Source organism: Ovis canadensis, chromosome 3, assembly GCF_042477335.2.
Source record: "Ovis canadensis isolate MfBH-ARS-UI-01 breed Bighorn chromosome 3, ARS-UI_OviCan_v2, whole genome shotgun sequence".
NCBI classification, from domain to species: Eukaryota; Metazoa; Chordata; class Mammalia; order Artiodactyla; family Bovidae; genus Ovis; species Ovis canadensis.
In genome coordinates, this window is record NC_091247.1 from 33424089 (window position 1) to 33539333 (window position 115245).

Genomic DNA, 115245 nt, shown 5'->3' on the forward strand with positions numbered 1-115245 from the left:
CTAGACTGAATTTAAATACTTCCCTGTTTACCTCTCATCAACACAGAATTTTCTGTCTTAAGGTGGAGCCTGTGATTGTGCCTTTGAGATTGGTATAGGGAAAGGACACAGTAGCCTCTGCTGGTAGGTTTACCTTTAAAGCAGAAGGAATTAGTAATCAGGCAGATGTACAAAAGCCAAATAGTTGTGGTTTTAAGTGCTGTGTTAATAGAAGAGCAGATTCAATTGGTGAGAATAGTTGGGACGGTTTTTGAAGGAGGAGGCACTGGAGTTGGGTTCTTAGATACGTGGATTGAATGAATGGGCTAAGGGGAGGGTAAGAAGGGATCACAGGCAAATTAGAAACACGCTTTGCTAGTGTGAGAAACTAGAAATCCAGCTGGACAGTGTGTTAGGGGATGGGGAGTCCCTGTGAGCCCTGCAGTGTGTTTGAGGAAAACAAGTCTTAGATGGGCTGGAAGCAGAGGAACAAGGATTCTAGAGGTCAGATACAAGGTTGCTATTTTAATTCAAATTTGAGTTAAGATCCGACTAAAATGATGGCAGAGGGCAGGCTTAATGTACGGGGGATTATGTGAAGGAGTATTTCTTGCCTACTAGGAAATGGACTAGGTATTTGTGGCACTGTTCTAGGTTCTTTGGGTTGTCATCGACAGCCTGGTGAAGTAGTACCCACTTTACAAAATAAACTGTTTCAGGTAAGTGATTTGCTTAAGGTTGCACAGCTACTTGGTGCTGGAATGGAATTTTGAAACCAAGCTACGGCCCAGCCTACTTTCTTCACCATATCAGTTTCTCAGGATAAGGTCCTAAGCTTTCGTTGTTACACTGATTATAATGGGGGTAATAAATACATGCTAGAGCCGGCAGAAAGAATGCCAGTGTAGCCTTAATCTTATCGAGTTAATGTAGCCATTTAGCCCGACCTTGGTACCTCTCACAAAGAACAATGCCCTTGAAAAGTGCTTAGTTCAGTTTACTGCTTTTCTTCTTTAAAATCTGTATCACCCCTTATTACCAGCTTGTCCGTTTTGTTTCCTCCTACTTCACACCACCTCTTGGCTGGAAGTAAATGATAATGCAGTTGGTTTTCACAGATATCTTAATTAGCTTTCTGGGGAGATGTACTTTGAAGGGGACTTCTGTTACTTATTAATGGCTGCAGCAGTGAATGGTAGTAATGAAGTAAGTCAAAATATAGGGGAGGAAGGAAAAGGCAGCTGGGTATAGTTTATGCCAGTCTCCTAGGTTGATAGGAGATCAATATGACTCCCTAAGATTAAGAGCCACATAGGGGATATGAGTGCTCCAAGTGAAAGTGTTTTGCTGGGACACTGAAGTCCTAAACTTCCAGCACCAAGACAAAAAGGTAGTGTGTTCCTGCTGCACTTAGTTAAAGAGAGAATAACAGTTACAAAGGAAGAAAATCTGTAGCGCAGAACTCAGGAACTTCTAATATTAAATGTCATTGAACTACAAAGTGGAAAAGGCTCTAATGCAAGTTAAGAGAAACCCAGATATTTATGTATCTTCTGACCAAGAACACAATGCTTTCTATGCTGGGGCCATGTCCTGCACACCCGCCCCCCCCCCGCCCCCGCCCCAAAAATCAAATCTCCGTCTGATTCTGATCAAACTTACCTAGATCTGACTACCAATTTTATAGGAACTCTGACAGGAATATATTGTTACATCAATCAACAAAATCCAGACTAGTAAATTTTACAGGACAACTGATCCAGTCTCTTCAATTAAGTTTCACTGAGAGGGAGAGAGAGATGGCAAATTAACAGAAGATGGAAAGGAAGAACAAGCAACCATAATGTGTTTAGGGAAGTACAGACATACTATAAGGAACATTAAGGAAATGACTAAAAGGCAGGGGTATTAGGGTGGGTTGGTTTAGTCGCTAAGTCATGGAGTGAAAAGTCATGGGGGCACACAGCAGGGTTTGGGGGACAGTAAAATCAAATCTTGGTCATGAATGTTGTTCACAAGGGTGTTCGCCTTATTACATATCTGCATGATTGTCAACGTGGGTTTTAAAATTTGTATTTACCTATAAAGGGTGCTGTGTGTGTTTAAAATGGTACACAGTCTGCAGGAACTAGAACCAGTCAGAGGCTGTGCAGCCAAGACCAACACTCACAATCAGGCTTAGCAGAATTGGTCTATCAAGGTGCTACAGTGCCTGCTGCTGAGTATCATACTCCAAGAATTCTCACTAAAACTACAGCTGCCACCAATGCAAAATCTTTGCTCATTTCAGCCTGTTTGTTTCTGTAGCTTTTGCTGCAAAGCCTGGGTTGGTTGATGGAACCAGAATTCCAGGCAAGTGGGGGAAAGGGAGTGTCTGTTGTCTTCAGCTTCCAGAGTGGGTGTGGTTTAGTCGCTCAGTTGTGTCCAACTCTTGTGACCTCGTGGGCTGTAGCCTGCCAGGCTCCTCTGTCCATGGGATTCTTGAGGCAAGAATACTGGAGTGGGTTGCTGTTTCCTTCTCCAGCGGATCTTTCCTACCCAGGAATCAAACCCGGGCAGGTCTCCCAAACTGCAGGCAGATTCCTTACCTACCGACTGAGCTACAAGCGTGGGCTCTAACTCAGAGGTGGGGGATTTGGGCGCTGGATGAATGAAAAGGATAAGTGCCCTGTTTCAGTGCCATTCAGACTTTACTACATATTAGAATATGGGGGGACTGCTTTTAAAAACACCAGTGCCAAAGTTTTACCCCAGGCCAATTAACACAAGATCTCTCGGGTGAGACTGACTGATACGGTTTTTTTTGTTTGACTTCCTGTGTGAAGTGCAGCCAAGTTCATGAACCAACCGGTGCCTACACCCTTACAAAGTGTGGTCTTAAGGTCAGCCACCTTGGAATCACCTGGGAGCTTGTTAAAAATGCAGAATCTCAGTTCCAGGTGTGCATAAACACACACCTCACACACTGGCTGTACTGAATTAGAATCTGCTTTGAAATAGCCCTGGGTGGTAACTCATGCACGTACCAGTTTGAGAAGGGCTGTTCTTCCAAGGCCAACTCAAGTCACACCAGTAAGGCTATGCCCTAGTCTGGAGCAGGGAAGTGCCTGCCCACTTCTTTCTGTAGCACTTTTGAGTTACATTTACCCTGGACATGTACTGCAGACTTCCTGGGTTGTGGTTAATTGTTTCCTGTTGGCTCCTCTCCTTCCCAGACTTTAAGCTCTGGTAGGCAGGGACCTTCCTCTCCTTCGAGTCTTCACAGTACTTAGCACACGGCTGCCCACGAGGCAGGAGCTCAGGACGTGTGGTCAGTGAAGCAGTGATTTCCTTCTGCATCTTTCTCCTGCTGCACTGGCTTCCGGTTCCCACCCCCATTTTCAGGCATTCACATCTGTATTCCAATTTAAAGGCAACTTCAAATATAACTTTAAAAGAACTTTAAAATTCAAGCCCAGTCTATTCCTGCAACTACCTCCAGATACAGGATAAGCTGGTTAACTCCCATGGATCTCTGTTGTCTGTAAAAGGAAGTGAGCTGGGAAGCCCTCAGAAATGCAGTCCAGTTTAAATATCCTCTGAGTCTGTGGTTCCCTTCTGTCTATAGCTGTGAAGAAACTAAATTAAATACAGAGTCGCTGGAGCCACCTTGTGACCCTTCCTGGGAACTGCATTTCTTCATTATGACACCAGACACTTCCCCCAAGCCCATCAGTCGGAGATCCATTCTCAAGAATTTATGGGAAACGCAGCCACACAAAATTAAATTCCCTCTCTCAACCCCCAAAAAGATGGGAGTAAAGGAGTTTACAAAGTATAATTCTACAAAGACCGGGAAAAAAAAGGCAAGAGATCTGTGAGAACTTAAAAATTTATGCAAAAATTGACCTGTGTTTTAGGTGGGAGATAGAAAACAGCTAACTATTCTAGGGAAGAAATTACAATCTAAGTGTTGGATGTCAATAAAAAGCAGATTTTTTTCTGAATCCTGCAAGTTGCAGAATTTAGAGGTACTGGAGACTGCAGAGAAGATAAACGTGGCAATAGGTTAAAAATGGGGATGATTACAAAGTCTGTATATGAAATAATGGGATCCTGAGGTGTCCATGCTCAACCAGGAGTTGCTACCACCCTTCCTAGAGGCTTTATATGGGCAGAAATGCAGTGACAGAACCTCCAGACTTGAGGACACGGGGTATGGAGAAAAGTGGGGATGAGTCATAGGGTCAAATACCAGGACTTTCGTGAACATCTGCATTTTGAGCGATGAGCTCCTCTCAGATTCTTTCCTTCCTTATCCCTTCCCTCTCCCAGAATTTTGGCAGCCAGGCCGAAAATTAGGAGTGTCCTCTCTGGAAACCTGGCCCAAGAGAAAAGACTCACAAATGCTGTCTGTTGGAGGTTTGCCAACGAAAAGGTAGGCTCATTGCAGATACTCTATGTTGAAGGTCTCCAGTCATCAAGATAGATGGACATAGGCAAAGTTTCTAGTCTACCTAGTATATATGAGATCATTCAAACACAGAAATGTTTAGACAAATCAATAAAAATCCACATGCCTGACACTCAGACCTAACATATTTGCATTCAGTCAGAATATTCAGTTCTTCACGTTAACATAAATGAGAGAATAAAACAACAACAAAACCAAAAAAGGAAATAAAGGGAAAGCAAAGCAGAATATCAAAGAAAAAGCTAAACTCACTTTAATTAATATTCTTAGATAAGAGGTGACATTGAATCCAAAAACGACAAGATGAGGATTCATAAAAAAGAAAATGAGACAGGATTCTCTAAAATAAAAACTATCAAATAAAAGATTCAGGAGAAGAATTAGATAAATCAAGGAAATCTCCCCAAATTAAAATATACACATAAAAAAGAGTGAGAAATGGAAAACAGGAGGAAATGATAAAGAAATTTAGAGGGCCAATCTAAAGGCCAAAATCTGATTAGCTGAAACTCTAGAAAAAGAAAATAGGAAAACGGAAGGGAAGTGATTATCAGAGAAAGGATATAAGAGAACTTCCCAGAATTGAGGGATTATAGTCTCCAGATTGGTCTAGCACAAAAAAACAAAAAATTATCTGCACTCACCATGACATTTTGAAACTCCAAGGATAAAAGAAAAAATTTTTTTAATCCAGAAAAAATAAATAGGTCACATATAAAAGAATCAAGAACCTGAATGGATATAAATGTTCCTCAAGTAATATGGAGACCTAGAAAACAACTCTGAGTTAAAGGATATTCTATGTAGAATTCTATACTCATTTGAATTACCTGTCAAATGTAAAGTGATGTATCCAAATAGGCAAACAGCTAAATGTTTCCTTCCCTTGTTTGACTTCTCAGGAGTCTATTGGAGGACATACTCTAGCAAAAGGAACAAGTGCATGGGGAAAGAGGGAGACCTGAGATCCTGTGGGGCTGTGCCACTGGCCTAGGAAACAACAGATCTCAAGTGAACCCCGAGGATGTGGTTTCCAGAAACACAGTGGGAGAAATAACATTGGCAGGTGATGGACACTACAGAGCTGATGGTCCATGTGAAGAGTGAGGAGAGCCGTTCTACCACTTAGGGAGCAGGCTCTGAGAGCAGGATAAAATCTGCCTGGTTTACCGCTGGATCTCCAGTGCCTGACTTCCTGGACCATAGTAGCTGCCCAGTAAATCATGCTAAAGGACGGACTGAATGAATGCATACGTGAGAACTGATCAAGCTTCACATATGTGCTTTGAGCCAGGCAATACAGCAGACACCTAGAAATGCAGGATAATATTAAATGCATAGCCTGGGACTTCCCTGGTGATCCAGCGGCTAAGATTCCAAGCACCCAATGCAGGAGGCCCAGATTCGATTGCTGGTCAGAGAACTAGGAACCACACGCTGCAACTGGGAGTTTGAGTGCCTCAACTAAGACCTGGTGCAGCCAAATCAATATTAAATAAATGCACAGTCAAATTCTCAAAGCAAGGGCAACTAAGGGACAAATAGATCACTTAGAAATCATATTGCAGGGCTTTAATTTACACATACCGAGAGAGGCAACATGACAGCTCATGATCACACAGCTGATAATAACGAGTGGGATTGCAGGGAGCCTGGGTAGCCCTCCTCCCAATCCAGGGTGTTTCCAGTTTATCCTGGTGCCTCTCCACTTCCTTGAGAACTAGAAGAACCAAGTACAGGGCTGTGACAGTATTAAAACCTCCACTGCTAGACTGTGATAAATCCAGTGAGAAGCACAAGGCAGGGGTGATACAGTCCCTTGAGTTTCCCCTTTTAAACTGGTGACAGTAATTAAAGAATAAAACTGACTGGAGAAGTCTGAAAGAAAATGCTATCTAGAGAAGTGGAAAACTAGAAGAGGGGAAATCTCTTTTCATGTTTCACACCAGAGTAGGGCGAACAACTTGAAACATGCTGGAAGGTTACCCAAAAGCAAAGCGCCCTCCCTTGATTCCAGTCTCCACATCCCTCTCCAGCTCCCATCCATTTCTCTATTCCCTTTCATAGCAAAACTCCCTGAAGGGCTGTCTCTTTTGGTCTCTGCTCCTTCTCCTTGAATCAGTTAAGTCAACACTGCATCCCCATCCCCTGTCAGGATAGTTCTTGCTGGGGTCACAGCAGTACCAAACCTGAGATGTTGATTCACTCATCTCGCTCCTTCCTGAAACATCTTGACTTGGCTCCCAGGACACCACTTCCTCCCTCCCTCCCTTGTCCTCCTCAGACTTGCTGTGTCCTCTTCATCTTCACCTCTAAGTCTTGGAGTGTCTCAGAACTCAGTTCTCGGACCACTTCTCTCTACTTTACCTACACGGATGCCCCAATGAACTTCATCCAAGTTCAAGGCTTTAGACACTCTGATGTCTTGACTCCAACAGCTCCACAACTCCAGACTCATCCAGTGCCTGTTCAAACACCCGCTGGTGTAACTGTCCTAAAGGAAACTCTGGATTCCCCTGCCCAACCCTTCCATGGCCTTCCTCATTTCAGAAAACGATCAAGTCGTAACCTCCAGTTGCTACAACCATCCTCAAATTCTCCTTCTCTCACACCTCAAACCCAATCCATCATCAAATTCCCCTGGTTGAACCTTGAAAATATACCTAGAACCCCCCTGCCTCCCCCATCACCACAGTTTTAATAAGGCCAGCATCTGTCAGCTCCAGCAGAAAGAAGCCCTGCTTCTCCCCTGCCCATGGGCTCTTCTCAATGCTATGGATGGTGACCTCTGAAAACATCATGTTTCTTTGCAAAAAAGGCTCTGTATCTCACCAGAATAAAAATGCAAATCCTTAAAATCTCCCCCATTGCCCCTCTTCCCATTCTGACCATGCTCTGCCTCAGGACCTTTGTGTTTGCTGTTTCTTCTGTTTGAGAAACTCATCTTCCATAAGTCAAAACAGCTTACACCATTTCTTTCTGGTCCCTGCCTGAATGTCCCCTTATCACTCATGCCTTCCCTGGCCACTCTGCACAGAACAGGAACAACCACCCCAGCCCTGGATTCCCTACCCTTTTCTCCTTGCTTTCTGTTTTCTTCCATAGTTCTTCCCAGCGCATGACATGTTAGAATTTACTTGTTCAGTAGTTTATAGCCTGTCTCCCCACTGGGCTAGAAGCTCCACATAGGCAGGGACTCATCTTACTCATCATCCTGCTGTGTCTGCAGTACGTAAGTCCCCCACACACGAATGAGTTCCGTTCCAAGTGCATGTAAGTCCAATTTGTTCATGAGTCCAACAAGGTTAATAAGGGTACCCAACTAATACAATCAGTTTTAGCGTACTCTACTGTTACAGGTTTATAATACTGTTACAGGTTTTCACACAAATAATATGTAAAAGACAAAGACAAAAAAATGAAGAAAGTCTTTGTAATCTTACAGTACAGTGCCTTGAAAAGTACAATAGTACCAGCTACCTCACCCCTGCCTTTATGCTTGCTTCTGGACATCCTGGCTTTGAAATAAAGATACTGCACTACTGTGTTCTATACGGTACTGTACAGTACACAGAAGCTCAACCACTTGTAGAGGATGCACGCATGTGACAACGTATGCCAGACAGGTGAACTAACTTACAATGTTGGACATGTGGAGGCATGTCCACATCTTTGAAAGTTCGCGGCTTGAAGGTTCATATGTAGGGAGCTTACTGTACCTTGTGGACTTGGCACGTGGAAGACACTCAGTAAGTATTTGCTGAATGAATGAACCTGATCTCTCGTGCCCCTACTTCCTGCTGGGAAGTTCTCAGTGAGAAAGGAGACTGCAAAGCAGACATTCTTGTGGCATTTTCTCGGGATCCTGGAGGGATTCCTAGGGTCCCCGAAGATGCTAGCTTGAGCCCTCAAAGGGAAAGGGCTGGACACAGTGCACCGTAATTCCCTGCTATGCCACCCACTTTTTATAATCTGATTTCAGTTAATTCTGACCAAGTGAATATCGAGTTGACCAAAAAGTTCATTCAGGTTTTTCCATACCATCACATCTTACGCCTAAGTTAAAATGCTAGTCACTCAGGTGTGCCTGGCTCTTTGTGACCCCATGGACTGTAGCCCACCACACTCCTCTGTCCATGGAATTCTCCAGGCGAGAATACTGGAGTGGGTTGCTATTTCCTTCTCCAGGGGATCTTCCCAACCCAGGGATTGAACTGGGGTCTCCTACATTGCAGCCAGAAGACCCAGTGAAAGTGTTAGTCACTCAGTCGTGTCTAACTCTTTGTGACCCCATGGACTGTAGCCCACCAGGCTCCTCTCTCCATGGAATTCCCCAGGGAAGGATACTGGAGTGGGTTGCCACCTCCTTCTCTAGGGGATCTTCCTAACCTAGGAATTAACTCAATACAAAATTTTGACCAACCCAATACAAACTCAGCAAATTATGCAACTTGTCAGAATCATACTAGCAGAGAGAAAAACTCAGGCCCTATCCAGGTGGGTCTGATTCCCATGTCTGGGTGCTTACCTTCCTTGGAAGTCCATGTCCTAATGGAGGGCACTTTTGCTCCTTGATATCTGTTGTAAAAATAGAGCAGTACTTTAGAAAATAATATGAAATGTGTATATACTATAATATTACCACTGAATATGGGACTTGACCTTGTACCACATAGAGGTATATTATATACAACTGATTAGAGTTAACAATTGCTTTTTTTAGAACTAATTAAATGTCTTTATTAAAATTTGAATTCCCATAATATTGTAATGAAAAGTGCTCACCTAAGTAGCAAACAGAATAGACTCTGGTCATTTATATACTAGCATTATATGAAACAAGTCTCAATAAATTTTGAAAGATTGAAATAATAAAAGCATCTTCTCTGACCACAATGGAATGAAACTAGAAATAAGTAATAGAAGGGGAACTGGAAATTTTACAAATATATGGAAATTAAACAATGTATTCTGTTTTTTAAATTAAGGTATAACTGATATATAACATAATATTAAGTGTACAACATAATGATTCGATGTATATACTGCAGAACTATTGCTACGATAAATCTAGTTAACATCCTGTACCAGACTTAGCTGCAAGACTTTTTTTTCCTTGTGAGGAGAACTTTTAGGATCTACTGTCTTAGCAACTGTTAAATATACAATACAGTATTATTAACCACTGCCATGATCATGTACATTACACTCCTGGACTTATTTTATAACTAGACGTCTGCAGCTTTTGGCCACCCTCACTCCTTTCACTCTTCCTCCCAACCCTCTGGTTCTGGTAACCACCAATCTGTTCTCTGTATCTGTGAGCTCCTTTTTCATTTGTCTTAGATTCCACTATTAAGTGAGATCATACAGTATTTCTCACTCAGCATAATGCCTTTCATGTTGTTGAGAACTGCAGGATTTTCTCTTTTTATGGTTGAGTAATACTCCATCGTATCGTATGTGTGTTTATGTCTATCATTCTCTTTGTCCCCTGATGGACATTGGGGTTATTTCCATGTCTCGGCTGTTGTAAATAATATTGTAAGGAACACGGGGGTGTAGATACCCTTTCCAGTTAGTGTTATTGTTTCTTTCAGATAAATACTCATGGTGGAATTGCCAGATCATTTGATAGTTCTAGTTAAAATATTTTGAGGAAACTTCATACTGTTTTCCAGAGTGGCTACACCAATTCATATTTGCCCCAACACTGCTTGGGGCTTCTCTTTTCTCCTTACCCTGTTAACATTTGTTATTTTTTCTTTTCAATAACAGTAATTCTAATAAGGGTGAGGTGATATCTCACTGTGATTTTTATTTGTATTTCTCTAATGATTAGTGATGTTGAACACTTTTTCATGTACCCATTGGCCACTGATATGTGTTCTTTAGAAAAATGTATATTCAGATTGTCTGCCAATTTTTAAATTGGGTTATTTGGGGTTTTTTGCTATTGAGTTACATGAGTTCTTTGTATATTTTGGATGGTAACCCTTGTGATTTGCCAAGGTTTTTTCCCATTTGGTAGGTTGAATCTTCACTTTTGTTGACGTACAGCATAGTGACTATAGTTAATAATACTGTATTATACATTTGAAAGTTGCTAAGAGACTCCTTATTGCCAAATTCAGACTTAAATTGAAGAAAGTAGGGAAAACCACTAGACCATTCAGGTATGACCTAAATCAAATTCCTTGTGATTATACAGTGGAAGTGAGAAAGAGATTTAAAGGACTAGATCTGATAGAGTGCCTGATAAACTATGGAGGGAGGTTCGTGACATTGTACAGGAGACAGGGATCAAGACCATCCCCATGGAAAAGAAATGCAAAAAAGTAAAATGGCTGTCTGGGGCGGCCTTACAAACAGCTGTGAAAAGAAGAGAAGCGAAAAGCCAAGGAGAAAAGGAAAGATAAAAGTATCTGAATGCAGAGTTCCAAAGAATAGCAAGGAGAGATAAGAAAGCCTTCCTCAGTGATTAATGCAAAGAAATAGAGGAAAACAACAGAATGGGAAAGACTAGAGAAATTAGAGATACCAAGGGAACATTTCATGCAAAGATGGGCTGAATAAAGGACAGAAACAATATGGACCTAACAGAAGCAGAAGATGTTAAGAAGAGGTGGCAAGAATACACAGAAGAACTGTACAAAAAAGATCTTCATGACCAAGATAATCACAATAGTGTGATCACTCACCTAGAGCCAGACATCCGGGAATGTGAAGTCAAGTGGGCCTTAGGAAGCATCACTAGGAACAAAGCTAGTGGAGGTAATGGAATTCCAGTTGAGCTATTTCAAATCCTGGAAGGTGATGCTGTGAAAGTGCTGCACTCAATATGCCAGCAAATTTGGAAAACTCAGCAGTGGCCACAGGACTGGAAAAGGTCAGTTTTCATTCCAATCCCAAAGAAAGGCAATGCCAAAGAACGCTCAAACTACCGCACAACTGCACTCATCTCAAATGCTAGTAAAGTAATGCTCAAAATTCTCCAAGCCAGGCTTCAGCAATACGTGAACCATGAACTTCCTGATGTTAAAGCTGGTTTTAGAAAAGGCAGAGGAACCAGAGGCAAATTGCCAACATCCACTGGATCATGGAAAAAGCAAGAGAGTTCCAGAAAAACATCTATTTCTGCTTGATTGACTATGCCAAAGCCTTTGACTGTGTGGATCACAATAAACTGTGGAAAATTCTGAAAGAGATGGGAATACCAGACCACCTGACCTGCCTCTTGGGAAACCTGTATGCAGGTCAGGAAGCAACAGTTAGAACTGGACATGGAACAACAGACAGGAAAAGGAGTACGTCAAGGCTGTATATTGTCACCCTGCCTATTTAACTTCTATGCAGAGTACATCATGAGAAATGCTGGGCTGGAAGAGGCACAAGCTGGAATCAAGATTGCCAGGAGAAATATCAATAACCTTAGATATGCAGATGATCCCACCCTTATGGCAGAAAGTGAAGAGGAACTAAAAAGCCTCTTGATGAAAGTGAAAGAGGAGAGTGAAAAAGTTGGCTTAAAGCTCAACATTCAGAAAACGAAGATCATGGCATCTGGTCCCATCACTTCATGGGAAATAGATGGGGAAACAGTGGAAACAGTGTCAGACTTTATTTTTTTGGGCTCCAAAATCACTGCAGATGGTGATTGCAGCCATGAAATTAAAAAACGCTTACTCCTTGGAAGGTAAGTTATGACCAACCTAGACAGCATATTAAAAAGCAGAGACATTACTTTGCCAACTAAGGTCCATCTAGTCAAGGCTATGGTTTTTCCTATGGTCATGTATGGATGTGAGAGTTGGACTGTGAAGAAAGGTGAGTGCTGAAGAATTGATGCTTTTGAACTGTGGTGTTGGAGAAGACTCCTGAGAGTCCCTTGGACTGCAAGGAGATCCAACCAGTCCATTCTGAAGGAGATCAGTCCTGGGTGTTCTTTGGAAGGAATGATGCTAAAGCTGAAACTCCAGTACTTTGGCCACCTCATGAGAAGAGTTGACTCATTGGAAAAGACTCTGATGCTGGGAGGGATTGGGGGCAGGAGGAGAAGGGGATGACAGAGGATGAGATGGCTGGATGGCATCACCGACTTGATGGACATGAGTTTGGGTGAACTCCGGGAGTTGGTGATGGACAGGGAGGCCTGGTGTGCTTCGATTCATGGGGTTGCAAAGAGTCGGACACGACTGAGTGACTAAACTGAACTGAACTGAACTGAAGAGACTAGACCTTTAAAGTCTTCATCACAAGAAAAAAATACCCATAACTATGTATGGTGATGGATGTTAACTAGACTTATTGTGGTGATCACATAATGTGTACGAATATTGAATCATCATGTTATATACCTGAAATTAATAGTGTTACGTGTCAATTATACCTCAATAAAAAAACAAAAACAAAACCATAAAACAATATGGTCTTAGCAGAAAGATAGATGTATAGACTTAATGGAACAGAGTAGAGAGCCCAGAAATAAACTCTCACATACGTGATCAAAAATTCAGCTTACCGAGAAGGCACTGCTACCAGCTTTTCATTCACAATGTGAGTACCTGGGTGGGAGCTCTCCCACAAGTTCTGGAAACTTCTTGGCTTGACCATAAGCCCAGGGCTCTCAGTCGCTGTCTTCTGTCCCTGCTGCCCAGTTGGTGGTGAGGAAACTGGCGAAAATGCCAGCAAAGCAGGTGGTAAGGGTAAATTTGTAGTTCGTGATAGGATAACCTGCCTGATTATAAAATATCGACCATGTTGTGTTGCCTTCTTCAAAATGTCAGATCTTAAGTCTGGAGAAGGAAACTCAGGTCTTTCAGAACCGTAAATATTGTCCAGGCTCTACTGCTCTGCCAGGCTCTATTGGCTCTCCTCTTCTACAAGTTCTTTAGTTGTGTGTTTTACATTTAGGTCTATGAGGCTATTTTGAGTTAGTTTTTGTGAAGGGTGTAAGGTCTGGGTCTACGTTCTCTCCTTCTCTTGCATGTGGATGTCCTGTTGTTCTTTGTTGAAAAGACAGTTCTTTCTTTTGCCATGTAATTGCCTTTGCTCATTTGTCAAATATCAGCTGACCATATTTGCCTGTGTCTATTTCTGGGCTTTCTATTCTCTTTCACTGATCTATGTGTCTTATTGCTGGGACTGCAATTTCAGTGGAGTTATTGGACAATCCGTCTCAGCAGACAAAGGCAAAGCTGTCGGAGCCTCAGCTAATTCGTTGACTTGATTCACACAAAAGAGGTTGGACAGTTTCTACAGTTTTGCTTCATTATTTGCTGTCGCTTGGGCCCAGATGATACCAAGGCCATCTGAAATGTTTATTCAGGGTAGTGTGGTTCTGAATGGTATGAAAGACAAGTAGCACAAAATCTCTCTATTGAATAAAGTAATTTTTAAAGGATTCTGAAGCTTTTCATGTTGTGAACATAAACATCACCATTTAAAAGCAAGAAATGAAAAGGCTAATGAAACTTCAGTTTAAAAACATCTTCGTGACTGTAAAGCTTAATTAGAAGAAATTAACAAAATTTAAAATATGGAATGATGGGACTTTCCTGGAGGTCCAGTGGTTAAGACTTGAGCTTCCAATACAGGGGGTGTGGGTTTGATCCCTGGTCAAGAAATGACTATCTCACAAGCCTCTCAGCCAAGAAATCAAAAAACAGAAGCAATGTTGTAGACAATTCAATAAAGACTTAAAAAATGGTCCACATTAAAAAAATCTTTTAAAAATATGGAATATTGAAAATAATGAAACGTTATTTCTAACTTTTTTCTTAAGCTTAAAATGCTATTTAAAATACCATTTATAGGGCTTTCTTGGTGACTCAGTGGTAAAGAATCTGTCTGCCAATGCAGGAGACACCAGTTCGATCCCTGATCTGGGAAGATGGCACATTCATGGAGCAGTTAAGCCTGTGTCCCACAACTACTGAGCCCAAGTGCTTCAACCACTGAAGCAGTAGTGTTCAACTATTCACTCAGTACTCTCCACAGTAGAGTGAGCAACTAAGCCCGCGCACTCTATAGCCCATGCACAGGAGCAAGCGAAGCCACTGCAATGAGAAGCCTGAACATTGCAGTGAAGAGCAGCTCCTGCTCACTGCAACTAGAGAAAGGCTGCACAGCAGCAAAGACCCAGAACAGCCAAAAAGAAAATAAATAAAATTTAAAAAAAATACTATTTGCAATCAAACTGTTTTGTTTTGTATAAACATGCATCATTATTCACTTGAAAACTAAGTGTATCCACTAAAAAAATTAAAAGTCCAAATTATAAGAGGTGTAGCTTGATTTACTGTGTTTACTATTGACCAAAATTTAAAATTCTAGCTTTCTGAAATAAGTATTTCATGAGTTATTTATTCTTAGGAAGGAGCACTTCAGGAACAACCTATATAGATAAGGATTGGGTTTCAATTTCTCTTTATCCCTATAATGTTCTCTTCTTTTATGATAAAATATAAATATGCAGTAAAAATCCCCTTGAATAAGTTCCTTTCTAGGTTTCCTTGCCTAATGAACTACAGTAGGTAAATTACAAAAGCCAACCAAATTGTGGTTCTTTCCTACTTCACAGGTTTCTAAGACATTTTATAATTCACATCACAGAAATAAAAAAGAAAATCTTCAATGAATTCTTAATTATAGAGAACTTAAGAAAATAAACACAATGTTGTACCTTGACTAAGTGCTGAAAGTCAACAAATAGAGCTTATTAAAAAAATGGTCTTGGGAATGTCCCAGCCCTTTATAAGAACACATGATGACATATCCATATGATGTTTCAAGTATCAGTAGAAGACTTCCAGTCTGTTCTTTGGTCTATACAGCCTGCTAACAGATGAATTTAAAAACAGAATAGAGTATGCAGTTGATTCTTATATATTGACCTTCAACCTTCTTAAATTCATCTATTTCATTTCAAGATGGGTTTATTCAGGAATCGGCAAGAATTACAATTTGGGGGACTTCCCTGGTGGTCCAGTGGTTAAGAATCTGCTTGCCAGTGCAGGGGACATGGGTTTGATCCCTGGTCTGCAAAGATTCCACGTGCCACGGGGCAACGAAGCCCATACACCACAACTGCTGAGCCTGTGCCCTAGGGCCCGTGGTCTACAACAAGCGAAGCCACTGCAGCGAGAAGCCCACGCAGAGCCAGAGAAAGCCCGTGGGCAGCAAAGAAGACCCAGTGCGGCCAACACAACACCTAGCTTAATTAGTTTTCTAAAAAAGAAGAATCGACAATTTGGGCTAGGCAGTCTGTAGAACCACAGGCAAGTCTGGAGAAAAAAGGAGAGAAAACTCTTCTATAGAGGAGAAGGGGGAGTTGGGAGGAGCTATTTTAAACAGAATCCATTGGACGAAACTGGGAATTCAAAGTATAATGACTTTTCATTGGCTGAGTTGTGACAATCTCTCATTGACTAAGCTATTGCCTGGCAGGGAGAAATTCCTCCTTCCTTTTGCCAGGTAGTGAGGTAGTAATCTTCTTCCTATATTGGAGATGCAAAGGTACAGTGTCTTTCTCTTGGATCTGCAGTTGACAGTGGAGTGGTAGGACGTGAGAGTTTACCCCTCTGGCCTCCCAGCTCCATTTTAAATGAGGGTTCTGTCTATTAACTTTCACAGCATGATTTCTAATGGATGTGTAGTTCTCCATGGTACATTTGCCTTAGAAATGCCTAATGAAAGCACAGCTGCCCTCAGCCACAGTTCAGAGATGAGATGAGATACAAGTAACAAAATTTATGACTACCACTTATTAAAGTGTGTATCTGAAACCATGCCAAGTGCTTTATGTACATCCTACATGAAGTGGTACTATTTTTATCCCCATTTAACAATGAGAGACAATGGTGTACTGGTAAATGTTTTATAACCACTCTCTAAGAAAAAAGTCCTGATTCGTAGCATTTTCCAACTTCCGTGGTATAAATATTCCCACTATGGCCGATTTCAAGCTATCAGCAAGGCATCACTGAGCACAGAGTTGGGAAGAGATGAATAGTGGCACACCCTTATATAGTTTTTCCACTGTACAGAAACAATAGACAAAAATAACTGTAGCAGAATAGAAAATAGTAAAATGTAATAAAATAATGAAGTAATGAGTTTAAGTATTTATTATGGTTATCTAGGGCTTCCCTGGTGGCTCACAGGTTAAAGCATCTGCCTGCAATGCGGGGCACCTGGGTTCGATCCCTGGGTCAGGAAGATCCCCTGGAGAAGGAAATGGCAACCCACTCCAGTATTCTTCCCTGGAGAATCCCATGGATGGGGGAGCCTGTTGGGCTATAGTCCACGGGGTCGCAAAGAGTCGGACACAACTGAGCAACTTCGCTTTCACTTTCCCTGGTGGCTCAGATGGTAAAGCAATCTGCCTGCAATGCAGGAGACCAGGGTTCTTTCTCTGGGTTGGGAATATCCCCTGGAGAAGTGAATGGCTACCCACTCTAGTATTCTTGCCTAGAGAATTCAATGGACAGAGGAACCTGGTGGGCTACAGTTCATGTGGTTGCAATGAGCCAGACTTGACTAACACTTTGACTTTTTACTATGGTTGTCTAATTAAGTTGTTTATTTGTAACTTTTTATAATTTAATTTTTGATGATAGCTATGTTTAATAACCCACTTGTGAAATTTCTGTAATTTTGACAATTGGCTCTCACCACTGGAATGAGATTAAGTTACTTGCATAGCCACTGGACTTCAAATGTCATCCTCTGTTTAAGGACCATTTTGCCTTATCTGTTGATGCCCGTTGGAAGGAAGGAAGGAAGGAAGGAAGGAAGGAAGGAAAGTCGCTCAGTCGTGTCCGACTCTTTGCGACCCCATGGACTGTAGCCTATCCTCTTTCCATGGGATTTTCCAGGCAATAGTACTGGAGTGGATTGCCATTTAAGTCACATTATTATTAGTCCATGTGGAGAATCACATAGGAATAGATTAAATGGGGGCAATGTGTTTAATAATACAACACAATACATTCTATGGCAGTGGTGTGGTGTGCACACTGAGAAAAGATGAGTCAGTTCTATCTTTGGAAATTAGGTGTTTTAAAGGGAAGGTAACACTTAACAAAGGATCAGCAATGGCTGCTGATATGAAATATAGACAACTTGACATTGTGTGTTTCCTGATGGAAGGACCACTATCTCATAGTTATGCCAAAAAAGCAAAACTCAAATAATCTGTATTTGACTTACTACCGACAATCTACTACCAATTTAGAGAAAATTAGAAGATAGAGCAACATATAAAACTATCCTATGGGACTGAATCAACAAAATCTAGACTATAAGAAAACCACAGGACAAATAGTCCTATTTCTCCCATAAATAAATTGCAAGAAAAATATGCATAGATCTTATTGGGAACTTGATTTAAATAAATTGTAAATAAATTCTCCAACCAGACAGTTGTGAAAATACAAACACCAACTAAGTATTTTATGATACTCGGAAGATATTTTTACTACTTGCAGTTAAATTTTGTTAGTTTATTAGTAAACATTGTTAGTTTATTTGTTGCAGTGAAATTTTATGAAAAAAGTTCCTATCTTTAGAGATACATATTGAAATATTTATATAGATGAAGTGATAAGATATCTAAGATCTTTTCAAACTTCTATGAAGTTTGATATTTATGTTCAGCTGATCTTTGATAAGGGTGCCAAGGCAATTAAATAGGAGAAGTGAAGTGAAGTCACTCAGTCGTGTCCGACTCTTTGCGACCCCGTGGACTGTAGCCCACCAGGCTCCTCCGTCCATGGGATTCTCCAGGCAAGAATACTGGAGTGGGTTACCATTTCCTTCTCCAGGGGATCTTCCCGACCCAGGGATAGAACCCCGGGTGGGGACAACTGGATATCCATATGCAAAAGAATGAAGCTGAAAAAAAAAAAATGAAGCTGGACTCCTACCTCATACCACACACAAGAGTTTATTCAAAATAGATCACGAACCTAAGACCTAAATGTAAGAGCTAAAACTATAAAATTTGTAGAAGAAAACATGGAGTAAATCTCTGTAGCCTTAAGTTAGACAATGTTTTCTTAGATACGATGCCAAAAGCACAAGCAACAAAAGAACAAAATGGATAAACTGGACTCCATCAAAAGCAAAAACTTCTGTGCTGCCAAAAACTATCAGGTGAAAAGACAACCCACCAAATGGGAGAAAAGATTTGCAAATCATATCTGTGATAAAGGACTTATATCTAGAACGTATAAAGAATGTTTGCAACTCAATAAAAAGACATTCAAATATAGGCAAAGAATTTGAATCTTCATTTCTCCAAAGAAAATATACAAATATCCAATAAGCACATGGAAAAATACCCAGCACTATTAGTCATTAAGGAAAATATATTAATAAATCAAAACCACAATGAAATACCACTTCAAATCCACTAGTTCAGTTCAGTTCAGTTCAGTTCAGTCGCTCAGTTGTGTCCGACTCTTTGTGACCCCATGAATCGCAGCACGCCAGGCCTCCCTGTCCATCACCAGCTCCCAGAGTTCACTCAAACTCATGTCCATTGACCCAGTGATGCCATCCAGCCATCTCATCCTCTGTCGTCCCCTTCTCCTCCTGCCCCCAATCCCTCCCAGCATCAGGGTCTTTTCCAATGAGAACTCTTTGCATGAGGTGGCCAAAGTACTGGAGTTTCAGCTTCAGCATCAGTCCTTCCAATGAACACCCAAGACGTCATACAACTCAGCAATTCCACCACAAGGTAGAAAAGTGAACACATATGTCCACACAGAAACGTGTACACAAATGTTCATAGTGGTGTTATTCATGATGCCAAAAAAGTGGAAACAACCCAAATATCCATCAACTTATCAATGAATAAATAAAATGTGGTTATCCACACACTGGAATATTATTCAGCAATAAAAGTAATGAAGTACTGAACCATGCTGCAACGTGGGGGAAACTTGAAACTTAATGCTAAGTGAAAGAAGCCAGTCATATTAGACCACACATTTTATTATTCCATTTGTATGAAAATGTAGAGAAACAACAAATTTATAGAGCCAGGAAGTCGACTGGCAATTGTTTACAGACGGGGGAGGGCTGGGGAAAGGGACAGACTGCTAATGGTCAGCAATGTCTTTTAGGGAAGGATGATTTGTTTGAAAATTAGATCATGGTGATGGTGGCACAGTATGGTGACTATACTGAAAACATTGAGATTGTTCACTTTAAATAGATGAATTGTATAGTATGTGAATTATGTCTCAGTAAAGCTATTTTTAAAAAATTCTGTAAGGAGGAAAAATAAATAAGATCAGCCATGGACTGGTAAATGTTGAAGCTGGGAGAGGAGTACAGGGGGATTCATAATACTATTATCTCTAGTTTACAGTTAAAATTTTCTGGGGATTTTCCTGGGGGTTAAGACGTCGCCTTCCAATGCAGAGGGTGCAATTTTGATCCCTGGTGGGGGGAACTAAGATTCTATATGCTGTACAACCAAAAAACCAAAACCTAAAACAGAGGCACTATTGTAACAAATTCAATAAAGGACTTAAAAATGGTGCCCATCAAAAAAATCTTAAAAAATAAAATTTTCTGAAAGAAAAATTGGATACACCATTTCCTAGACTTCTCAGAGGTGCTTAGCCAGATGTTCTCTGCCCTTTCGGAGTTCATGGGCTCAGAGAAGTTCATCAGTCCTTTTAGATGGGGTGGAGTAGAGTTGTTTTACACATAACCCAAGCTGCTGCTGTCCACTTTCACCATTTTTCTACTCCACTGACTGACCACTCTGCCCACTCACAGGCAGCTTGGCCAGCCTCTGCCACGGCCTGGCCTCTGGGCCAACAGTGAGCCTCTGCCAGGGCCAGCCCCCCTTCCCGGCCTCCTCCTCCAAATCCCTGACCTCTAGTATGTCCTCCTTCCTACTTGTCACCACCCACCCTGTCAGAGGGGGAACCCATAGCAGAGCAGCTGGGACCCCAGTGAACCAGCTCTTGCCTCCTCCCCGCAGACCTCTCTGTCCCCTACACAGACTCTCCCAGAGGGTGAAACTCAGGCACAGCCTCACACATCATCCAGGCCCCTGGCTCTCACTTCCAGACCCACTGCCCCTTCTGGCCTCTCTGTGAGTATCCTCCTCCCTCCAGGTGCTTCCCTGCGCTCCGTGCTGCCAGCTGCCTTCCAGCAGTCTCAGCCCAGGGACAGATCTGCAAGAACTGAGTTCCTTCCTACATGACTCTTGACCCCTAAACAAATGAAGAGATGTAGATGTTTGGGCACTTTGAGGTCCCTGGAGATCTGCCGATGATTAAAAAACACTAGAAAGGTTCTGGAACATTCTACAACAATTAGAGAGTGGGCAACCAGGTAGCAACCAGTTAGGTAGCTCTGTTTGATGTCTCACACTTGTGTGGTCTCTGATTCAGCCCCAATCCAGAGTGACTTCGGTATGAAATACAAAGGGAGGAAAGAAGATCAGAGGAGGAACTGAAGACAGGCTGCAACAGCAGAGTCAGAGAGGAGGAAGGGCCAGAAGCAGAACTGCCAGGACTTGGTGACCAGTTGGATATTAGGACTAAGAAGAGTTCCAGGTGAGGGGAACCAGGTGAATGGTGATAGCCTTAGTTAGGATAGAAAATAAAAGAGGACCAAATTCCAGTGTGATGGTTGAAATGGAATGCCTGTGAATCACTCTGGTGGGTAGCAGGGCTTAGCTGGAGACTGCGGTCTAGAGCTGAAGTGAACCAGCAATGCTGTGATGTGGCATCTACATCAGAGCTCAGAGGCCTCTCTCAGGGATAAGGGTGGCCCTATGGTCCGACCCTGCTTTACACTTGCAATCCTGGTTTATGCCTATTGTCTCTGTTAGCACTTCCTTCACTCTCAAAAGTGTCCCAGTTTGGATGACAAACTGTCTTCCAGTCAGAGCTCTGTTTTTTTCCTGCTCTGTGACCTTTGGAACAAAGCATTTCTGCTCTTGGCGTCTCCCCTTTCTTTCCTCTGCAAAAGATGGAGATTGAACAGTATGCGAAATGTCCCTTCTGGCTGAGAAGTTGTGTCTATTTTATCCGGTGCCATCTCTCTTAGGGTTCAGGTCACCATATGTGGCATGTCAGTCATCTCCTAGTGTGTGTATGTGTTGCGGGGTGGGTACCCAGGCTGAGGACTAACGTCCATGGAGCCCTTTCAGCACCAGCCTGTGTCTACACTGGAGTTATCTGGCTCACAGGACTGGTGACAATCGGTGAGAAAGGGCTGGGAACTTGGAAAGCGCTCTTTGGTGAGGGCATTTAAGTCACTTCAGTCATGTCTGACTCTGTGCGACCCCACAGACAGCAGCCCACCAGGCTCCCCCGTCCCTGGGATTCTCCAGGCAAGAACACTGGAGTGGGTTGCCATTTCCTTCTCCAGTGCATGAAAGTGAAAAGTGAAAGTGAAGTCGCTCAGTCGAGTCTGACTCCTAGCGACCCCATGGACTGCAGCCCACCAGGCTCCTCAGTCCATGGGATTTTCCAGGCAAGAGCACTGGAGTGGGGTGCCAGTGCCTCTTCGGTTGGTGAGGGCAGAGGGCTGGTATTAGGCTTAGGTGACTGCCTGGGAAGGCAGCGGGACTTGCAGTCAAGTGCAAGTGAAAGTCGCTCAGGCACGTCCGACTCTTTGCAACCCCATAGACTATACAGCCCATGGCATTCTCCAGGCCAGAATACTAGAGTGGGTAGCTTTTCCCTTCTCCAGAGGATCTTTCCAACCCAGGGATCAAACCCGGGTCTCCCACATTGCAGGTGGATTCTTTACCGAGTTATCAGGGAAGCCACTTGTAGTCAAACCTGGCTTCAAATCGAGCTGCCACTTGACCTCTCTGAGTCTCAGTTTGCTCATCAGTAAAATGGGGATAATAAGGCGGCCTTGCCAGGATGTGTGAATCTGGAGGTGATACGAGTGTTGGAGGCAGCAATCACCTTGGAGGTGATACAAGTCTGGGATCGCAGCGGCTGAACTATGGGCAGAAGCTTTAGGAAGCGAAGCCAGACCCGGAGTGGGATGGGAGGCGATTCCCGGAGGCCGGGAGGCACCAGCGGGCTGGGACTGGCTCTGCTCGTGGCGGGGAAGCGGGGATCCCAACACGCTGGCCGGGGAAGGGGAGGCCAACCCCGCAGATGCCGCTTCGCGTCCTCGATTACCCTCCGGGCGCCCGCCTGGGGTCTCCGGTCCCCGGCTGTCACCTGGACGCTCGGGGAGGGGGCGAGGGAACCGGGCGGGCGGGGAGGCGGGACTTGGAGGCCGGGGGGTGGGGCGAGGGGCGGGTGGCGGGGGCCCGCGCCCCGCGGGGAGGCCGACCACGTGACGCCCGCAGCCCCGGGCCGGGCGGCCAGGCGGGGAGCGCCGCTGCGGCCCCAGGAGGTGGCGGCGGGCGCGGGAGCCCGGGCCGCACGGGACCGGTCGTCGGGGCCCCGGGACGGCGACCCCGGGGCTCCCATGCCATGGAGAAGCTGGCGGCCGGGCTGGCCGGCCTGCGCTGGAGCATGGGCGCCTTCCCGCTGGACCTCATCGTCAGCCGCTGCCGCTTGCCCACGCTCGCCTGCCTCGGGCCAGGTACCGGGGGTGCTGGGGAGAGGGGTCGCGGGGGCTCTCCCGGCAGGTGCCGGCGGGGCCGTGAGGATGCGGCCCCTGCCCTCCCGCTCGTCCGCGCGGACCTCACTCTCTTCCCGGCGCGCCTCCCCGGAGACCCGGGGTCCAGAAACCGAGGGGATGCCTCCTCCCGGGCCCCGCGGACGGGCACAGGGACAGAAACCTGGGAAGGGACTGGAGCCGGGCCCCGGAGAGAGCTCTCCGGCCCCGCTGGACCCCGGAGCCTGGCGGAGTCACCCAGCCCGTCCCGTCGGTGCACCCCCTTCTCTCGCAGCCCTCGGACCCCCGTCCGAGCCGCGCCCCCCTCCGTCTCTTTGTCTCTGGCCTCTCACCTCGATCCTCCCGCATCCCTGGGCCTCGGACTCTTGTCTTCACACTGCCGCCGCCCCCCACCCTTACCCCAGCCCTCCTGGGACTCTTCTCGCACCCTCCTTTCGCGGCCCGGGGGTGGTGGGCAGCCTCCGCCCCCGCGGACCGGCAGGCCACCTCTGGGCCTGAAGGAGCGAGTCCTCCCTCCGGGCGCGCCCCCAAGCCCCCCACCCCCCACCCCCGGCCCTTTCCGCATCTTGTTCCACTTCTCCTTGGGGCCCCGGGGGCCCAGGTTGCTCTGCTGATGCTTGGGGGCCCGAGAGGGGTGCCCGGCGGCTGCCCAGAGCAAGGGGACCGTTTCAGGAAAAGGGGGCCGCCTGGCTGGGGGAGGGGCGGGAGCCGGGGCTGGCAGCCAGGCCGGGGGTTTTGTGTGTGAGAAGAATAGGGGTTTGGCCCGCGTTGGCACACTCGCTTCCCTGAATGCTAATGCGGCCCGCGGCTTCAGGCGCGTCTCCTCTTCGCTGGGGCCAGCAGCCTCTCCGCCGACCCGCGGCGGCCCGGAGTGGGTACAGCGAGGGTCAGCGTGTCCAGGAGCGGGCTCCGTGAAGCATCTGTGCCTGGGCCGTCGGGCAGGGGTGCCTGGCTGTCTAGTGTCTTGTTCTTGCCCATGATCAGCGTGTGATGCCGATGTCAACAGCAAAGCTGTGTGTGTGTCTGCGTGTGAATGGAATATGCTGGTCCTACGTCGTGCCTGGCCACTTTCCCAAGCATCCTCTTTGGCATCTTCCCCTCCTGGGGGCTTTTTTGAGGACAGACAGGCCTCCTTTGGGCTCCCTTGACCCCTGGCCCCTTGTCTTGTCTCCTGCTGTGCACCCATTATAATGGTCAGTTTCTTGTCCTCCTACTGGGCCGCTGGCTCCTGGAGGTAGGGCATCCTGCCTAACAAAGATCATGGAAGGACTGACTGACTGAAGGAAAGCATGAGCAACTGGTGTAATGGCCCAGCCGTCTGTCTGTGACAGTGGTGGCTATGGCTGTGGTCACCTTTTGTTATCAAAATTGTGAGTTGTGAATATGTGATCAAAGGTATGTCTTGGCCCGTGCATTAGTGTGACCGTGAGGCTGAGTTGTGTCATAGGGGTGACAAGCCCCTGTCGCTGTGATCCAGGTGGCTGTGCTGACTCCACTGTTGGTGACCTTGATCTATGGTTGGAGTGTGTCCTATGTGGCTGTGGCCTGCATCCCTTGGAAGGGCAGGCTGGGGCTTAAGAGAGCTCTAAGAGGAGGTTACAGAGTAGGAGAACATTCTCTGCCCCAGGTGAGGAGTTGAGGAGAAAGCCCCACACCCCCAACCAGATATACACATACACGTGGTGAGAGCCAGGCCCTCCCTGAAGGTCCTGAACACATTCCCCTCCACTCCCCTCCCTGCATCAAATGCACATACTTCAGGGAGTCCCCAGCCATCAGAGTAAACCATTTCCCATTTGGTTGGGTGGCAGAAATTTATTAAGTTGTGTTGGAGGGAGCGTCCCCCACCCCCACCCTACCCACCAGCTGCATCCAGGAAACGGCTCCAAGGCCTCCTGGAAGCTGGGCCAGCCTCCTGCTCTCCTGGAAACTGTTGCTGGGGTTGGAGCCTCTGGGGCCCGGGCCCCTCCTAACACCTTTGCCCCAGTGCAGCTTCCCCCAGGACTATCCTCCTCCGCTTCTAAATCCACCCCCTTGCCCCCCCCCCCCAACTCTGGCCTTCATCACTGTGTCCCATAAACTGGGAGGTAAAGGGCTCTGAGAGGGAATGCCAAGAAGCAGCTTCTCTGAGGTGGGGCCAGCGGGTATCTGAGACCACAAATGTTCCCTCTCCTTTGGGGTCCCTTGAATGAAGGAGCCTGTCTGTGGCAGTGGGTGAGAAGGAAAGGGCTGCCCAAGGGAGCCGTGAATCAGCTCCTCTAAGCTCCGCCATTCTCCTGACCTGAGTGACCCACAGCTCTGGGCTCCACAATGGACGACCCCTTCTCAGCCCTTTCTGGGCCCCCAACAAGACCCTCCTTTCCTGGCCCAGGAGCTGAGAATTCTGCTGGTGTGAGTTGTGGTTCTGAGGTCCAGCCCAAGTGTCTGCTGCTCAGCACTGTCTCCCATCCTCCCTGCTGCCCCTCTCCCCCACAACTGGTTTGCTGCCCCCTCTGTGAGAGCTCAGACTGCCTCTATTCAGTGCCTCAAACTGGGCCCGTATCCTCTGTTCACATCTCTCCCCACTTTCCGCCCCCTGGGCCTGAGGGCTCCTGGAGGGAGGAGCCCCTGGCTTCGGCGCACGCCCTGGGACAGCAGAAAGTCCAGTTGAATGATAAATGCAGGATGGAGGCTGAGTTGGTTGCTGGGGCCCCATCGGAAGCCTGAGCCCTGAGAGACGGGGCCTGATTCAGCCCCGAGCTCACAGCTGGCAGCGCCCATCCCTGGAGCATTGCTGGCCTGGACAGGGATCATGGGGAGCTGTCCTCGGGCGGTGTCTCGGTGAGGAGGTCACCCTGTCTCTCTGCCCCTCCTAATGTTTCTTTTCTCTCCTCCCTTCTCTGTCCTCCTGCCCCCTCCCAGGGGAGTATGCCGAGGGCATCAGTGAGCGAGACATCCTGCTCATTCATTCCTGCCGCCAGTGGACCACGGTGACAGCCCACACCCTGGAGGAGGGCCACTACGTCATCGGGCCCAAGATTGACATCCCCCTGCAGTACCCAGGTGTGCCCAGGGACAGATGGCACAGAGCCAGTGGGGGATGTAGGCGGGGGATGGGTGCAGGAAGTCTTGGGCACTGGATGTTGGTGACTGGCTTTTCCTTAGAGCTGCAGGGATGAGCGAGGTCATGGCTGATGAGCGGGGGCGGGGCGGGGGCGGGGCGGGGGCGGTGGTGACTAAGGTTAGGGTTAGAGTTAGGGTCCAGTGGTTTCCGTACTGTTCTGTGAAGCCCTGGGTTTCTGGTTGCAAACCTTTGATTCCCATTTTAAAGTAGATTTGAAACTAATGATTTAAAAAATCCACACCCTCATACCACTACAAGTCAAACCCTAAACTCTGACTAGAGACATTTGGTGTGTACCACAATCTGCCTCATTAACCCTTTTTGTACAGACCCTCAAAGAAAATATCTCCTGCCAGGATTCTCTCAGTATTGTGCAACCCAAAGACATAGAAACAAAGGGATGCCCAGGCTGATTATATGGCTGCATCTGCTAGCGTTAATCCTGTTTTTTGATGTTTGTGTTAAATTTATTGTTTTCATTGATTGACTTTTTTTAAAAAGTCTTCATTGAATTTGTTACAATATTGCCTATATTTCATGTTTTGATTTTTTGGCACCAAGGCATGTGAGATCTCAGTTCCCCATCAGGGATCCCCCTGCATTGGAAGGTGAAGTCTTAACCACTGTGCCACCAGGGAAGTCCCTATTGATTGATTCTTAAGTGAACGCTAAAATTTAAAAACTCTTAATAAAATTATGCTAGAGACCAGGGCTTCCCTGGTGGCTCAGTGGTAAAGAACCCGACTGCCAGAGCAGGAGACCTAGGAGATGAGTTCGGTCCCTGGGTCGGGAAGATCCCCTGAAGAAGGAAATGGCAACTCACTCCAGTACTCTTGCCTGGGAAATCCCATGGATAGAGGAGGCTATCCCATGGTGGGCTACAGTCCAGGGGGGTGCAAAGAACTGGACACAACTTAACAATTAAACAACAATGAATATTTACTTTTATCTGTTTTATATGTGATGCTGATGTCCTAAAGATTTTGTTTGAAGAAAGGATTCTGCTTCTAAAAAAAGAAGCCCTTTCATTTTACACAGGATGGAACAGAAGGCCTAGGAAGGGAAATGACTTGCCCAGGGTCACACAGCTATTAAGCAGAAGAGCAAGGGCTAGCACCCAGGCATCTCGATTCTTGGGCTGGTGCTGGCTGCCACATCAGGGATGCAGGGTTGCTGTTCCCTGAATGAGAAGGGTGCAAGACTGGTGGCCGTCAGCCCAGCGATGCCCCTATGCAAGCCCAGGAGCCCACAGCTCCTGTGTATCAACATGTGCTGCTTTCCAGACACTGGTCAGAGCTTTGTCACCATCACAGCCTCACAGCAATCCTCTGAGGAAGTCTTACAGAGCTCCAGGAGTTAGGAGTTAGATCAGTTCTGTGTTTAACTGCTACCCACCCCCAAAGAGGGCTTTCCTGGTGGCTCAGATAGTGAAGAATCCGCCTGCAATGTGGCAGACTTGATTTTATCCCTGGGTTGGGAAGATCCCCTGGAGAAGGGAAATGGCAATCTACTCTGGTATTGTTGCCTGGAGAATTCCATGGACAGAAGAGCCTGGCGGCTACAGTCCATGGGGTCGCAAAGAGTCAAACATGACAGAGCGATTTTTACTTTCACCCTGCAACAAAGGTTGGAATCCTTGGAGCTGGGAAGGCTCCCAGCCCCTTCTTCACAGGTCTGCTGTTCCCCCTCTGGCCCTGCCTGGTTCTCCCCTGAGTCAGTGGGACAGGACCAAACCCTTTACAGGGCTTCTGCTTTTTACAACACCCTGTGAACTTGTATTCCTGTAGTCCCCACACCCCATTTTGAAGATGAGGAAACTCAAGTTATCTTTCTGACCTGGGGTTCTGTCCTGGGGCCCCTGGGAAGGCCTGCCCAAGCTAGAAACTTCCCAGCCTGGTTATTTGGCATTGGTCCAGGGAAAAGTCCCAGGTCATCTCATTGGGACAAAAAAGCAAAGACTGGGGGACTTCCCCGGTGCTCCAGTGACCACTGGACTCTTCTCTTCCACTGCAGTGGGCGGGGGTTGTATCCCTGGTCGGGGAATAAGATCCCGCTGCCAAGAAAAACCAAAACAAATCAGGGAAACCGAGATCCAGAGTCTCCTAGGGAACTGTGGGTCCACGGGGCTCCTGGCTCTTTCCCCCCATGGGTTTTGGTGGCCCCTTGACTGTGTGTGGCGGTGATCATGGGGTGACAGCTGGCTAGCCGAGGTTTCGCATCCCTGACCCGTCTTTCCGGTGGGCTGCTCTTGCCCCGCCTGGTTGCGGGGGCTGGGGAGGTCGAAGCCCCCCTAGGAGGGGGAGAAGCCGTCGGCAGGTTAACGAGGAAGCCCTGAGTGCACAGCCCGACACTGGTTCCTCCTAATGAATTAGTAATAGCGCGGGCTGGCTGGCGGGCGGGGGCGGAGGCTGAGGACCTTGGAGAAAGCCGCCGCGGTGGGCGGGGTGCGGTGGGGGAAGGAGCTGGAAGGAGCGCTCAGGGCGGTGCCTGGCCCCAAGTCGGGTAGTGGGGCGCTGCTGGAGACCCGGGTCTCCAGGCCAAGGTTCACCGCCGGGGGAGGCAGGGAGACCGGCCTTCGGGACCCTGCGGAGCACCGCGTGAGCCAAGTTGTATGCTTCCATTTTACCGATGAGAAAACCGAAGCCTATAGCGATTAAATACTTTGCTCAAGACCATACAGGTGGCAGGTGGCACCAGGTCTGTCCAACTGTCAAGTCTGTGCATTTATCCACCATTCTTTAAGGAGTATCTGCTCTGGGTCAGCTGCTGGCAGAGAGCGGTGACAAACAAGACCCAGCTTCAGGCTGGAAGGGACGGTCCGGACCGCGATAATGTGCTTTGGGAGTCTCGGGCAGGGAGCAGGGGCAGGCCAGGGTGGGGCAGGTCCCTAGAGCCGCGGGGGTCGGAGGGGGCGGGTGAAGACCTCTTGTCTCTTGTAGGGGGAAGGCAGGAGAGGAAGCTGCCCCCAGTGGGGCCGCAGAGGGAGGAGAAGGCTTCCAGGGGCCAAAGCATCACTCCCCAGAGGTCTTCTTTCCTTCCTCCCGGCAGTGATGACCGGTGCTGGGCTCAGGCTGCGGCGGAGGGGGTGGTGCTGGCTACCATGGTTACATTGATCTTTCCTGCCACATCCTCCCCCGGCTCTATCCCTGACTTGGCTCCAGCTCTCCCCACAGGGGGCAGTGGGCATTTCTCCCTGCCTGGCTGCTTGGAATTGGTGGTGGGGGTGGGGGTGGGGGTGGTTGTGTGTGGTTATGGGGGCGGCGACTGGATGAGGGAAGGGGGCCACTCTTGGATGGTGGCAGACCTGTGATTCCTGACCTGCTCGGTCCCTTCCCCAGGATATCCCTGCTGCCCTCTAGGGCTGTGGCTCCTCTGAGGCCTCTTCCCACCAGGGTCTCAGAGTGGTTGGAGCAGGGTATGGGGTAGGGATGGGGTGCATTCCCTCTGGCTTTCTCTGGGCATTTCCCCCTCTCTTGATTCTCCCTTTCCCTGCTCTTAGATGTTGACGCTGCAGGCGCTGCCCCGGGCTATCTGCTCTGCACACCCTGCATTAGGACAGGTGTCTCTATCTGGGTTCTGGTCGGGCTTTGAACCCACCACAACCCCCATGCTGTATATACAATGCTGTGTGTGTTCCTGCTAGGAGTACACTGTGGGATTTCTCTGGGAAGGGGGTCCCCGATGGGTCGGGATCCTCTTGTCTTCCTCTTCCCTGAGCTATCTGGCCTGCCCCACAGCTGACACTGCCTCCCGTGGGCTGGTGATCTTCTGTTACTTCTGACTACACTTCCCCAAGCCCTGCACCCACACGCTCACCTGCCTGCCTTAGGAGCACCACCTGCAGGGCCTCATTTGGCCTCCCCAGTTTGGCCCATGCTCCTGATAGCTTACGGTGCACAGTGTCGGATTCGTGATCTCTGAAGATTTAGCTTTGGGACTAGGGACCAGGCTTGATCACTAAGAGCATTTGTGTAGCAGAGTTTTACTAAAGTATGACAAGGGACAGAGAAAGTTTCTGACATAGACATCAGGAGTTATGTAAATTAGTTATTATAATAAATCAAAAGCATGTCTCAAGGTTGTAAAGATCTTACTAGACCCACTCCCATAATTTACATTTTAAGATTACAGGATCAGCCAGAAGATTTTCAGGAAGGAGAAACTGTCCTCAAGCAGGATACATTGTTGTCATATAATTGTTGGTACAGAGTTTAAACTGAGTTGTTTGTTGTGTAATCATCAGTTCTTAAAGGAAAAAACGTTTGATGTGACTAAGTAATGTAGAGGAAAAAAAAAAAAGTTTGTCCTTTTCTCCTCTTTGAGATCCCCAGACCCCTCTCTCCTTGGGCACTCCCAGATTTCATATCAACCTGCGTAGGAATTGACTCTCTCACTCCCCACTGGTTCCTTCCAGGGTCCCAGTTTTGGTTAACAGCTCTGCTGTCTCCATTTCTGACCAGGCTGGTAGCTGCAACCCCTTCCTCCCTGACCAGTCAGCAGTCACCACAGTCTGATGAGGCTCCCTGCTGGAACCTGTACCCCTTGTTCTGTTTGTTTTTTGCTCTCCCCTCAGCTGATGCCCCTGCTCTTTTCCAGAACTCGTTATTGGGTTATTTACCTAAGTGTCCCTGTTATCTTTATAGAGTTCACCTTTGATCTTGGTCTTTCTTTGCTCAGAACACTCCAGTGGGTTTTATTCTTATGGAATAAAGTCCTACCATATGGCATTCAGAGCTTTTCATAGCCCAGTCGCTGTCTGCTTCACCCCGCCATCACCCCCTCAAATCCTTCTCCCCAGGCACTCACCGTGTTGGCAGGCAGTCTGCTTCTGTGACCATGTGTCTTGACTCATGCCGTTTCTTTTGTGTGGAATGTTCACTCTGTAAGATTCATTCTTACGGTCCCCCCGCACTGCCAGGCAGATTTCCCCCAACTTGGTGGTCTCCTCGTCTTTTGTCGAGTCTGTTGTAGCCATCCTGCCATCCCATCACACCCTGCTATCACATACTGTATCTGGATTTGGTATCTGGAGGGCAGATCATATCTTACCCAGATCTGACCCCCTCATTTGGCCTAGGCTAGTGTCTGGCACACAGTAGGTGCTCTATAAATGCGTGTGGAATGAATAAATGAATGTAATAGGCAGCAACCACCAGAAACACTGCAGAAGTTAGAGTCACCTTGTCTTCTCTCAACCTATACAAGACTCTCTTCCTCCTGGGTAAGGCCTAAAAAGAGGCCAGATGCCAGCCTGGTTCACAGCTTGTCTTTGTGCTCATGTAAGTGGGCACATGGGGCTTCCTAGGTGACTCGGTAGTAAAAAATCTGCTTGCTAATGCAGGAGACACGGATTCCATCCCTGGGTCAGGCAGATCCCCTGGAGGAGGACGTGGCCACCCACTCCAGTATTCTTGCCTGGGAAATCCCATGGACAGAGGCACCTGGTGGGCTACAGTCCCTGGGGTTGCAAAAGAGGTGGGGACGACTTAGCAACTAAACAACAACATAAAAGGTATGTGGCCAGTGAGGCCAGACAGTTAATACAGAGGGTTGTCAGCGTTACAGATTAGCATCATTCTTTAAAGCCTGTGTCTTCTGGGGGCATCTGCTGAGCCAATGGAAACACAGCCTCGGACTGCAGATCGGGAAGACCTCATCTGAGGGAGGCAGCTTGCTGGGCTCAGATCTGAGGCCTCTGGGACAATGGCGCTGGATGTTGGACCACAGCGGGATTTGGGAACAGATCAGGAGTCAGAGTGGCTCTCCTTGGGTCTCCAAAGTCTGGGGCTGGGCCCTGGTTTGCCCATTGCATCAGTGTGGGTTAGCAATCTAAAGCTAACACAGGAGGCTAGATTCAGACAGGGCCTGCAAACATCTGCTCCAGCTTCTTCAGATGAGGATTCAAAATCCCTGAGAGGGGAAGGGATTTGTCTGGGTCATAGCAAATCAAGAGTTGGGCTGGGACCAAGCTAGGCATCAGCATCCCCATTGCCACACTAATGTTGGTGCTCAAGTGTTTGGGTACCAGTTTGCCCTTGAGTTTCTCTAGGCAGACAGCTGCTGGCCTTGTCACACAGCCACAAACTCTCCACTGGGTACGGGCTGTGCTCTATTTGCTAGGAATCTGTGCTCACCTACCTCCTGAGTCTTGAACCAGTTGACCAGCTTCCACTAGTGCAAACCTGCCCTTCTGCCCACCTGAGCCAGAGGGACTGGCTGAGATGAGGGGCAAAAGATGTGGGGACCGTGAGGCCTCTCAGGATGCAGGCTAGGCTTCCCAGCAAGCAGGCCTACCCTAGCAGCCTGCGTTCTCTCCTGTGCAGGGAAGTTCAAGCTCCTGGAGCAGGCCCGGGATGTTCGGGAGCCAGTGAGATACTTCAGCAGCGTGGAGGAGGTGGCTAGCGTCTTTCCTGATCGCATCTTTGTGATGGAAGCCATCACCTTCAGTGTCAAGGTCAGTCCTTTCTGCACTGGACATGGTGCCCCCAGATTCCATTATCCTCAGGGGGAAGCCTGACCCTGGTTGGAGGGTTCCCATTAGGTTCTGAGAGGTAGAAGTGTCACAGTGTGGCTTCTGGCAGCTCCCTGAAAGTCTTTGGCTAGGTGTATGAACTTCCTGGAACTGGGCCCAAGAACTTCCTGCAAAAGGTGGGGGAGCAGGAAGTGTGTGTGGGGGTATGTGTGGAGGTCCATGGCTTGACTTGGGAGATCTTTCAGGGCAGCCATCCTAGCATCTACTGGTGGGGGTGGTGGCTGTGGAGACATAGAGTGCAAACAGTCCCCCACTTAATGTACAGATAGCTCTTTACTGTTTGCAAACCCTTTTCTTATCCATCAATTCATTCCTCTTCAGAGTAGTCTTGTTGAATAGGTGGAGGATTATTATTGCCCAATTGTAAAAAATACAAGCATTGCTGTATATTGAATATTTTCAAAGTATTTCAGTATACATAAAGTTTATTTAGGGCTTTCCTGGTGGCTCAGATAGTAATGAATCTGCCTGCAATGTGGGAGACCCAGTCCTATCCCTGGAGAAGGAAATGACAACCCACTCCAGTATTCTTGCCTGGGAAATCCCATGGTCAGAGAAGCCTGGCAGGCTACAGTTCATGGAGTCACAGAGTCAGACATGGCTGAGCGATTAACACTTACTTTATAGTCTATTTAATCCTTACAGCAAATAAAATAATTACATTTCCAAGAGGTAACTCTGAGGCTGCACCACCGTGACCACGTGGCCTCTACAGAATGCATGTCCTCAGTCCAGTGCTCTTGATCTTGGGAAAGCCCCAAAAGGAGGGTTGCCCTCCTGGGTCCCCGGACTGGCTTTCCCCGGCTGGGGCTAAGGCCTCCCTCTGTTTTTGGGATCCCCAGGTGGTGTCAGGAGAGTTCAGCGAGGATAGCGAGGTGTACAACTTCACGCTGCACGCGGGTGACGAGCTCACTCTCATGGGGCAGGCGGAGATCCTGTGCGCCAAGACCACCAAGGAGCGCTCGCGCTTCACGACCCTGCTGCGCAAGTTGGGCCGGGCCGGAGCGCTGGCTGGGGTGGGCGGCGGCGGTAGCGGCGGCCCGGGGGGCGCGGGGGGCGGCGGGGGCGCTAGGCCCATCAAAGGCAAGATGCCCTGCCTCATCTGCATGAACCACCGCACCAACGAGAGCCTGAGCCTACCCTTCCAGTGCCAGGGCCGCTTCAGCACGCGCAGCCCGCTGGAGCTGCAGATGCAGGAGGGCGAACACACGGTGCGCGCCATTATCGAGCGCGTGCGGCTCCCGGTGAACGTGCTGGTGCCCAGCCGGCCACCCCGCAACCCCTACGACCTGCACCCGGTGCGAGAGGGCCACTGCTACAAGCTGGTCAGCATCATCTCCAAGACAGTGGTGCTGGGGCTGGCGCTGCGCCGCGAGGGACCGGCGCCGCTGCACTTCCTGCTGCTCACCAACACGCCGCGCTTCGCGTTGCCGCAGGGCCTCCTGGCCGGGGACCCGCGTGTCGAGCGCCTGGTGCGCGACAGCGCCTCCTACTGCCGCGAGCGCTTCGACCCCGACGAGTACTCGACCGCCGTGCGCGAGGCGCCCGCCGAGCTGGCCGACGACTGCGCCAGCCCGCGCCGCGCGCGCCTCTGCTTGCCCGCGCCTCCGCGCGCCCTCGTGCCCGCCCGCGCCCCCGGCCCCGGCCCACCAGGCGACGGCGACCAGGAGTACGTGATCCCCGATTGGGCCGGCGGGCCGGAGCCCGCCGCGCCGCCCGCGGAGATCCCCTACGAGGAGCTGTGGACGCACCAGGCAGCCGAGGGCCAAGTCGAGGGCAGGACCCGGCCGCTCCCGGGGCCCGACCTCATCTCCTTCGGAGCCGCCGGGCCGCCCCGCCTGGAGCCCGAGGCGGCGCCGCCTCCGGTGCCTCCCAAATCCGAGGCGGTGAGTGGACGCGGTGGAGGCGAGGAGGGTGGGAGGCCGGGCGCTGAGCTCTGTGGGCCTGGCCTTCCAGGGAGGTGGCCAGCCACGGGGCAGGGTTTGGGTTTGGAAAGCTTGTTCTCCTGGGCCCCTGCCTTGGCATCTCGGTCTCCAGCTCGCGAGTTGTGCGACAGAGGGTGGCCAGAGGTGGGGAGGGGGGAGAAAAAAAAGGAAAGAGACGCAGGCGCTTTTGTAGGAAGGAGTACCATGGACGGTGGTCTTGGGAGTTGGGGGACAAAGATACCAGCAGGTCCCTAGCCTCACAGAGTATGGGATGAGCCTAGAACAGCGTTACCCAGAAGGTTCCACAGAACAAAGGCTCCTTTAAGTTGTCTGGTGAAAAGAAGGGTCTAGGGTGAAGAAAGTTTGGAAAATATAGTCTGAGTCCCAGCTCTCCCCATCCTCACTTTGGAGCCACAGAGTATCCATTGTTTATTATTAGTCTCTGAGAAGTCCTGCAGGTCAGAAACCCATTCATCTGGGTTTAACACAGAAGTTTCCAACAGGACTTGTCCACAGACTATATACAGCACCTATTAATATCCCATGGAGTCCGCTTTGAGTGTTTGACCCATGAGAAAGGGATCCAGATGGCAGATGCTTTTCCTTCCCTTCTCATTACACCTTTGTCATCTTCTTTCTCTCCTTTCCCTTGAGGAAGGAATATGTCTACTTAACTTGTTGTTTTCTCTACTCCGTTTCTTCTTACATTCACGATGGATTTCGAAGGCCACAGGGGACAGTTGTGTGGGTTGTGGACTCTCAATGAGTCTGACAGGCTGGAGATGACGAGAAGGGCTGGGGTGGGTGGCTGAGTAGCAAGGCTGACTTTTGGCAAAGTGGGTCAATCACAGGCAACCCCCTTGCCCAGCTGCCTGGGGACAGGGGGTGGCATCATGGCCCTGTGCTTGCAGGTGAAGGAGGAGTGTCGCCTGCTCAACGCCCCTCCTGTGCCCCCGCGGGGTGGCAGTAGCCGGCTCTCGGGTAGCCCCCCAGTACCCCCACGCTTCCCTAAGCTGCAGCCCGTCCACTCCCCCAGCTCCAGCCTCTCCTACTACTCCTCTGGCCTACAGGATGGGTGAGCCCCTCCCTTCCTTCTCTGGGTCCTGGGCCACCTCAGGTGGATGGAAGCAGGGGAGGGGGACAGGGAGAGGGTGGGGAGGGGAGCCAGTGTGAGGAAGAGGAAGACTGCAGACCCCCGGGTTTGGAGGGTGCACATTGCTGAGCCAAACCTGAGGGAGGGGCCCTTGGGGTCTGGGGCTTCCTGCCTCAGTTGGCTGCTTACCTAAATGGTGATGACTGTGTGGGAGTGTGGCTCTCTTTCCTTCCAGACTAAGGTCTGCTGCAGGATGGAGTAGTCCTTGGCATTGAAAATTTTCTGTGTAGTTCAGTTCAGTTTTTCCTGGAGTGCAGGTTGCCGGAGGGAAGAACAGAGCAATCCCAGAGGGTCTCAGGCCTTGGGGCTGGGGGCTGGACGGGCCAGCATGGCTGAGATCTCTGTGACCTGGTGGAATGGTGGTTTGTGGTGGCACAGGTGTGTGCCTATCACGTTTCCCTCTTGCTCTGCTTACCTGTCTGTCTGTGTCTGTGTTTCTGTCTGCAGGGCGGGGTCCCGAAGTGGCAGTGGCTCGCCGTCACCCGATGCCTACTCCCTCTATTGCTACCCCTGCACCTGGGGAGACTGCAAGGTGGGCGAGTCCTCCAGCCGTCCACCCCCAGGCCCCCTGCCGTCGACCACGCAGCCCAGCCAGGCCTCCCGGGCCCTTGTGGAGCCCCTGAGTAGTCGAGCTGCCCCCCTCCTGGGCGCTGACACCCCCGCCAAGACCTACCACGGCTGCCCACCTCCATTTAAGCCCTCCCACTCCCAGAAACGCTTTGCTCCGTTTGGAGCTCTTAACCCCTTTTCTGGGCCTGCCTACCCCACGGGCCCTTCAGTGGCCTCCTCTTCCGGGCCTGCAGCTCCCTCAGGTCCCCTGGCTACCTCCAGTCCCGCTTACTCCCCAGGCCTGGGCTCTCCAGGCCAGGCCTACTCGGCAGCTTCTGCCTCCTCCTGTCCCACCTCCTCCTCCTCCTCCTCTGAGTGGCAGGAACTCTCCCTGGAGCCCTTCGACCCCTTTGAGCTGGGCCGGGGCAGTTCTCCAGAGCCTGAGCTGCTGCGCTGTCAGGAGCCCAGAGCTGTGGGGGCACCTGGGCCCGGCCTCTCGCCGCTTGGACCCCCCAAGGCCTTTGAGCCTGAAGGCTTGATGTTGCGGCAGGGCCCCGCCCCACTGTCACCGGTGGCCCCGCAGGGCCCCGAGGCTGGTGGAGCACGACTCCTTCTCACCCAGGGGCGCCTCGAAGGGCCTCCTGCCAGTCCCCGGGATGGGGCCACGGCCTGGGGAGGCCGAGAAGCCACCTCCTGGCAGCCCCCTGCTGACCTCTCTGCACTCTCCCTGGAGGAGGTCTCCCGAAGTCTGCGTTTCATCGGGCTCTCAGAAGATGTGGTCAGCTTCTTTGCCCGAGAGCGCATAGACGGCAGCATCTTTGTGCAGCTCAGTGAGGACATCCTGGCAGATGACTTCCGCCTGACCAAGCTGCAGGTCAAGAAGATCATGCAGTTCATCAAAGGCTGGCGGCCCAAGATCTGACCTTCCGGTTTGGGGCCGCTTGACTGGAATTTTGGCCCGGAAGCCCCCCGGGGGCCAGCCCTGGCTCTGCAGGGGGACAGCCCACCTCGGGGTGGGGCCTGCCGCTGGGAGAATCTCTGCCAGGACTGCAGCTGCTTAGCAGTCACAGAGAGTGAATCCAGGGGAGGTGTGCTGGGAAACGGCATCCTCTCGGCCAGATGCCTGCATGCCTCTTGCCTCTGAGTGTGCAGAGTACATGGGGGAGGGGCTGAAGGCACCAGCGAACAGGGTGCCCAGAGCTGATTCCCACGGGGCAGCCAGAAGCTGGCTTTTGTGGTGACCTAACAGCTCCTTCCGTCCTGCCGTGGAGCTCCCCTGACAGCTTGCACTCAGTCCACAGCTTGTAGGTGCAGTCCGGAGACGAGGGAAGACGACGGCCCACCACTGAAGCACAGATTCCCCAAGTGCCAGCTGTCCTATGTGGACTCTGCCCTAAGCTGCCTCAGAGTCAGAAGGCCAATTTCTGTATCTCTGGGATGCCCTCTTTACCTGCTATCCCCTCTGCTCTACCATGTGCTGGGTCCCTGGCCCCGAACACAGGTGTATCACGTACAAGCCTAAGCCACCGCACCGCAGAGCTCCACCTGTGGGCTCTGGTTCTCGGGTGATGCCTTTGGAAGGCCACAGCCCTGCCCTTGACCCACTTACCTGGTGAGGGAGGCAGTTGCTCCCCATGTTTCCGGCGTTCTGGCCTCTACCCCGATCTCACTGCATCTAGCCCTCTGTCCTGCCTGTTGGGTCCAGTCCGTGACGACTCTGTTTCTATGGAAGGGCAAGTGATTCTAAGGGCAGCTGCACCCTGATTCCGAGGTGGGTGGCCTTCAATCACTCCCACTGGTCTCCTGCCCCATCCCGTGACTCCTGCAACACCTGGTCTCCTTCCCTGGCTTTCTGTCGCTGTTGCAGGTGTCTTGGGAAAACCTACTTTTATCCTCCTGGAGCTGAGCCCTCCTGCGCTTGTTCATGTGCATCCAAGCAGGGCTTTGTGCCCTGAAGCCTGAGCATGGCCATCTGCCGGCACTCAGAGTAGGTTGGCTGTCATGTCCAACCACCCACCACCCGAGCTCCTCTCTGTCTCACTTACCAGAACACACTAATTCTCCTAGTATCAGGCCCAGGGGTGTCAGCCTTCTCGTCTGCCTTATCTAGATATTTATTTCCTCTGTTTTTCTATCTTAAGAGTAGAGAAGCTGTGCCAGCGCTCATGCCCTGAGCAGGCTGTCTCAGCACAGAGAGGAGTCAAAGTAGAGCACAGAGACTGGGATGCTGAGACGTTGGGACCACTTAGTGAGTCCTCGAGGGCTAGTGAAATAAATGCTAGACCACTGAAGAGCAGTGTGAGTGGAACTGTGTTCTTTCAGAGGGCCGTGGGGACCGACTGGCATGCTGTCTGTGCCCTTGGGGAGGGGAGGACCTTGGAAATGGTTATGCACATGGCCCACTTGTTCCTCAGAGGCCCTCATTCCTTTCTGAAAACCCCTCACCTGTCCCAAAACTATAAGAACCTTGAATTCCCATTAATGTTTCAGCATAATTCAACACACCTCCCGAGGGCTGCTGGGGCTTCCCTGGTAGCTCAACTGGTAAAAAATCTGCCCGCAATGCAGGAGACCTTGGTTCAGTTCCTGGGTCTGGAAGATCCCCTGGAGAAGGGATAGGCTACCCATACTCCGGTATTGGGCTTCCCTGGTGGCTCAGATGGTAAAGAATCCACCGGTAATGCGGGAGACCTGGGTTTGAAAGATCCCCTGGAGAAGGAAATGGATCCACTCCAGTATTCTTGCCTAGGAAATCCCATCGACAGAGGAGCCTGGCGGGCTACATACAGTCCATGGGGTCAGTCGGACACGACTGAGTGACAAGCACAGCACAGTTAGGGCTGCTGGGTGGAAAGATCATACTTCAGATACCCATGCTCCTACCCAGGTTTAATTTCCTGTCTTGTCCAAACGCCTGCCTTGAGGCTGCTCAGACCCTTGCCCTGACACTGCCGCCCCCACCCCCAGAAGCCTGTTACTGGCCTTGGTGTAGAGGATCAGTTCTCTACCTTCTGTGGGTCACCTGAAAACTCCAACTCAGAGATGCCTTGGTGTTAAGAGTCTGGCTTCCTAGCAGCCAACTGTTGAGTGTTCAATAGAGCTGGGGCTGAACTCCCCACTTGCTGGTCCCCACAGCAGAACTGGGACCAGGGAGGGATACTGAAGTGTTCACAGCTGGAGCAGAGGTAGGAGGGATCGGTGACATCTCCAAGTCAGGATGGTGCAGCATGATGGGACCTGAATTACAATTCTATACATTCAGTGGATCCTTCTGCCAGACCCAGAGAGGGGCTCCAGAGCTGTTTACCTGAACTGGGCACTGTTTCTGCCAGAATACAAGTGCAGGAACTTACTCCACCAGAGGGCGGGCAAGAGTGGAGGTGTCAGTCGAGTGCAGGCGGTGGTAGGCATTTGGGCATTGCCTACCTTCTGTGCTCTGGGGCAGCTGAGATGTGCAGGATGCACTGACCAGGAAAGCGTTACCTCCTCTGCCTAGCGCAGAGGATGAGAGGGTTGGATAGCATCACCGATTCAAAGGACATGAACTTGGGCAAACTCTGGGAGACAGGGACAGGGAGGCCTGGCATGCTACAGTCTGTGTGGTCACAAAGAGTCGAACACGACTTAGCAACTGAACAACTGCCTAATACCAATGTTGCATAAACATTCTGAGCACGCACAAGAATGAGTTATACCAAGAAAGGAATTGGGTAAAACTGTCCACTGAGGATATACAGTTTGGGAAAAGGGGTCTCTCTCACACGCTGGCCTTCCATACCTCTCCTACTGCTTGGTTTAGCCAGGACTCTTCCCCGCTGTAAGCAGAAGCCCAGCCAAAGCCTTTACATGTGCGTGCATGCATGCTAAGTCACTTCAGTTGTGTCCAACTCTTTGCGACCCTATGGATTGTAGCCCACTAGGCTCCTTTGTTCCTGAGGATTCTCCAGGCAAGAATACTGGAGTGAGTTGCTGTGCCCTCCCTCCAGGAGATCTTCCAGACCCAGGGATCGAAGGCCATTCTCCATCACCGCAATTTCTCTCTTAAGGTGCTGCTTCAAGCTCCCAACACATTCCTACCCCAGAGCATAGCGCTTTATTCCAGCTTACTCTTTGAAGGAAAGGGGGTTACACCACAAGGGCAACGGCAGAAGAGAAGGCAATGGGCAGTCAGACTGACAAAAAGTTTGATTTTTATTGTTAAGTATCTGGCTGGGTGCAAACTTGTCCTCACCACCACTGGCCACCAGTGACCACCACTGGCCTCTCGGGAGGAGCAGGCAACAAGGATGGCTCCAGAAACACTGCCACCCTAGGCCTCAGGGCTTATAAGTTGGTGCATACAGAGGGTTCCACCTTCCAACAGGAAGTACAAACTACATCACAGCCCGACCTAGCTGGGAGGGAGAGATGTCCTAGCTAAAGGCACTTTGATCAAGGCACATACCCGGTGCCAGAGTTTGTCTTCCTTCTGGTCACTCTGATAAATCTAGATGCCACTCTGTTGAGAAACAGTGCTGCCATGGTTGGTGTTAGTGGGCGAGTGGGCAGGGGACAGGGCCTGCTCATTGGTAGAACTTCTTGTTAGGGTTGTTGGCATGGTCCACAAGCAGCTGACACGGGGTGAACTGTTTTCCATAGACAGCCTCGTACTTCCGGAGCCGGTCCACTATTTTCTGTGCCCCGTACAGATCCACAAAGTGGAAGGGCCCTGAATGCAGAAAGAGGGTTTTGTTGAAGGAGAAGCGAAACAAGCTCTGGGGTGAAGTAAGCTACCTTTTTGACTTGCAAGACTGACCTCCAAGACACGGGGGGAAGCCAAGCCCAAAGACCGCACCGATGTCTCCCTCTGTGGGCGTGGCCAAGACCCCTTCCTGCAGGCACAGGATGGCTTCATTCACAAACCTGGTCACTAGGCGGTACTGGATGTCTTCATCTGAGGAGCTACCAACAAGGAGAGACATTCAGGGAGAGGAAGAGTCAAGGGGAGGATGTAGGGGCCCTGGCACGGAATGAGAGTGAGGGCTGGTGCTACTGGAGTTCGGGTGCTAGTTGCTCAGTCATGTCTAACTCTTTGTGACACCATGGACTGCTGGGCTCCTCTGTCCGTGGGATTCGCCAGGCAAGAATACTGGAGCAGGTTGCCATTTCCTTCTCTGCTGGCACTTGGGCCAGCCCTAATGAACTTCTGCCTCTAGAGAAGGAGCCACCCTTGGAAAAGGACAGTGGAGAGCTGCCTGCCCTGATTAACTGGAAATGAGAACTGAGAACAGGCCCTGCAGGGCAGACAGTGTGTCCTGGTATCAGCAGGTACTGACTATAGGGGACGGTGAACGGTGTGCAGGTTGAGCAAGCCCAGGAGAACTTTCTAGTTGCTTTCTGGCACCCTCAGAGGGATGGCTTATCCAGATGTCTTCCCAAGGCTTGGCTGCAGTCCTTACCCTGATGTCTGGTAGAAAATGAGGTGGAATGTGGAAAGGCAGAAAGTGTTAAGAATCAGGAATGTTTTCTCTGATCACCTATGGTGATCATATAAAAAAAAGGACTGTGGAGGGTCCAAGAAGCTTTGGGCTGGTGAGAAATACACTTCCACACTGATAGGCCCTCAACTGAACTTACACGTCAGGCTGAGAAGGCATCTTCAGACTTGCCAAAATACTGTCCATGTCAGAATTCAAATTCTTATTCTTCACACCCTCCTGGTAGATGTAAAAGCCTTTCCCAGACTTGCGACCTAAAAGAAGCAAGAAAAGGGACAGTTATGATTTCTCAGAGCTCAGCACTGAGAATTCTCTTCTCTGCTAGTCTACTAGAAAGCCCTAGCCTCTCTTCCACACTCCTGAATTTGTAGATCTAGCCTACTCCAGAAATTAGTATTTGTCAGAAGAGCTGGCAGAGAAGGAAAAAAGAGCTTATGTTTCTCAGAGCTTGGAAATCTGGGTACCTGGGTGGGAAAGGCTGTGTAGGCGAGTGTTAATGTCCACACCTGCAGTACCAGGCCCTCAGACATCCAGGTCCTAGTGTTGATTTTGTTGCTACTTTACCAAGAGAGAAAGCCACCTCTCTGGTGGGCCTCAATTACATACTCAGAGGTTTACTTTCTCCACACAGGTGGTCAGAGAACATGGAAAGCCTGGAGGCAGGGCTCCTGCAGTACCATGGGTGTAGCAGAGGCTGTGGGTAGGATGAAATGCCTGTCAATCTTGCATTGCGTGGGCAATGGCAGAGCCTCAGGAGGCCAGAGTTCCACCTTTTGTCCATAATCTACAGGCCTAGCCTAAGAAGAGGCTGTCATGAAATCATTTTTAAATTCCCTATGACAGTGGGCTCTGTTGAGAAAATATACTCTTCCACCTGGCCCTCTGTAGCTTGGGTTGCAGGGACCGTTACTCATGGTGCTAGTTCCGTTTCTCTGAGGCTACTCACCCAGGAAGCCCTTGGATATCATCTGCTGCAGCATTTCCAGGCTTCCACCTGCAAACCGCTCCCCAAACTCTTTGCCGAGATTTTCTGCCACGTGTTTTGCGACATCCACACCAACTTCATCCACCAGTGTAGCGGCACCCACAGGGAAGCCGAAGCTCGTGGTCAGGGAGTCCAGCTTCTTAGGGCCAACTCCTTCCTGGATGGGCAGCAAACCCAGGGCCTCAGGGAAGGGTGTCCCAGACTCCCCTAAGGGCACCCCGTGCTGCTCCCAGAATCAGCCTGGTGTTGTGCCCACTTCTCTTTTGGGTGCTGCCAGGTCAGACCCAGGACTGGGACTGATACACAGAGGGAAGCACAAAGAGGCTGGAGCGCCCCAGGAGAGAGTGAGCCTTTCCTAACCTATGGCATTCAGAGGAAGTCTAGACAGGAACAAGTTATTCATTTCTTTCTTGTTTGCAATCCTGAATCTCAAAAATACCGAGATTCCACGCCAGATGTGGTAAGGTTCCCTACCCTGAGGGAAGAGACATCACCGAGGAGCAGGGCTGCAGTGGCCTGTGATCCCTGAGTCTAATGGGAGCCTGGCGAGTGTGGCCACGCCCTTTCTGCCACTGACCAACCTGGACGGCTACCAGAAGGGTCTGTGTGTGGCAGAAGCAGGTACAGCACCAATCAGACCAAAATGGGTCCTGTTCTGGATGAGGGTGCAGAAACAGCACATAGAGCATGTCGGGAGGGCTCCGGGTGACTGCAGCAGGGAGGACACTAGGGGAGCAGAGCTAAATTCTGCCCATTTTCGCCCATGATGTCCCAGCAGTGGGTGGAATGGAAGGGCAGCAAAAGGCCTTCCTGGAGAAAAGCCAGGAGTTAGTGTATTAGAAGGAAGTCTGCTCTTCATCTTGATATTACCAGTCTGGAAAACTAGTTTCAGGAGTGGAAGATGCCTCCAACATTCTGAGAGTGATACCAACCTGGAGAATTCTGATGACTTCAGACATCATGGGTGTGAGACACCTGGTGGTATAGAAGCCAGGTCCATCCTGCAAAGCGAGAGAACACGAGCTCATGGGCCCCTCGGTTGAGGGCACTGCCTGAGTCGGAAAGCGGCCTCCCTTCCCCAGGAACCATTTCAAAATTCAAGGTGATTTATAATCTCAGTCAGAATCCTTAATATTGAACTGCACAAGCCAGAGCCAGGGGCAGCCTAGTTTGATTCCAAGAGGACAGGAGATAGTCTCACATCACCTGCAAGGTCTGGAATAGTTGGGAGAACCCGCCGTGTCCCAGACCCCGACTCAGCAGTAGTTGCACCACTGTCCGTACTGTAGATGACCAAGGGAAAATCATATCAAAGAAAGAAAGAAAGTGAAGTCGCTCAGTCATTTCTGACTCTTTGTGACACCATGGACTGTAGCCTATCAGGCTCCTCGGTCCACGGAATTTTCCAGGCAAGAGTACTGGAGTGGGTTGCCATTTCCTTTTCCAGGGGATCTTCCTGACCCAGGGATCAGAACCTGGGTCTTCCGCATTGCAGGCAGATGCTTTACCATCTGGGCCACCAGGGAAGCCCAGTCATATCAAAGGCTGATCTATTTGCCCTGAAGAGTCACCAAGAAGCCTGGACATACATATAAGGAGTTTTCATGGCACTTTTCTGAATCTGCTGCTCTGATCCACAGTTCCTCACCTTAACCACAATGATGACCTTCCCTTGTCTGAGGCCGACATCTACAGCAGAGGCAGTTGTGTCCTTCGAAGTCTTCTCAGTTGTGATAATCTCCAGCAGCTGCATCTTGTCCACGGGAGAGAAGTAGTGCATGCCGATCACCTGGCAAGAGGGACGAAACACTGCCAGACTTAAGAACTCTTGAGGGGGAAACTTATTAGGGTTCTTTTTTTTTGCTAGGAAAGCACTGCAGAGAAAGGCTGTTGTAGTAAGGGAATACTGGCTTGATATGGTCAAATGGTTTGGTTTCATGGTTCTTTGATTAAGAGTCCAGTATGTTCATGGGCGAGCTACCCAAAATTCTCTTCCATTTGCTTCTAGGGCTTTTCACCGAGGGCAATGGATCTTATCCACAATTAATGCCAAACCCACAGCTAAAGGCCAAATTAGATTTATTGGGAAAGAATGAGTGAGGGTTCCAATTATATTAATGATGATGGTTTGGGTGAGAGGGTCCACTTTTTAACGGGTGGGGGGAGACAGGCAGAATCACTTAATATGCTGGACTGTCAGAGATGCATCTAGATTTTACACAGATGGGTCTCACCACCAGGATATTGTCTGCCCTTCCCATTCACAGATTTTGCACATACAGGTTCAGCCAAAATACAATCCAACTGGCTGAATCTGATTCAACCAATTGGTCTGAATCCTTGGATGTGAAACCTGAGGATACAGAATTGTATCTGTATCCTGTATCTGTATTCTGTATTGTAACTGAATTCCCTGTGCTACACTATTTCCATAAGGGACTTGGGGATCCAGAACGAATCCCCCAAGGACACAGAGGGATGACTGCCCTGGGTTTAAATAACATTTCTCAACACTCAAATTCCCTCAAGTGTCACTAAACCAGTGATTCTCAAAGTCAAGTACCCGGACCAGCAGCACTAGCATCGCCTGGCAATGTTAGAACTGCGAATTCTCAGGCCCTCCCCAGACCTACTGAATGAGGTACTCTAGGGGCAGGGCCCAGATCTGTGTTTAAGAATCCCTCCAGGTGATTCTGATACATGCTAAAACTTGACAACAGCCTCAATAATAACATTTAGGCAGTCTTCACAACTAAATTATGACAGAAGTCTATCCATTAATTCATAGATTTGCCCTTGTCCCCTACTTTACCTATAACTAATATCCACCATTGACTGACTGCTTACTATCCACTGTTCACTAGTACATTTACCATTTATTCTTTACATGTAATCCATTACAACACTGTGAACTAGTCTAATTATCTAGATGAGGAAGAAAGCTTAATCAGGAGGTTAGTATTAGTAGCTCAGGGTCAGTTAGTAAATAGCAGGGTGGGACTCCATCAAGGTGGGCCTGTCTCCACAGCCTGCCCACGTCCCATTGTGTGACGCACAGGTCACTGAAACGTCACACCAACTTATCAATCCCAAAGTTACTTTTAACCTCTAAATTATTCTTCTACTTCCGTCTAAAATACTTTAAAAAATAGGACCTGATTCAGTCTATACTCCTGAGCAAAAGGAGTTCGCCTTTACTATGTGTAATTTATATACAATGAAATGCACAGACCTTAAAAGTGCTCAGTTTGATAAGTTCTGATAACAGTGTATCTACCCATGCCATCACTACCCCAGGCAAAACCTATTTACATCGCTCAAAAAAGCTGTGCCAAAAGGTGACCACCTCTGTCCGAGACTTCTGGGACCTGCCCAGGTAGACTACTTCCCAGGTGGAGTACTGGAGGGCCTGTGTCCTGGGCATGTCGAGATGGCTGGTCGCCCTGCTTGGCCCACCATGGCCTTACTCTTACATGCATGACACAGGCAAGCAGAAGACAAAAGCTCAAGGTCTCTGGGGGGTGAGGAACACAAAGTGTGCTGCTTGTTCCGCTCCATGGGGGAGAAGGACAGGTTAGCATCACAGACACAAGATCAGGGTCTCCTCTGCTGCCTCAGTGCTGAGCAGCTGCTGCGAGTGGTTACGACGTGGCGAGATCTGCCTTGACCTTGTGTCTGGTGTCTTCCCGCAGGGCCACACTCACAGCTGCTACTTCTTCCTGCAACCTCCTCCTGCTATTACTGAGCCTGCCTCTATCAGGCCCACATGGCCTCTAATCTGCTGCATGCTGGGAAATAAGATGACCCTGTGTCAGCAAGCTATTAGAACAGCAATCAATAGACTTTTAGATTTTGAGCACATGGACTTTGTATTAACAGTTATGGCTGTTTAAAGGCCTTTTATATTTCCTGCTGACTTCTGGCTGGTTCTGGTTAGCTGAGGCTAACTGCTATCCTCCAGAGAGGTGAACTGTTTTTTTCTCCTTGAATGACTGCACTTGATTTCTCTGGTAGAGAGCAGAAGCTCAAAGATAAATTTTCAGGTACTGTTTCAAACATTCACAGTGAAGTGCTTCTACACCTACCCCTCTCCTGTCCTGGGGAGAAGCTCTAAGCAAACCTATGTATGGACACACCCTGACTGCACCCCGAGATCTTCCATTTCTGGGTCCCCAGTGGGAACCAAACCCATTCCAGACAGCCACCAGAAAATGCTCTGTAACTCAAGTGTTATTTTTGGAGCATCTCTTGTTTTAGAGCCTGGCTTTCAATACCCAACTGTAAAAAAAGGTAGCTTTTATAGTCTAAGCCTGAATAATAATTCCCATTAAGAATGCAAATCATCTATAAGGTATATTTTAGTTGTACTTTACTTGTTTCTTCATCTCACACTGGTCATGTTACTAGCTTTTCTGTGACCAGTTTCTGGGACTACATCATCACCCTCACCCACTTTATAATCCATACCTCTCCCTTCTCATGTTCTAAGCCTTCATCAGTGAGTCTGAAGCAGCAAAACATTTCAGAATTTTCCTCTGCTCAGAATTTACCTTCTCAGGTCTTTTACTGACAGTAGCAATCTCACCGATTGGAAGAGCAGATGTGTTGCTGGCAAAGACACAGTGATCTGGAATCACCTGCAGGAGAAGAGCATTTAACAATGTGTCAGGTAGGCCCAGGAGGTGACGACAGCCAAAAGCAAAGTCAATGAGCGACACCTGGGCTTCTGCCATCCTCATCATTGTAAGAATAAACCATAACGTGCATGCCTACTTCATGTTACATGTGTGATACTCAGAAATGGCACACCACTATAATTATATCTACAGTACAAGAATACTATTAACTTAGCTTTACTGAACCGGGGAATAGTTTCTAATGTAGACTGTCTCAGCATTCTGCCCACAATCTTGACTTATTCACACTTTTATTCAGAAGGTTGGATGAAAAACATGGAAGGCACACCTGTCAAACTTGTGCAAATCTGGGCAGGCAGAATCCTAACATCAGAGCTGAGACTCAAGGTTCAAGATACATTTGATACACTGAAACAATGGGTATAAAAAAGACCAATTATAATGAGGATAAAGATAAAGGACTGTATTAGGATTTTATGAAAATGAAGAAAGAGGAAAAAAAGTAGGCATCTAATGGGCAAAACCTGGCTTGGCAGTAAAATTGTGTATAGAGCCCATGATCTTATTTATTTTTTATTATTTTTATTTGGTTGCACTGGGTCTTAGTTGCAGAATGTGGGATCTAGTTCCCTGACCAGGGACTGAACCTGGGCCGTCTGCATTAGGAGTGTGGAGTCTTAGCCGCTGGACCACTGGGGAAGTTCCCCATGATCTAATTTAATCAAAAAAATAATGTAAATCAAAAGTAGAGCCCGATGGGCAGAAAGCTAACATAGGCTCAAGCTGTGTCATTAGTGGTATAGTGTCTAATGTTGATGGTAAAATTCTCTATGAAGAGCAAACCAATGTCCCCAAAGATGGCTGGCAACAATATGTTCCTCCTGGTACATGTGTGTCTCTTTGCATCCAGAGGGGGAGTCTCCTTCCCCTCCCCTGAAACCTGGCCTGGCCTGTGATGCGCTTTCACCAATGGAAAGCAGCAGAAGTGACTCTGCCAGTTGCAGGGCTCGCCTAGTGAAGCCCAATGGCTTTTGCTCTGCTCTCTTGGATGCCGGCAGCCATGCTGCAGAGAAGTTCTGGTTCAGCCACTAAGTGAGGACAGGCCATGGGGAGAGGGAGGGGCCCCAATAAGCTTTCTGCTGAATGCAGTCTCACAAGTGTCCCCACTGGGAAGCCACCTGGAGTTAAGGGCCAGCTGCCTCTTGGAGCCCTGCCCTAACTGCAGAACTGTGAAAAGGTCACGGTGATTTGTGGGGGTCTGTGGTGGTTTCTCACATGCCAAGAGAACGCTGAGACATGATGAAGACAACAGAAGAAATGACTGAGACAGTGAGGGGTCTGGAGATACGGATTATGAAGATATCAAAGGAGGGAGTTTCTTTAGCTCTGTCGAGAGGAAAGAAATGAAATTTTGAATCCCTGAAGAACACTCGGTGGACTCAGCTTTACCGTTTGCCTATAAAGAAAGCAGAGCCCAGGATCTGAGGCTCTCCTAAAGGTCTTGCACCTGAAATTCTTTGATGTTCTAAAGATAGCTCTGTTCTGGACCTTGCTCTTTTCTACTCTTTCTGAAGAACTTCTCTGAATATCTCCTACCTTAGATGATTTCACTAGCTTCACTAAAGAGGTAAAGGCCACTGATTTATTACATAAATATCCACAACATACATGACATCTTGGACTTTACGTTTGGCAATCATCTTCCTACTCTTTTCTTACTATCGGCTAGAAGTTCATGACTCCCTGAACACCCTCCCTGAAGGGAGCCAGCGTGAGGAACGCCACCCATGGCAAAGGTCATGAGGAAGGAGGCTCGGCATACGCAAAGGCAGGATCGAGCCTCAGGGGTCCCCCTGGAAATTTTCGAGCATCTACCCCCAAGACCAGAGTCTGCCTGCTTTACTGTGTTATGCTTTCCACCTACTCTTCTGACATTAACAGGGGGCTGTCCCCCCACCACCTTTTTCTGGAAAAAGTTAATTTACAGCTTTTAGATAAGTCTCCTGGGCATAATAAGAGTGTTTCAATCCAAAACCCCCTCTGATGGCTTTCTAGCCTGCCTGCCGGACTCTTACAGCTGTGCATATGATTGTTTGCGGCCTCCCAACTGTGAGAGGCACAGGAAGCTTAAAACATCCTAGGAATGAAGGGGCTTCCGAGGAGTCAAAATCATTAGACTAGGACTGATTAAGGGTTTCATTTGTTGAGCCAATACTTGCTGCCAAATTTTCATATCTTTTATTTGTAGATATAGTTGGCATGTAGAAAAAACAGGTAGTAGACCTGGTATTAGCAACATTAGATCTTTGAGTTAAGTACTTTCTTGTTATAACCCACTGCACCTTTGTTCTACAGGAATGTAAGTTTATTTAGTACTTTGAGGATGATGCAGATTAAAGAAAAAACACTTCTAGGGAAAAAGAGTTTTCTGGTTGATAGACATTTATCTAGGAAAAGAGCCATAAAAATGTTAACAGGCCTCCTTGGGACTTCCCCGGTGGCTCAGAGGTTAAAGCGTCTGCCTGGAATGCGGGAGACCAGGGTTTGATCCCTGGGTTGGGAAGATCCCCTGGAGAAGGAAGTGGCAACCCACTCTAGTACTCTTGCCTGGAGAATCCCATGGAGGGAGGAGCCTGGTAGGCTACTAGTCCATGGGGTCACAAAGAGTTGGACACAACTGGGCGACTTCACTTTCACTTGGCCAGAAGATGATGTAAAACCAGCTGGGACCTTTTGTATACGGGAAGGTATGCAAAAAGAAAGCCTGGTCTCAATAAGGGTTAGGACTGCTGCCCCTGCATAACTCTGCATATTCCATTATTTCTTTATGTACAACTTGGGGTATATAAGCTGCTTTTGAAAATAAAGTTGTGGGTCTGGCACCGATGCTTGGCTCCCCCATGTTGTTCTTTTCTCCCTTTTCTGGCTAAATTCCCACCTGGAGCGTGGAGGCTCACCGTGTCTACTTGTCTGCCCTGGCTTCTAAGACCCACGAGAGAGGGAGCCCAAGGCGGGGCACCCTCTGCTATTCAAGCAGGCGCCTGTGGCCTACGTAGATGGTGCAAGTTCCTTGTCTTGGAACTTTATTGGTTTTCCACGTAAACCAAGTTATTCAGCCTCTTTTCTCTACTTATTTTCCTACTACACTATTTCTTTCTAATCTCCCTCCATATCTTTAATTAAGCAATTAATTCCTCAGACGCCAATGCCATCTCCACTTCAAATTCCCTGGATCCACTGGGGCTGGACCCGGCACCTCCCTTTCTTATCTCTGTCTGCTGCCTTTTCCCCAGTGCCTTCCCTCTGTGGCATGCATGGACACAGGAAACCCCTTCGCTTTTCTCTCTCTTTCCTTTCTCTTCTCCCTTAAGCTTTACACTTTGGCTTGAAGTACTGTACTGATTTGTTTACAGCCTGTACGTCTCCTGATCTTATCCCTCTTTCTTCTTTTCCATGATCACTGGCTTCTCAACTGCTAAACCTAACAAACTTCTCTACACACAGATCCTCCCAAGCCCTGATTTTCTGGAAGCAAACACCATCATCCCATCAGGTGGCAAATGCTCTTTCAGTGGTGAATGGCTGTGTCTACTTTTGCCACCCCTCAGCCTTCCCTCCAGTGCCTGCTGGGGTGCCCCCCAAAGCCCCAGAAACACTGGGTATACATCTCTGGGGCAGGGCCACCTCAGGACAGAGAGGACTCACACCGACCCTGCTCTTCTGAATATTCTCCTGCAGCTGAATCTCCATTGCTCTCTGTCTAAAGAGAAGACTTTGGAATGTGTGTTTCACAAGTGGAATTGGTCCCAGCAGGAGCTGCTGCTCTTTGGTTTCTAAACCCGCGGTCTTGAGTAGAGCGGACATTGTCCTCCAGTGGCAGGAGTCCTAGGAGCACAGCCCACTACTTGAGACACCTGGCATGTTGCCAAGCCAGTGCCGCTTTATGTACACCGTTTACGGACCTCCACTCTGTTTACTTCACCGTAGGCTAGTCCAGGCCCTGGTTCCACCTCTCGCCTGGAGTACTGCCACATCTTCTCTCCTCCTCCTTTACACCACCTGGTTTAAATACTTGTTTTGTTCATGTCATCCCATCTCAAGAGCTGACTGTGCGCAGCATGTGGACTCGAGACCACTAAATGAGCATCTGAATCCTGCCTGGAGAGTGTTTCTTCCCTATTTCCTCTGCTGCCTAGACCTGAATTAGTTGAGCTGTAGCTTGCCGCCAACCCGAAATGCGAAGACGTCGGGCTACAGTCCATGAGGTTATCTGTGTATGTCTGGGTGACTGAACTCCAACGTCAGCCTAACGAACTCTGTGCTTCAGTTAATAAGATACTTGTGCGTCTTCTCTGAGGACTTTGATTTGATCTTTACACACAGTGTGCACAGGTTCATGTAAAAACTTATGTCTGGGGGGACACAGCTTTGCGGGGCACCTCAAAACTGCTGTGGAGCCTGCTGTATTCCCTTTTGCCTGGCAAAGAAAATAAAGCTACTTTACCTTCTCCCATCCACCCCCCTCAAAGAAACAAACAAAACCCCTTATGTTTGGGCCCTAAGAACAGAACCACGAGTTTCCTGTCGTTCTTTTAAAGAACCCCGTGTCTGTGTTCTCCACTCACTGCACGAGGAGTCAGCACCACAGGCCCCGTACTCACCGCTTCTGTCTCCTTCAGCACTCTGTGCTTAAGGCTGAGGTCCTCAAAAACGGCTTCAATCACCATGTCGGCCTTTTCAAAACCCCGGTAATCAAGCTGCCCAATCAAGTTGCTGAACATGGCATCCCTTTCAAATGATGTTAGTGTTTTCTTCTTCACTTTATCATTCAGTCTGGAAACAAAACAAAACACATCTCTAGTCGGAGTGGGAGAACAGGAAACTAATATTTACTGAGTGTCCATGGGCCAGAAAGTGTACCGTGTATTTTCTACCAATTCAGCGAGGTTAGCTATGCCCCTCCCATTTTGAGGGGGCTGAGCTGCTCAAAGAAGCTCAGACGGACTTGTTAAGGGAGGGTACTAAGATTCAGACAGGCTGACTCTCACATCCAGCCTTCCTACTACAAGATGCCTCTAATGCCCAGCCTGCATAAAACAGCTAAATCTGCCAAGAGGAGTAAACATGAACACCAGAATGGCAAACAAAAAAGCAGCTTGAGTCATTCTCTACCTATGACAGGGGAGACAGCCAACACGGGTCCGAGACCACATGAGTTTATACTTGCTTCCATATCATTTTGTTATTCTGTAACTGTGATCTACTGGAGGACAGAGACCCTGCATTACGTCTTATATTCTTAATCCATTTCCTGGTCAGTACCTAGTAGCACAGTATATTGATTACATAAAACATTAACTCATTTCTTCTTCCCCAGAGAGCTAAACAAGATTCCTGCTACTCAGACACTGAACTGATTGTTTTTATTGCCAAGGAAAACAGGCTCTCTTAGGTTTCACCCTGACCACACTTTCAGAATAAATGATCTAGAGTTTTCCTCTGAATTAAGAATGAAGCTGCAATCCATTCATTAGTTTCCTTAACCAAAAGAAAAAGCCATGTGGTAAGTTCAAAGTAGTAGTCAAAGTCTTAAAGTATGGATTCAAATATCCTGGTTTCTGGCAGCTATGTTGGCAGTCAACAAATAAGATGCCTCTGAATGTTCAAAGCATTATTAATTGCTCTAATTCTGATGCCTAATGGAACTATTCCTAAGGGAGGACTGGAGATGTGTATGTCCCGAGTCAATAGTGCAGTGAGGGGCACTCACCAGAGCCTGATGTTTCTAAGGCCAAAAGGGAAACCCAGGACAGCTGGATCCAAAAGAGATCGAGGAGAAAAGGTTACTCTAGAGCAGCAATTTCTCATTTGGGTGACAGAATGAAACGCTGTTTGGGAACACTTGCATGCTGGCCTCAGGGCAATGGTTACCAAGCATGTGCCATTTTGGGGCTCTGAATCTCTTTTACTACAGCACCTTGCTATCTTGACATTAAGATAGTGGCTATCTGCCAACATGATTAAACCTGCGAGGTGGTGCATGGTATTATGGCAGCAATATATGAGCCTCTCTGCAGAAAAGGGGTAAAAACATGTGTAAGCTACATAATTCATTTAAGAAACAAAAAGCTCACTCAGCTAAAAGTCACATGTAAGACAGTCAAAGTGCAGCCAGCCTCAGACAGTCCATTACACTGCAGCAGAGAAATGAGCTGAAACCGATCCCAGTTTTGCCAAGTTTGCTGTTCCACTTTCCCCTCTGCATTATGGGGCTGGGGCTGGGGTATGAGAAGGGGGAGGGGCAAGAGGGAGAATAATATTCCCCTTTTATTAATTCAGAGGGAGGATGGAGACACAGTCCATAAGATCCAGACACTATGGAGCCAAATCCGTTAACTGCTTCTCCATGGTCACGCCAGGAGAAATACGAGGCTCACAAGTGCAGATCCCAGCCCTATCTTCAGGATGCAATTACACGTTTCCTCATATCCCAAATCTCAGTTCTCTCCATAGACACACACAGTCATGCTGTTTCAGTATTCTAAAACAATACAGCAATTAAAATTCACATATAGGGCAATTTCTAGTCTGATACCAAAGCATAACGTACATGATATTTAAAAACATCAATACATAAGGTTTTCTCTTCTGCACTCAAAGACTATAGACCCCAGTGATATTAATGATTTATAATAACATTGTCTGCAACAGCAAAAATTTAAAAAAAGTGAAAGAAGGAATTAGTGTTTCTCAAAATCAAAGAAATAAGACTTAAATATGGAGTATCCAGTACAGATCATGTTCAGGAAAAAGGAAACTGTGATGGTGAAAATCAAAACACATTCTACTCTCCCAGCAAAGGCAGAGAGAGCAGGCTCACCCTTTGAACACCTGCTGCTGTCCTCGACCCAGCGCGGGCAGTGTAGTGTCCTTAAGTATGGTCTGTAGGCCCTTATCCACGGAGACTTGAGCAATGCCGGCTCCCATCAGCCCTGCACCAAGAACGGCAAGCTGCCTGAAAGGAAAGGATGAAATGACTTTTGATAAATGCTCTTAATTCAGTAAAAAGTGGGACTGCCCAGGTTATCATCCAATAAACCAACTAAAGCAGGGACAACAATAAAGTATTTAAAACCATTTGTATCTACAAAGACACCTTTCATAAATGACAGATTTTTAAAGTTAAATGCAAAAATCCAGTAGGTCTAAAAGAATTGGTTTACCTAAAAAGAGTTATACTGATTTTCAATCATTCCCGAGATGACTGAAAACAAAATAAAACAACCCAGATTATGCTTAAATTCACGAGTACTTTTCTTCAAACAAAGGCCAACTTGCAGTGATGGGCACAAAGACTAATTCTCTTTTCAACTACTTGTTAGTGATTTTGTCATTTTCCAATCATCTTTCATTTCTCCTGAAATCTGTGCCTTTATCATGCTTTACTTGGATTGGCTCAAAAGCCTTCCCTCAAACACCTCCATACATGTGTCTGCCTTTTCCAGCCCTGAATTCCTCTTGAACTTATCAGAACCATTTGGCTTATACCACAGTATTCTAGAATGGCTTTCATGTACATTATTTTTGTCTCCTCAACTAAATTCTAAGCTTTCTGAGGGACAGAGTTCATGTCTGATGACTCTTTAGTTTTCTATAGTTCTGAAACAATATGCCATTTTCCCATTAGTAACTAAAAAAATTTTCAGAACAACTTTCTTCATAAAAGAAGCCCAAGTTTACAGCACTGCAGATCTAAATTAGAGCTGCCTCATTCCTAACAATTCTGATATTCAAAAATCTTATTCAAGACCTGAAAAAAAAACCTAATTTCAACTCCAGGGAGCATCTTTCAAATGCAGTTTTGTGATAATACACATATTTTACATGGTGAGTGTTAAGTAACTGGAGAACATGAGAAAAATAGGGTAGAAAAATATAAAGAATAGGAGCTGAAAAACTTGTTCATATATTTACTGCATTGAAATTAAAAAATTTTCTTGAGAAATGACCCCACAAAAATTAAGACAACCACAGAAGAGGAAGAAACTTGCAACATGCATAGCAGACAAAAGATTGCTACTAGAGAACTATAAAGAACACACGTATTGATAACAATAACCCAATAAAATGGGCTGGGGTTTATACAAAGCAATTCATAAAAGAAGATAGATTGCCAATAAAATGCCCAATCTCCCTAATAATCTGGGAAATGCAAATTAAAACCAGACACTCTCCCCACTAGGTTGGCAAAAGTTTAAAAAGTAACTATGAAGGTGAGGATGTAAAAAAACTGGTTCTTTCATGTGTAGGTGATAGAAGTATGGTGGTGGTGGTTTAGTCGCTAAGTATACTTTGCCCTATAGAGGAGGTCAAATGTATTAAAACCAAAAACTGTATCCTCTATGACCCAGTAATTCTACTATCTACTCCAGGGAAATGGACTTATGCATAAGATGACATGCCAGCATGAAGAGTCATGTAATGTTTACAATAATGAAAAAACTGGGAACCACCACCAGTCCATCAGTAGGTGACGAAAAGGAACAAGTTAACTGGCATGTAACGATCATACACAGTCTCTCTCCCAAGTTGTACCACTGACTAAAAAGAGCAAGTTACAGGACCCATACTGATAGATCCCTTTTATATTGCTAATAAAACATTCAAATCATAAACACAAAACAGATTCATCTAGTATTTTTAAAAGTTTTTTAAAAAAGGATAGTAAGAATGCATTCTTCATACAAAAAATTATTTTTTGAAAAGAGAAAATAGGTAAGGAATTCAAATTACTCCCCGAGGCAAAGGGGAAGAGGCCTAGAGAAACAGAAGTGGAACTACGACTGACAACTAGGGAAGCAGGAAGGGGGATGCCCTGTCTTCAATTTATTAAATTTTCGGTTCAACCTAGTCTGCCTTGCATACCTTATAATTTATTCTTCATTTCTAACATGATGTTATCTTTTCCTTCAATTTATTTCCCCAAGTTAGGTCAACTCTTACATCATCCTGTTTTTCTGTCTGTTTAGTTCTGAGTTTTTAAATTTTTAATTCAAAGTAATTCTTTTTCTTATCTGCAAGTATTTACTTAAGGTCACAGAATTCAAGTCCGAGAGCATTCTGCTACAGTTTTCTTTTGCACTGTGGAGATTGTGGGGCAGAGTTTTCATAAGCTTAAGTATTTTGATTCTCATTTGTTTCTTTTTCCATGGGTTTCATATGCATGCTGCCTGTCTTTTCTGTGTATTGGTACAGAGTAACAGCTTCTCTGGGTGATATCATATATATTATAACAGTAAGAGTTACATGCAGACCAGAATAGGAGTTTGGAGTGGCTAACTAGGTTTCTTAAAAGTAAATATTTATAATTTAAAATTTAATGGTAAATTTTTATAGGATGTGTGAAGAAGTACAGATTAAAGTGGCTATCATCATTCCACTGCAGCATGGAAGTAACTGCTCTCAGCCACTGAATGTGAGATACTTGCCAACCTTGGTGATTCACAGGCAGATTGACACAGATTGATAACAGATTGATACCGATCACTATCTGTGCTGGACAAGCAGTGAAGACTGTATTTCATATTCTAATTTGGAAATCAGTCGTCTTGGCAAGAATCTGTCTTACCTGGACTTCTTACTGATTTCCTCTTCTGCTTTAGATTTGAATCTCATTAAAGATGAGAGATGGTTGTAAAGGAGAAGGAAGTAACATTAGCTGCTTTCACAAGCCCCTTTGTGTAATTCAGCTAGACAGTGTTTCTCAGTCTTGGCACTACCAGCATTTTGGACAGGTGACTTTGTTTTGTGGCTCTCCTATGTACTGCAGGATGTTGAGCAACACTCCTGGCCACTGGCCACCAGATGCTAGTTCCATCCCTCCCTCCCCAGTTGTGACACCTAAAAATGCCTCCTGACACTGTCAAATGTCCCCTGGTGGCAACAGTGCCCAGGTTAAGAACCACTGAGCAAGAGGGTGAGTTTAGGGACATTATTAAACTTCAGATGCTGAAGAGCTATTGAGGCAGCATAACATTGAAAGCCTTGCTAAAGAGAATAGATAGGAAACAGGTAAGGGGACTCATATTTAGGCTACAAGTGAAACAAAGGACAAGCCTTTAGCGTCTAGAATAAGGCTTTATGGTTTTGTTTTGTTTTTTGCTGTGCTGAGGCCTGTGGAATCTTAGTTCCCCAACCAAGGACTGAACCCAGGCACCTGGCAGTGGAAGCTTGGAGTCCTAACCACTGGACCACCAGGGAATTTCTAAGGCTTTATGTTTTTTAATGAGGGAAAAGTATGAATTCCCAGAGATGGTATCTCAAGTCACAGGAATAGACAAGGTCATCAATCAGGACACAGTGTGTGTATTTGGTTTAGGAAGGGGAAACCTAAACCAGATTTCTAGGGGACACGAGTGGTGACACAAGAATGCCTCTATAGGAGCCATTAGAGGAGTCTGGAGAGCTTCCCAGGTGGCTCAGTGGTAAAGAATCCACCTGCTGATGCAGAAGACATGGGTTCGACCCCTGGGTTGGGAAGATCCCCTGGAGAAAGCAATGGCAACCCACTCCAGTATTCTTGCCTAGGGAATTCCATGGACAGAAGAGCCTGGCGGGCTACAGTTCATGGCATCACAAAAGGGTCAGACATGACTGAGGGACTAAACAACAACAGAGAGGTCTGGAGAAGACTCAGCACAAGCACGACGCTGAAGGCCACGAAGTCCACGGTAGGACAGGGGTCTATGCCAAGCAGGGCAAAAGCGGCTTAGGGCAAGACTGAGGCATCAGTGAGCTTAGCATGTGCTGAAGTCCACAGGGGCTTCTTAGGCAGAGTTGAACTTACTTAACCTCCTTCTGCGGAGCTCCAAATTTATTCTTCTTGCATTGGGTTTGACCACGGTAAAGTCCCATCAAGGCTTTTGATTCTTTGGTCATTGCGAGCTCTCCAAATCTCTGGAAAGTAAAGAGGAAGAAGAAAAGGTAGAGCTTCCCAGTCTTGGAGACATGGATTCCTTTGGGTCAGTTCCTCTACAGAGCAGGGGCAACATGTGCTAAGCCTCAGGTCCTGAGCTGCAGAAGTTGGTCACCTCCTGCTGAGGGTCTTTCTCTCACTTTCCTCATCTGTACTTCTGACGATTGCTTTGCAAGGTTCTGGATATAACTAAGCTCTCAAGATTCTCTACATCAGAGGTCGTGGCAACTTTTTTCACAGAACTAGAGCGGACCAATTATCTCAACCACCACTCTCATTTTAAAGACTGGGAAGATGAGGCTCAGAGAAATTAAGTGACCTTGCTCAAAGCTACCCTGCCTCAAAGTGGCAGAAAACGAACTTGAATCCAGGCATTATGACTCCAACTTCAGTTCTCTTTCCAAGGTAGTAGGCTGCCCCATGTGATATTTACCACTTTAAATGTATCTTAACATTTACAGAGAACAAGTTTCAAGTTAGTGGATAAGAGCATGAGATTTAGAATCTGTATTTGAAAGAACTGGGTTTAAAGCCTGGCCCTGCCATTTCCCAGTTGTGAAGCTTTCTTCATCATTAAAATGGGAAAAACAATACCTATTTTACAGTATTGTTGTGGAGAGTCAATGAGAGCACTCGTAAAATGACTGGGTTTTAGCTATTACCATCATCAACATTACTAGAATTTACTGGTTCAATTACATGGTTAGAAATAGCATTTCAAAGAAGGAATCACTGCTAATAATGCTGTCTTCATGTCTGAATAGAACATGAAACAATGTTCTGCTAGTCTTGTAAAGTAGGTTCTATTCAGTAAGTCAGTGATTTTTCAAACTACAGGCAGAAATCCATCAGTGGACATGAATTTAGTGCATTGTAGTAAGTAGAACAGACAGAAAATACTGAGTACAGTGTACAGGCTAATTATTTTGTGAAATATGCTTCAATCTTTGTATACATATGTGTATGTGTTATTGTATTTGGTGATAATGTAAAGGAATTCATCAGAGTGCACTATGGTAAGCAACCCAGGATAAAGAATGTTTTCTCTGGAATTTGTCCTGAGTTCTTCAGATACCTTTTGTGTTACTGAAGAGCAATCATCCAAAGAATAGCAAGGAGCGATAAGAAAGCCCTACTCAGCAATCAATGCAAAGAAAGAGAGGAAAACGATAGAATGGGAAAGACTAGAGATCTCGTCAAGAAAATTAGAGATACCAAGGGAACATTTCATGCAAAGATGGGCTCAAGAAAGGACAGAAATGGTACGGACCTAACAGAAGCAGAAGATATTAAGAAGAGGTGGCAAGAATACACAGAAGAACTGTATAAAAAAGATCTTCACGGCCCAGATAATCACGACAGTGTGATTACACACTCACCTAGAGCCAGACACCCTGGAATGTGAAGTCGGGTGGGCCTTAGGAAAGTGAAAGTGAAGTTGCTCAGTCATGTCTGACTCTTTGTGACCCCATGGACTGTAACCTATCAGGCTCCTCAGTCCATGGAATTTTCCAGGCAAGAGTACTGGAGTGGGTTGCCATTTCCTTCTCCACAGGATCTTCCCGACCCAAGGATAAAACCTGGGTCTCCCACATTGCGGGCAGATGCTTTACCATCTGGAAAATTCGGAAGGAGATTGGAGTACCAGACCACCTGACTTTCCTTTTGAGAAACCTGTATGCAGGTCAGGAAGGAACAGTTAGAACTGGACATGGAACTGTAACAGACTGGTTCCAAATAGGAAAAGGAGGACATCAAGGCTGTATGTTGTCACCCTGCTTATTTAACTTATATGCAGAATACATCATGAGAAATGCTGGGCTGGAGGAAGCACAAGCTGGAATCAAGATTGCCAGAAGAAGTATCAATAACCTCAGATATGCAGATGAACCACCCTTATAGCAGAAAGTGAAGAAGAACTAAAGAGCCTCTTGATGAAAGTGAAAGAGGAGAGTGAAAAAGTTGGCTTAAAGCTCAACATTCAGAAAACGAAGATCATGGCATCCAGTCGCATCACTTCATGGCAAGTAGATAGGGAAACAGTGGAAACAGTGGCTGACTTTACTTTTTTGGGCTCTAAAATCACTGCAGATGGTGACTGCAGCCATGAAATCAAAAGATGCTTACTCCTTGGAAGGAAAGTTATGACCAACCTAGACAGCATATTAAAAAGCAGAGACATTCCTTTGTCAACAAAGGTCCAAATAGTCAAGGCTATGGTTTTTCCAGTAGTCATGTATGGATGTGAGAGTTGGACTATAAAGAAAGCTGAGTGCCGAAGAATTGATGCTTTTGAACTGTGGTATTGGAGAAGACTTTTTTTTTTTTTTGAGAAGACTCTTGAGAGTCCGTTGGACTGCAAGGAGATCCAGCCAGTCCATCCTAAAGGAGATTGGTCCTGGGTGTTCATTGGAAGGACTGATGTTGAAGCTGAAACTCCAATACTTTGACCACCTAATGCGAAGAGCTGACTCATTTGAAAAGACCCTGATGCTGGGAAAGATTGAGGGCAGGAGGAGAAGTGGATGACAGAGGATGAGATGGTTGGATGGCATCACTGACTCAATGGACATGGGTTTGGGTAGACTCCGGCAGTTGGTGATCGACAGGAAGGCCTGGTGTGCTGTGGTTCATGGGGTCGCAAAGAGTCAGATATGACTGAGCGACTGAATTGAACTGAATCATCCTTCAGTGATTGCTTAAAACTTCAAAACAATCGAATCCACTAAAATCTATAATCCACCAATTTGTTAGGAAGTAGAATGGGTGAGGTTGGTTCCTGAGTCACTCTGTTTTTTTGTTTTAGTGGGTGCAAAAAATTTCCCTTCTAGTTTACCAAAGGGAGGCTGGGATTCAGTTTTATCTGTAGGCCTAACAAGTAAGAATCATATTTCCCTACCAGTGTATTATGTCACAATGAAACCAGCCCATCTACAGAACAAAAAGTCCAAACAATTCCTTCTGAAAGGATTATAACTCTATCTCTGCTTTTCCTAGTTATACCCTCGTTACTGAGCAAAAGTGAAAAGTGAAAGTTGCTCAGTCATGTCCAACTCTTGGCAACCCCATGGACTGTCTAGTCCATGGAATTCTCCAGGCCAGAATACTGGAGTGGGTAGTCTTTCCCTTATCCAAGGGTTCTTCCCAGCCCAGGGATTGAACTCAGGTCTCCCACACTGCAGGTAGATCCTTTACCAGCTGAGCCACAAGGGAAGTAAGGGAAGCCGTTATTGAGAGCAAGTTCAAATACTGGATTGGCCAAAAAGTTTATTGGGGTTTCTTCATCTTTTATTTGGCTTTAATTTCTTTATATATATATAAAAAATTTATTTTTGGCTGTGCTAGGTCTTTGTTGCAGCACATGGGTTCTCTCTAGTTGCGGTGAGTGGGGGTACTCTCTTGTTGGAGTGCTTGGGCTCCTCACTGTGGGGCTTCTCTTGTTGCGGAGCACAGGCTCTAGGGGGTGTGGGTTTCAGCAGTTGCGGCTCATGGGTCCTACAGTGCGTGGGCTCAGCTGCCCCACGGCTTGTAGAACCCTTCTGTCTAGGGACTGAACTTGTGTCCTCTGCATCAGCAGGTGGACTCCTAACCACTGGACCACCAGGGAAGCCCTTCCATAGTGTCTTAACAGAAAAACTGAAATGACTTTTTTGTCCATCCCAACATCTAGGGACTACTATGGTTTTCTTAGCATCTACCGGCTCAGTGAGATTAATGTTTTCTACTGGCTCAACCACCAGAAGAAAACATTTATTTTTTACTAGACTTTGAATAGTTTTTCTTTTTTCAGTTTTACACACAGCATTTCAGATCTTGGTTTTCCTGTCTCCAATAATAAAACACTGAAAGGAAATGATTTTACCTGAGATTCAGAGAGATAGCCAGCATTACTCCCTTGCTCGATTCCAGTCTTCACCACCTAAAACACATAGAGAGCACTTGTTCCTTGTTGGAATGGACTGTTGAGATGTACAGTAATGCTGAAAAAAGATTTCTAGTGTTGTTAGTCTTCAAAAAGTAAGTCAGAAGTCTAAACTGAACTGAGAAAGAGAAGAGGACTGAGTGCCTTATTACTTAAGACAGTTAATTCTCCATCTCTGAGGCTACTGCTAAACCTAGCATAAAATGGGAGGAAATAAAATAGAAGGAAAGAGAATTAAAGTCAGAACATGAAAAGCATACGGAGGTTCCACAGCTCAATCCTACCTCATCCTTTGAATCCTGTTACTTTGTCACAGAAAGAGTTGTTGTCACCCCTTTCTGAGTTCAACAATAAGTTTACTGTTTCCTCTTCACTTCCTTCCCTCCTCCTCAAATTATTTGTCCAGCTCCTCTCCTGTTTTTCAAATAAGAGCAGGTCCCCTAAGTTCCACTTTCAGCTCTTTCTCCCTCTATTCATCCATCCTCAGTAACATCATTTAGTTTACCACGTTAATCATGATCTCCGTGAAATCCAATTTAACATTTGGGGTTAAGTACTATCCTAACTACAAAGGCAAGTATAAAAGAAATAACTGTGTACTCGATCACCATAATTTATTGATGATTAAAAAAATAATAAGTAAATCTATATCCTGAACTGACTTCTCTGTCTTAACTTCCTGAAATACCTAACCTCAACACTTCTAAAATCGAACTCTTCTCTTTGGCAAGTCTCTTACTACCCTCGTATTTTCGCTTTTACTATTCTATCTCAGGATCTTATTCAGACTTCAAGTCTGAATTACCAGCATAGTTTCCTAGTTCACTGTTCTTCTTTGTCTATTTCTAATTCATTTTTACTCACCACCATGAGGATGGTTCTCTATGACCTATATAGGACAAAGGTCAAATTTCTTACTTAATCATTATCTTCTAAAATATAGCTTCAGTCTGCCTGCCTGAAGACATTTCATAATCCTTCCACAAAAACTGATATCATTCAATGTTTCTTAAAGAGCCTCATGCTTTCCAACTTCTGTAACTTTATTCAAAATGCCCATCCCTACCTGGCACTATTTTCTTTTCATCTACTCTCTGCCTGTTTTTCAGGGCTCAAGTCAAATTCCATGAGGCTCTACCTAATTCTCTGGCTCATAGGGATTGTTCCCTTCTCAGTGAATTTAGCAATTTTCCTCTATCCTGATTATCTGGCATTAACCCCCTGCAGCTGCATACCACCCTTCAACCTGACATCTGCCTTACCACATATATATGTTCAATCTCCCCAACCCAGACTATCAGGTGAATGAGGGTAGGGGACCATGTTTCATAACTAATGTATTTTGGTGTCTTTGGCTCAAAACATATTTGCTGACCAATTCAGTCTCCAATTCTGAAGTCTTTGATCATATGCTCTTTAAAGCTTAGACTTTTCAGATTGAAGATTTTATAAGTTTTAAAGTCTACCTTTAGACAGAAGTTTCTTCAACTCTGTGATGATTTTAAGTATCCTCTCTTATCTTTTCCAGAGCTTCTCTACATCATTACATCTTTTTCATAATTGTGGCATTGGAGAGTCGATGAGATATTTTAGGTAATGACCATAGTTTTGACTAAGGACAAAATACAGCCATTAATTTTGTTTCGACTACCTCTTAATTAATGCCTGATATTTTACTGGCCTTATTATACTGATAAGACATAGGTTCCTTTCCTGGTTTATAACTGGTCGTTTTAAGCTCATCAACTAAAAAGTATGCTGGCACTAATTTCCCCCAAATATCCATTTCTGTAAATCCCCATAGCTTGCTATGCTCATGTGTTATTTTAGTTAAGTATTTTGACAGCAGCATGAAGAACTTTAGTGCTGGCATGCATGGTGCAGAATGGCAATAAAGAGTACTGCTCTAGACAGAGGGAAGAAACATGAAAGATGTTGGAGGATGGGGTAAAGACTCACATCAATTATTTTCAGGGGTGCAGGATAAAGGCCTTTGGTCTGCTTTTGTACTTTTTCTTCCACCTTTTTGTAAATCTGTTGCCTGACAAATGGAATACTCAAGGCGTATGACGTCATTTCTGTAAGGTAAAATGCTATTAGCTTCTTACTGGTAATAGCTTAGCCTCCTTTATTAGTTTGTTCTGTAAACTCCACAAAAATGCAGTGATTCTAGCTCTCTGAAAGAACTGCTCTTTACTCTGATATACACAATCTAAACTGCAACCTAAGCACTTCTTTAAACTTAAGTTGATAAGCATTAAAGCTGAGTGTTGGGTACATGGTATTTATTACACAATTATATTATTCCATTTTGGTATTACTTTAAATTTTCCAAAATAAAAAGTTTTTTCTGAAAATGTCTTTAATCAATGGAAGGTCCAGGACTAGAGCTTTGAGCAGAGTTATTGCACCCTCTAAGGCTGAGTTTATACTTAAGAGTAAACAATGCACTTATCTTTTCCTTATTCAAATTTATAGCAAGTCAAATTAAATTCCCTGGAAAGAAGCTGTGACTTTGTTCTTTAAAAATGACACTCACTTTCCACCAATCCCTTGTCTCTCTTTGGAGTGATCTTTTTATCAGCTAGTCCTTTGGCAAAAGTAATTGCAACTTCTTCTAGGTATTCAATTGTCCGTTCCTCTGGAGGTTTTACTCCTGGTCCTGTAAAGATGAACACAACAGACTGGAATGTCAGTCAGGCTTGGCTTAGTCCCAGGTGGGCAAAACCCCAGGAAAACCAAAGCCAAAGACTCACACCCATTTTCAGCGCAGTTTTCTAAGTCAAACTAGAAACTGGTGGGTGGCAGTATGGACTCAAAAAGAGAAGTCACACTGAGCAAAGGTGCAACAACCTACTCCAGGGAGAAAACAAATCTTAAGCCCCATAAATCTGGCTTCCACTTCTGGGTAGGATGTATTATGTCTCATGAGACCCGTATTCTCGCTGCAAAACTGGAAAAAAGTCAATTGCAAAATCACATTTGTAAAGATACTGGAGAGCTGTGGAAGCAACAAAGGTTATATAAATAGAATTCCAGAGAGGGAAGAGCCTGTCAGAGGTGAACTGTGAACATTCTCTTTTCTGCAGGCACATGATGCTTTTGGGCATGGGCTGAGGACTGGATGTGGCTCAGGCAGAAGGATGCTACTGAGAGAACGTGAAATGATCAGAGCTTTTGGTGGTCACATACAATAGGTCAGAACTAGAAAAAATCAAACACAAAGCTAGTTTTCCCCCATGGAACATCTGTGGTGGTGCAAGAGGCTGGAAGCTAGAGTGTAATCTCTCATAGTGTCATAATGTTTAGCATAGCAGTACTTCTACAGAGAAAGGAACTTGCCAAAAACATCAACTGATTTTTCACTGAGGCCTTTGCCTGACACCAAACTTACTGAATGGAGGAAAATAAAGAGATAGACTCAAAAACCCCAAAGGCTGTTTTTACAGCCTTTGAAAACACACACCTACCAGGCTCTCAATCAAAAGCTTGTAAGAGCCACACTTAAAAACTCTGCCCTATTTTCAGCCTCTGTGGAGGAGACAAAAAATGAACTAAGTCACTAACTTCCGAATAACAAAAGTGCACAGGGTCCATGGAAGTCATAATGCTGGAATTATGGAAGAATACGGGAGATCAGTTGCTATAGAAAAGAAGCACTTCAGAGATCTACAGAGGGGCCCCTTGAAACTCTGGCCAAGTTATCATTCTGCACATACATGAGAGGAAACTATCTGAGGTCAGGGAGAGAGCCATCATAAAGGCATGAAAAAAAAGTAAGAAAAAAATGACCTATAGCTAGGAGACAAACTGACTGATAGAAACAGATGCAGAAATGGAAAGATAGAATAAGCAGATACAAAGGTTAGAAAGGTTACTGTAAATTCATGCTGTATGTTCAAGAAGATAGAGGAAAACAGAAACATAATAAGGGAAAATTGAAGATTTAACACTGAATCAAATGTTACTTCTAAATATGAGAAAAAACAACGCTGAAACAAAAAATACAGGTGATTGGATTAATAGCAAATTATACAGTGAAGAAGAAAAAATCAGGAAACGTGACTATATGGCAAAGAAATATAAACAGACTGAAAAAGAAAAACAGAGCTTCTGACATATGTGAGGTTGAGGTCTCAGTAAAAAGATAGGGAAGTGAGGAGACAAAAGATCTGTACTCTAAAAACCATAAGATGCTAATGAAAGAAACTGAAGATGACGCAAACTGATGGAAAGATATACCATTTTCTTGGATTGGATGAATCAGTATTGTCAAAAAGACTATACTACCCAAAGCAATCTACAGATTCAATGCAATCCCTATCAAATTACCAATGGCTTTTTTCAGAGAACTAGAAGAAAGAAATCTTAAAATTTGCATGGGGACACAAAAGACCCCAATAGTCAAAGCAATCTTGAGAAAGAAAAACAGAGCTAGAGGAATCAGGCCACTGACTTCAGACTATACTACAAACTACAGTCATTACAAACAGAAATATAGATCAATGGAATAGGACAGAGGGCCCAGAAGTAAATCTGCACACTTATGGTCAAGAAATCTATGACAAAGAAGGCAAATCTACAATGGAGGAAAGAGAAAGAGAGCCTGTCCAATAAGTGGTGCTGGAAAAACTGGAGAATTACATGTAAAAGTATGAAATTAGAATATTTTCTAATACCATACACAAAAATAAACTCAAAATGGATAAAAGACCTAAATGGAAAGCCAGGAACTATAAAACTCTTAGAGAAAAACAGAACTCTCTGACATAAATTGCAGGAAGATCCTCTTTGACTCACCTCCTCGAGTAATGGAAATAAAAAACAAAAGCAAATTAATGGGATCTAATAAAACTTAAAAGCTTTTGCACAGTGAAGGAAATGATTAATATAAACAAGACGAAATGACAACCTTCAGAATGGGAGAAAATAACTGAATACAAAGCAACTGACAAGGAATTAATCTCTAAAATGTACAAGCAACAGATGTAGGGGCTTCCCTGATAGCTCAGTGAAGAATCTGCCTGCAAAAAAGGAGACCCTGGTTTGATTCCTAGGTCAGGAAGATCCACTGGAGAAGGGATAGGCTACCCACTCCAGTATTCCTGGGCTTCCCTGGTGGCTCAACTGGTAAAGAATCCACCTGCAATGTGGGAGATCTGGGTTCAATCCCTGGGTTGGGAGGATCCTCTGGAGAAAGGAACAGCTACCCACTCCAGTATTCTGGCCTGGAGAATTCCATGAGGTTGTAAAGAGTCGGACATGACTGAGCGGCTTTCACTTTCACCTTCGTGCAACTCAATATCAGAAAAGTAAACAACCCAGTCAAAAAGTGGGTGGATGATCTAAATAAGCATTTCCCCAAAGAAGACATACAGCAGATGGCCAATACACACAGGAAAACATGCTCAATATTGTTCATCAGTAGAGAAATACAATGACTCATTTCTTAAGTATATGAATTTCACTTTAACCAATATTCAAGATATTAACACTTTTAAGAAAATACATAACTTCATAAGGCTCAATTCTGAGTCATGTTAACACTTACCCAGTGGTTCCACCAGTTGGTCAACCAGTCCCATTTTCTTTGCTCTGTCTGCACGAATGCTTCTACCAGTCAGCATCATGTCAAAAGCAGCAGGTATACCCACCTAATAGGCAAGCAAGGATTCGAGTAGAAGGGGAAAAATATCAGAGTGACAATTACAATTTACAAATCATACAACTGAGCAAAATAATTATTAAAATAAGAAAAGTCAAACCAGATTTTCATACTATATATATCAAATAATGAAATTTTATACACTGATACACATTCAGGTGACTTTTAGTTTTAGAAACCTCCACTTGAAAGTGAAAATGTACCACTTGTAAAAGAATGAAACTAGATCACTTTCTAACACCGCACACAAAAATAAACTCAAAATGGATTAAAGATCTAAATGTAAGATCAGAAACTATAAAACTCCTAGAGGAGAACATAGGCAAAACACTCTCAGATATAAATCACAGCAGGATCCTCTATGATCCACCTCCCAGAATTCTGGAAATAAAAGCAAAAATAAACAAATGGGATCTAATTAAAATTAAAAGCTTCTGCACAACAAAGGAAAATATAAGCAAGGTGAAAAGACAGCCATCTGAATGGGAGAAAATAATAGCAAATGAAGCAACTGACAAACAACTAATCTCAAAAATATACAAGCAACTTCTGCAGCTCAACTCCAGAAAAATAAACGACCCAATCAAAAAATGGGCCAAAGAACTAAATAGACATTTCTCCAAAGAAGACATACGGATGGCTAACAAACACATGAAAAGATGCTCATCATCACTCATTATTAGAGAAATGCAAATCAAAACCACAATGAGGTACCACTTCACACCAGTCAGAATGGCTGCGATCCAAAAATCTGCAAGCAATAAATGCTGGAGAGGGTGTGGAGAAAAGGGAACCCTCCTACACTGTTGGTGGGAATGCAAACTAGTACAGCCACTATGGAGAACAGTGTGGAGATTCCTTAAAAAATTGCAAATAGAACTACCTTATGACCCCGCAATCCCACTTCTGGGCATACACACCGAGGAAACCAGAATTGAAAGAGACACATGTACCCCAATGTTCATCGCAGCACTGTTTATAATAGCCAGGACATGGAAACAACCTAGATGTCCATCAGCAGATGAATGGATAAGAAAGCTGTGGTACATATACACAATGGAGTATTACTCAGCAGTTAAAAAGAATTCATTTGAATCAGTTCTGATGAGATGGATGAAACTGGAGCCGATTATACAGAGTGAAGTAAGCCAGAAAGAAAAACACCAATACAGTATACTAACACATATATATGGAATTTAGGAAGATGGCAATGACGACCCTGTATGCAAGACAGGGAAAGAGACACAGATGTGTATAACGGACTTTTGGACTCAGAGGGAGAGGGAGAGGGTGGGATGATTTGGGAGAATGACATTCTAACATGTATACTATCATGTGAATTGAATCGCCAGTCTATGTCTGACGCAGGATGCAGCATGCTTGGGGCTGGTGCATGGGGATGACCCAGAAAGATGTTCTGGGGAGGCAGGTGGGAGGGGGGTCCATGTTTGGGAATGCATGTAAGAATTAAAGATTTTAAAATTTAAAAAATAAAAAACTAAAAAAAAAAAAAAAAAAAATTTGCAAACCAGTGTAACATAATAAACCTTTTCTTCATCAAAAAAAAAAAAAAAAAAAAGAAAGTGAAAATGTCTATATATCTTGTTTTAATTCAGTATGTAGGATCTGTGTCTTATGGATTGATAAACTGGAGAAAAAAATTCATGTTTTCTAAAATTGTACAATTATGTCATTTTGAGTTTCTTCTCTAGCATTTGCATAATATTTAAAATTCCTACACTGGAATTAGTAGAGACTTTGAGAAACTTCATCGTTTTCAAAATGTCTTTAGAAAGGATCTCAGACTTGGGATTCCCCTGGTGGTCCAGTGGTTAAGACTCTGTACTCTCAACCTATGCAGGGGGCCCAGGTTCGATCCCTGGTAGGGGATGGAAATGACCCCTTCTTCCAACAATAACAAAAGAAACTCAGCTATATTTTTTACACATATATAGGCATATTCATTCTTTCAGTAAATCCTCTTGACAATTTCTATGAAGAAATACACACTATTTAATATCAGAATGAATACCATAAGCTTTCTCATTTTTCTGTGTCCAACTCATATCAACTTCTCTCCAAAGAGCATTTCTGTGGAGTGAGTGCTGTTTTCCTGAAGAATCTATAGTGCCAGAGGCTATGAGGTTCAGGCGGTCCTCATGTTTGATGTTAAGATTGCTCTGCAGCCTCCAGGTCTCACTGTCCTTCCCCTTCTTAATAATTCAAAAGCCAGATGGGCCCTTTTTGGTTTTACAGAATACAATGAGATCGTCCAGGGACTTCCCTGGTGGTCCAGTGTTAAGACTCTGCACTTCCACTGTCGAGGGTTTGATCCTTGGTCAGGGAACTAAGATTCCACATGCTGAGCAGCCAAAAAAAAAAAAAAAAAGGTCTCTTACAGTTATCATGAGATAAGATCCAAGGATCTGAAAAGCTGATAAGATCTTACTGTGCAGAGAAGGAACAAATTAAACTGTAAGTTTCAGAAAGCAAGACATGTATGTTATTTATCCCTTCCCTTCTTTAAAGACTAACAAAGGCCCATGATCAATCATCTTGATTAAGGAATTAAAAAAATTAAGACATTAATCTCATATATTCATATTTTATTTGGTTTCTAAATTTTACCATGAATACACATATAATACCTTCTGTACAAGAGGAAATAGATCAAATGGATATACAGGACTGAGGATCTCAAGTTCACACTGAGATCTTAAACTCACCATCTTGGGCAGCCTTTGTGTGGCTCCTGCTCCTGGTAAGATTCCCAGTAAGACCTCAGGGGAACCCAATACTGTTTTCTTATCTTTTGTTGCTATTCTGTATTGGCATGAAATGGCAAGCTTCAAACAAATGAAGGAAAATTAGAATGTTAAAAAATGTAGTTTTATAGCATCTTAGGATATGTGAGGGTCTAAAAATTACTTATTAAGCAGGAATGTGCCCACAGAATAAACTGAAATTTGTTAGGCTGGCATTTGATGCTTTCTAGAATTTACCTTTCTGGCTTTCCTTCATTTCTCTTTCCTAAGTTATTAAACTCTTTAGGGCTGCAGATCCCCTTGAAAATCTGCTGAAAAGTATGGAAATTTTCAATAGAAAAATGCACATACAATTATATAGGTATTTCAGGTTTAGAAGCCCTATACCCTATAAAGACTCTTCAGTCAAGCAGGCCTACTTATGGTATCCTAATTAGGCTTTGTTATCCTTGTCTTTGCTCACATCATGCCACATGTGGAATGTTTTGCCACTGTTTTCTGGTTAATCAAATTCTGCTTATCTTTTAGAACCATATACAGCTTTCCTTGGGAGAAGGCAATGGCAACCCACTCCAGTACTCTTGCCTGGAAAATCCCATGGATGGAGGAGCCTGGCGGGCTGCAATCCATGGGGTCGCGAAGAGTCGGACATGACTGAGCAGCTTCACTTTCACTTTTCCCTTTCATGCACTGGAGAAGGAAATGGCAACCCACTCCAGTGTTCCTGCCTGGAGACTCTCAGGGACAGAGGAGCCTGGTGGGCTACCATCTCTGCGGTCGCACAGAGTTGGACACAACTGATGTGACTTAGCAGCAGCAGCAGCACAGCTTTCCTTAATTAATGTGTGAAAGTGGCTAGTATAGAACCCAGCACGTGATAAATGTCCAAAAAATGTTCTTATTTTCCTCCCTCCTTCTTTTCTATGTGTTCCAGTCTGGTAAGTATCTCTCCTCTCAGACCTTGTGTTATTTATCATCTTTACTACACGCAGAACACATGACATACACTATATGCTAACTGTCTCAACTAAAGTAGCTCAAGAGCATGAACTGCACTTCTGAATTTTTGCCTTGCAAACTTGAACAAGGTTTTTTAGAACTGAAAGGGAACGTAGGGATCTAGTTCAACTCTTCTCAATTTATAAATGAAAACGTGCCACTCTGATTTGCTTGCTCAATGCCATGAGACTAAGACTAAAAACCTATCCAGAAGTTTAATGACTCAGAAAAAGCTGACTCGCCCTCAAGAGCTTTTCTTGAGGCAAAACAGTGGCCTAAAGGTTTGCAGCTGGTGGATCCCAACAATGAGCTGGCCCGCGGTTCAATGACTCTGGAAGAAATCTGTACCTCAAGTCCTCCTCCTAAGCAGGATCCATTGATGGCAGCCACAACAGGCTTTGTGGACTTCTCAAGTTTCTCAAACATTTTCTGTGCTTCTTGTGATATTTGGGTTACTTCTTGAGAGGTTGTACAAGCATTTAACATGCTACAGTAAACATGAAAACAGAGAACAGAAAAAAAACTCACTGTTCAGTACTTCATCCACCATAACCTTATTATACCATATATCAATATTTGGTAGTGAGTCTTCAAATACTCAGAAGTTTAAGAAGAATGATTTTGTCTCAGCACTAATATCAGTGACATCACCTCTCTATAAAATTCAGGGAACATGAACAAAACATGGTGAATAATTTATATCTGCTTTGATAGCAAATCATTAGATTACAAATCATCTTCTGATAAATATTTTCATGATCAGATTTAACATTTTAATTGTCAGTAGTTTTTAGACTGAACATCAGTGGAAATGATAGAGAAAAAAGCTTCTCTTACAACAATGTTTCCTCAACATCCTTTAATTTCAGTTTCCTTCATTTGCTACTTAACTGTTTCTGAACACATTTAAGCTGTGGGTTTTTCATTTTTGATCAAAGATAACTGATTTCCTGTCATTCTGTGTGCTGGGAGTGGCTCAGCTAGCCTCACAGAAGCTGAAAGTATTTTCCTAAGGATTTAGGTGGCTACTATTAGGTACATCAATGTCTTGCTTGGCTGGAATAACCAAGCCAAAAGAAAAAGTCCTTGATGTAGATAACTCTGCTTTTTTCAAAAAATAAACAGAATATCTATTAATTTCTAATTACTGTACATAAACAAAGAAGAGAACACAATATTCAGTGCAGTTGTGTCCGACTCTTTGCAACCCCATGCACACCAGGCCTCCCTGTCGATCACCAACTCCTAGAGTCTACCCAAACCCATGTCCATTGAGTCGGTGGTGCCATCCAACCATCTTATCCTCTGTCGTCGCCTCCTCCTCCTGCCCTCAATCTTTCCCAGCATCAGGGTCTTTTCAAATGAGTCGGCTCTTCACATCAGATGGCCAAAGTATGGAAGTTTAAGCTTCAGCATCAGTCCCTCCAATGAACACCCAGGACCAATCTCCTTTAGGATGGACTCTCAGGAGTTCTCCAACACCACAGTTCAAAAGCATCAATTCTTCAGTGCTCGGCTTTCTTTATAGTCCAACTCTCACATCCATACATGACTACTGGAAAAACCATACCCTTGACTAGACGGACCTTTGCTGACAAAGGAATGTCTCTGCTTTTTAATATGCTCTCTAGGTTGGGCATAACTTTCCTTCCAAGGAGTAAGCGTCTCAATTTCATGGATGCAATCACCCTCTGCAATGATTTTGGAGCCCAAAAAAGTAAAGTCAGCCACTGTTTCCCCATCTATTTGCCATGAAGTGATGGGACCGGATGCCATGATCTTCGTTTTCTGAATGTTGAGCTTTAAGCCAACTTTTTCACTCTCCTCTTTCACTTTCATCAAGAGGCTCTTTAGATCTCTTCACTTTCTGCCATAAGGATGGTGTCATCTGCATATCTGAGGTTATTGATCTTTCTTCCGGCAATCTTGATTCCAGCTTGTGCTTCCTCCAGCCCAGCGTTTCTCATGATGTATTCAGCATATAAGTTAAATAAGCAGGGTGACAATATACAGCCTTGACGTACTCCTTTTCCTATTTAGAACCAGTCTGTTGTCCCATGTCCAGTTCTAATTGTTGCTTCCTGATCTGCATACAGGTTTCTCAAGAGGCAGGTCAGGTGCTCTGGTATTCCCATCTCTTTCAGAATTTTCCACAGATTATTGTGATCCACACAGTCTCCATCCACAGATGCCAAAAAGGACATCTTTTTTGGCATAGTCAATAAAGCAGAAATAGATGTTTTTCTGGAACCCTCTTGCTTTTTTGATGATCTAGCAGATGTTGGCAATTTGATCTCTGGTTCCTCTGCCTTTTCTAAAACCAGCTTGAACATCTGGAAGTTCATGGTTCATGTATTGCTGAAGCCTGGTTTGGAGAATTTTGAACCTTACTTTACTAGTGTGTGAGATGCGTGCAACTGTGTGGTAGTTTGAGCATTCTTTGGCATTGCTTTTCTTTGGGATTGAAATGAAAACTGACCTTTTCCAGTCCTGTGGCCACTGCTGAGTCTTCCAAATTTGCTGACATATTGAGTGCAGCACTTTCACAGCATCATCTTTTAGGATTTGAAATAGCTCAACTTTGGAATTCCATTACCTCCACTAGCTTTGTTTGTAGTGATGCTTCCTAAGGCCCACTTGACTTCACATTCCAGGATGTCTGGCTCTAGGTGAGTGATCACACTATTGTGATTATCTGGGTCATGAAGATCTTTTTTGCACAGTTCTGTGTATTCTTGCCGCCTCTTCTTAATATCTTCTGCTTCTGTTAGGTCCACACCATTTCTGTCCTTTCTTGAGCCCATCTTTGCATGAAATGTTCCCTTGGTATCTCTAATTTTCTTGAAGAGATCTCTAGTCTTTCCCATTCTGTTGTTTTCCTCTATTTCTTTGCATTGATCGCTGAGTAGGGCTTTCTTATCTCTCCTTGCTATTCTTTGGAACTCTGCATTCAAATGAGTATATCTTTCCTTTTTTCATTTGCGCTTGCTTCTCTTGTTTTCACAGCTATTTGTACGGCCTTCTCAGACAGCCATTTTGCTTTTTTGCATTTCTTTTCCATGGGGATGGTCTTGATCCCTGTCTCCTGTACAATGTCACGAACCTCTGTCCATAGTTCACCAGGCACTCTGTCTATCAGATCTAGTCCCTTAAATCTATTTCTCACTTCCACTATATAATCATAAGGGATTTGATTTAGGTCATACCTGAATGGTCTAGTGGTTTTCCCTACTTTCTTCAATTTAAGTCTGAATTTGGCAATAAGGAGTTCATGATCTGAGCCACAGTCAGCTCCCGGTCTTGTTTTTGCTGACTGTATAGAGCTTCTCCATCTTTGGCCACAAATATAGTCAATCTGATTTTAGTGTTGGCCATCCGGTGATGTCCATGTGTAGAGTCTTCTCTTGTGTTGTTGAAAGAGGGTGTTTGCTATGACCAGTGTGTTCTCTTGGCAAAACTTTATTAGCCTTTGCCCTGCTTCATTCTGTACTCCAAGGCCAAATTTGCGTTACTCCAGGTGTTTCTTGACTTCCTACTTTTGCATTCCAGTCCCCTATAATGAAAAGGACATCTTTTTTGGGTGTTAGTTCTAAAAGGTCTTGTAGGTCTTCATAGAACCATTCAACTTCAGCTTCTTCGGCGTTATTGGTTGGGGCACAGACTTGGATTTCCGTGATACTGAACGGTTTGTGTTGGAAACGAACAGAGATCATTTGTTGTTTTTGAGATTGCATCCAAGTACTGCATTTCAGATTTTTTGGTTGACTATAATGGCTACTCCATTTCTTCTAAGGGATTCCTGCCCACAATAGTAGATATAATTGTACCAAGTCATTCAAGGCCCTCAGGAAAATTCATGGAGTACAGAATGAAGCAAGGCAAAGGCTAATGAAGTGGTTTGCCATTCCTTTCTCCAGCAGACCACATTCTGTCAGACCTCTGCACCATGACCCGTCCATCTTAGGTGGCCCCACACAGCATGGCTTAGTTTCATTGAGTTAAGACAAGGCTGTGGTCCATGTGATCAGATTGGCTTGTTTTCTGTGATTGTGGTTTCAGTCTGTCTGCTCTCTGATGCCCTCTCTTAGCGCCTACTGTCTTACTTGGGTTTCTCTTACCTTGGAGGTGGGGTATCTTCACAGCTGTTCTAGCAAAGCACAGCTGCTGCTCCTTACCTTGGATGTGGGGTATCTCCTCACAGCCATATTGAACAAAGTTTAAAAATATACAAGTACCTTAAACACAAATTGCTAAGCCAATAATGCTGGCTATCATTGCCTAAACTGCAAAGAATCATAAAACAAATACCTATTTTTTATAGAATTAACAACTGTCAACATTTTAACACATTAAACAAACACTAAGACATCATCTCTCCTTATTTTTGCTTTAAAGTGCAAAAAAGTTATTATACATATATCATGAAGAAAAAGAAAGAAAATATTAGCTGTATTGGTAAAGTACTCTCTGACCTCCTCAAGTTCCATCAGCTACTTCATTTACCCTGAAACATCCATTATCATATACTTGCGGTACAATCTTCAGACCAGCTATGTATTTGTATCCATGAATAATACAGAGAAGTATTTTATGTGTTGTTTTAAAATGTTTATATATAAACTATATACTGTACCAAATATTCTGCAAGTTGCTTTGTTTCTTTAACATATTTTTAAGTTCTAACATTATGCTGTAGATCTAGTTAGATCCTTTGAATTGTTTTTGTAGCATTTTATCTTAAGAATATTCCACATTTACATATCTATTTCCCTTATGACTAAGATTTAGTTTGTTTCAAATTCTTCACTATTGTAAATTACACAGGACTGAACATCCTTATGCATGTATGGGTCCTTAAAAACAAAGGATGGGATTTCTCCAGCATACATACCTAGAAGAGGTATCTCTCAATTATATGACACGTGTATTTTCAGTTTTACTAAATTTTATCAAATTGCTCTCCAAGGTGGCGATACCAATTTTCAGTCCTACTAGTAACATTCAACTTTCTCATTTTCCCAAGTCTTTGCTAACATAATATTTTCAAACTTTTAAATGTTTGCTGGTCAGACAGACAGAAAAAAGAGGCATCTCATTGTTAGTTTGGTTTTATAGTAATTTTTTTATTCTGCTCAAATACTGCTTCTTGAACTACTTTCAATTTCTTTAAAGAAAGGCTGAATTCAGTCTTATAAGGTTTAAGCAACAAGCCTCTCTTTCTTTATCAACTTTATTTATATTCATGAAAATAACACAAAAAGTAACTTTCAGAGAAAATTTACTTCTACTTTATTTTCAAATGAGAAACAATAAGGCCTAAAAAACATACCATTAGCCAAGATAAAAGGTGATTTCAAATTTTCTGAAACTTACTTCAGATCAGCACCTGCAATGAAGCAGCCTGGCTTTGTTGAGATAAGGACGGCACTTCTGATCTGACTGCTAGACCAGACTTCATTCATTACTTCCATGAACTCTGAATGCAGTTCCTGACTTAGAGTATTCACCTGCCGAAGGGAAATACACATAAATCTAATGGTTTAAATTTGAAGTAGTAGACATACAAATCACCACCCAAGGCTATTTTGATTACAGGAAATATATTTACCCAGGAAAAATACACTGTTAAAAGAAACAGGGAAATAAACAAACTAACAAGCCAGCAGCTGTTTATTCAGGTGCTTTGGCCAATGCCTCCCTCTAAAAATAGTTCTCCTTAAAGGAGGAACTCATATTCCTAAGAGTTTGAATCATATGCAGGCTATAAAGTAAGTCTACATTTATCAGCATGGAAAAAAATTTGTATAATGTTAAGGGAAAAAAAGAATCAAAATTAGACAAATAGTATGATCTTAATTTTTAGAATACTGTTTGTTGAAACTAGACTAAATGTTAAAAGTGGTTATTTTGGGGTTTGGAGTATGAATGATTGTTATTTTCCTCTTAATTGCTTTCAAATGTCCGACCATAGGCATTTGTTATTTTTGTGTTCAGGAAAAATGCTTAACTTAGAAAATACTGAAAAAATACCGTAAGTCTGAATCACTGCTCAGTAAGTGCCAACTTCACTCTAGGGAGGGGGACTGGCTCTTTCCTTAATTTGTGTTAGTTGTTAATTGCTTACATCTAGGTCCTCCTACTTCATTTAGGTCTCTGATAATAAGATTTCTGAAACAGGAAATCTTTACAGCAACTTTAGGTGGGGGGAAAGCATGAGCTCCTCAAACATAGCTTTTCTTGGCAAAAGACTGGATTAATGCTGCATATTTTGTTGAAGTTGCCAAAAACAAATGAAGCCCCACTTTGAGTTGAATTTGATTTCTGATAACATGAACTGCACCAAGTCACTCAAGGCCCTCAGGAACCTTAATTTAACTCAGTCAACTTACTATACTCATGTCAGGCAGGTTAAGAAAGTTGACATAAGAACCTCACAGTTAAGAAGGTCAATTTTAATTCTTATAAACAAAGCTTGCACTTGGCTTCCTATCTAATAAACCATCTTATAATTCTACAGTCTAACAGAAGGCATGTATTAATCCTTGATGTTAATCTGACACCTCCACAGTGAACTAGAAAGACTTCTTAAACAAGGATGTCTGCTGCAGAAAACTGCATCCTGTGGGCAAGTTCTCAAACTCTATCAAAACTGTAAACTCATGAGATTTATTTCTCTGCCATTCAGGAATGCATTAATGAATGCAGTGAGTAGAAATAAACTGCAGTAAATTAAATTAGGTACCTTTGAATTGGGTGAGTTAATTCGAATAACTGCCACATCCCCTTTGACTCCATAGTTAATATGGGTTCTGGCTAAAAAGAGAAGGAAAACTTATTTGTAAACATATTTATGGCTAAATAAGTATAAAAAGCAATGAAAGCACATTAGTGAGAAATCAAACTTACTCAGCAGAGCAGAGGCCCTTGTAAAACTGCGGCAAATATAACCTGTAAGAAAAATGTATTTCACAATTAGTTATTTTCAAAACAGAATTTCTATTTGTTGTTTGTTGTTCAGGTGCTAAGTCGTGTCCAACTCTGTGACCCCCATGGACTGTAGCATGCCAGGCTCCTCTGTCCTCCACTATCCCCTGGAGTTTGTTCAAATTCATGAAATTCATGAATCTCTGTAATACCTGCTACATATAACAAAGCTGGAGTTTACAACAACAAGAAAACCAAACTTAGAACAAAGTGTTCCAGATCATTATTGTGACTATTACTGTATCTTTTTTGTTTCAATTATCAGGTCATATGATTATCTGGATACTAAATGTGGTAGTTGGAAGAATGGCCTCTCAAGGATGTCCATGTGCCCAGAAATTGAGTATGTTAGGTTATATGGCAAATGGAGATAAAGGATGCAAATGGAATGAAGGTGGCTAATTAGCTGACCTTAATACAGGGAGATTAGCCTGGATTATTCAGCTATACAGTGTAATTATAGAGGAGCAGAAAAGGGCAAAAGAACCAGAAGATGGCAGCATGAGAACGCACTCTGCTGGGTATGAAGAAGTCAAAAAATGCAGGCAGCCTCTGGAAGCTAGAAAAAGCAAGGAAACGGATTCTCCCTTAGAGTGTCCAGAATGAACTCAGCCCTGCCAATACCTCTGATTTCAGCCCAGTAAGACTCATTCCTGACGTCTGTAACTGTAAGATCATAAATTTGCATTAAGGCAATAAGTAATCTATTGATACAAAGCAATCTGTAATGTCAGTTCCAAATGTATCTCAAGCACATTCTCCAGCCAGGTCCTCTTGCATTTTTATGGAGAGATGGACTTTCCAGTGTCATGAAAAGTAAAATCAAGGCGCATCAGAGACTCTGTGTGTCTCTCCATCCTGTAGTTCTTTAAAGGAGGGGACACGAAGACAGAAAGAAGTAGCTTTGTACTGCCTTAAAGGCCAAATGACATGCTATTAAAGAAAGAAAATTGTAGATGGCGCCAGAACCACAGTGGGGTGATCACCGGTCCTGTCTGCATTTTTTTCTTTAATCAACCCAAACGAGTACTCACAGGGCAAAGACAAAGGACCTGAGAGTCCCAAGCCTTGGGTTCAACCATCAAGTTTACCATTCACTAGCTGTATGGCCATGTATAAGTCTCTTAGAGCATTTCAGTGTTCTTACAAAGATAGAAGTGATGTAATGATTCTAACAGTACCTGTAAATCAAAGTGCTACACTAAAGTAAGTTAAGATAGGAGAAGCCAGCCATCTCCTCAATCTCCAGTGCCTCTATTTCACTAAGGATAAACTTCCTTTTGTTTTTCCATTATTTGCGATCTGTATCATCTGTATTTATCACTCTTCCTCCTTTATATCAGTTCAGTTCAGTTCAGTTGCTCAGTTGTGTCCAACTCTTTGCGACCTCATGAACTGCAGCATGCCAGGCCTCCCTGTCCATCACCAACTCCTGGAGTTCACCCAAACCCGTGTCCATTAAGTTGGTGATACCAACCAACCATCTCATCCTCTGTCGTCCTCTTCTCCTCCTGCCTTCAATCTTTCCCAGCGTCAGGGTCTTTTCAAATGAGTCAGCTCTTCTCATCAGGTGGCCAAAGTATTGGAGTTTCAGCTTCAACATCAGTCCCTCCAATGAACACCCAAGACTGTTCTCCTTTAGGATGGACTGGTTGGATCTCCTTGCAGTCCAAGGGACTCTGAAGAGTCTTCTCCAACATCACAGTATCACAGTTTCACAAAGCCTTATTTTGAGATTCTGTCTACGACAATCTCTCCCTTCCCTGCCCCAATTTTTATCTTTATTACTCACTGTTTGGTTAGCTAATCACTGAATCTGTAGCAGCTGTTTCCCCCAAGTAAACTGCAGTCTCCTCCAACATCATCTCGGAGTCATTCATTGCACAACTACAGTCTAGTGCAGTCTATCAGAACTGCTTTAGGCACCCAGAGTGAGCAGCAAGATAAAAATCCCTGTCTCTGTGGAGGAGGTGAAAATAGGTTTGGCATGAAAAGAGAGTTTGCCAATAAAGTAAACACTCTGTGGGAGGGGAGCCAGGTAATAAGCAATTACAACTAGAACAGGGTAAACTGAATTAGTGAGTGTGAACTGATTAGGAATGCAGGGTGAGAGAGATGAGGTGGAAAGACAGATAAAAAACAAGAAACATAAATATGTTAGAAGATACGCACCTAAGAAAAAAAAGAAAATAGAGCAGGTGGAAGGACACGGGTTGTAATTCTGAAGACTAAATATTGGAGACAGCAGGTTTGTGCTCACTAACTTATAAATCATAAACTCTCACCCACCAACCTGCCTTTGTGCCATCCCCTCCAAACCCATAGAGACATACACAAAACCTCCTCTAAATCAAGAGACAAAAAAAGAGAAAAATCAGCAAATATACAACCATATCTGAATTGAAAAACAATTCCAAATCACAATAAACTAAATCAAGTTGAAATACAGGGTAGCTTTGCTTTTAGAATACAGCCTTACTCACTAACCTACCTAGGAGAGCTTACTTCAGAGCAGCTGGGTGAACTTTCACCCATATTTCCCACGCCAGCAAAAGAGAGAGAACCCTTTACTCTACTTTTTAATCATTTTAACTCAAGAAGATATCTACAAGACCTAAGACTATAGCAGTGGAGACAGCTGGATTATGCTGATACATATTTCAAATATGAACATGTTATTATGGTTTTAACAATCAACAGTTTTTCTCAATATCTGGTCCTGGTGAAGGGACAGGATTATGTAAGTAAGAGTCAAATTTAAATATACACCATCTGCTAAGATATCTGCCTTCAATTCATTACCTGAGAAATTATTCTACTACTTATGTAATTAGGAATTCAGATTTAGAATAGAGTGGGGGGCAGAGAATAAAAGTGGGAATTAAGATATCTTGATCAAGATGTGATCTTCATTTGATAGTCATACTCAGAATTATAGCACTCATGCAGGAATGGGTTAAAACTTCAAGAAGTACAAATCACTGTGAAGAATTTTAATCATCCACCATTAAATATCATAGTCTCATTAAAAGTCTGGCACTACCTAGGCACAGACTTTTAATTAGTGTTAGTCTTTTCAGTCTAAATGGCAATCCAGGGGTGCAGGTAATTTTAAATTCACTTTCTAGGCCTTTTTTTTTTTTTTCAAAATTTATACATTGTTACTAAAAGGGGCTGCTGCTGCTGCTAAGTTGCTTCAGTCATGTCAGACTGTGTGACCCCATGGACTGCAGCCTACCAGGCTCCTCTGTCCATGGGATTTTCCAGGCAAGAGTACTGGAGTGGCAATAACTAATAAGTCATATTTTCTTTAAGAAAATTTAAATTAATTTTTATTAGAGTATAGTTGATTTATCAACACAATATTATCTTAGTTTTTGCTGTACAACAAAGTAAATCAGTTATACACATACATGTATCCACTCTGTTTTAGATTCTATTTCCATATAGGTCACTACAGAGTACTGAGTTCCCTGAGCTTTATATCAGGTTCTTATTAGTTATCTGTTTTACATATAGTAGCATGTGTATGTCAGTACCAATCCCCCAATTTATCTCTCCCCTCAGCCATATTTTCTTATAGGTTAAAACAGAATGCAAAATATAGATACACATGTGTATCTATATTTCTATACAAAAAATATGGAAAAACTAAGCTTGTAACTATCACACATGTAAAATGTAAAAATTACTTAAAAAATCTCAGATATATAAAATCATAGTTCTTCAGGGCAGGGAAGAGTTAATAGCTAATATTTATTAATAATAATAGCACTTACTCCATGAAAAACTGCTTTACACCTAAAATACGCCCTTTAAAGCTCACAAGGTGGTATTATTCCCCATTTCACAAATGAGAAAACAGACATAGAAATGACTTGCCCAAGGTCACCAAAGGGTAAGGTCACCAGTGGGTAAAAGGCAGAGCCAGATTGAAACTGAGAAGTCACATTCCAAAACTAATGTTTTTAATTGCATTACCTTAAAATCAATGAAAGAGAAGTTCAAAAATATACATCTGATAATTTTAAAGTGTTAAACCAAAAATGTGGAAAACAATCAAACAATCAAACTCCATGACCAAATACTAACAGTAGGTATGTGAGCAGTAAGAGAAAGGGTGATTATTTTTTGCTTAATCCTTTCCCCCAGTCTTTGCAACATTTCAATTTTCTGTAGTGTTATGACAGGTATGCACACACATACAGAGCAGTCCCGTGGAGACTAAAAACACTGGTCGAAATAACAAAGCAGAAAAGGTTCAAACATTCAAAATTAGTTCCTTACAGTAAAGGCATGCCTCTAAAAACAACATACAGTGATTCAGAAGGAGGAAGGCATTTTATAAATTATATTTCTAGTTAACCGATATTAAGTACAACATGCGATAAAAAGTCACATTTCACCTTACAGATTTGAGAGAGAAGGAAAATGCTTAATTTTTCACAAGCACCCACTTTAACTGTTTCACTGCCAGTTTGAAGAGAAAAAGACAATACAGCTAATGCAAGCTAACTGGGTATAGTCAGAAACAAGGGTAGAAATAGTTGGTAAAATTATCTAACATCTTGTTCCTTAAGATACAAGGTATCTGCATTTTTTTTAAGTCCTTCTTCTGGAAAGTTGCAGAATCTGCCTCTTGAAATTCTACATATTATACATTCACACTGGAATTACTGGAGCTGCAAGAGTTGAGCTTCCTGTTGAAGTGTGCTACTGCTAAGTCACTTCAGTCGTGTCCGACTCTGTGCGACCTCATAGATGGCAGTCCACCAGGCTCCCCTATCCCCGGGATTCTCCAGGCAAGAATACTGGAGTGGGTTGCCATTTCCTTCTCCAATGCAGGAAAGTGAAAAGTGAAAGTGAAGTCGCTCAGTCGTGTCCGACTCCTAGTGACCCCATGGACTGCAGCCTACCAGGTTCCTCCATCTAGTGTGGTAATAGGTAAAAAGGTTGTGAGGGAAAGGCGTAGGGAATGGCAGCCATCCGCAAGGCTGGTTAATTTCATACAAGAAGTAAATAAGATGCTCCCCGTTACAGTCAAGGTGCAGTGAAGCACAAAGATGTGACAGATTGGACTGTCCTTGTCCTCTTAGTCCTCCAGTAGGGACAGGTTCAAGGCCATCATTAAAGAAAGTAAGAGGAGACCTACGGAAAATGCCAGACCGGGTGGACAAGACTCACAGACGTTAGGGGTTACGAAGCCTGAAATCGCTGCAGGACTCAAAACGAGAGAGAAAATGTCAGTCGCTGCGCCAGGGAATGAGACCGGGTCTCATAGCAGCATCACTCCCCCTCATCCAGGGCCGCGGCAAGGAGGCGGCAGCCACGGGGAGACGCGGCTCCCGGGTCTCCGCAGGAGCTCTGGCCCAGGGCGGTGGGGTGCCTTCAACCAGGCCTCACCTGAGCAGCGGAGCGTCCTGGAGGCAGTAAAGCGGCTGAGGCTGCCAATTGCTCGAGAGGCCACCATCTTGAGTGGGAGCGGACGAAAGTGGAAAGCCCTTCAAATGCGGGCAGCCGAGTAGAGGACTTTTCTTCTCGCAGCCTAGCACTGGCCAGGCGGCCGACGTACTGCCTGACTGAAAACCCGCGACTGAAACCCCGATGACGAGTGCCGCCGGCTCCTTAACCTTGCCCTTCGCCTCCGGCTAACGCCCCGTTAGCCGAAAAAAAAGGACACTTCCTCCGCAGGGAAGGAAGAAAGCGCAGAGAGGACAGCCTTCCGTATTTTCCAGTCAGGCAGCCGGCGGGCAGGCAGGGAGGCCTGTGAGGCCCGCGAGGGGTCTTTTCCAGGGAGGCCCCGCCTCTTGGTACCCGTCGGGTCCTGTCATTCGGGCCGGAGCCTTGCCTGCAGCTGGAGACTCAGCCGACGAGACCTAAGGTGAGAAGGGGCGTGCGCTCGGCTACCGCCTGCCCTTTCTCCGGCGGGGTCCGCAGTTTCCCGCCTGCTACGCCTGTGCCCGCGGCCGCCTGGTCTCCACTCCCTGGAGTTCTAGGGAGCGGAAGGAAGTTTCTCAATCCGGGTCTCCGGTACCAGTGCAGTTTGGGCAGTAATTTGGCCTAGCGTTCTGACTATAGCTCCGAGCAACGATGTCGCCTATGCCTTTTAATTTATCACCGCAAGTTAACGAACTTGTGTGTGTCGGTTTACAGCGCTGTCTTGTGTTCCAGTGGTGTTGTATCCCCTATTTTGCCTGTAGGCAGGTCGGCGGCTATTGAGAATCGGAACAGGGCCAGGAGTTTACCCCTTTTATTCTTCCGAGGGTGGATCACGGTTGTGTGACTTTTTTTCCTGTGTCCGGCTCCGACAGCCAAGGCTCAAGATCATTTTCTAATCCAGAAGGGAACCGAAGATCATCTGGTCTTTCATCTCCTTCACTGCATCGGTGAAGCCCAAGAATCAGAGTCAGTTTACCCATGGCCACAGGTGGTAGCCTGTGTCTACTAACTTCTAGTCAAGAGCTCTGCACTGCATAATAGCAGTTTTTGTGCTGGAGAGAGACGCTTGAGCCCTGGAATAAATTAATTGATTCCAAAAACTGATGTTGAGGACCCTCTAGGTCGTTTCACCGCCATCTCATTTAATCCTCACGATTCCCAAATTGTTACTTACGTTTTATAGGTAAAATTTGGGGGGCATGGAGATTTATATAAATTATTTGCTAGGTGGCAGAGCCAGATTCGGGCATAAATTTGTGCCACTTTTCACCAGATTGTCTGTTCCTTAGGAGAGAGAGAAGGAAGAGGCAGGGGAAATGGCAGGGAAGCCGAGACTGAATTGAGGAGTATGGGAAGAAGAGAGGTTTCTGTTTAAAGCTCAAGTCAAATAGTGAGTCTTCCATCCCCGTGAGCACGTTAAGCAGAATCTGGATGAGCAGTGACCTCTTAATTTGCAAGAAAGGATTCTTGATGATCACCAAAGGCCCTCCAACTTATAAGGTTTTTACAGTTCAAAGCTTGTCCTGCCTATGCAATGCTTTTTCTTCATTTAATTCAGTGTAGTACTTATTGTTTAGATCAGGAATGGCAAACTTTTTCTGTAAAGGGCCAGATAGTAAATAGTTTAGGCTTTATAACCCACATTGATCTCTGCCATATATTCCTTGTTTTATTTTGCTCTACAACTCTTTAAAAATGTGCACTCTATTATTAGCTAGAGGCCCATGGGTTGTAGTTTAACAGCCCCTGATTTAGGTCACTGTTTGACTCTTTGACTTTTTTGTTTCTTGTACTCTGAGCAAAATTGTAAGCTCCATCAAGGACAGAAATGTTATTTTTCTCACTGTGGCTTTCATAAAGGGGAACTAAAAACCTTTATACCATCACCTACTGATACTAATAGCAAGCACAAGTATAACTCTTTATGGAGTATGGGTTTTAACCCTTTGTTTTCTATGTTACAAATGTTTTCTCTGAATCTATTGTTAGCCTTTTAACTTTATTTTAGTATCTTTTATTGTGTAGATATTTTAAATGCTTATTTAATCAGATTTTTTAGTTACTTTCCATTATGGCCTCTGGGTTTTATCCCATATTTTGGAAACCTTTCCCCATCTAAGATTATAAAAATATTCTCTGATATTTTCTTTTAGCAGGTTAAGAAGTGTATATTTAGATTAATACATCTGTAATTTGTACTTACAGTGTGAGCTATGGATCTAATTTTTTTCCAAGTGGTTAGACATTTCACCAGCAAATCTATTGAGTAAGTCATCTTTCTCCCACTTATTTGAAATGTTTTCTTTATTATATAATAAGTTCTCATACACAGGAGTATGCTTCTGAACTTACTACATCCTATTCTGTTGATTCAGTTCAGTTCAGTCACTCAGTCGTGTCTGACTCTTTGCAACCTCATGGACTGTAGCACGCTTCCCTGTCCATCACCAATTCCTGGAGCTTACTCAAACTCATGTCCATCGAATTGGTGATGCCATCCAACAATCTCATCCTCTGTCGTCCCCTTCTCCTTCTGCCTTTAATCTTTCCCAGCATCAGGGTCTTTTCCAATGAGTCAGTTCTTTGCATCGGGTGGCCAAAGTATTGGAGTTTCAGCTTCAGGATCAGTCCTTCCAATGATTATTCAGGACTGATTTCCTTGAGGATCAGCACTGTTTAATTCCTGGTGCTTTGTAGAAAGTTTTGATATCCATTTGAGCAAGGCCTCTCTTTTTTTTCAGTCAGCATTTTCTTGACTGTTTTCATGAATTTTATTTCGAAATAAGCTTTGCTTATGAAGACTTGAATTCCAGACTCAGGTGGCATCAAATGTTGCTTCTGGATAAAGTGGTCCTCATCTCATGGGCCAGTTTGTGTCTTCCTGGCCAGAGTCGTTGAATATATATAAGCTGGTGAGCCTAGAGGTTGGACTCCTCTTTTCAATCCATATATTTGGTAAATGTGATTTTTTTTTTCTTTTTGGAAGCCACAGGACATCTCTTTTTAGTCTATGAAGACCTAAGAGAAATTAAACAAGGCTTTTATATTAGCTATTGCTGTATAGAGTTGGACCACAAAGAAGGCTGAGTGCCAAAAAGTAATGCTTTCAAATTGCGGTGCTAAAGAAGACTCCTGAGAGTTCCTTGGACTGCGGGGAGATCAAACCAGTCAATCCTAAAGGAAATCAACCCTGAATATTCATTGGAAGGAATTTTCATTGGATGCTGAAGCTCTAATACTCTGGCCATCTATTGGGAAGAGCTCATTCATTGAAAAAGAGCCTGATGCTGGGAAAGATTGACGGCAAAAGAAGAAGGAGGTAGCAGAGGATGAGATGAGATTAGATAACATCAACTCAACAGACATGAATTTGAGCAAACTCTTGAGACGTAGTGAAGGATGGGGCACGCTGCAGTCCATGGGATTTCAAAGAGTCGGACATGACTTAGTGACTGAACAACAAACAACAATTGTTGTGTAACAAATTACTCCAAAATTTAGTAGCTTAAAACAATAAAAATTTGTTATCTCATACAGTTTCTGAGTGTCAGGAATCTGGAGTGACTTGGCTGGGTTGTTCTGGCTTAGAGTTTCTCATGAGGTTGCAGTCAGAATGTTGTCCAGGCCTGTAGTCATCTGAAAACTTGTCTGTGCTAGAGGATCCACTTCCAAGCTCGCTCACATGACTGTTGACAGGAGGCGTCATCCTCCTACCTCATCATGAGAGCCTCTTCGTGGGGCTGTTCCTGATGTGCCAGCTGCCTTCTCCTGGAGCGAGTGATCTGAGAGACAGACCAAAATGAGAACTGCAGGATCTCTTACAGCTGAATCTAAAAAGTGACATCTCATTACTTCTGATGTATTCTTTGTTTACACAGACCAACCATGTAAATAAAAATTCAGAGAAGTGGAATTACTGGTCAGAAGTTAGGTGTAGCTGTAATTTTTTGAAAGTTAATTGCCAAATTGCCCTCCATAGGAATGTACCTGTGGAGGTGCAGCAGTTTATACTCAGCAGCAGTATATGAGAGAGCCTGTTTGTGCAGCCTCTACCACACAGTGACTGTCAGACCTCTAAGTCAAATAGTATACCTCTGTGCGGCTGTAATTTGTATTTCTTTTATGAGTTGGATTGAACATGTATCTAAGAGCCATTTGTGTTTCCATTTCCATGAACACTTTTTTCATATCCTTTGCCCATTTTTTCTTACTGTTTCATAGGAACTCATTATGGGGAATTTAGGAAAATGTTTTAGTATATTTTAAATACGTTTTAATATGTAGGAGTTTTGTATTCTTATTATTTTTAAATAATATCAAGCTTATAAAAAAGTAGCAAGTGTAGTGTATGAACTTTTTTTCTTATATCAGGTAAGAAGTGATACTGTACTATCTTTGAATACTTTAGTGTGTATCCCCTTCAAATACAAATATTCCACAAGGCATTCTACATCATCACAATACAACCATCAAAATCAGGAAAGTCACATTGGTGGCTTCCTGATCCTGTCCAACAGTCTCTACCCCTTTGACCCTAGAGAAAAACATAAACTCTGGAGCTAGCATGCGTGCGTGCTCAGTTGCTTCAGTCATGTCCAACTCTTTGTGATCCTATGGACTGTAGCCGCCAGGCTCCTCTGTCATGGGATTCTCTAGGTGAGAATACTGCTGGAGCTAGACTGTCTGGCTTCAAATCATAGCTCTGCCTCTTACTAGTTACTCAATTCCTGTATGCTTCAGTTTCTCATCTCTTAAAAAAGTACAATAATCATGCTTACTTCACAGGTCCTTGTGAGAATTAGATTAATGATTAGATTAGTGGTTTGCATACTGTGAAAGCTATGTCAACATAGCTATAATATTAGGGGAAAGGTAGTTGGTAATAGAGTAAATTTTTAAGTATTTTATAATAACCATGGGTGAGATATCAGAGATCATAGCCTACAGTATAAAGTACAGGTTGTTCAAATAAGTCAGAAAGTCTTTTTGTTTTCTTTTTCAGATTTCAGAATGACTTCCCTCTTGACTTACACTTTTAAAAATCTTCCCAATACATCAAAATGGGCCCTCAGATTTTGTAAGTTTCATTTGTTCTTTCTTTTTAAGATTAGATTTGAATGTGTAAGCATCTTGTGCAAACATGGAATTATATTGCTTTTTGTAAACACTTGATTTTGTCTTCCAGGTATGAGACCTCTGAGCAGTTCCTCCCAGGTACAAGCTGCCGCAGGTACAGTAATTTGTAAAAAATAAAAATATTTCTGATTTAAAAGTTAGATTATAGGATCTAGATTTGTGAATTTTGAATAAAAACCAAAACTAATTTGCTAACTCTCCCCTTTTCATGGTCAATAAGAACATCACTGTTGCCTTCAAATTAAAATAACACAGGACCAATCATTAATGATAGTACATGGTGTAAGGTGGGCTTGAGGATGTTGGCTGGAGGCTTCTTTCTGGGATCTGGAGCCTATGGAGTCACTGAGGTTCTGAGTTTGCTCAGCTACTGCCTGTCAGTCCTAAAGATGCATGTGTGCTGAGTCACTCACGTCCAACTCTTTGTGACCTCACAGGTTGTAGCTCACCAGGCTCCTCTGTTCATGGGATTGTCCCAGGCAAGAATACTGAAGTGGGTTGCCATTTCCTCCTCCAGGGGCTCTTCCTGACCCAGGGATCTAACCCGTGTCTCCTGCATTTGCAGGTGGATTCTTTCCCACTAAGCCACCAGGGAAGCCCCAGTCCTAAAGATGATTAGTCTCCAGATAGTCTGGAGACTGTTGTGGAGCCAAAAGTTAACTTTTTACACTTTCAGTGACAGGCTTCTGTTACTGAGTATCTTCTTAGTCCATGTGCAAGAGGATGCATACCTGAAATAGGTGTGACTGTGGGACTAGTTAATAAAAGAAGGTTGTTTAGTCAATATGAAATGAAAAAAGAAGGAAATTTGTTGATACTATGTGGTCTTTTAGACCCTTGGTAAACCCAACAGATTAGACTTCTTCACTGTTGAATACATACTTTTGCAGAACCTGCTGTAGTTTTTTATATTCACTTGCCTGGGTCCTATATTGATCTATGACTTCTGATTTTGGTCTTATTATGGTATTTCTACTTGGATAATAACTTAATAGAAAAAATACCAAGATTCAGAAGAACTCTGCTTTGATTCAGTTCTACTTCTTTCTGGGCAGTTTGACCTTGAACTGATCATGTCGTTTCCCTGCTTTATAGTTTTTTTATTTAACAAATAATAATTTTAGCCATGTTAACCTCAAGTAGTTTTTAAGATATCTCAAACACTTTGAAATCTGTAAATTCAGTGGAAGTACAAGATGATATTTTTATATTGCTTTACATATAGTATATTCCCAGGGGTCTGTTACTTAATCTCACCTAGAAAAATTTCATGTTGTCATATAAAAAATATGTTTTCTTTGGCTTTTAAACTCTAACTAGAATATAGGTATGTATTAACCTCACAAAGGATAATAATAATTCCTTTCCATCTCATTTCACCTTTCACCTAATTCTAATGTTCACTCAGAAATTCCTATTGCAGTCACACAGATCTGTTTCTTGCCAGCTGGGAGAAAGTCACGTTGAATACCACGTTAAATACCATTTTTCTGGCATTTAGAATGTTCTTCTTTATATTGCTCTTAAACAGTTTTTGTATTTCTCTCTCCCCAACTGTACTGTAAACCTTTGTGAGACTTAAGTCTTGTCATGTTATTGGTGTTTAACACTGTCCTACAAGTGGTTTGTTTTAACATTGATGTTGATAGTGGTGCAAGAGGGCACATGGTAAGACAAAGGAATGTGATCAGCTGATTTGATGGGAGGAAAAGGGAATGTACTCGTGCTGAACAGGCTTTAGTTTGCAGTAGGGCAGCAGAGGGCTTAAAGAGGGAACTTGGGTTTTACTTTCCATATTTTAGTATTATTTATTTATTTCTTTTTTAACCACCACTCATGTTTTATTTTTTTAATTAAAACATTAGAGAAAGGTTGCTCTTTAGATGTTGCAAAACAGCTGCACAAATTAAGTCAGACAGAATCAGGAAGCATGCTAGGTTTTTGTCAAATTGCAGTAGTCACCAACCAGATGCCTTTATTTCTACATAGAAAAGCAAGAGTATTAAGCTATGTGAAGAATAAAACACTACCAGTTATTCTAACTTCTAGTATTAAGGGCAGACTTAATTGGTTGCTTTCAGTGAAATGGATTGTCAAGCACTTGATAAAAACAATTTATTAATGGCATAAGCGATATTATCATTAGGTATAATCTCTGTATTTGCCTTAAATTTTATTTGGAAACTTGTAAATGCTCACTAATTTCTTAATCCCTTTTTTTTTTTAGTTGTAGTGGTTTGGTAAATGACTAATGCAATTTGGCATGGAGTGATAAAATTCCTCTTAGAATGTCTATCTTTTAAAATATAAAAACTTACCTGACTTCTTGTATTTTAATTAATTTTTCTCTGAACTTTATCTTAAAGCTTCTCAGACTAAATCGAAAAAAACCCTAGCCAAACCCAACATAAGGAATATTGTGGTAGTGGATGGTGTTCGCACGCCATTTTTGCTATCAGGCACTTCGTGAGTATGAAATGATTCTGTTACTTGTTATTACTTTTCTTCTTTTTTTTCTCCAGCTGTATTGAAGTATGATAAACAAATAAAAACTGCATATATTTAGGTTATACAATGTGATTTTTTTTTAAGGTATACAATGTGATGATTCAATGTATATTGTTGTTCAGTTACTAAGCTGTGTCCGACTCTTTGCAGTACCATGGACTGCAACACGCTGGGCTTCCCTGTCCTTTACTATCTCCTGGAGTTTGCTCATGCTCACGTCCTTTGAGTCAGTGATACCATCCAACCATCTTATTCTCTGTTGCCCCCTTCTCCTGCCCTGAGTCTTTCTCAGCATCAGGATCTTTTCCAGTGAGTTGGCTCTTCGCATCAGGTGGCCAAAGTTTTGGAGCTTCAGCTTCAACTCAGTTATTCCAATGAATCATCAAGGTTGATTTCATTTAGGATTGACTGGTTTGATCTCCTTGCTGTCCAAGGAACTGTCAAGAGTCTTCTCCAGCACCACAGTTTGAATACATCAATTCTTTGGCGCTCAGCCTTCTTTATGATTCAGCTCTCACACCTGTACATGACTACTTGAAAAACCATACCTTTGACTATATGGACCTTTGTGGGCATAGGTCCTTATAGTGTGTGATGTCTCTGCTTTTTAATACACTGTCGAGGTTTGATAGCTTTTCTTCCCAAGAGCAAGCTTCTTTTAATTTCATGGCTACAGTCACCATCCGAGTGGTTTTGGAGCTCAAGAAAGTAAAGTCTGTCACTGTTTTCATTTTTTTCCTCATCTGTTTGCATGAAGTGATGGGACTGGATGCCACAATCTTAACTTTTTGAATGCTGAAGTTTAAGCCAGCTTTTTCACTCTTGCACCTTCATCAAGAGGCTATTTAGTTCCTTTTTGCTTTCTGCCATTAGGGTGGTGTCCTCTGCATATCTGAGGTTGTTAATATTTCTCAAGGTAATCTTGATGCCAGCCTGTGATTCATCCAGCCCAGCACTTCACATGATATAACTTATATACTCTGCATACAAGTTATATAAGGAGAGTGACAATATACAGCCTTGATGTACTCCTTTCTCAATTTTGAACCAATCTATTGTTCCACATCTGGTTCTGTTGCTTTTTGACCTACATTTAATGTGTATATACATTGTGAAATGATTACCGCAATCAAGTTAATTAACACATCCATCACCCCATATAGTTTATGTATTCCTTCTTTTAAGGTGTTTTCAAAAGGAACCTTTGTGAATTAACCCAGTAGGCAATACTGTTGCTGAAAGTGTTAGTCACTTAGTCGTGTCCAACTCTTTGCGACCATGTGGACTGTAGCCCGCCAGGCTCCTCTGTCCATGGAATTCTCCAGGCAAGAACACTGGAGTGGGTTGCCATTCCCTTCTCCTGGGATTTTCCCAACCCAGGCATTGAACCCAGGTCTCCTGGATTGCAGGGAGATACTTTACCATCTGAACCACCAAGGAAGCCCCTAATAATATTGCTAGTCAACTAATATATAAATAATATTTTCATGAAATTAATACAGAATAAGTCAAGTCAGTAGTGAAATAAGAGTGGCAGAATCTGTTTTTCATCTTTTCTCATGAGCTAGTCTAGTATAGTGTTAGACTGAACTAGCTGTATTTTGAAAACCTAGTGTGGGACTAGGTAGCTTGCTTCCAACAGATGCCCTTTCCTCATCTGGAGAGAAGTACATTGTTTCTATGCCTCTTCAGAAGTTTAAATACTGAGGCCGTGGGCATCTTGAAGGGACTTTAATCTGCTGCTTTGGCTTTCTGGAAGTTACCAGAATTGGAATTGATGGACTGGTCCAAATCCTGGTACAGCACAACCCCAGATGTATGGAATAACAATGGTCCTAGACCAACCCTCAAGTCCCCCAGAACCTAACTACTGTTCCCCTAGACTTCCTTTCTCCTTTTCTGTTCCCAGCTGAGGCCCAGTCTTTCTAAAAGTTGATGATGGACTTTGGGAACTAAGTGAAAATTAAATGAAACATTAGTTGTATTCTGTTAAGATTGTTTTGATGTTCATGTTTTGAACTAGCAGTCACTAACTTAAAAACAAGCTAAGAAAAGTTGAGTATCTGCTAAAAATAATGAGACCTTTCTATACTAATGAAAAAAACCTTGAAGATGTGTTAGGTGTAAAAAGCCAAGTTTAGAGCATTGTGTATAACGCCACCATTTATGGAAGATACGGACTTGTGTGTGCATGTGTGTATGTATATGTCTGTGCATGCATGCATGCATGTACATACAGAAACAAGAAACGTTCATTTTTAAATAGTGATTTAGGACCTAGAGAATATCTTCTTAGGTAAGTAAATGGTGAAGATTCTTCACTCTCTTTTCTCAATATAATAACTTTCTTGTATGGACACAGCAGTAGTAAGCATAAGAAGCTTTAGCAGCAGAGTGGATCCTTGTTGTACTTAGCAGCAGCAGGGTAGAAAAAGAAACTTCCATCAAGAGAAGAACATTATTGACTAGAAAGGCCATTTTTTGGTAAAGGCTGTTTGTATACTGTGTAGAAGTTTGATTCTAACTGTTTTACTAGCTGTTAAAAAAATATGAACATGCTCAAAGATATCATTTACACATTTCCTTTGATAGTTGGTATCAAACTATCAAAGGTGAAATTTGAGATATTCAGCACATTGGTATAGGCTATATTCTTTTGTTATTTTTTATTATTATGTTTTAGTTTAATTTAGAATCCTAATTGAGGAAGAAGATAAAGTTCATGAGTAATTTAGTAGCACAGAGAAGAAGGTTGAGTAATGGTAGGCAAATATAGTTAATAGAGAAGAAGGAATAAAAATTTTAAGGTACTATTCATGTGCAAAACAAAAACGACTAAAAATAATACAGAGAGAATTTATAAAGAAGACAAATAGTTAAATCATATTATTAATCTTATGATTGAGGTAACAAATGAGTCTTCTAAAATAGAAAATAATTTTCTAGATGGAAAAAGATCTTCTTCTGTTTAATTTGAAGAAGCTTTGCTTTCAACTTGTGTCACTTGAAAGACCTATAGGTATTTTAGAAGTATTTTGGAAGCACTCTTAGGAATATACTCCAGCAGTGGCATGTGGGAATCTTTCAGCATCCTGGCTAAGAGGGAGTTATAGGAGCATGAGAAGAAAAATTGTAAAATGATAGATAATTGTTGTTTAGACATTTTAAAATTGATACACTTTTGCCCAAGTTACTCTGCTCTATAGGGAACTGGTTTTCCCTATAAAAGATTTTTAAAATCACTGATGGTTCTTCTAGTGATTCACAGTAAAAATAAAAACATTTCTGAATTTTTAGGTTTTGATTTTCAGGAATTTAAAGAATAAATATTCTTATTTAATCCAGATGCATCTGGAACATTTCATAGTTCCAGAAAGTAAAGAAATGCTTAAAAAAGGGGGCATGTCAAAAAAACACAGGGCCAACCTAAAATAACTTCCAATGACAAAAATTAGGAAAATTTGATTAATAAAATAAATTACAATAGTATAATGTTATACTATAACTCAAAACATGAGATATCTATGAATCCAATCTGATATAAATAAATGATTGAATAAAGAAAAGAGAAAAGACAAGTCTTTCTTGAAGAGTTTCAATTAATAAATAGGAAAACAGATAAATCATCACAAGAATAGCTGCTGCAACCAGGATCTAGGAATGAATGCTAAAATTAGTGGGTGAGAAAGGTTAAGAAGGAACAAGATATTGGCATAGTCTCAATTCTCTCCCTCGAAATATTTATTAACTACTGTGAGGATTTTAACACGTGTCCACAAATTCTTTGTTACTTTTCCCACTAGGAAGTGGAACTTAATTCTTCCCTTGAGTAAGGGCCAGAAGTGACTCTCTTCTAATGAACTGAGTTCAGAAAGGGAAAAATAGTGAAGCAAACTGGCAGACACTGCTTCAACTAAGTGATCGAGTTAATATCGCTAGAAAGAAGTTGTGTTGCTATCACGTTCACTCTGATAAGAAGCAGAGGGTATTTTACTTCTGTGATACTCTTCCCTGATGTCCATAACCCCAGTCTTCCAAGTGTCAAGGTCAAGGACGATAAGGAAAGACTAAGAAACTGTCACACATTGGAGGAGATTAAGGAAGCATAAGTAAGTGCATAGATTGGAACCTGGAACAGACCAGTCATAGGGAATTAGTGGAAAAACTGATGAGGTCAGATCAAGCTTAGAGGGTAGTATTGTGCTGGTGTTAATTTCTTAGTTTTGACAAGTGCATCATGTTTACATAAGATTAGCATTAGAGGAAGCAGGGTGAAGGGTATGGAGGAACTCTGTTCTGTCTTTCCAATTCTTGGTAAAACCTGAGATAACTTTAAATCAAAGTTTTCTTTAAAAGTCCTAATATATCCCTCATGTCCCTTTAGACATCACAAAATAACTAATGAATTTTTTTAAAATAAAAGGGACTTAAAACAATGGGTTTTAGTTTTAAAGAATATTTGCCATTATGTCATGCTGAACAGTGGGCAGGATTTTTGTTCAGTTTTTAGCTTAAAAGGAGTCAAGACTTGTCAGAGTTTTAAGGATGACAAAGACCAAAGTCACACTGTTTCTTTGTTTGGAATGATGTTAAGTGCTTTTATATTAATAGCAGCTTATGGTTAGCTCATTTCTTTAGATATTTCAAATAGAATGAAAAACATTTTTTATTAAAGCGTTTGGTAGCACAAGCTGGAATCAAGATTGCTGGGAGAAATATCAATAACCTCAGATATGCAGATGACATCACCCTTATGGCAGAAAGTGAAGAGGAACTAAAAAGCCTCTTGATGAAAGTGAAAGAGGAGAGTGAAAAAGTTGGTTTAAAGCTCAACATTCAGAAAACAAAGATCATGGCATCTGGTCCCATCACTTTATGGCAAATAGATGGGGAAATAGTGGAAACAGTGTCAGACTTTATTTTTGGGGGCTCCAAAATCACTGCAGATGGTGACTGCAGCCATGAAATTAAAAGAGGCTTACTCCTTGGAAGGAAAGCTATGACCAACCTAGATAGCATATTCAAAAGCAGAGACATTACTTTGCCAACAAAGGTCCGTCTAGCCAAGGATATAATTTTTCCTGTGGTCATGTATGGATGTGAGAGTTGGACTGTGAAGAAAGGTGAGTGCCGAAGAATTGATGCTTTTGAACTGTGGTGTTGGAGAATACTCTTGAGAGTCCCTTGGACTGCAAGGAGATCCAACCAGTCCATTCTGAAGGAGATCAGTCCTGGGTGTTCTTTGGAAAGACTGATGCTAAAGCTGAAACTCCAATACTTTGGCCACCTCATGTGAAGAGTTGACTCATTGGAAAAGACTTTGATGCTGGGAGGGTTGGGGGCAGGAGGAGAAGGGGACGACAGGATGAGATGGCTGGATGGTATCACTGACTCGATGGACATGAGTTTGGGTGAACTCCGGGAGTTGGTGATGGACAGGGAGGCCTGGTGTGCTGCAATTCATGGTGTCGCAAAGAGTCGGACATGACTGAGCGACTGAACTGAACTGAGGCTTTTGGTTAAATTACTTATTTTCTTCCTCCAGATATAAAGACCTGATGCCACATGATTTAGCTAGAGCAGCACTTTCGTAAGTAAATGCAGTTGCATTTTAGATCTTATTTACACTTGAAATAGCATGTCTAATAGAATTCCCATAGCTAAGATATGTTAACTTTATACAGTGAGAAAAAACACTCAGTAGATTTTATAAGATTCATCTAGTCTTCATTTTAGCCATGTGTGCTACGCAAATTCAAGCAGGTGATGAATGTCAATGATCTTTATTTTGCAGGCTTCACAATCTCTTGGCATGATAGTATTCCTTAACGTACTCTAGCTAGCTGCAGATTATAAATAGTGTAGGACTAGACTGATCAGGCTAAAAGCCAATACGTATATTTGATGGTTACCTCAGAAATTTCATTACTGTATGAGGATAGCTGAACAGATTATGCAGATACAGATGCAGAACCTGTGTATACAGAAGACCAACTGTTCTATGCCATTTGTACCTAATGGACGTGAGCATCCTCAGAATTTCATATCCCTGGTGGGGTGGGGGTGGAGGTGTGTATTTATCAAGAAAGAAGCCTAGAATGAGACATGAAGATTCCTCATTTAGCTTTAGTAATTGTTACCATTTTGCCATGTGTGCTGTGCTTAGTTGCTCAGTCATGTCCAACTCTTTGAGACCCCATGGACTGTAGCCCATCAGGACCCTCTGTCCATGGGGGTTCTCCAGGCAAGAATACTGGAGTGGGTTGCCTTGCCTTCCTCCAGGGGGATCTTCTTGACCCAGGGATTGAACCCAGGTCTCCTGGCCCAATTTTATTTTTTCCCCAGACCAGGATCTGGTCAGAATTCATATTATTATGCAAATGAATGTATATCTTTAGTCTCTTTTAATTTAGGACATCCCCCCAAACCACCCCCCATGATAGTGACTTTTTGAAAGGTCCAGGTCAGCTGTTTTGTAGAATGTCCCACATTCTGGATGTATCTTTGTAATAATATATAACTTCCCTCGGTGAATTTCCTGTAAACTGAAAGTTAATCTTTAAGCTTGATTAGATTCCGGTTAAACATTTTTGGTAAGAATGCTTCATAGGTAAAGCAATGGCTATTGCATCATGTCAGGAGGCACATGATGTGTAATGTTAAATCAAACCGTTTAGTCAGAGTGGTCAAACCACCAGATCTTTTGGTGATAAATGTGCTTTTTTTTTTTTTTGGCAATTAGTAAATCATCTGTAAGGTGATATCTTAACACCATTTTCCCCAGCAACCTTTGACCAAGTGGCTTTAGCATTCATTGATAATTTTTGCCTGGATTAGTTATTACGTTACAGATTATCAAATTTTGACTTTACTTATTCTTTTATTCCTCCTATATTTATTGGTTGATATTTTTATATAAAGAGTAGCTTTCCTTTTCAAAAAAATGATGTGTTTATATTGATATTTCAAATTTAAATTTAACATGTTTGGGATTTTACTTCATCTCTTTAATTTCCTATTTGTTTCTCTTTTCTTTTTGACTGAAAACTTTGGTCTATGTATCTGTTTTATCCTATTCCAAGTTATTTTTTTTCTTTCATTTTTTTATTGGAGTATTGTTGATTTTACAGTATTAGTTTCAGGTACAACAGAGTGATTCAAAATTTTTATAGATTATATTCCAAATTATTGATGATTCTTCCTATTTAACGTCTTATTGCCAATTGAGCATCAAAAGTTGACTTTTTAAATCAGTCTTTAATTTATTTGATAGTGTGCCACATGCTTGTCAAATTAAGGAAAAGATACAGTCTCTGCGCTCTTAAATTCAAAGTTAACCTTTTAACCAGAGTTAACTGTAATGTTTTATGTGATGATCTGTGGCACTGTCTTGAAAGTATGAAATGTTTCTTTGCTTTTAACTTCTGCTTGCAGGGGTTTGTTGCATCGGACCAGTGTCCCAAAGGATGTTGTTGATTATATCATCTTTGGCACAGTTATACAAGAAGTGAAAACAAGCAATGTGGCTAGAGAGGTGAGTCAAACTTTATGTTGTTTGAAAAGATTGATAGGAGAATAAATTTGAATTTTAGTTAATAGAATTTACTCTTTAAAAGCTATTAAAATTCACTAAAGTTGTATTTAATTTAAAATGTGATTTTACTATTTAAATTATTTTATATTTAAAAAATTATAAATCAAATGATGTACACTATACTAGTATATGTTTATGCTATATTATAAATCAAATCAATTATTTGAGCTGGTTTTGGATATGTTTGTGTTTCTTTTAGGAAAACAGAGATTTGGGCAAAGCATGGCTGATGTGACTTTTTGTAATCTGAAATACAGTGACCACCAATCAACTTAAAATTTCCATTTTACAGAGAACTTATTTCATACCCATGGTGTTTGTTGGAGGGAGTTGTGCTTATTCATTTGTTCCCTTTGACTAGTGGACACATAGGGCATTTTTTTTTTTCTTAAGTATTTCATAGGAGTTTACCTTTACCCCAGTTGGCAACACTCCATGTACTGTTTATTGAGCAACTGACATAGTGAGAGGCCTTGGCACTTCTGCGGCATGTCCCACAGTCATTTCGTAATGAAGACTCCAAAAACATTTTCTGAGCTTTGGATAAAGTTGGCTCCAAAGCACATTTCAGTGTGCTGAGCATTCTCTGTATTTCTGGTTTGTGCTTGCGTTCAGTGTAGTTGGAAGGGCTTTCAACACTGTCAGCCAAGAAAAAGGAAAAGGAGTAGGACTGGAAGTATGTGTTTTGTCCCACCTTTTTACTCATCAGTAAATGTTCAAACTGCTGAAGGCCTGGTGTTACTCAAGTCCACAATAATCAACTGTTGTATATTGTAAGGGAGGCAGGAAGGGATTAAGAACAGGAAGAGGTTTTTTCCCCACCTCCTAATTTTTTGGAGTTTCCTTGATCTTCATACTTCTAAATGTATCAAACATGATAATTTCATGAATATATCAAATTATTCATAATACATTTTAAATTCTTATATTCTAGAAAAAAACCCAAAGTGACTCTTACAAGAGCACTTAAAAGTAAATGTTGAATCTGTTTCCATCTTCTCTATATGTCTATTCTTGATATATCTAGATATATATATCTAGCCTTGTTTTTTTCTAAATTTTTTTTCTGGAAATTTTATATCCATGTGCAAATCTCAGCTATTGATTGATATGTGGTAGATTCCTCTCCTGGCCCTATACTAATAATACTAAAGGCTGAACTCCGGGAATATAAGAATGTCTTTTTAAAGTCATTTTGCAACCTGAAGGCTGCTGTGACTTCCAGCAGGAAAACTTTCAGAACCTCTTTTCTGTGGTAACAGTGTAATAATAAAATCCTGAAAGACTTCTAATGCTGAGTTCCCATGAACCTGACTTTATTGAAAGCCTCAGCTTATTTCCTTGCTCTCCAATTTACCTAAGAGACATCTTCCTCCTTTCCCTTCATTGCACCATCTAGAGCCTAAGCTTGCCTTGAGATCTATTCAAACTTAAAATAGAAGCACAGAGACAAGGTTCACCAGCAACCACTTCTACTTAAAGTTCCTTCAGTCCTGAGAGTCACTTGGGGCCAAGGGTGTGACACTTGCTAGAAAGGATTGCATGAGGATCAGGCCGTTACGACCTGAGCGCCCTTTACCCTTGCCTCACTGGGAAGCTCTTCTCCCCTTCCCAGTGGAGACTTGCCTTTCTCTTCTTTTTGGGTTGGTTTACATCAAGAGGCTGACGTGCAGTTGCCAGTAGATACTTTTCAGCAAAGTGAAGTATAAAGCTGAAAATCAGTTAGGAAACTGAACCCTCTAATCTCGGCTTTGGAAGCATGTTAATCTTATCAAATGATAGGAAATCTTATATTCTGAGGATCATTAAATAGTTTCATAAAAAATTAATTCCCTTAATAGGAACCATAATTTCATAGTAAGTGGTGGTGGTCAGGGACATGAGGTGTTGAGAGCTTTGTTTTTAAAGTGAAACTAATATTATAAAAATAAGTATTGAATATTTTATTTTTGTACCTATGCATCAGTTCTTTACATGAACAAAAATAGAATCAGGCATTCATTTTTGGGGGGGGGCAGTGTAATTAACTCAATAAATAGTATAATAAAATAATAGATATCCTTATTTCCATTCTTGCAAGATTAATGGAGGGCCTCAGTTTTTCTCGAAGTCCTTCAAATTAATTCTCTTTGAAACACCTCTTATGTCATCTTCCTGACCAGTTTCCTTGTTTCCAGTTGTTAACTGGTCCAGTCCTTATTTTTCAGACTCACTTGTGGCCAAGGCATGTTTCCAAAATTTTTTCATTCACTTGAACTCTTGGATACTTGGCATGTTTTCCAACTCGGCTTTGCTTTGGATGGACAGTGCGCTGCCTGAAATATCAGGCAGTCAGTGAAAGTAGAGACAAACGTAGAGCAAGTCAGGGACCTGTGTGGGAATCTGTTGATGAATGGCCAATTCTTTAGAAATTATTTTCATGTCTGATGACTTTGCTTTACTTCTAAGCCTTATAACTGCAGGAACACAGGTCATGAGAATCTCACCCCATGATATATTTCATCATTCCACCAACCATATGTAGCAGGTTTGCTTTAGGTCTATTTGAAAATTTAAATGAGTTAAAATCAAATTATATACTAATGTTCTTAGAAGTGCCAGGAAAAGCATTGCTAAGAGAGGAGGTAAACTGCCAGAGGACTGTAGGCTGTATACCACACTAGAAAATCATTGCAAGGAATTTGGCAGTGCTTGTTGATTAACGACTAGATAAAAAATTCATAAACCATTTCCATGATGGACTCAGTTGTATTTTAAATATTCCTCTGTGAGATATTATCTCCTTTCCTGATTTACCATACAGTGAAGTACTGCTCACAGCGCCGCTTATATTCACATATTGCACTTCCTTTATAAGTGATCATTGCGTTCACTGTATTTCCTGAAGGCTGCCCTCGGAGCCGGCTTCTCTGACAAGACTCCTGCTCACACTGTCACCATGGCTTGCATCTCTTCCAACCAAGCCATGACCACAGGTATGTTGGTTTTTTTTTTGACAGCAGAAGGTACATGTTGGTTCTCCTTTGTCTTTTCTATGATCATTAAACATTATTCTTAACAGAAATAAATGATCTCTGAATTTGTGCGTTTCAGAAAATAAGGTACCATTTACATTTTTTTATTTTTGACAGTACTCCACCTTTTTCTTGCCCTCCATACCTGAGGACCACAACCATCTGTGTAGTTTCTTCATCAGTAGTGTGGCTGGCTATCACAGGGATTATTAAATGGAGGAGGTGCTTCTGGATTTGAGGCAGGAGGAGTTTATCACCTGCTAGGTTTTAAGATTAGGTGATTCTAGCATGATATTCGCCCATGAAGATGGTGGCCCTCCTCCCTCTATCATCATCATAGCGATAAATCACTGACTTGGATGGTACAGCTCTTTGCTCTACTTTCCCCCCACATCTTGGCCTTTTTATAATTATTTACAAATTCTCACAACAAACTTAGCAAATCTGTGGAACATTTTGTAGCACCAGCCCTTACTGTGAAAAGACAGGAAACCTGAAAGATACAGTGATCATGTACTCTCTTAGTGACATCAAGGCCAAGTGGCCAGCGCACCATAAAGGTGGCAGGGAATAAGCTGGAGGCAGAAATGGGGGCATTCTCCACTCTGCACAGCATGTGACTGCTTCCAGTTAGAGCAACATAATGCTTGCCCGTGGCCAGAGGGCAGGGGGCTGCCTTACATCTAAAAGCCATACTTTATCTAGATTGTAGTAGAAACCGAAATTCTCTTTATAGGATAAAGAGTTGTTACCAAAACTGAAGCTGGGAACATATGAAATATGCCACATGTTCTACTTTAGATATGATTTGTTTGAGAATTGGTCCAGTGGATACTTCTGAAGGTTGATGTCCCTGTAGCCTGAATGAAACTTGTTTTTCTCTAGTGCATTGAATGTATTTTGAGTCATTCAAAAAAATTATCCTAATCCCTCTGAAAAGATAAAAACCAGCATTACACATGGTGTACAATGCTAATAACTATCGTACAATTTTTAAGTCCAGCCTAATTTAAGAAAAATAAAAAGAAGCTTAAATTGCCAGTGGTCTCTTAGTTTATGCAACAGATACTCATGTGCATACAACCTGTGCCTGTGCCCTATAGCTGTCGGCCTGATTGCCTCCGGCCAGTGTGATGTGGTCGTGGCAGGTGGTGTAGAGTTGATGTCTGACATCCCTATTCGCCATTCAAGGAAAATGAGGAAAATGATGCTGGATCTCAATAAGGCCAAGACTCTGGCTCAGCGACTCTCTGTAATCTCTAAATTCAGATTGAATTTCCTATCGCCAGAGGTAAGACTCCTGAATGCTAACATAAAGACTTGTGTTGCCAAAGCATCCCACTGCAGAGATTTAGTGTTAGATAAGATGGCATGGGTTCAGTTATGTTCTAATAGCTGTGAATTCTGTTAGTTACAAGAAAAGGTTAATTATTAGGTCAAGACAGAGAAAAAAATAGCAGAAGATTTGAATTTGTAAGCCCTTTTTAGAGATGCCTTGCGCACAAAGAACTTCCCTTGTCTTGATCTTGATTGATCGTAGACTTTAACTTTCCCAGACAGCCCTAGGTGTGGTATAGCACCTGTTATATAACAGTGTACCTGGTCCCGATTATCTCCTTTCCCAGCTTCCTGCAGTGAGTGAGTTCTCCACCAGTGAGACCATGGGCCACTCTGCAGACCGATTGGCTGCTGCCTTTGCTATTTCTCGGGAGGAGCAGGATGAATACGCACTGCGCTCTCACAGCCTGGCCAAAAGGGCACAGGATGAAGGACTCCTTTCTGATGTTGTGCCCTTCAAAGTACCAGGTAAAACAGTTCACTCAGCTTTGTAAAGGGAAATGCTTCTTGATATTGTTAGAGAGTTCTGAATTTCTTCTAAAACTCCAAAAACCCTAAGTGACTTTTCAATGAATATTTCCAAAATACTCAGCTTTTATTCTTAAACATTGACTCAGGTTTCAATTTTTGTTGTAATATATGTAAGCATTTTAAAGAGATGTTTTATAAATCTCCTTTAGGTCTGGCAGATATATTTTAGTTCTTATGTGCATGCCTGTTTTTAAAGTTCTGTATTTATAAGACTTCTGTAAAGAAGAGCCAAATATAAATAAATATCTTGAGAAAATAAGTTATCCTTTTTAATGTTAAATCATTTAGATTATTTCCCAAATGTCTTAAGAGTTTGCTTTTATATTTGGTAATATCTTGATAACTATAAAGAGCCTTCTTTTTAGTGAATAGTTATGGTTTATATTTTATTTGTTCTTGTAATTTTAAAGCATATTTCTCTGTAGAAGATACATAATGCTTATTGAGCTTAGAGTTAAAAATTTCATATTTTTATAGGAAGAGATACAGTTACACAAGATAATGGCATTCGTCCTTCCTCTCTGGATCAGATGGCCAAACTAAAACCTGCATTCATCAAGCCCTATGGCACAGTGACAGCTGCAAATTCTTCTTTCCTGGTAACTATGTGTGCTATTTAATGGCAACCCACTCCAGTGTTCTTGCCTGGAGAATCCCAGGGCCGGGGGAGTCTGGTGTCTATGGGGTTGCACAGAGTCGGACATGACTGAAGCGACTTAGCAGCAGCAGCAGCAACAATGATCTTTTATATTTGTGTATTCTCAATAGGAAAGCCTAAAATAAATGTACTTGTGTGTATTATGAATAGAGACTTAAAAACATACTTACTCAGACTTCCCTGGTGGCAATGTGGATAAGAATCCACTTGCCAATGCAGGGGACACAGGTTCAATCTGTGGTCTGGGAAGATTCCACTGGCTGCGGAGCAACTAAACTTATGCACCACAACTATTGAGCCAGAGCTCTAGAGCCCACCAGCCGCAACTACGGAATGAGAGTCATTTCCTAGGCAGGTTGGTAAGTCCAGGGGTCCCCAAGGAGAGAGGGGTCTGGAATTCTCAAGGAGGAAGAAAGAACAAACTTTTTTTTTTTTCCTCTATATTCCTTAGGATTATATAACAATAATGTATCCTGCCTGAGGACAGTCTCTGGATTAAACCTTCTGGCTAATCCTGTTATCTTATAGTAAATTATGGGAGTAGGTCTGCTGAGGTCTTTACAACCTCCAGACATTCTTTTGATTCATTGTAATGACTAATTGGAGAGTATATAACTCCATTGCTAACACTAACACTTTCTGCCCCCTTCTGATGCCTATGTCAGAAGCTTTCTCTATCTCCTTTATACTTTAATAAAACTTTAGTACGCAAAAGCTCTGAGCTTTCAAGCCTCGTCTCTGGCCCCAGATTGAATTCTTCTCCTCTGGAGGCCAAGAATCCTGGCGTATTTTCGTGATTCAGCAACAACTTTTCATGAGCCCACCTGCCTCAGCTACTGTTGGCCACAGCCCACATGCCTAGAGCCTGTGCTCCACAACAAAGAGAGCCACCACAATGAGAAGCCTGCCCACCACAACTAGGGAGTAGCCCCCACTTGCCACAACTAGAGAAAGCCCTTATGCAGCAACAAAGACCCAGCACAGCCAAAAATAAATAAAATATACTTACCTATTACAAAGACTATTAAAATAGAATCAGTTTTTAAAGCTATGAAAGTCCCCTGATCCAGTCAGCATTCTAATACAAAAACACTGTTCTCAAAAAAAAAAAAAAGCTGTTCTCTTCAGTCACTTCAGCAGTCAAAAAATTTTGCCTGCCTGTGCTGGGCACTGGAGATAAAAAGAATAGTTAATTGTAGTGAGAAAGTTCTGTGATGACTGTAAGCATTGACTCTTGGAGAAGATACATAGTTGGGTGAGTAAGAGAGTCTTCTTAGAGGAAGTAATACTTGATCAGTGAATCTTGAAGGAAGAGTACAAGCCAATTCAAGAAGTGTATAAAAGGCTTTCTAGGCAAAGGGAATGGCAAATGCAACTTTGAGAGTTAGGAGAGCAAAGGGCCTCTGGAGAAAAGCCTGGTCGGAACACAGGATATGAATTTAGGGAGTCATCTACAACTTGGAGGACAGGGAAACCTGGCGTGCTACAGTCCATGGGGTCACAGAGAGTCTGATACAACTTAGCAACTGAGCAACATAAGACTTGAAAAGTAGGCAGAGAGAATGACAAGATACTTTTTCTAGTTCTGATTGTTAGAAAATTATGTTTTATGCTGACCCCCAAATTACTTTCCTATAAGCATCATGGAGTAAATCTACCCGCATTTTTGGTTGTTATTTTACTTATATGCAGGTAGCTTCATGTCCTTGCTTGGGTTTTTTTTCTTTCCTCCTCTATTAAATGTCCCTCTTGATTCTGCTTCTGCTGTGAGATGTGATTTCCCTCCTACTACCTTGGGTGCAGTCTTCAGGATATAGTTAATCTGGTCAGTGTTTCTTCTTACAGTATCATTCTTCTACCCAGACATACAGTCTAGAAAGAAACACAGGCAAATGTTTGAGTTATTTGACCTTGATAAATGACAATTTAATGCCTGCTCTTGAGCTTAGGAAAGAATACCTGAGGTGATTTTAACAGGATGGTGTACCACCTGGTAAAGCCTGAGCAGTGAAGGATTGGTTAGGTGGTTATTTCTAAAACCAAATTGGATGATAGGTTCATATGGCATCGGTTACACTCTTGGCAGATCTGGACCCCCTTGAATACTTGTGAGGTGTGCAGAAGGTTCAGGTTTATTCATCAAAATCAGAAACACAAGTCATTAGAGGTAATACATCACAGATACATGGGTTTTCAGAGATGCTGTTAATGTACCGTATTCATTGCAGTTTTTCACAATTGCACATTGAATATAGTAATGTGATGTTATTAGGTATAGTCACCTGTGTTTCCAGACTTTATGGCCACCTTATTGGTAGTGGCTGCATAGCCTCTTCAGAGTTACTGAGTTACAAAAATATGGTCTGAAATTACGGTAGAGATTGTTTTAATTTTGTCAATTCTAGAGAGTAGTTTCTTTTCCTTTGGAATTTTTGTGGGTTTTTTTTTTTTTTTTTAGCTTTTTCTTTTGAAACAGTAGTAAAGGGCTTTTGTGAGTAGTACTAATTTGTCCCTCACTTCTTCTTCTTGGTTTGCTTGTTATAGAGTCTTTAAATTGAAGAAAATCATGTACAAGCCACAGGCAGGAAACAGCTGAGAAGCAGTCCAGAAAATATAAAAATAAATCAGTAAAGAAGAGATTTTGGGGAGGATTAATTCATAAAATTCCTCATATTCTGTGCCAAAAGCAAAAAACTTCTAGTTTATTATGAATACTATTGAGTTACCAATTCTCATCATTCATTTTGATAATTATACTTTTTGAATAGACTTTTCTACCCTCATCTGCCAAAAATGGGTCAGTATGTGTGTAAAATTGTGATTTAATGATGGATAAAATGGGAAGATTTTGTTACAGAGAGTCACTCTGTAAGTGTGATGCGTTGGTAAATTGAGGAACAGAGTATAGAAGACGGCTGAAGAAATAGCACCAGGTAGGCTGCAGTTATTTAACATTTTTGTTCCAATTAATATTTCAGACTGATGGTGCGTCTGCAGTGCTGATTATGGCAGAGGAAAAAGCTCTGGCCATGGGTTATAAGCCGAAGGCATATCTGAGGTAAAGTAAGTATTCAAGTAAGTTTCCTCTGGTTTCTTTACTTTAGTACAGAGCTCACCCTTCTGTTTTATACCTAGGGATTTCATGTACGTGTCCCAGGATCCAAAAGATCAGCTTTTACTTGGGTAGGTAGCAATGTATATTCTTGGATTATTCTAGAAAATATTGGTTACCCATGTTTATTACATAGATTTTAAAAGTATATAAAGCACTGAGTTCATAATTGTTTTGTAAATTGGGTTTTTAAAATAATAATCCTTTATGTTGTGTTATCGTTTTATAACTTTTCTACTTGTTCCTATGCTTTTCTACTACAGTTATCACATATATACAACTTTATATCCTTTTTTACATTAAGATGTCATAAGCATTTTTTTATACTGCTACTTACTCTGCAACACAATCAGAATAGCTTTTTATGAAAGCCTCCTAATGTTTAGATAGACTCCTCTCCCTTCCTCGCAAGGCTGTACCTTCACTAGCCTCCATCATGTCACTTAACTAGCCATGCCCCTTATGCTCTGCCGTTTGAGCTCTGTGTTCTTCTGGCTCTTCACATGATTAACTTGCCCTTCTCTTTTATTGTCTACTTGCTTATTATCTCTTTCTCTGAGTCTAGAATATCAACTGCAGAGGGCAGAGGCCGTGTCTGTTCAGTTTACTGTTGTATCAACAACACTTTGTACAGTAGAATCAGTGAATGAGTAGAGGACCTTCTAATAACTATGTAAAATTCAGTTTGGGGAATATGAAAGAGTTCTTTAGTTAAAAATGAAAGTTTTAATATCGTATCACTGAGTTTTTTCTTTTCAGACCAACATATGCTACTCCAAAAGTTCTGGAAAAGGCAGGATTAACAATGAATGATATTGACGCTTTTGAATTTCATGAAGCTTTCTCAGTAAGTCACTTTAAAGACACATATCAAAGGACTGTAATCATTTAATATGTATGAAACAAGTAGAGCTTTATGTTTGAAGTACTGACTTAACACTACTGGGAGGAAATCCAGGGCTACACCCACAGTGTTGAAAAACATATCTTTTGAAGCTATCTCTTTGAGGCCCTTCAGAAGTATCAGGTTGGTTCTTTAGAAAATATTCACGGAAAACTGATTTAAAGATTTGCTTAGCGCTGAAGTTAGACAGACTCATGCATGAAAGAAAGTCTTGAGGGATTTTACTACAAGAAGGTCCTTATTGATTTATTTTCCTTTCTAGGGTCAGATTTTGGCTAATTTGAAGGCCATGGATTCTGATTGGTTTGCACAAAACTACATGGGTAGAAAAGCCAAGGTAAGTTTCTGGTTAAAAATATGCTTGAGGAAAAAAAAGATAGGCTTGAGGGATTTTCCTGGAAGTCCAGTCGTTAAGGCTCCATGCTTCCATTGCACGGGGTGTGGGTTCTATCCGTGGTCGGGGAATTAAGATCCTGCATGCCTCACAGTGTGGCCTCCCCCGCCCCTGCAAAGCAAACCTTTGAATTTCCAAAGCACTATAATATTTGGAACTTTAATACCTGCTAATAAAAATATGAAGAGGAAGGCTGCTGCTTCTTTGGAAAATTTTTGTGTGTTATTTCATGTATTTATTTCTTAGTTGAAAAATAGCTCCTGGAAGTTCTTTGGAAAAAATAAAAGGAAGAATTCAAATTGTCTTTGGTTCATCCACTCTGATGTCAGATGAAAAATAAACAGGGCCCTTGGCTTTCAGAATTGATTTGGAATTTCTTTTGTAGTAAAATAGTATATGGTGGGTCTTTAAGAAAGTTATTTCCCTCTATTGCTATTACTTCCTGTTACTCAGAGCCTGGCCTGATTTTTAAGTAAATTCATCTTTTTTATTTGTGTTTGTTTTTGTGGGAGCCAGGTTGGATTGCCTCCTTTGGAGAAGTTTAACAACTGGGGTGGATCACTGTCCCTGGGGCACCCGTTCGGAGCCACTGGCTGTCGGTTGGTCATGGCAGCTGCCAACAGGTTACGGAAGGAAGGAGGCCAGTATGGTCTAGTTGCCGCCTGTGCAGCTGGAGGGCAGGTAGGTCACAGAAGCTTAATACCTTCCAGAAAGTCATTTTCTTAGAAACAAACTCATCCAAGAATGTTTGATTTATCTTAATTCGAAACAGTCTTAGAGTGATTTTTCTGATGACACACAACTGGAAAAAAAAAGCCCATTTTTGAGGGCCGGGGAGTACAGCTTCAACCCTGAGAGTACTTTGAACGAAAGAAGCTATTTATATCCAAATTTTTTTCCCCCTAAAATAATGTTTACAGGTTTTATTTATGTGCTTATTATGGAAATTATGGAAAATACAAAAAGTATGTAGAAAATAAGACTAGAATCACTTCCCCTCATCAGATACTATCATTAATCATACTTTGATATATTTTCTTCTTTAATAATAAAATTTTATTCATTTATTTAGTCACCTTGAGACCTTATCTATAAAATCTCTCCAAGAGGAAAACTGTGTTTCTTGAGAAGTGAACTGTACAATGGAGAATTAATTTACCTCTGGATAACTTATTGCTATTTGGCTGGGGAAAATTTTGTTTTCTACAGATTTTTTCTATCTGTTTTACTTGTGTTACCAACAAAACTTCCTACCTGTAGCATTTCATTGTGGGACTACAATCCAAAGGAAGGCTGGCTATAATCTGTTTTTTGGTTTTTTTTTTAACCCTGCTGGAAACACATTTGATTTTTCACCAGATAATAGAATCTATTTGTTGCTGACCAAGATGAATAAGATATGTAAAAGTATAAACATCTTTCATTTAAAAGCCTTTATTTATGGCTTTTCCTCCGAGACTTTGAAAAAGCAAGGGGTCAGTTATTTTTAGGTTAGAATCTTTTAGACTTCATGATTGGAAGTATTTTCTAAACTGGGTAACTTCGTTTATGGAAAACCATGGTTGGTCAGGACTGGAGCCCTCCTTCTTATCTTTCTATGCCAAGATCCACTGGGGGAGATAACTGATGCACAACGTTGTACATAGTGCATAGTCCACACCAGTCAGTGTCCTTTGGTTTTGAGTGTTTGTTCCCTAGTTTTTTAATCTAGCACATAGAGGATTAGTAACCTAATACTAGATGGTTTTGTAAATGAACAAAGAATAATATCCAATGTTATTACTTTCCTCCAGAAGTTTAAGTGTAGTGAGGAAGGAGATGATGCATTCTAGACACTAGATTCAGCTTGGCATTGTTTCATCAAGAGCCAAGTGAGTGCTGTATAGACATGATTAGATCAGAGGAGGAGTTCGTCATTGGATCTAGAGCAGGATTTCTCAGCTTTGGCAGTAGTAACACTTTGGGCTAGGTAATTCTTTGTTTGGCTGGCAGGATTATGCTGTGTGTTGTGGAGTGTTTAGCATGGTCTCTGTCCACTAGATAACAGTAGCGAACAACCCCCCTCATTACCGGCTCTCCCTATCTCACCATATACACACAGTTGGGACAACCAAAAATATCTCCAGACATTGCTAAATGTCCTCTGGGGAGGGTGGGGAGCAAAATCACTGCAGTTGGGAATCACTGACATAGAATAGTATAATAGATTTGGAACATGAAAATAACACAGCTTAAATAAAACAGGAGAAGGAATATTCTAACTTATTATGTATCCTTCTAGGACAACCCGAAGTCAGTCAGACCTTCCCATCCCTGTTCTTTTGTTTGCTTGTGCCTGTATCAAGGGTATTTAACAGTTTGTTTTGAACTACAGTGTATACTAGATTGAGGATAGAGACCATGTAGCAAAACCTTGTACCCACACAGTGTTTAACTCGGTGCCTTATAAATAATAGTTCCTTAATAAATATTGTGGGGATTGAATTGAATCTAGAAGTAGGGAGATTAGTTAAAACTGTTAACTGGATTGATAACAGTCCAGAAGAATGATTATGATTATCAGATAGGATTTAGACTCGTGACATCATACATTTCTACACTAGGGTTAAACTAGGGAGGTAACTGTACTGTGCCTAGTGCTTGGAAAGGGGTTTTCTGCCTTTTGACTGTTGTGGGACCGCAGCTCATCATCTCCACATGCATAGCGTAGTAAAGAAGAGATCAGGCTTTGGAATCATCTGGTTTCAAGTCCTGACCCTGTTATTTGATAGCTTTCTGGATTTGGGTGAGTAATGTAACCTTTTTACATTTTTTAAATAAAAAGCCCCCATTTTTCTCATCTTTCTCACAAGAAAGAAAGCTGTTGTCAAATTCACTGTATCATGTTTATTTTTATACAGCTAAAAAAAGCCACTGTGGCTTATTTTAATAGCAGCCACTTATGGAGCATCTACTAGAAATCAGACTCTACTAGGCAGACTTTGATACACATGTGTATGCATGTATGTGTGTGGTGTATGTACACACACACATTGTATGCTATCGCTTAATTTAATGCTCACAAAAATACTTTGATATGGGCACCATGAGCCCCATTTTATAGAGGAAGTTGAAGTTCAGAGTGGCTAATAACTTTCCCAAGATCACACAATGTTTGAATGGCAGAGTCAGGATTGAGTTCCAAAGCCTGTACTTTTCCGTGGTTCTCTGCTGCCTCCATACTGGCTGGATTCATGCCTTTCATTGCTCTAACTGGACTTCTTTTTTCTTTTACAGGGCCATGCTATGATAGTGGAAGTTTATCCAAAATAGTAGATCCAGAAGAGGTGACCTGGAGTTTCTGTGCAGCACTCGGCCTAGGCAATGCCATTTCAATGCACTATTCAATGACATCTCTAGTTCCCAGCTCCTCTTAGGAAAGCAAAATTTGTGGCCTTTTGTTCAATACTTTGCAATTAAGCCTTTCCAGTGTTCTGAGCTTTCTAAGAATCACAGCTTACTACTGTTTCAGGGATTCCTTAGTTACCAGAATCTCTCACAGTGATAAGTTCAAGCAATTGTATTTGGTCTCTATTTTCATTAAGGACTGAATTAGTGGCTACAGTTTTGGAAAGAGACTAGGTGAGATTTGGGATCACCTTTGTAACATTTGCAAATTATAACTCATTCCTATTTGTGACCTAACGATAAACGTTTTCTATAAAACACAAAACCAGTGTGCCTAAATTAACTTAATTATGGGGAAATAATTCAGAATCTAAGCATCACTGAAAATTTACAGTAAATGTTTAGATGTATAAATACCTTGTTAAAAGTGTTAGTTGTCAGTCATGTCCAACTCTGTGACCCCATGGACTGTAGCCTGCCAGGCTCCTCTGTCCATGAAATTCTCCAGGCAAGAATACTGGGGTGGGTTGCCATTCCCTTCTCCAGAGGATCGTCCTGATGCAGGGATCTAACCCACATCTACATTGCATGCAGATTCTTTACCATCCGAGCCAACAGGAAAGCCCATGTTGGTTAACCTTAATAAAGTAGAAGTTTGAGAACCATTTGTCTTGTTTTATTAGAGGTAAGAGGTGGTTCTCTTGTTTTAGGGACAGATTTTGCCTTGGACTGCTCATTTGTAACTTCTAACCATTTTGGTCTACCATGAGGCCGCTAGGAACATAAAATCCTACTTTAGAATAACACCATTTTCTCCCCATTGCCCATTTGAAGTAAATTTATTTTATTACTGTTTGGAGATGTTTCTGTTTGCCAGGTGTAAAGAAGTTTTAAAAATTTGGTCCACATACTAAAAATCCTCTCAGTTTTTTGACAACCAAACTGCATTGAATAACATGTATGCTCGTACCTTGAAGCAAAGTCTCAGCTGCAACCATTTATGTGAATGTCGTTTAGATGTTTGAAAGTTACTGGCAATCAGAATTATTCTCTGGTTCAGGGACAGTTTGGGCAAGGGAGCAAGTGCTAACCTCTTAAAAGGTTATTTGAGGATCCCAGCATCATTTCCCCGTGATTTCATTCTACATAACGTGAATTTTGGAGACGGCAATGGCAACCCACTCCAGTACTCTTGCCTGGAAAATCCCATGGAAGGAGTGGCCTGGTGGGCTGCAGTCCATGGGGTCGCTAGGAGTCGGACACAACTGAGCGACTTCACTTTCACTTTTCACTTTCATGCATTGGAGAAGGAAATGGCAACCCACTCCAGTGTTCTTGCCTGGAGAATCCCGGGGACGGAGGAGCCTGGTGGGCTGCCGTCTATGGGGTCGCACAGAGTCGGACACGACTGAAGCGACTTAGCAGCAGCAGCAGCAGCAGCAACGTGAATTTTTAATACTGTAAATCAGTGTATTTACAAATCACAAGTATTTACTCTAGATAAGTGAAATATAAAAGGTAAAAAACTTTTTTCAATTTAGGGAAAAATACCGCTATTGGGATGGGTACTTTTTTTTAAACAAGACAGTAAAAGTTTTACCATAAAAGAGAAGATGTATAAGTTGGCTTAAGATGAAATAAGTATGTTTGTTCTTTATATGATAGAGGAGCAAGACAAGCCACAAATGTGGTGAAGATACAGATACAACTTGACAAAGAATGTGCATATATATATATATATACATCTTACAAAGGTATATTATACATGTGATAGAGATATCTCTTTTATATCTTTGTCATATACATAGGATAGATATCTTACAAAATATGTATGATATAGATATATTTTACAAAGGATCTGGGATGTATACAGAATTCCTATAAATGAGTAAGAAGAGAAATAGCATGGTAAAAACTGGCAAAAGATATTAACAGGTATTCTTTTTAGAAAATAACACACAAATGGAGACTAAACATAAAAAGATGCTCATATGCTCCTTAGTCGTCAAGAAAAACCAAACTAAGATCATGATGAGGTATTAGTTTATGCCTACTAGACTGGCAAAAATGAACAGGACTGAGAACACTAAGCGTTAGTGAGAATGTGGACAACAGGGACTTTTTATACCTGCTGGTAAGAATGCAAATTGCTACAACCATTGTAGAAAACAGTCTTTCATTATCTTGTACATTTGAATATGACACATGGCTTATAATCCAGCATGTCCGCTCTTAGGTATATTTCCTGAAGAAACTTGCACACGAGTTATCAGGAGACATGTACAAGAGTGATGATAGCAACATTGCTCTTTAATAGCAAAATACTATAAATAAAAAATGTTCATCCACAGCAAAATTTCAAAAACAAGCAAAACTAAGTATACTCCTAGGATGCTTACATATGAGATGAAAATATTTTCCAAAACAAGAAAAAAAAGTCTTATTGAAGAATTCCAAATAATATGTGTAGACCCTATACTCCAGCAGGTGGAGCATGCCCTTCCCC

At 43.3% G+C, this 115245-nt stretch overlaps 3 protein-coding genes, 1 long non-coding RNA gene and 1 other non-coding gene across 6 annotated transcripts; 4 read left to right on the forward strand and 1 right to left on the reverse strand.

Annotated features, from left to right (window-relative positions):
* The first annotated feature begins 2946 nt into the window (after nt 1-2946).
* Nucleotides 2947-9309, forward strand: LOC138436728 (uncharacterized). The gene is made up of 2 exons (XR_011255556.1): nt 2947-4396; nt 5335-9309. It is a non-coding gene; the product is annotated as an uncharacterized lncRNA (long non-coding RNA).
* A 13471-nt stretch (nt 9310-22780) lies between these two features.
* Nucleotides 22781-38606, forward strand: GAREM2 (GRB2 associated regulator of MAPK1 subtype 2). Its single transcript, XM_069580263.1, has 6 exons — nt 22781-23017; nt 25955-26095; nt 32480-32610; nt 33531-34574; nt 35525-35688; nt 36214-38606. The coding sequence occupies exons 1-6, from the start codon at nt 22906-22908 to the stop codon at nt 37235-37237; spliced, it is 2616 nt and encodes an 871-aa protein (XP_069436364.1). The 5' UTR covers nt 22781-22905; the 3' UTR covers nt 37238-38606.
* A 1882-nt stretch (nt 38607-40488) lies between these two features.
* On the reverse strand, nt 40489-85141 carry HADHA (hydroxyacyl-CoA dehydrogenase trifunctional multienzyme complex subunit alpha). The gene is made up of 20 exons (XM_069582822.1): nt 84128-85141; nt 78647-78688; nt 78483-78553; nt 77114-77247; nt 72089-72227; nt 70703-70822; nt 67863-67965; nt 64851-64973; nt 64271-64389; nt 62252-62308; nt 58261-58370; nt 54295-54429; nt 52076-52247; nt 47328-47414; nt 44426-44566; nt 43710-43778; nt 42739-42934; nt 41932-42046; nt 41111-41256; nt 40489-41023 (listed from the first exon to the last, which is right to left on the reverse strand). The coding sequence occupies exons 1-20, from the start codon at nt 84192-84194 to the stop codon at nt 40878-40880; spliced, it is 2292 nt and encodes a 763-aa protein (XP_069438923.1). The 5' UTR covers nt 84195-85141; the 3' UTR covers nt 40489-40877.
* Nucleotides 69790-69867, forward strand: TRNAE-CUC (transfer RNA glutamic acid (anticodon CUC)). Its single transcript is given in 2 exon segments — nt 69790-69827; nt 69832-69867. It is a non-coding gene; the product is annotated as a tRNA-Glu (tRNA).
* Nucleotides 83675-113404, forward strand: HADHB (hydroxyacyl-CoA dehydrogenase trifunctional multienzyme complex subunit beta). Of its 2 annotated transcripts, XM_069582830.2 has the most exons (17): nt 84306-84605; nt 86369-86429; nt 89166-89240; nt 89349-89393; nt 91666-91765; nt 97353-97397; nt 99242-99341; nt 102289-102376; nt 103519-103706; nt 104041-104221; nt 104762-104883; nt 107921-108000; nt 108078-108125; nt 108814-108901; nt 109221-109295; nt 109869-110033; nt 112629-113404. In XM_069582830.2, the coding sequence occupies exons 3-17, from the start codon at nt 89174-89176 to the stop codon at nt 112662-112664; spliced, it is 1428 nt and encodes a 475-aa protein (XP_069438931.1). In that variant the 5' UTR covers nt 84306-84605; nt 86369-86429; nt 89166-89173; the 3' UTR covers nt 112665-113404. The 2 variants fall into 2 exon arrangements, with proteins under 2 accessions (XP_069438930.1, XP_069438931.1); XM_069582829.2 differs by lacking the exon at nt 86369-86429 and having other exon boundaries at nt 83675-84605.
* The last annotated feature ends 1841 nt before the right edge of the window (nt 113405-115245 follow it).

Coding starts and splice junctions, on each gene's coding strand:
- HADHA (XM_069582822.1), bottom strand. CDS start 84,194: ATGGTGGCCTCTCGAGCAATTGGCAGCCTCAGCCGCTTTACTGCCTCC. Junction 67,966..70,702: donor CACAAAGGCTGCCCAAGATG/GTGAGTTTAAGA, acceptor CTTGCCTATTAG/GTGGGTATACCTGCTGCTTT. Junction 41,257..41,931: donor ATGCCTTCTCAGCCTGACGT/GTAAGTTCAGTT, acceptor CCTTGTTGGTAG/CTCCTCAGATGAAGACATCC.
- HADHB (XM_069582829.2), top strand. CDS start 89,174: ATGACTTCCCTCTTGACTTACACTTTTAAAAATCTTCCCAATACATCA. Junction 89,241..89,348: donor AAAATGGGCCCTCAGATTTT/GTAAGTTTCATT, acceptor TTTGTCTTCCAG/GTATGAGACCTCTGAGCAGT. Junction 104,222..104,761: donor TGTGCCCTTCAAAGTACCAG/GTAAAACAGTTC, acceptor ATATTTTTATAG/GAAGAGATACAGTTACACAA.
- GAREM2 (XM_069580263.1), top strand. CDS start 22,906: ATGGAGAAGCTGGCGGCCGGGCTGGCCGGCCTGCGCTGGAGCATGGGC. Junction 23,018..25,954: donor GCTCGCCTGCCTCGGGCCAG/GTACCGGGGGTG, acceptor GCCCCCTCCCAG/GGGAGTATGCCGAGGGCATC. Junction 32,611..33,530: donor CCATCACCTTCAGTGTCAAG/GTCAGTCCTTTC, acceptor TGGGATCCCCAG/GTGGTGTCAGGAGAGTTCAG.